At 36.0% G+C, this 120,026-nt stretch overlaps 1 protein-coding gene and 2 long non-coding RNA genes across 8 annotated transcripts; 2 read left to right on the forward strand and 1 right to left on the reverse strand.

Annotated features, from left to right (window-relative positions):
* Nucleotides 1-18,628: 18,628 nt before the first annotated feature.
* On the forward strand, nt 18,629-38,033 carry LOC126816999 (peroxidase-like protein 3). 2 transcript variants are annotated; one of them, XM_050543793.2, is made up of 14 exons: nt 18,629-18,780; nt 21,247-21,351; nt 22,363-22,471; nt 23,241-23,383; nt 25,040-25,240; nt 26,950-27,031; nt 27,198-27,307; nt 27,995-28,102; nt 29,115-29,204; nt 29,713-29,873; nt 30,834-31,309; nt 32,379-32,548; nt 32,980-33,082; nt 34,441-38,033. In XM_050543793.2, the coding sequence occupies exons 2-14, from the start codon at nt 21,255-21,257 to the stop codon at nt 34,502-34,504; spliced, it is 1,914 nt and encodes a 637-aa protein (XP_050399750.1). In that variant the 5' UTR covers nt 18,629-18,780; nt 21,247-21,254; the 3' UTR covers nt 34,505-38,033. The 2 variants fall into 2 exon arrangements, with proteins under 2 accessions (XP_050399750.1, XP_050399752.1); XM_050543795.2 differs by lacking the exons at nt 18,629-18,780; nt 21,247-21,351; nt 22,363-22,471; nt 23,241-23,383 and adding an exon at nt 23,401-23,408.
* Nucleotides 38,034-38,662: 629 nt separating this feature from the next.
* On the reverse strand, nt 38,663-81,332 carry LOC126817000 (uncharacterized). 3 transcript variants are annotated; one of them, XR_008787440.1, is made up of 3 exons: nt 81,316-81,332; nt 40,927-41,222; nt 38,663-39,583 (listed from the first exon to the last, which is right to left on the reverse strand). It is a non-coding gene; the product is annotated as an uncharacterized LOC126817000 (long non-coding RNA). The 3 variants fall into 3 exon arrangements; XR_008787439.1 differs by lacking the exon at nt 81,316-81,332 and adding an exon at nt 55,907-56,246; XR_007678718.2 differs by lacking the exon at nt 81,316-81,332 and adding an exon at nt 53,921-54,356.
* LOC130012138 (uncharacterized) lies at nt 41,840-115,090 on the forward strand. 3 transcript variants are annotated; one of them, XR_008787438.1, is made up of 3 exons: nt 41,840-41,854; nt 86,115-86,369; nt 114,875-115,090. It is a non-coding gene; the product is annotated as an uncharacterized LOC130012138 (long non-coding RNA). The 3 variants fall into 3 exon arrangements; XR_008787436.1 differs by lacking the exon at nt 41,840-41,854 and adding an exon at nt 62,257-62,503; XR_008787437.1 differs by lacking the exon at nt 41,840-41,854 and adding an exon at nt 81,447-81,461.
* Nucleotides 115,091-120,026: the final 4,936 nt, after the last annotated feature.

Below are 120,026 nucleotides of genomic sequence, written 5' to 3' on the forward strand. Positions count from 1 at the left end.
AACTATAACTGGATCTTTATTGCCAACATTTCAATGTACCGAGCATTTTCACCACCAAGTCTATTGCATCTAGATGTTTAAAGCGCGTTCACATTATATTCATTTCGGGATTAATATACCACATATTACAAGTCATACCCAGGAATTCTAGAAATTAAATTTTAGAGATTATCGCTGCCCTTTTATTACTAAATTAATGTTGTTTCTTTTTTTTTCTTTTTTTTTCATTTTTTTTAAAAATTGTATTATATTACCAAATGTGGCAGTCATTTTGAAAGAAATGCCCGCCACCAAATGACAAATACATTTTTTAAATTGATATTTGTCAAATTCGATTTTTCGACACATTTCGCTTGCATAACTACTCTGTGTTTGAGGAATTTAAAAAGAATTATTTATCCTTCCACCATTGAAAGACACTCAGTACAAGTTATCGCTCTCCGATAATTCCTGAAGAACGCCAAATTTAATTCTATTAATCATGTCATTTTGCCTTGGCCGATTTTGAGTATGATTTTGTCTGACATATTTATCATTGAACCAAACTGCATTGGTTTCTTTTGCAATTTGTTTAGGACCCGTAAAACGTTATACCAATAAAAAAATAAAACGTTTTGTTAAGTAAAGCTATATGACGTCATAGTTTTTATGGCGTCATGATTGGGACCCAACATGGCGCCTGTAAATGAGTTGTAACTTTCCCTATACAGGGCTTTGAATAGTACATGTATATGACGTTATACGCATCAATATTATATGACGTTATATCTATCAGTACGTGAGGTCGGGTGTTCGATCCCTGTATTGGCCGAAAAAGTTCATCCAGATTTTCCGGCGTGGTTTCCCCTTGTCAGTGATGCAGGACGGATGGCCTGACAAGGACAGCTGTCTAGTCGTTCGGATGGGGCGAAAAACCGAGGTCCCGTGTAAATATTGGCGTGCACGTAAAAGATCACTTGACAGTTGGAATTCGATATAAGAGTAGGCCGTAGCGCCGCTGCCCGGGCAAAATCCCCTCATAGCACACTGTATGGCGTATGCCCATCTTCATTAGCCCGGTTTTGGAGCAGAACAGTAGGACGTTAAACCCCATTTCATTTCATTTCTATCAGTCCGTTTATGCTTTAGTATTATATGGCATTATACGCATCATTGTAACATGCTTAAGTGTGAATCTTGTGTTTTGATTGGTCAATTAGCCACTGTTGATTTGACGATAACACACCTCTGTTTTAGCAAGGCGAATAACTGCGTATAAATATTACAGTGTACTTTTTTCATTTTGTGCTCAACCCGGGACCGTAGCCAGCTCTTAAAATTGGGTGGAGCTACGGAATTTTTTGGAGGGGCTGAGATGTGGCCGGCTAAAAACGCTCCTAAGAAATCATTATTGTTGGCGAAATATTTGGGGGGGGGGGCATTCGATTTTGGAGGTGGGGGTGGGGGCTAAGCCCCCCCCCCCCGTGGCTACGGGCCCGGCTCAACCATCTTCCTTAACTCAAATCTTTATTGATAAATATCTTCAGGAAATTCTGCTCAAATGACCATCACACTATTTTCAAACTTCATCCTTTATCCAAACACATCTCTGAAATACATATAAAAGTAGAAAATCAGTATGGTGAGCGCAAGTGGCTGCTCCCAGTTTCAGCTCTGTGAATTTTCAATTTAAGTATTGCAAGTCTAGTTGCTAGATATAATTTTTACAACAGTGTTTTTTGTTTGGATTCCTGGAACCTGTATATTTGGGACTTTTAGCAGAAAAATCTATATTTTTTGTTTTATTTGAAGTTTTATAATTGTGCACCCAGTGTTATGGTCATCACATAGCAATCACTGAAGCGTGAAACTAGGTTATGGTCATTACATAGCAATCACTGAAGCGTGAAACTAGGTTATGGTCATCACATAGCAATCACTGAAGCGTGAAACTAGGTATACATTGAACTAGTGACAGTTGTACATGGTATGGCTGTCTGTGGTGATAACAGCTCAACTGATGTCAAGTTCAAGTATTCTAAAGGTGATCTACTAAAACTAAAACACAGTAATATTCTATCCATCCATGGTTCTAGAAACATTATTAAATTCAAACGAACACGAAGGGGATTGTCATCTGGCTTAAAGAGACTTAATCATATCCCAGTTAGAATTACTGATAGATTTCTAAAGTATTCAACACCAACACAAGTAAATGTTAACAATCTTATCAAAGCCAACTGTGACAATAATGATCATCATAATGTAATTACCAGAAGTAACAATATCAACTTAGACCTGTGCCTATTAAACTCTAGATCAGTTAAAAATAAGACATCGGAAATACATGATTTTGTTTGTGAAAATGACATTAATTTATTCGCTCTTACCGAGACTTGGCTAAATTCCGATTCACAAGGTGTGACGTTATCTGCTTTAGTTCCAGAGAGCTACGCGATTAAACACATTGATAGAACTTCTCGTGGAGGCGGTGTTGCCTTGATATACAAGTCATCTATATCTGTTGTTTTAAATAAACAAGATACATTCAAATCATTTAAATATCTAGATAGTACAATCTCTCTAAAATCGATTAAAATCAGGAAATTTATCATTTACCGCCCACCAAATCAAAGTCGTTTTCCTCTGTTTATCGAAGAGTTCTAGCACTGCTAGATAAACTGTCTTCATCAAATCTCAAACTGTTAATTGTCGGCGACTTTAACTGTCATGTTGACAGTGTGAAAGAACCAAATGCGCGCAAATTTAGTGAATTTTAGACGCATATTCACTTAAACAAAATATAGACATCCTTACTCATACATGAGGGCATACTCTTGACTTAGTAATCACCAGAAAAGATGAACTTGCAGTTAATAATGTTAACATTGAGGACAAACTCTTATCGGATCACTACCCCGTATTTTACTCTCTTGATATCAAAAAGCCCCTCCCATTAATAAAGTACATAACCTTTCGGAAGTATAAGTCACTTTGCCTCGATGATCTGAAAGACGCAATCAGCAATTCAAATTTGTCAGACATCTTGGAAATAAAATCTGTGAATTTACAGACCGTCCAATACAACAAAATCCTGCAGGATATTGTTGACTCTAGTGTACCGTTACAATCCAAATATATCACAGTGCGACCTGGTACTAGATGGTTCAATGATGAAATTAGGTCAGCTAAACAGCTCCGCAACAAGGCTGAACGTACTTGGAGAAAAAGCAACCTGGTAGTCCATAAAGTGATCTATAAATCATGTAAAAACAGTGTCACTCGACTTACTGAAACCGCGAAAAAGTCTTACTTCTCAGAAAAGATTGAGACCAGTGAAAATAAACAGTGTCACTCGACTTACTGAAACCGCGAAAAAGTCTTACTTCTCAGAAAAGATTGAGACCAGTGAAAATAAACAGAAAGAACTCTTTAAGGTAGTCAATTCGCTCTTTGATCTGAATTTCGGTAAAACTACTTTACCTACTGACTGTGATAGTGTCGACTTAGCAGGGCGTTTTTCTCATTTCTTTACCAATAAAATAAGTGATATTAGAACTGAACTGGAAAATAACACGTCTTCTCAACCAACAACAGGCTACTACAATCTCCAATCTGATACCAGTCAAACATTAGATCACTTTAATACGCTGTCCGAAAACGAAATTAGAAAAAAATAATACAGTCATCAGCCTCAAAGTCTTGTTCGTTGGACCCCTTACCGACATGGCTTCTCAAGGACTGCCTGGATGAACTGCTTCCCAGTATCACACATATTATCAATTCGTCTATCAATGAGTCAGTCTTTCCTGGAGTATTTAAAACAGCAAATGTTGTGCCGTTGATTAAAAAATCGACCCTTGACCCAAATCATTATAAAAACTACAGGCCGGTCTCTAACCTTAGTTTTATTTCTAAGATTCTGGAAAAGTGCATTGCTTCACAGTTAGTTGAATACATTGCTGAACACAGTCTTCTTGAAACATTTCAAAGCGCTTATCGCAGAAACCACAGTACTGAAACAGCCTTGCTCCGTGTGCAAAATGACATTTTATGTTCCATTGACTCTCAGAAATGTGTTGCTTTGATACTCCTAGACCTGTCATCAGCCTTTGGCACAGTTGATCACACAATTCTCTTAGAACGGTTATTGAGTGATTTTGGAATCGTTGGTCATGCTCATAAACTACTCGAGTCTTATCTTGAAAACCGCACACAGCAAGTCTGTATTGGGGACTTATTTTCTGATAAGAGACAGCTAAAATGCGGAGTGCCACAGGGATCTGTGCTGGGGCCTATCCTCTTTAGCATCTACACGCCCCGATTGGGCAGAATTGTCAAAAAGTACGGCATCGCATTCCATCTCTTTGCAGATAATACCCAGTTGTATTTATCCCTGAGGCCTTCTTCTAACTTTAACCCATGTAAATCCCAGGTAGAATGTTGCATCGAGGATATTAGAACATGGATGTCAAACAACTTCCTTAAGTTAAACGACAATAAAACTGAATATATCATTCTTGGTTCTGATAATTTATTTTCAAAATTTGATTCTGAATGTAATAAAAATGTTTTAATAGGAGATTTTAATGTAACCCCGTCAAACTATGCCCGTAATATAGGTGCTATCTTCGACAGTCGAATGAGTATGGAAAATCAAATAAATAGTATGTGTAAATCATGTTATTATCAACTTCGTAATATTGGCCTAATACATAAATATATTTCGGACGAAGCAACAAAATCTTTAGTGCATGCTCTGGTTACATCTCGTCTTGACAATCTTAACTCTCTTTTAGTTGGTCTTCCTTGTCGCCTATTGCATAAACTACAGAAAGTCCAGAATTCAGCTGCTAGACTGGTTACCAGAACAAAACTGAACGAACATGTTACACCCATTTTGTACACCTTACACTGGCTGCCAATTATTTATAGAATCCGTTTTAAGATTTTACTCCTAACTTTTAAATGTTTAAATGGAATGGCACCTGCCTATTTGTGTGAACTAGTAGAATGGTACTCACCATCACGAAGTCTACGTTCATCAAGTGACATTTTCCTCAAACGTCGAACTGCGAGACTATCGACATATGGAGAAAGATCATTCTCGTACCAAGCCCCATTGCTTTGGAATGGACTTCCGATTAATATACGCAGGTGTCACATCTTACCAACTTTTAAATCACATCTTAAAACTGACTTATTTGTACAAGCTTTTACATAATTTATCTATGTTTTATAATTTTATAGAGGTTCCATATTTTTTTTATAAACAATTAATTTTGGAATAATTTTATCCATTATAGTTTTATTTATATGATTTTATTTCATTTTGTATGATTTTATACTATTATTGTTAAGCGCACTCGAACACTTTATAGTGGAATCTGCGCTATATAAATTTATGTAATAAATAAAAAAATAATAAAATAAAAACCGTTTTCAGGCATCGTAAATTATTCGTAACTAAGCAGTGTGGACAATTTTGTTTTCTTTTTGTTTTCGACTCAGCAATGTTTACTTTAAAGTGGAAATTTTAAATCAAGGTTTGATCAAATTCTGAATGACATGATCCGCCTGATAATGAGTCATTAGTCACAAGAAATCGTTTGAAAATATAGTGAGGGAGGCGAAGTAGCAACTGAGATGGGCCTAGGATAACGGAAAATTATGCCAAAATTGACAATGGTTGACAACATGCAGAACGGTATACATAGCAACCACTAGAATACTACTGTCTGAACCATCGTAAATTTAAAACGGATTTCTTCGATTATGAACAAACTACTTAACTTTGGTTATTATAAACTTACCTGTGTGTTTGAAATCAACTCCCGTTAAATAAAATCCACTGCACAACTAATTATCCCAACGAATAAAAAAGTTCTCTCTTGAAACATTGTATTCCCACAAACTTTGACACAGAAAAATACCAATATGGAAGCTGATTACGTCACTCTCCGGGAGATATCATTTCGTATAAGGGGTGACAGCATAGCAAATCGGCACTTTTACGAGAATTCAAGTTTGGTTTAAGAAAAAGCTACAAATCTCGGATCGGCATTGAGTTTGGGCGTTCACACACATAACTGTCCGTATTCTTTTATTTTGCTGCCGTCTTTTAAATTCTAGTAAAATCTCTGCAAATTTTAAAACTTTACCTTTTGAAATATTTTTTTTTAATTATTTGATTAGCTACTCGGACGAGATCATTTTCTTTTGAACACACATGCTGCACAACAACAATTACATTGTTTTACGGGCCTTAAATATTTTCATTGTGAATAAAATTTGATAGACTGACGATCATCATTTTCAACATGGACCGTTTATATAGATGCACAGGAAACGTCCACGAAGCCTTTAGAATTCTGTGTCACAACCGGACAATCGGGACTAAAATAAAATTACCTCCCATCGCGCAATTACCAGTATTAAGTTTAAAAGCAAAGAAACATAAATCTATACTAATATTTGTGACTGTCGTTTGTCTGTCTGTCTGTCTGTCTGTCTGTCGCGAGTCTGAAATTTGGGGTATAGGGGTACATCGGACCGGGGAGTAACATAGGCCAGGTGGCGTCAGTCTACCACTTCCGCTTTCGGAGTTATGGCGCGAAAACTACTTCCGGTTTCATGAAACTCCTATAAAGAATCGTCGGAGGGCTATAAGTTACGGGACCTTTTTTGTACAGGGCAGTCAGTGGACATCGGGAAGCCAAAATAAATCTTACCACTGCGGCGCGAAAAGTACTTCCGGTTTCATGAATCTCCTATAAGGAAGCGTCGGAGGGCTATAAGGTACGGGACCTTTTTTGTAGAGGGCAGTCAGTGGACATCGGGGAGCCACAATAAATCTTCTTACCACTGCCGGTTTCGGAGTTAGCTACTTCGGGTTTCATGAAACTCGGAGTTAGCTACTTAGGGTTTCAGGAAACTCCTATAAGTAAGCGTCGGAGGGCTATAAGGTAGGAGAACTTTTTTGTAGAGGGCAGTGAGTGGACATCGGGAAGCCAACGAAAATCTTCCTACCACTTCCGATCTTCCTACCACTTCCGGTTTAGGAGTAAGGAAGCGTCGGAGGGCTATAAGGTAGGGGAACTTTTTTGTAGAGGGCAGTGAGTGGACATCGGGGAGCCAACGGAAATCTTCCTACCGCTTCCGATCTTCCTACCACTTCCGGTTTAGAAGTTGACTACTTCCGGTTTCCGATCTTCCTACCACTACCGGTTTAGGAGTTAGAAAGCGTCGGAGGGCTATAAGGTAGGGGAACTTTTTTGTAGAGGGCGTTGAGTGGACATCGGGGAGCCAACGGAAATCTTCCTACCACTTCCGATCTTCCTACCACTACCGGTTTAGGAGTTGATTACTTCCGGTTTCCTGAAACTCATTTCCGGTTTCACGAAACTCCTATGAGGAAGCGTCCTTTAACGCATATTTTTACGATTTATGTTGGATATGAATTTTTAGCTAATTTCCTAACAAAAATATATTTTCAGACAATTTACCTTTGTTCAACGACGAGCAGACTACACTATATTACGACTGTGAGCGGGGTACAATTGACCTTCCTCTCACCATGCCTCCACCAAAGAAATCTGACCTCTCCACACGCTCATCTGCTACAAGGAGAATGGCTGCCGCACGCCACAACGAGACTCAAGTACAAACCCAAACACGCCAACAAGATGATCGCGTCCGTGCTGCTACACGGCGTGCTACAGAAACTGCAGAAGAAACCCAGACACGCCAGCAAGATGATCGCGTCCGTGCTGCTACACGGCGTGCTACAGAAACTGCAGAAGAAACCCAGACACGCCAGCAAGATGATCGCGTCCGTGCTGCTACACGGCGTGCTACAGAAACTGCAGAAGAAACCCAGACACGCCAGCAAGATGATCGCGTCCGTGCTGCTACACGGCGTGCTACAGAAACTGCAGAAGAAACCCAGACACGCCAGCAAGATGATCGCGTCCGTGCTGCTACACGGCGTGCTACAGAAACTGCAGAAGAAACCCAGACACGCCAGCAAGATGATCGCGTCCGTGCTGCTAAACGGCGTGCTACAGAAACTGCATTTGAAACCCAGACACGCCAGCAAGATGATCGCGTCCGTGCTGCTAAACGGCGTGCTACAGAAACTGCAGAAGAAACCCAGACACGCCAGCAAGATGATCGCGTCCGTGCTGCTAAATGGCGTGCTACAGAAACTGCAGAAGAAACCCAGACACGCCAGCAAGATGATCGCGTCCGTGCTGCTAAACGGCGTGCTACAGAAGCTTTAGTACAAACCCAGAAACGCCAACAAAGCGAACGATCCCGTTCCGCAGCCAGGCGATCAGCTCAGACAGAAGATGAGCGAGAAAGTAATCTAAGGCAGAGACAGCGTCGTCAATCTATCGGCCCACTTTGTGCAGCTGGAGACGCTGGAAAACAGGTTCGAGCTTCAAAAATCCAGGAGCAGCATTCCGCTATGATAGCTGCATCAAGTACTCTATTGCTGCAGAAATAGGATCTATGATCAAAATTTGCCAGAACAGTGGGGCGAAAAAATGGGCCAAAGAAGCACCAGGCATGTGTTGTGCAGGAGGTGATGCTGCCGACACTGACTGAGCCACTGGAACCATTGAAATCCCTCCTTGCTGGAGAAAACCAACAGAGCTGGCACTTCCTTGACAACATTCGGAAATACAACAGCTGCTTCCAGATGACCAGCTTTGGTGCAGACAAACAGGTGGCGGAGGCAGGATATATGCCCACTTTCAAAGTTCAGGGCCAGGTGTATCACCAGGTTGGTAGCCTCCTTCCCATGCCTGGAGAACAGGAAAAGTTTCTTCAAATCTACTTCATAGGAGATCAAGACGCTCAGGCGAAACTTCGCTGAGAAATTATTCCTGGAACTCGACTTGATATCATTCGCTCATTGCAAGATATGCTCCACCGATCCAACCATCTCATTGCCAGTTTCAAGTACGCATTTGAACATGCTCCTGCTCGCGAATTTGATGTTATCATCAACCCTGACAGAGTCCCTGCTGGAGAGCACCATCGTCGTTTCAATGCACCAACGGTTGCAGAGGTTGCAGCAGTAATCTCGGGATTTGAGAGAGGAGACCGTGACATAATCATACGGCACAAAAACCAGGAGCTAGAACGTATTAGCTCCACCAATCGAGCCTACGATGGGCTCCAGTACCCACTAATCTATACAAGAGGGGAGGAAGGAAGGAACAAGAAGATATCCGCAATATTCAACTGGATACTGGACAGTTTCTGCAGTACCGACGACGGTGTCAATTGAGTTGTATGTGTGCACGTCACGTTATATTTTTGTTAGGAAATTAGCTAAAAATTCATATCCAACATAAATCGTAAAAATATGCGTTAAAGGACGCTTCCTCATAGGAGTTTCATGAAACCGGAAATGAGTTTCATGAAACCGGAAGTAATCAACTCCTAAACCGGTAGTGATAGGAAGATCGGAAGTGGTAGGAAGATTTCCGTTGGCTCCCCGATGTCCACTCAACGCCCTCTACAAAAAAAGTTCCCCTACCTTATAGCCCTCCGACGCTTTCTAACTCCTAAACCGGTAGTGGTAGGAAGATCGGAAACCGGAAGTAGTCAACTCCTAAACCGGTAGTGGTAGGAAGATCGGAAGTGGTAGGAAGATTTCCGTTGGCTCCCCGATGTCCACTCACTGCCCTCTACAAAAAAGTTCCCCTACCTTATAGCCCTCCGACGCTTCCTTACTCCTAAACCGGAAGTGGTAGGAAGATCGGCAGTAGTAGGAAGATTTTCGTTGGCTCCCCGATGTCCACTCACTGTCCTCTACAAAAAGGTTCTCCTACCTTATAGCCCTCCGACGCTTACTTATAGGAGTTTCATGAAACCCGTAGTAGCTAACTCCGAGTTTCATGAAACCGGAAGTAGCTAACTCCGAAACCGGCAGTGGTAAGAAGATTTATATTGGCTCCCCGATGTCCACTGACTGCCCTCTACAAAAAAGGTCCCGTAACTTATAGCCCTCCGACGCTTCCTTATAGGAGTTTCATGAAACCGGAAGTAGTTTTCGCGCCATAACTCCGAAAGCGGAAGTGGTAGACTAACGCCACCTGGCCTATGGTACTCCCCGGTCGGAGCTACCCCTATACCCCAAATTTCAGACTTGGGGCAGACCTAGTGTAGCCGCCAACCCCGAAATACCCGGCTTCGCTCGGGGGTCATAACTCCGAAACCGGAAGTGGTAGACTAACGCCACCTGGCCTATGTTACTCCCCGGTCCGAGGTTCCCCTATACCCCAAATTTCAGACTCGGGGCAGACCTAGTGTAGCCGCCAACCCCGAACAGACAGACAGACAGACAGACAGACAAACGACAGTCACAAATATTAGTATAGATATGTATCAATATTATATGATGTATATAAGTATTAACATTATATGGCGTTATATGTATCAATATTATTTGACATAACATTTATTAATATTATATGATGTTATATCTACGGTTCCGCGGTGGCTTGGTGAGTTAGTAAGGCGCTGGCTCGCTAACATGAAGTCAGGGATTAGATTCCGGGATTTTCCGGCGTGGTTCCCCCTTGTCAGTGGTGTAGGACGGAGGGCATGCCAAGGGAGAGTGTCTAGTCGTGCGAATGGGGCGAAAAACCGAGGTACTGTGTACACAAGTGAAAGACCCTTGACAGTTGAAATTCGGAATAAGAGTAGGCCGTAGCGCCGCTGTCGGGGCAAAAATTCCCTCATGCCACACTGCCTAGCATATGTCCGTCTACATTATCTCAGTCGGTGCTGAAAAGTAGGACGTTAAAGCCCATTTCAATTGGTTGAAAGTCTTCCAATCGTTGTCTTCAAAAATAAACAACCTAACACTGCTTTGCAACAGCGTTGATTTTTTTTTTTTTACTTTTCATCGAATTGTGTGCAATAATTTATGAGAACGTGTAAAGATTACGCCCCTCTCAAGTTTCACTGAATGCTTCAGTCGAAATGAAATGAAATGGGGTTTAACGTCCTACTGTTCTGCCCCGAATTGGGCTGATGAAGACGGGCATACGTCATACAGTGTGCTATGAGGGAAATTTTGCCCGGGCAACGGCACTATGGCCTACTCTTATATCGAATTCCAACTGGCAAGGGATCTTTAACGTTTCCCATCCGAACGACTAGACCGTCCAGCACCACTGACAAGGGGAAACAACGTCGGAAAAATCCCGGTGAATATTCTCGGTCACACTTCAGAGTGTAGATTATAAAAAACTTTCCTTTGTGTGTCAGCTATTTATACTAGTATCTGGATGTAATGATATACTATCTTCAGGATGTAAGGTATTAGATAACACCACTAACCTTGGCGCAGACAGATTATTAGAATGTTTCCAGCGGTGTTCCCCCTGAACACAGGTCCGGCACGGTACAGCGTATAGTCGTTGGGATGGAACGAAAAACCGATGTCCTGTGTACAAATTGTCGTACACGTAATAGATCCCTTGACAGATAGAATTTGATGTATGAGTAGACCGTAGTGGAGCTGGCCGGGAAAAATTTCCCTCATAGAACATGGTAGATTCATTAGCCCGGTCGGAGCAGAACAGTAGGAAGTTAAACCCAATTTCATTTCATCGCATAGTCACCCGGGTCCATTCATTTGATTTGTGTATCATCCTGCACTTATTATTAGCTATATATTAATGTAGAATACCCATGAAAACTCAATCTGGGTAAAGACAAGTTGCCTTCTTCCGGATCCATTCACTTGATTCGATACCAGCTTTGTTCTTTTTTATTATTTGGAATGTTTGTATATGGTGTTTGCATGGGTGTATGTTTGTGTGTGGTGCTATCCCCTGCACGTAAGGGTCATTTATACTGAGCGCGGACGCGAATGCGAACGGGACCTCTGCGATGTTTTCGCGTGAATCATCGTTCGTACTTAAAGAGACAATATGCTCGGGAATTCGCTTCTCGATTTGTAGAATGAGCTCTTCTGTCTTGTCACCTGCCATGACGAAGCCGTCTCATCACACGTATGACTTTTGACCTCGCACTCTGATTGGCAAATGCAAATTGGTCCTAACAATTAGCTCTGAAGGCAATCTCAGCAGTTTTGCGCACAAATACAAATTAGGCCGCGTTCTCGTTCGCCGTCAGTCTGAACGACTGAAATAGCAGTTAAGCAATCAAATACGGTCGCGGTCGGGTTCGTGGGCGCGCTCAGTATAAATGTCCCTTTACTATAAATGAAATGAAATGGGGTTTAACATCCAATTGTTCTGCACCGACTGGGCTAATGAAGACGGGCATACGCCATACAGTGTGCTATGTGGACAATTTTTCAAGAGGCTTCAATTTAACATGGAAGTGAGTAGAAGTGAGACTTAGAACGTAGACTTTCAGAAGAAGAAAACCCTGCCATGTTCTATACTTGATCCCTGGGTTAAGAGACCTACGATCTTTATTTCAAGTCCATATCACGTCCGTTGTATCTATGACATATTAGGTACTTAGACAAGCGACGAAATAGAGTTTTATTTATACTCTTTCCTCGTGTCCTCTATCCATCAAATAATTCACTGCTATCAGCTATGACCAGTTAAAACAAGCAGTTGCCTAGCAAGATATGCCTACATTGTGCAAGAAATGGATGGGGAAGAGGTATAATCAATAGGACTTAACCTCTCATTCAAGATCTTTTGATCCTTAACATATTTAAGTTTCAACAGAATGGGACAACAATGGCAGGCACCCCCCCCCCCCCCGAGGGTCTATAAAATCAGAACGTATTTCAAATTTTGGATGAAAACAAGGGGCTATAGCTGTAGAATGTAAGGTCTGGTGCTACCAAAGTCGAACTCATGCAAGAGAGAGAGAGAGAGAGAGAGAGAGAGAGAGAGAGGGAGAGAGATAACTGGGGTTTAACGTCCACATGACAAAAACTAGGTCATTTCGGGACTAACACATGGTTCAATTTTATTTCAATCATTCGCTTGCGCGTAGGGGTCTTTAGCAGTGGGAGGAAACCGGAGGACCCGGAGAAAACCCACGAGGTTGGACAGGCGAACCTACAAACCGTCATTAGGAGATCAACGTCAGGTCACATTCCTAATGACAATTTGTATGTACCTATCAATTATCTATATTGGAGTGGGTACGACGCTGGGTCGCTAGCCTGGAGGTCGGGTGTTCGATCCCTGCATTGGCCGAGAAAGCTCATCCAGATTTTCCGGCGTGGTTCCCCCTTGTCAGTGATGCAGGACGTAGGGCCTGACAAGGACAGCTGTCTAGTCCTTCGGATGAGACGCAAAACCGAGGTCCCGTGTATATATATTGGAATGCACGTAAAAGATCCATTGGCAGTTGGAATTCGATATACGAGTAGGCGATAGTGCCGCTGCCCGGGCAAAATTTCCCTCATAGCACACTGTATGGCGTATGCCCGTCTTCATTAGCCCAGCATAGGAGCAGAACAGTAGGACGTTAAACCCCATTTCGTTTCATTTCATTTCTATATTGGAGCCTATTTACCATGATATACAGGCGTTTATACTAATATTTGTTACAGTAACTATCTGCTGTAATTCATGTAGATTACTTGTTAACTGAAGAATATAGAAATATTAACAACCAACAAGATTCCTGTTGTTATTTATTCAACTACCAGCATTCAACCATATTTCTGAGGCAATGGCCCGAGAAATCCCTCTCTGGCCATTGCTGGATTAGCTTCTGATACTTGCGCTTTGGAGGGAGTGTGTCTATTCTTCTCATTCAGTCAAATCTATCCCCAAGCACAGCAACATGACAACCCTTCGTTTAATCAGGGGTCTTCCCTAAAACTTTGGACAATGATTTAAGGTATTAAAAGCGGTGAAAGTGTTGTTCGTCTTAAAAAAGTATTGTTCAATCACCCGTGTTGATAGCCTCGTTTGTCACACAATTAGTTTTTAGGCAATATTCTGCTATGCACTGGTTAATTGAGCATAATAAAATCGTGAGTCATGACGTAACGTTATGTAAACATATTTGGCCCAATTTGGAGCTCTGTTTAAAGCGTAATGATAATGTTACGCAGTTAGCTATTGGTTGTTAATCGGACTATTGACCAGTCATAATTTGGAACAAGAATTTGTATTCTTTACAGCAGTGAGTAGTGGGTTAGCTCTAATCAAACGAAACACTGCGAGGAGTATAGCATTCAACTAACTATACAAGAAATAACTATCATATAATTTAGAGCTATTACCCCAGATTTTATGTAATAATTAATGTTAGCTATGTTATTTTTAGAATAAAGTACATCCTTCTCCTATGCGATGAAAAAAAAGTCTAAAGTTTCATAAAATTATGTATGACTTCTTTTTTTAAAAAACACCAAACATTATAGTGTTATTTATGTGTTTATGTAATGTTGATGTGGATGACATACCGTATAAAGAGGCTTGTTGAATTTGGTGACATCCGGGGCCGTAACTAGCTCAGAGCAACGAAGGGGAATAGGGCGGGACGTGTTCTCAAGGGTGCTGTAAAATTGACCGACAATGTATATTTCACTGTGGGGGGGGGGGGGGACAGCGCCCCTCCTGATTACGGGCCTGGTGACACCAGGATATGTTACTCTTGATCATGAATTACAACAGAAATAAATGAAATGAAGTGGGGTTTAACGTCCTGTTTTTCTGTAACTGGGTGGGATAATGAAATCGACCATGCACCATGTGGTGTGTCATGCGGGATAGGGGTATTGCTGGGATAGTAGTATTGTCGCCTACTCTTTGTCGAATTCCAACTGCCCAGGTGTTTTTACGTACATTTGTACGTGTTAACGACACTTCGATTATTCGCCCCATTCACTGAGTCACCGTGGATCCCAATGTGGTCCGGCTACTAGGGATTACAAGTTCGTGCGCCAGTGAATAAATTACCATTTATACTGAGTGTGAACGCGACCCGACCGCGAACGTGGTTACTACCCACTGCAACTTTCCGCGCGAACCATCGTTCAAACTGTAACACGCCGTTTGACCCTGCACCCTGATTGGTTTGTGGAAATCGTTCGCTCGAACTATTCCCAAGAATTCGCTCTGGAGGCCATCTCCGTGGAAAGTGTGCGAAAAGGACATTCCACCGCGTTCGCGTTCGCAGTTAGTATAAACGATTTTATTCTAAAAGTAGTTAATCAAATGCGATCGCAGCGTTTACGTTTGTGGTCACATTCGCGCTTAGTGTGAATCGCCCTTCAGAGAGTTACAATGACCGTACAATGGACCCGACACTAATCGACAAACCACCCGTTGGAAAATTTGATATAAGTACGATGTTTCAAAAAGAGCATTAGGGCAGTGAGAGCTAAAACGAGACCAGTCTGTCTGCATGGTAAACTGCATAGTAAAGATACATGAGATTTGATAAAGAGCTGGCAGTTCTGACTATAATAGTTAACAAAAAAACCTAAATAATGTAAAGGGTATTTGCTGAAAATTTCAGTCAAATTGATCCACTCTGAACTGAGAATATAGCGATTAAATTTTCGGCCTAGCCTCGATCATCATTACTAAAGACGGTACGATGAAAACAAAAAAACATAGTCTCGATTATCCATTTCATGATTTTATTACGAATGAAAATTGTGCAGCAAATCGGGTCCTAATACAGTAAATATCGCAGGCTAGCCATGACATCGAGAGTTGATTATGGTCTGGATAAGTTAATTAATGTCTAATTAATAGTTTATATAATATTTCAGGCCTAGAGAAAGACCCACAATAGGCAGATTTATCTCTTGCATAATGTATGTTTAACACAGGTAAATCATCTGGCCATGTCCCTTTAAAATAATATCGCAAAGAACAATAAACAGTTTTAGTCTGAATAAAGCACCCACAATGAATGTCTAAACGGGTGATGAAGAGATAACAATATCAGTATATAGGACACCAGTAAGAGAAACATATATAGATACATTGAAAATTACCTATGCAGAACTATTTTGTTATTTTCTGTAGGCGGTCATAATAAAGGGAAACATTAGAAGGCTAGAGTTTTTTTGGTGGACGAGCGTAATACGATATATACAAATCGTACCCGGACATCCTATTCCGATGTTAATTATGGTGAAATCAAATCAAATAGAATGAAATGGGATTTACCGTCTTACTTTTATGCACCGACTGGGCTAATGATGACAGGCATACGCAGTCTGTCATTGAAATAAAATTGAACCAAATGTTAGTCCCGAAATAACCTAATTAATGTTGAGTGGATGTTACCCCCCCCCACCTCTCTCTTTTAATAGATTTTAGTTCAAATTGATTGCGCTTGCGCAGTTTCCGTTTTCGTCAACTGGAGTACAGATTTAAACAAATACTCTTCCGAACTGAAATGAAATAAAATGAAATGGAGTTTAACGTCCTACTGTTCTGCTCCTATGCTGGACTAATGAAGACGGGCATACGCCATACAGTATGCGATGAGGGAAATTTTTCCCGGGCAGCGGCACTATCGCCTACTCTTATATCGAATTCCAACTGCCAAGTGATCTTTTACGTGCATTCCAATGTATGCACGGGACCTCGGTTTTTCGTCTCATCCGAAGGACTAGACAGCTGTCCTTGTCAGGCCCTCCGTCCTGCATCACTGACAAGGGGGAACCACGCCGGAAAATCTGGATGAACTTTCTCTGGATAACGGTTACAATATCAATACGCTGTAGCAATGTTGTCACGTGGTAAGCCAGTCGTAGAGACATGAAATAAATTATTGGGATGAGTTTGTAGTTGCTTGGAAATTTATCGGTGGGTTTCCCTTGAACTTGCTGCTGGTGTGACTTAGCATTTGATTTACTAGCAGGCTTCAATAGAAATGATGCGTATCGATGAACTAAATCGCTTGTTAGTTTTATGGCATTTTGGATAACAAAAACTATTGAGAATTGTCACTGTGTTTTGGGAATTTATAAAACATGATTAAGATGAATAAACGGAACATAGCGATGCACGGTCCGTGAAAATGATGCGTATCGATGAACTAAATCGCTTGTTAGTTTTATGGCATTTTGGATAACAAAAACTATTGAGAATTGTCACTGTGTTTCGGGAATTTATAAAACATGATTAAGATGAATAAACGGAACATAGCGATGCACGGTCCGTGTTACAAACTAATCTAGGCTGTAAATTATTGTCGAATTCTAAAAGTATTTAACAACTTTAAAACTAATCCACCAAATATCCATTGTTCCAATGCCGAAATTTAAAATGTAATCGATAATGCCAAAGTGCCACAGTCCTTATAGAATAATGTCTATCTATCTTACTCAATTAAAATGATTTTTTTCCAAATGAAAATACCGTTGGCTCTTTTTAAAAGCTTCTCGCTTTGTGTGTGTGTGTGTGTGTGTGTGTGTGAGAGAGAGAGAGAGAGAGAGAGAGAGAGATGGGGTTTAACGTCCACTCGACACAAACTAGGTCATTTCGGGACTAACATGGTTTAATTTTATTTCAATAAACCCACGAGGCTGGACAGGCGACCCTATACACCTTGTCACGTACAACCGGGGATTCGAAACCACGCCAGTTGACTCAATGACAGGCCTTATGATACCATTCGCCACACCCCACCTTCTCGCTTCGTACTTCTCTGATTTATGTTATGTTATTAACGTAAGCCATCATAATAAATTTAAGATATTAAAATTTTATTTCAAACAGACCTATAACATTTTTCAATAAACTTCATAAATAATCTTAAACCAAGACCACGTGAGAGTAATGGCATGTCATGTATTGTATTAAATCATTATACACGGAGATATTATTTTTTATAGACAAGAGTGCTCGTCTTTCTATGACGTAAGATATTAAGTGAGTTCACATTTTCTTTAGTGTTTTTTATTTGTTGGTTTTTTTTCTCTGTTTATTTAAAAATAGTTTCATGTATACTTGACGCATATGGTAATATATAAAACAGTAACAAAGATTTTACCGGGGTTTTGAGTGTTTTTTTCTTTTTTCGGGCGTCATTCAGTTGCTTAAATTGTCTTACAATAAAATACACGAATGGACCGTAGCTGTATTTCCTATGCCACGAACAAAAATTAAATGAGAATTGTGTCTGTGAATGATAATATGTTACAATTATGTGACCGGGTTGTCATTAGCCAGAGTTTCATCATTATTCCCAACAGATCTAAAAACTAAGCCCTAATCAAGAGGCTGTCCTAAGTTAAAATTGATTTTAGTTAAAATTGTCCGTAAAATAGTTTTGGAAACACCACTCTTATCATTGAAGATATAATTTGGAGGGATTTGTAACCACGAGGGCTGATAGACCTTATGGTCGTAGGCGCATTCGTTGAGCCGTCGCCCCCCCCCTCCCTACAATAGTCACATGAAATCTAATCTTTTTGTTTAGTGAAGAGAGGAGTATTCCCCTTTTTACTACAACCAGCGCATGGACAGTCCTTCACAGTAAACCATCCCTTTAAACATGCCTGTGTCGTAAATTTGTAAACGAATACGTGTTTTTATGCAAGGGACCTACTTCAGGTGTAAAATAACCCTGACAATGACTTAAGCATCTATTAGCCAATGAAAAGTTTCGCTACATGATTAAAACAGCCCCTTTCTAACAGAGTTGATGCAGGAGAGTGGGGTTTATATATATATAGTCTTCAAGTTATTAGTCATTCATCACCAGGAAGGCTCACTGAGACACCAGCGTTCATCTACAAGGTCTGTACTATTGTAATCATCACCAGTAGAACTAGCAGAGAGACCCACTCACATCTACAAGGTCTGTACTGTTTTCATGGCAATTTGATGTTTGATTATGATTCAGCTTTTTACCCGCGATGCCCAGTGCCGGAGTTCCACTAGGGGAAGATGGAAATATGCTTAAAACACAAGTGAGCAAAGACGAGAATATTGACTGTTCATAACATCGTTTAAATAACATTTCTTGATTTTTGTTAATGATGTTTTTATTTCCACCCCAATACAGTATAAGTTAGATGGGAGTCGCGATGGACCAGTGAGTAAGACGTTGACTGGCTCACCAGGAGGTCTCGGTGTCTGACAAGGACAGTGTCTAGTCGTTCGGGGGTACAATTTGGATACACGTTAAAGAAAACTTAGGAGTAAGAAATAGAGAGAGAAATGGGGTTTAACGTCCACTCGACACAAACTAGGTTATTTCGGGACTAACATATGGTTTAATTTTATTTCAATAATTCGCTTGTGTGTAGGGGTCTTTAGCAGTGGGAGAAGACCTCAGGACCCGGACAAAATTTCGGTCATAGCACACTGTATGGCACACGTCTTCATTCACCAAGTCGATGTATGAATGTAGAAAGATAAAAACTGTTCCATATGCATATATAGTATACTGAAGAAATGAACCGAGCTGTGGAGGTAATTGTGACCGGACAATTGTATTTTCAACTGTCGGGAGATTTGGTTTGTTTGTTCGTCCCATCCGAACGACTAGACCTTCCGTAAAAGGAAGTATGTATACTACTGCATGGGAAGATGGAGCCCGTTTTCACAACATCGTGTAGGCAAGGATACAAAAAACAAACTCTTGTAAAACTCTTTAGTGAAGGGTATTTGAACTACAGGGGCAGGGACCATAACTGGATGCACAACTCTGAATGTGAATGCTGAAGAGTATTTCTACCCGCTGTGATATTAGTGATTTACTTACTTCTTCAGTGGTTTAAACCATATCTTAGGGCCATATTCAGTCAGTTCTTATTGGTAGAGAATTATCGAGGAGAATTCCATAACTTATGGAATACCACAAGGATATGTATAAGGTCCGTTACTTATACCAACAAGCTCTCTGATTTAATTGATCAATCGGACTTCTTACATCACGCACATCAAGTCATTGATGACATAAAGTATGCTTAAATAAAACTAAGACCCATATTGTCTACTGATTGTTGGATTTTACTTTAAAGAAACATTATGGGAGATTAGATAAAGAGCTGGTAGTTCTCACTATGATAGTTAAAAACTAGATAATATAAAGGGAATATGCTGAAAATTTTAGTCAAATTGCTCCAATCTGAACCGAGATATTAGCGATTGAATTTTAGGCCTAGCCTCGATCATCATTACTAAAGTCGATACGATAAAAATAAAACAACATAATCTCGATTATCCATTTTTGCATTTAATCATCGATGAGCGTTGAGCAGCAGTTCGGATTCAAATCCAGTGAAAATCGAATAATAAGATGGCATCGAGAGCTGATTAAGGTCTGGATAAGTTAATTAATGTCTAATTAATAGTTTATATAACATTTCAAGCCTAAAGAAAGACCTGCAATAGGCAGATTTGGCTCTTGCATAATGTATGTTTAACTTATTCCTGTGTCAACATTCCAAAGATAGTTTACTAAATGAGAACTCTGTATATCCAACAGCAAGGGGTTGATTTTAGATAGTATTAAACTATGTATAATAGTATAAGATATAACGTTAATTAGGCAAAATGGCTGATTTAAACATGCATTGTGCAAGAGCTAAATCTGCCTATTGCAGGCTTTTGTTTTGGCTTCAAATGTCATATAAATAAAGTAATATAAATGAAATTTTCAATATATTCATTTTTAGCTATTTTTGAACACTTTAAAGCGGCACTTTCAATAACAGGAATACCATAGATTTTTGTGAAATGTAAGTGAACATTCGCCAGTTGTTTTAGAGTGGCCCTTTATCCTAAGTTATTGTTTAGAAATAATTTACCTTTAAGTTTCAAATGACCTCGCAACTACAGTTCTCGCAAATGGGGTTAAAATTTCAAGATTCTTGCACTCAATGGAATACTTCTCAGATATTTTTCTTAGGGTCATCTTCGTCAATCTTGTAATTTAATCATCAGCAGCGTCTTAATTCTCTTGTTGTTTTCTTGTACTTATAAAAGAAAGAGTGTTTTGTAAGTTTATATAATTTTTACTTTATGATAATAAATATGTTTGAACATTTATAGCAATAGAACGGTCAGCTGTTTTTCTGAATCTTAAATAATGCTTCTTTCAAGAGTTCTATTTTTTGCACACAAACGCGTACACGGGACGTTGGGTGTTAGTCCATCTGAATGACCCACCACCACCCACCCCACACTAACCTACACATTTGACAAGGGAAAACCATTCCGGAAAGTTTATCGGCGAACACTGTGGTCGAACACAGGTTAACAAGTTTAGTGTTGGGTTTTTCACTTGAACAAACCTACTCTGTCTTACTATTTTCAGATTTCATCATGTGGAGAAGTCTACTGTTAACTGGATTACTGTCCATGATAGCTTGTTCTGAAGCATTTTTTTACTGGAGACGATATCATAAACGACCGTTCATTGGTAACCGCATCAGTTTCTATTTTTTAATAATTAAAACTTGTGCCTTTACAACCAACAGTTATTGTATATTGTAATCATTACAACCAACAGTTATTGTATATTGTAATGATTGCAACCAACAGTTATTGTATAGTGTAATCATTACAACCAATAGTTGTTGTATAGTGTAATCATTACAACCAATAGTTATTGTATAGTGTAATCATTACAACCAATAGTTATTGTATAGTGTAATCATTACAACCAATAGTTATTGTATAGTGTAATCATTACAACCAATATTTATTGTATATTGTAATCATTGCAACCAATAGTTACTGTATATTGAATTTATTGCAACCAATAGTTATTGTATATTGTGTATATTGTAATCATTACAAGCAATAGTTGTGGTATAGTGTAATCCTTGCAACCAATCTATAGTAGCTTCGTACTTTCATCCTATATCCATTCCTTCGTCGCCTTCTTTAGAATGTTTACTGACCACACTTCGTTAATTTAGGAGAGAGAGTGAGAAATGGGGTTTAACATCCACTCGACACAAACTAGGTCATTTCGGGACTAACGTATGGTTTAATTTTATTTCAATAATTCGCTTGCGCGTAGGGGTCTTTAGCAGTGGGAGGAAACCGGGGGACCCGGAGAAAACCAGGCGACCCTACTCCTTGTCACGTACAGTCGGGGAATCAAAACCACGCCAGTTGACTCAATGACAGACTTTATGATACAGGAATAACAAGTTTCGTTCACAATGCTACATCAAAATATAAGCGACTCTGTTGGGGAAATATTCGAATCTGTCGGCGAAATAATCAACTGAGTTCGGGAAATAATCGACTACACGTTTCCCTGACGATACAACTGATTAATAAACCAATCAAATGCCTTACGGTTAATCTTTGGAAAATAATTTATGGATATTAAAAGCTTGTCACGGATCAAAATACCATGCCTGTTCATCCCCACCAAACTACATTGAAATTTATATTCCGTATTTGTTCATGTTATTAGATGGAGATGGTGGAAAGCATATTATGTCTTTGACGATGTGTTTGGCTCACATGTCTGGTATGAACAACAAGTTTAAAATGGTGGACACTTCACCAGTAACGGATGAAAGGTAAGGGCAAGTATCTAGTCTTTCGGATGGGACGATAAACCGAAGGGTAGGACAATTTCCCTGCCATGTCACACTCTAGGGTGTACTCCAGTTTGCCATAGACCGGTTGGCGCAGAAAAGTAGGAAGTTAAACCCCATTTTCATGTTGTCACCGAGTATGGTTCGCAAAAATATATGAAATAAACCATAAATTCGAAGTGTGTCCGGATGTACAAACAATGTTAGGCTCCAAATGATCACTCAACCATACGGCTGCCCCCACCCCCCAAGGGTCCATTCCATTTTTTTGATGTCACTCATACGGCTGGCCCCCGGACCTACTTACTTGATTTGATGTCAATCACACGGCTGGCCCCCGGACCTTCTTACGCTGGCCCCCAGACCTACCTACTTGATTTGATGTCACTCATACGGCTGACCCATTGACTTTATTGGATATTTATTGTTTATTTCTTGCAATTAAGTTCATTATGTTTACTCTAAAGGTGACCTTTACTTAAAGATACATTATGGGAGATTCGATAACTATGTGGCAGTTCTCACTATAATAGTTAAAAACTAAATAATGTAAAGGCAATTTGCTGAAAACTTCATTCAAATTGATCCACTATGAACCGAGAACTAAGCGATTGAAAATCTGGATAAGTTTATTAATGTCTAATTAATAATTTAGATAACATTTCAGGACTAAAGAAAGACCTGCAATAGACAGATTTAGCTCTTGCATAATGTATGTTTAAGTACGTATATGTTATTATGTATCTTTTAGCTCTGGGTTAACCACAAAACACTGTAAGAACAATGGTGTCAAATACCGTACAATTAACGGTGTCTGTAACAATATTTTTCGACCGTCAGAGGGAGAAGCACTTGCACGATTTAAACGTTACGTCAAACCCAATTATAGAGATGGTAAGTTTAGACAATTATAGAGATGGTAAGTTTAGATAATTGTGGAGATGGTAAGTTTAGACATTACTAGAGGTGGTAAGTTTAGACATTTATAGAGGTGGTAAGTTTAGACATTAATAGAGGTGGTAAGTTAAGACATTTATAAAGATGGTAAGTTTAGAAATTAATAGTGATGGTTAGTTTAGACATTTATAGAGGTGGTAAGTTTAGATATTAATAGAGATTTAGACATTTATAGAGGTGGTAAGATTAGAAATTAATAGATATGGTAAGTTTAAACATTAATAGAGGTGGTAAGTTTAGAAATTAATAGAGATGGTAAGTTTAGACATTACTAGAGGTGGTAAGTTTAGACATTTATAGAGGTGGTGAGTTTAGACATTATTTGAGGTGGTAAGTTTAGACATTTATAAAGATGGTAAGTTTAGAAATTAATAGTGATGGTAAGTTTAGACATTAAGATCGGTGGTAAGTTTAGATATTAATAGAGATGGTAAGTTTAGACATTTATAGAGGTGGTAAGTTTAGACATTAATAGAGATTTAGACATTTATAGAGGTGGTAAGATTAGAAATTAATAGATATGGTAAGTTTAAACATTAATAGAGGTGGTAAGTTTAGAAATTAATAGAGATGGTAAGATTAGACATTTACAGGGGGGGTAAGATTAGAAATAAATAGAAGTGGTAAGTGTAGACATTTATAGAGATGGTAAGTTTAGAAAATTATGGAGATGGTAAGATTAGTCGTTTACATAGGTGGTAAGTTTAGACATTTATTGTTATTTGTGTTCTTTCTATGATCCTATGATTTGATTTTATTTACTTTATCATTATTGCCAGTTCACCATATACGCATTTTCGCAGGTTTTTTTAAAAAAAAAAAAAAGTCGCTCTAATTCAAATGTAATGGGACCGTTTATTATAAAAACGCGCGAGGAAACGTGGTGAAAACGTGTACATTGAAAATGTATGCTTCGAAAACGGGTACATCGAAAACGTGTACATCGAAAAGGCGTACGTCTAAAACGGGTACATCGAAAACGTGTACATCGAAAACGTGTACATCGAAAACGGTTTAAGTGTCCTAACATACATCTGTTCATGCCATACCATTGTTTACACGTGGGGACCAAAGTGGATTAGTGAGTAAGACGCTGGCTCGCTAGCCTGGTGGTCACTGGTTCGATCTCGGTGTTGGCCGAAAAAGTTCATCGGGATTTTCCGGCGTGGTTTCCTCTTGTCGGTTGTACACTCCTGACAAGCTGTCTAGTCATTCGGATAGGACGAAAAGCCGAGGTCCAGTGTACACACTGGTGTGCACGTAAAAGATTCCTTGGCAGTATCGGTGCAAGATGGAGAGCCTGACAAGAAAAGTGTCTAGTCGTACCCGTAAAACAACCCTTGCGAGTTAGAAATATGAGTAGGCCTTGGTGCCACTGTCCGGTACAATTGTCCCTCACAACATAGCTGCATGGCTGCATGGCGTATGCCCGTCTTCATTAGCCCACTCTGTGGAAACAAGTAGGATGGTAGAGCTCATTTAAGTTTATTTTATGTAGACAAAGAAACATACATAAAATATCTATAACTATATTCTAACTAGTCTCAGTTCAGACCCAAGTTCTACTTGCTATTTCTTCTGTTTCTTCTCCAGGAATTGGCGCCCCTAGAATATACTCCGTGGAAAAAAAATGTTACTGGTATTATCGTTGCTACAACTTACTTCTACCTAGTGCTAGAACCGTGAGCTGCGCTATCCACCCGTCACGTAAAGTCCCGTCTAAACACTCGGTGATGCTTATGCAATGGGGGCAATTTCTGGACCACGATATAACTGCCACAGCCGTTCAACAACGTAAGTAAAAGTCTCAAATCATTATGTCATTCTTTTTCTGCATTAGTCGAGGCGCTCGGCGTATTCCGGGGATCTCCGGGATCTCAGTTCACACGGCAGTAACCACGATGAATCCAGGTAACGTCGAGTCTACAATATCACTCAAAGTGAAAGCGAACGTAAAACCCTACGAACAAACGAACGAACAGTGAGTCGTGACATATGTGGGTGTCGCGTCACCGTATCAAATGGCGACCCATTGTTTGAGAGATCTTAGGAAATAGTTTGTTCACCAGATAAGTTCTACATGCGAGAGACTGTATCCATTCGTTCGATTGGATCGATAGTTTTGACAGTGATTGGATTGGATCCACACGCTGGTCAGTGATTTGCGTATGCACCCAATCAAAATGCTTGGTTCATGTGAAGCTTTACATGCGATTGACTGTAGACCTATCCAGTCGTATCCTAAAACAGATTTTAAGATGGACTAGAAATTATTTGCCCATTGACTTCTTTGTTAAATGGCTGTAACATCACAGGCTGTAGATTTTTGTTCAAAATTCAGTTGGTTCCAATCTTTATAGGCACAATGGGGACCACATTTGGCAATATCCTCATCATTGACCATTTAGATTTTTTTACTATGGGGATTTGATGTTGACTGGGGTGAAAATCTCACTTCCGACACAATGATTGCTCTGCAGAAAGACACTTTACACCCGCTATCCCTCCGCTGTAATATCATCAGTATTTCCCAAAACTGCTATGAAATTGCAAATTTGATCCCTTTTCTCCAATTCTAGACCAAAAAGTCAACCCAAAAATGCAGAAAGAGGGAAGAAAAAAAATTAAGGGAAAAATTGTCTATTTATAACTCGCACTAGTCTTAGTCCAGATAGGGATGTGGGAATGATCTCCCTTGGATATATTTTCGGGACTGAACGTTTTTATAGTTCAAAATTTCGTTTTACTTGTCTTTACTACACTAGGATCCGGAAGAGTTGTTATATCACCGGCATTTCGGTTGAGATGAGAGATTAGCCAATAAAACGGTGTGTTAGGACGAATTCTTGCCCTCTTGATGCACTGAACTGCGGGTAAAGCACTAGAAACGTCAACGCTGGCTGATTAATCAATGTCAAAAGCCGCTCGTTTGACCCCCTGACGTCAACGCTCACTATAACTTGTCAGATCTTCATGTAGTGTAGGCCATCGAAAGTAAAAAAAAACGAAACGAAATTTAGATCTTTATTTTAATCAGGTTGGTAGGTAAATGTATCATGAAGTGAATAAATACAGCTTATTATAGCGGTTGTCGTCCATATCAGAAGGTCTATCAAGGCATGTCTAACCTTGTGGGTCTTTCTTAGGGGTCTCGGGTTCCACCGACTGTGAATTGTTACACTTAAGAACAACTAAAGAACCCAAGACGGAACATCATCAGAAATAGACAAAGTTTTGGGGGTTAACGTCCACTTGACACACACATCAGGTAATTTCTTGACTAACTTGTGGTTCAATATGTTTTTCAATAACTGGATTGGGCGTAGTGTGTCTTTAGCAGAAAATGCACGATATTACACAGGCGAACTTACTCCTTGTCACGTACTAGTGGGGAATCGAAACCACCCCGCTGGCTCAGTGACATGCCTTGATTTACACTTCGAACCAGAAATAAACTTCTATACACCATATAATAGTACCATGTGATTATTGTTGTCTTACAGCTGATATGTCTAAACCTGGTGATGATTGCTGCAAACATCATTATATTCAACTTAACAAACTTCATCCTGATTCCTTAGAAAGGTAATCTTCCTACATCCTCATCTTTGTCTTATTGTTTTTCTACATATAGTTGACTCTCTCTCTCTCTCTCTCTCTCTCTCTCTCTCTCTCTCACCCCCACTCTCTCCCTCAGTGAGGTCATATTGTGTAGTATAATATATTGTTTTGAACTTCGGCTATGATTCAGGAATAAAAGATGTTTTCCCATACCTATCGTGCAGTGGCCGGTTGCAGATCCCGCCTTTAGGTCCAACTGTTTTAACTTCGTCCGATCTCGACCAGTCAACCCTAAGTTCAGTAAGTAATTGTTCTATATTTATAACAGGATGGTTCTACCCTCCACCATCCCCGTCTCCGATCCGCCAGCACATCTATTACTCATTAACGTATACTTTATCCCCTAGACTAGTCCTTCGGATGAGACGAAAAACCGAGGTCCCGTGTATATATTGGAATGCACGTAAAAGATCCCTTGGCAGTTGGAATTCGATATAAGAGTAGGCGATAGTGCCGCTGCCCGGGCAAAATTTCCCTCATAGCACACTGTATGGCGTATGCCCGTCTTCATTAGCCCAGTTTAGGAGCAGAACAGTAGGACGTTAAACCCCATTTCATTTCATTTCATTTATCCCCTAGACTGATCCCCATATAGACGTAACGAACGCCCCCCCCCCGGCGAAGCACACCTATCCCTCCCTCTATATACACACTGTAGTCATGCACCAATATATTAATAACACCCCCACCCCTCATAAACAGATATCCCTCCCCCACTACCAGTTGATGGACAGAAGGTTGATCTCCTCCCAACCCGCCCCTTACACAGGTATTCATAAACAAATACCCCCCACCACTCACGCCCACCCAAGCCCGCCCCACCCACAACACCGGGATAGTAAATCCTAAATGGTTATACATCTGAATTCAGCTAAACGAATAAACTTAATTGTTCATCCTAAATGGATCTAATATATCTTTATTCAGCTAAATGGGATCCACGAGAACAACAGAATTTATTGACAGCTTTTATCGATGGTTCCAATGTTTATGGTAGTAATGAGGAAACTTTACAGAGGTTGCGAGACTCAAATGGTAAGCTATAAACTAGGGTTTTCTGGTTTAACTTTAAAATGGCCAAACCTCGTTGAATTGCCCCCATCCCCACCACCCCGGTAATTGACGATTTCTGTGGATGTTAATTGTCAGGTTGTTTTCTGAGGAGACAATCTGCCTTTGTTAAAAATGTTACACCTCTAGCTATATAAAACATCTCTAGCTAAATGTTACACCTCTATAGCTAAATGTTACAACTCTAGCTATATGTGACATATATAGCTAAATGTTATACCTCTATAGCTAAATGTTACAACTCTAGCTATATGTGACATATATAGCTAAGTGTTACACCTCTATAGCTAAATGTTACAACTCTAGCTATATGTGACATATATAGCTAAATGTTACATCTCTATAGCTAAATGTTACAACTCTAGCTATATGTGACATATATAGCTAAATGTTACACCTCTATAGCTAAATGTTACAACTCTAGCTATATGTGACATATATAGCTAAATGTTACACCTCTATAGCTAAATGTTACAACTCTAGCTATATGTGACATATATAGCTAAATGTTACACCTCTATAGCTAAATGTTACAACTCTAGCTATATGTGACATATATAGCTAAATGTTACACCTCTAGCTATATGTGACATCAATAGCTAAATGTTACAACTCTAGCTATATGTAACATCTATAGCGTAGAAACCACGCCAGTTGACTCAGTGACAGACCGTATCATACAGCGCGCACGTGCTAACCATTCGGCCATCCAGCCCCCCCATATATGTATGAGTTGTGCATTGTTTATAATATTTGTTATAAATATATGTATGATTTATGCATTGTTTATGACATTCGACATTAGAGCACCACCAGAGAAAAAACAGTGTAAATTGTGTATTTTTGACTGGTTTTCATGGATTAATTTAAGAAGCAAATCGGTTATGATTTTTCCCCATTTTCATGAAAGTGTCTGTTTCTTAGAGAATATTGAATAAATTAATGAATGAATAAATAAATTATATGTATTTTACAGGGAAAATGAAGACATCGTCTGGTGATTTGTTGCCACCAGGCAAGGACGACTCTTGTGTTCTTCCTAAAGATAAATTCTGTTTCGATGCTGGTGAGTTTATCATCATCATGATCATCATCATCATCATCATCATCATCATCAACAACTTCTTCTTCTTCTCCTTCTTCTTCTTCTTAAAGTTAAACACATTCCAAATTTAATTTTAATATAAAACTCTTTGATAAGGTTGACCCATACCACAGATTTGAAGAATCAGAAAGTGACTCAAGACAGAGGGTGAATGAATACAGACCTTGCTATTTACGTATCGAAAGGGTTCATGTATATTGATATATTTTACACGGTCAAAGGGTGAATGAATACAGATATTGCCACTTATTTTTGTACAGTGATATGGTCATAAATATTTGTGCGGGGCTGAACGGGTTAATGTTAAATTTTCATATATTTTAGGTGATGAAAGGGTTAATGTTTTCCCTGAACACAGATATTGCCACTTATTTTTGTAGGCGTGAAAAAGTTAATGTATAAGTGATATTGTCACAAATATTTGTGTGGAGGAGCGAAAGGGTTATTGATAAATGTTTATATATTTTAGGAGATGAAAGGGTTAATGTTTTCCCTGGTTTAACAGCTTTACACACAGTCTTCGTCAGACTTCACAATTATATCGTAACTGATTTTACCAAACATAACCGTCGGTGGGATGCAGAAAGGTTGTTTCAGGAAGCACGAAAAATTGTCGGTGCCATTCTACAGGTAAGTTGATTTAAAAATGAAGCATAAAAATCACATCGTAGGTGTCTAGATTCGCTGTAATATATCAGATGTCGAAACGTGGATCTAAAATATGTATTAGCCATAGGTCTAATATGTGTAATAGTCGTAGGTCTAATATGTGTATTAGTCATAGGTCTAATATGTGTATTAGCCATAGGTCTAATATGTGTATTAGCCATAGGTCTAATATGTGTAATAGTCGTAGGTCTAATATGTGTATTAGCCATAGGTCTAATATGTGTATTAGCCATAGGTCTAATATGTGTATTAGTCGTAGGTCTAATATGTGTAATAGCCGTAGGTCTAATATGTGTAATAGCCGTAGGTCTATTATGTGTAATAGCCATAGGTCTAATATGTGCATTAGCCATAGGTCTAATATGTGTATTAGCCGTAGGTCTAAAATATGTATTAGTCATAACTCTAACGCTAGCCTGGTGGTCGGGTGTTCAGTCCCTGCATTGGCCGAAAAAGTCCATCCAGATTTTCCTACGTGATTCCCCCTTGACAGCTGTCTAGTCGTTCGAGTGGACGAAAAACCGAGGTTCCGTGTAGAAATTGGAGTGCATGTTAAAGATTCCTTGACAATTGGAATTCGATATAGTGTAGCCCGTAGTGCCGCTGTTCGGGCAAAGTTTCTCTTATAGAACATTGTATGGCGTATGCCCGTCTTCATTAGCCCAGTTCGGAGCAGAACAGTAGGACGTTAAACACCATTCCATTACATTTTATTCCATAAGTCTCACATATTATGTATTTGCCATTCGTCTACGATGTGTATTAGAGGTCTACGATGTGTATTAGAGGTCTACGATGTGTATTAGAGGTCTGCGATGTTTATTAGCCATTGGTCTAAGATATGTATTAGTCACAGGTGAGAAAAGTAGGAAGTTAAACCCCGTTTCATTTCATTCATTCATCATATATTCTTTTAAACAGAGAATCACCTACACGGAATTTTTACCCGAACTTTTATCCGATGCCACCATGAAAGAGTACAAACTAGAGGAGAGCAACGACTACAAGTACCAAAGCAGGATTAATCCAAGTATTGCGAGCGTTTTCGCCACGGCAGCGTTTAGATATGGCCATTCTCTAATTCCCGATTTTCTGGTAATTGATGGTAAACAAGTAAAAAGCCGTCTTCTCTTCAATAATCCACAGTTTATCTTCACCAGTTTGAAATCGGTGGTGGAGAATATTCTTTCCAACGAAGCAGAGCTGAGAGATCGTTTTATGTCTTCGGAGACCACTGAACATTTGTTTGAACAGGACAAGGGTGGACCGTTTGATTTGGCGGCCTTTAACATCCAGCGAGGGCGAGATCACGGTCTACCATCATATAACGCATTTAGAAAATTATGTAATCTTAGTCCAATTAAACACCTCACCTCGCCGCTTAGCGACGTTTACGGGTAAGTAAGCGACGACATTTTAAATTTCTTTCAAATAACATCGACGTCAGCATTATTCGAATCATTCAAACATTCATGTTATTTACCCAAGTTTACAAATTACATCGACGTCAGTATTGTATTAACCATTCAAACACTCAGCCCTGATTAAGACTGAACTCTCTAGAATTTGGCGATTCTGAATCATTGTCTTAGACGTAGGCTGATTGATGCCATTCTACTGACTCATCGGATAACACGATTATGATATACACATTATATTTACATACTGTTAATTATAGTAGAACAAAGGGTGTATATTGATTGAAATAGATTTCTTCCTTGGTTCTAGAAATTAATAAATGTGGATCGTCCCCCGTTGAGACTCGAATACACGCCGAATCGTCTCTAAAGTATACCTAAAAACATTCTCTTCCTGGGCCTTGTATTCCCCGGTGTTTCTCTCCCTGGGCCCTGCATGCCCCTGGGTGTTTCTCTTCCTAGGCCGTGTATGCCCTCGGTGTTTCGCTCCCTGGGCCTTGTATGCCCTCGGTGTTTCTCTCCCTGGGCCGTGTATGCCCTCGGTGTTTCGCTCCCTGGGCCTTGTATGCCCTCGGTGTTTTTCTCCCTGGGCCCTGTATGCCCCGGGTGTTTCTCTCCCTGGGCCCTGTATGCCCTCGGTGGTTCTCTCCCTGGGCCCTGTATGCCCTCGGTGGTTCTCTCCCTGGGCCGTGTATGCCCTCGGTGTTTCGCTCCCTGGGCCTTGTATGCCCTTGGTGTTTTTCTCCCTGGGCCCTGTAAGACCCGGGTGTTTCTCTCCCTGGGCCTTGTATGCCCTGGGTGTTTCTCTCCCTGGGCCCTGTATGCCCTCGGTGGTTCTCTCCCTGGGCCTTGTATAACCTGGGTGGTTCTCTACCTGGGCCCTGTATGCCTCCGGGTGTTTCTCTACCTGGACCATGTATGCCCCCGGTGTTTCTCTTCCTGGGCCTTGTATGCCCTCGGTGTTTCTCTTCCTGGGGCCTGTATACCCCTCCCCCCCGCGGTTTCCGATAGTTGTGATTTGATTGGGATCCATGTTTTTGTGTTGTAGACATGTTGATGATGTTGATGTATTCGCCGGTGGTATGGTTGAGAAGAACTTAGCAGGTTCAGAACTTGGTGCCCTCTTCAATTGTATCTTGGGCATGCAGTTCAGAGATTTGAAATTTGGAGACAGCTTTTGGTATGAAACAAAGGACAGTGGCCGAGGTTTCACCGCCGGTGAGTGTAGTTAGTGTATTTTAAACAAGTTTGTGCTTTCGCTTATGATACGAAAAGGTCTGGAATTATAGAACCCCTTTCCTAAGTGGAGAACGTTGCCTTCAAAATAGAATGGTTAGGATAGTCCGAGGAAGTTGGTCCACTTCCGTCTTAAATCGTAATCTGAGAGTGTTGTTTCTTCAACCAAGAACTTTTGAGAGCCCTTGAGAACAATAGTTCGATATGTTATTTGTGGTTATTGAATGTGGTTTGTGAGAGTGTTGATTCGTCAACCAAGAACTTTTGAGAGCCCTTGAGAACAATAGTTCGATATGTTATTTGTGGTTATTGATTGTGGTTTGTGAGAGTGTTGATTCTTCAACCAAGAACTTTTGAGAGCCCTTGAGAACATTAGTTCTATATGTTATTTGTGGTTATTTGTTCTGTTTCAGCTCAACTAAAAGCCATCAAAAAAGTATCCTTGTCGCAGATCCTGTGTCAGGTGCTGGACTTGGCGGAAATTCAGCCAAATGCCTTCCGAATTGAAACTGATCAGTAAGTTATAGCGTTACACTAAAACGACTGGAAAGGTTAACGAGATAACAATTCGGATATTGGTCACCTGCTACTTTTACGTTAAACATACATTATACAAGAGCTAAATCTACCAATTGCAGGTCTTTCTTTAGGCCTAACGTATTAATTAGACATTAATTAACTTATCCAGACCATAATCAACTCTCAGTGTCATCGGTAGCCTACGATATTTACTGGATTAGGATCCGATCTGCTGCTCAACGCTCATTCATGATTAAATCAAAAAATGGATAATCGAGACTGTGTTTTTTATCGTACCGAATTAAGTATTGATAATTGAGGCTAGGTCCAAAATTCAATCGCTAAAATCTCGGTTCATTTTCATCAAATTGCCTTTACATTATCTAGTTTTTAACTATTATAGTGAGAACTGCCAGCTCTTTATCTTTACCAAATTTAAATAATTGAAATGTCTACAAAGATAAAGAAGCATACGAAAACCCCACTAAAGTACACCCCCTACCCCTTTCACATTACACAAGTGGGAGTTTCAATTAATTGCAGCAGCTGTGTGTTGTCAAATGGTTTAGGTTATTGCTACTTTACTCGATAAGTCGTATAAGGATTAGCCCTTTTCATTAATCCGGTCTGTGTAGAACAGTAGTGTAACAAACTCCCATTTCTTTTCATGGTCCGGTACAGTATCGTTATAAAATCTCTATGTTATGAAGTTAGGAGCTTTGGGTGGCCGAATGGTTGTATCATAAGATCTGTCATTAAGTCAAATGGCGTGGTTGCGATTCCCCGCTTGTTCGTGACAAGGAGTAGGGTTGCCTGTCCAACCTCGTGGGTTTTCTCCGAGTCTTCCAGTTTCCTCCCACTGCTAAAGACCCCCACGCACCAGCGAATTATTGAAATAAAATTGAACCATGTGTTAGTCCCGAAATGCCCCAGTTTGTATCGAGTGGATGCTAAAACTCATTTCTCTCACCCTCTCTAGGTTTAGATTTCGTTTTACTTTCTGGGAAACACGGTGGCTAAGTGGGTAAGACGCTGGCTCGCTAGCCTGGAGGTCGGGTATTCGATCCTTGCATTGGCCGAAGAAGTTCATTGGGATTTTCCGACGTGGTTTCCCCTTGTCAGTGGTGTAGGGTGATTGCTTAACAAGGACAGTTTTCTTGCCGTTCGAATGGCACGTTAAAGATCCCTTGGCATTTGGAATTCGATATAAAGGTAGGCCATGGTGCCGCTTCCCGCCAAGAATTTCGTTCATAGTACACTGTAAGGTGCTTGCCCGTCTTCATTAGCCCAGTCGCAGCAGAGCATTAGGACAGTAAACCCCATTTCATTTCATCTGTTTTATTTTCTATTTATAGAAACAAGAAAACCAAGTGTAACACACTGAAAGGTTTGGATCTATCACCATGGTACGAACATTAAACCTCCCTACATCAATAACATTATCGACGACAACATCAACCACCTGGTCTACATTTGTATCTGTTTAGTGCTTGTAGTTAATAACGCGTAATTATCTATTATTTGTGTTATATGGAATGTATGGGGGCGTAGGAGGGGGCGTGGGGGATAACGTATTCGCTAACAATATATATTCTTTTTATATTCTTTGTGTGATGCAAAACCGTTTGGGTGGGGTAGGGGGGGGGGGCTTATAGAATTAAGCGGCGCGGGGTTTAGGTCCCAAACTTGTACGTGATATGGCGTAGAGTCGCCTGCCTAACCTCGTTTCTCGGGGGATTTTCCCGATCCCGGGTCCCACTGTTTCCCGCGGTGCTAAAGACACCAACGCGCAAGTATGTTAGTCCCGTAATGCCCCCCCCCCCCTCTCTCTCCCTCTCGTGTTATGAGGAGGGACATTTGCCTACTCCCCGTCAAGGGGTTCTTTACGTGCACATCAGCGACTTCATTATCCCTCTTGGTGAAAGACATCGTTAAACCCCGTTTCATTTCGTTTCAGTTACTTTAACACCCACATATATTATGTAAACAATTTTAATCATATTCAGGCTTTTTATTTTACTCAAATGTAAATTGATCATCTTCCATGTCACCCTGGACTACCTGGTGTCAATCAATCTTTGTATAAACTGGACTACCTGGTGTCAATCAATCTATTTATAAACTAGGGGGTTGTCTTATTACACTGCTTCTTATTTTACACCTGAATTTTTAAACGTCAAAGTCACCCACGTTCTCTTATTGCCATGTACAATGGCAGTTGTTATAATAAAATTAATCCAAACGGTTACGCTCTATCTCGTTCAGAGCAATAACGTTGAAATAAAACCAAGCCGGATTTGAACACGAAATAAAGCTTAAATGTTTAAATTTGATCATGGAAAACATTGAGAATCATAATTGAATATCTTTCAGTAATAAATAAACATACACAAGATTTGTAATAAACAACTCAATTATTCTTCATGTATAATAAACAACTCAACTGTACTTTGTAATAAACAATCAAAATGTACATCATTTGTAATAATAATAAACAACATTTCTAATAAACAAACGTAATTCATTTCTACTGCTGTGTGAGTTAAGGCTTGAGTATCGTGTATGCAATCCGGCGTGGTTTCCCCATGTCAGTGGTGCAGGACGGAGGGCCTGACAAGGACAGCTCTCTAGTTGTTCGGATGGGACGAAAACCGAGATCCCGTGTATACAGTGGTGTGCACATAACATAACCCTTGACAGTTGGAATTCGATATAATATTAGGCCGTGTCGCGGCCATCCCGGCAAAGTTTAAAATTTCCCTCATCGCACTGTATGGCGTATGAGCGTCGTCATTTGTCCAGAAGGAGCAGAACAATAGGACGTTAAACCCCGTTTCATTTCATTTCATTTTCGTGTATGCAAATGTCATGTGTCGACATGCTATATATAGGGTACTGATTTCATTTCATTTCACAACGCCAGCTATTACCGCCATGGCAAATGACATCGTAGCCACGAGCGTATACAGACATGTTCTAATGTAATATTGTCTGCGATATCACCTCGGTTGACGCGGACGTAAAATACAACTAACTTACACGTTTTAATGTAATACTAGAACACTTATTATGGATACAATCACTTGGTTTATTATACTGCAACGTTTCAACAACATTTTACAAGTCGTTTTCAAGCAAATATCTAATGTACAAATGAGACATATCATGGGTGAAGTATATGTACAATCAACAATATCATTAATAAACGAGCTGTATAGACAGGTGACAAAAATTACTTTAAGGTTTTTATAAGAATATAAGTCTACTTGTAGTAAGTTTTTAGTTATTGGGGGGGGGGGGGGATCACGTGGCTAAGTGGGTAAGACGCTGACTCGCTAGCCTGGAGTTCGGGTGTTCGATCCCTGCATTGGCCGAGAAAGTTCATCCAGATTTTCCGGCGTGTTTCTCCCTTGTCAGTGATGCAGAACGGAGGGCCTGACAAGGACAGCTGTCTAGTCGTTCGGATGGGACGAAAACCGAGGCCCCGGGTACACATTGGCGTGCACGTAAAAGATCCCTTGGCAATTTGAATTCGATATACGAGTAGGCCGTAGCGCCACTGCCCGGGCAAAATTTCCCTCATAGCACACTGTATCGCGTATGCCCGTCTTCATTAGCCCAGGTTAGGAGCAGAACAGTAGGACGTTAAACCCCATTCCATTTCATTTTTTTTACTTATTGTAATGATATAAAAACGTAAGGTTAACTCTTAGTCACATTTAAAACATTATAATCATATCATAATCAGTTAGGTAATACAGTTTTAAACAATGGTTACAGTATTTGATATAATTTTGATATTTTAAACGCCCAATAATTTAAATATGCAGTGTTTTGATTTTTGAAGAATTAATTGTTTGATTACATTTATAGTTTGAGTAAATTTAATAAAGATAAGTTAACAATTATAACAAATACATTATTGTTCGTATTGGTGACCGTAACTTTAAATGCTCCGGGAAACGTTGCAGTATAATAAACCAAGTGATTGTATCCATAATAAGTATTCTTATATTATATCATAAATCAATTGCTAAATGCCTCTCAAAGATTATAACAGACATATTTAACCAGGGTTTATTCTAGGAGGTCTCGGATTCGATCTCGGTATTCGCGCGGTTTCTCCCAGTGGGAGCACAAAAGTTGGATGTTAAACCCCATTTCGTATTTCAGTGATTCAGGTTTACAAAATGGAGCTTTAGCCTTTCGCCTACAAACCAAAAATACGCAGATTCTTGTTTTAATGGTGAGTTACATGGTTTTGTTTTTTTGGACCAAGAAATGGATCCCAAACTCAACTCACCTTGCGGTTATTCATAAGAGAGTGGGGTGGCGTTTTGGCAACGGGGGGCAACTGTAAAAGGTCGATCTGAACGCCTCTTACAACTTGCCCACTAGACATTGGACAGGCAAGGTGTGCAGCCTGTGGGTGATACAGCCAATCAATGGGAAGATGACAGGTTGTCAACAAATGGAAAAAAAGGCAGGTTGTCAACCAATGCGTGGTGTGTGTAAAATAATTGTATTCGTTTCTTTTGGATCCTCCCCTTATGCTGGGCCTTGTACTATCTTCTATTTCAAACACACGTCAATCAACGCCTACACGACTAACGATATATGGCGAGGGTATATTATATATATATTATCTGTTCGTGTTACATCCGGGATTAAACAACTTTTTGTTGTCTAATGTGTATCCGACCTGTACATATCTTATTTTATCTGACCGAATTAAACACGCATTGAGACATGTCGACTTTTGTTGTATTAAAAGTAATAAGTATCTGAATTAAACGTTTTTAGAAATTATGAATACATGCAGGAATAAATATGTCGATTGTGTTGTTGTCGATTGGCTGAGTAGATGTATTAAACTTGTTCTTAGAAATAATAAAATGTATATATATATTTTATTTTATCTGATGGAATTAAATATGTATTAAGCCTGTCACGTCGGCTTTTGTTTTGTATAAAGAATAGATACCTGCATTAAACGTTTATTAGAAATTATGAATAATGCGGTTTGTTAAATCTGAGTGGGGCGGGGGTGTTCTAGGTTACTTTTATTTCTATAATCGGCATGCGCGTAGTTATTTTAGTTGGAGAAAACCGGCTGACGTTCTGGATTGCTAGTTTATGCAGCCGGAGTTTCAATAAGGGAAAAAACTCTAGGCTGTCATGCTGGGACTTTTCGTCGTTGGACGGAGGATCTGGCAGGGACAGTTCGGGTGGAACGACAAACCGAGGTTCCGTGTACACATTGCCGTACGAGTAAAAGAACCCTTACTGACATCTGGAATTCGATATAAGAGTAGACCGTAGCACCGCTGACTGGGCAAAAGTTCCCCCAGAGCACACTGTATGACGGTAAACCCCATTTCATTTCAAATCCGCTTTAAATGATTAATACACACACAGACAAAATATACAATTTTTATTTTATTAAATTGAACCCGAATATTTACCTTTCAAAATTGTTTCAGATAACTAACTGGGATACGTAATACGAAAATCATAAATAACCGGTGTCCTGGGGCCTGTTTCACGAACTTTTAACTAAGGTAAAACCCAAATTTTAGTAATTTGATTGGATAATATTAGACTGATTTTAGTGCTTAGCTAATCAAAATTGAAGTATCTACTAAAATTTGTATTTTATTTTTAGTTAAAATTTCGTGAAACCGGGCCCTGGGCTATTAAAGCAATGTAGTTTAGATTTTTGAAAATAAATCAAATTTTACAAGCACAAATTGAATAAATAATACAATTTTAAAGAATGTTACAAGCACAAATAGATTAAATTTGATTTCTCGTGGCACTGTTTCGATCTTTCATCAATAGGAACAGTAGCGCAGTGAACAGTTTATAATGGAATACAATTTAAGAAATTTGAAACTTCTGTTAAAAATTTTAATTAGACATCACACATGATGATTTCGGATTCAATTCACCTAGTGTTGCTACTAAATTACAAATAACATCATAATAGCAAGTCAGGAAACGAGGGGGAACGCAATGTAAAGAGTAGCAGAGCTATGTAGATGCTGGATGCTGGAGAGAGTCGACATTAAAATATATTTAAAACGTTATAAAGTTGACGAAACGACCTCTCCTTTCTACCTTATGTCTGTTTATGTACTGCTGTTGAGCGGAGATGTTTTAAAATACTTTTTATTTACAAATTAGATAAATATCCGATAATTGCAAATGGCGATTCGCGTATATAAAATGTCATTCATCTTTCAAAGTTTATATTTATATAGATTGGTGGAGTTTAATTAAACATAAATCACTAAGATTTTTGTAATTAGGTGACAACATTATGATATCGTTTTATAAAATTTAATAAAATGTGTTGACTGTGTATTCTAATATGGTAAAGGGAAGGTAGCGTGGATGGCCCTGTAAACACAAGTAGGTATATCCACTCTATTACCCCATCCAAGGATACCATAGACTTGCTTGACGAAATGGCGATAAGCTGTGTAACGGTATTGCCTGTAAATAAAACAACTATCTATTATTCAAATTATATTCAGGTCGTGCAGGAATCAAGGGGAATAACTCCAGAACGCAAGGTTGGACTAAGACTAATAAAGTAGTGCGAGTTATAAATAGACAATTTTTCCCTTAATTTTTTTCTCCCCTCTTCCTGCATTTTTGGGTTGACTTTTTGGTCTAGAATAGGAGAAAAGGGATCAAATTTGCAATTTTATAGCAGTTTTGGGTAATACTGATGATATTACAGCGGAGGGATAGGGGGTGTAAAATGTCTTTCTGCCGAGCAATCATTGTATCGGAAGTGAGATTTTCACCCCAGTCAACTTCAAATCCCCGTAGCAAAAAATCTAAACGGTCAACCCCCTACAAGTTTATGATGAGGAGATTGCCAAATATGGTCCCCATTGTGCCTATAAAGATTGGAACCAACGGAATGTTGAGCAAAAAGCTACAGCCTGTGATGTTACAGCCATTTAACATTGAAGTCAATGGGCAAATAATTACTAGTCTGAGTCCGGTTGGCTAACGCTAAAAATCATCAGGGACCATCTTCCAGCGTAGGTGTTGCGTCATACCAAATGTCTAGTCTCTATCGAGTTAATTAAAAATCGCAATGTGCGAATTGCAAGGTCGGAAACTTCCTATATTCAGTGATAATACCCCGTCTTCATTAGCCCAGCAGAATAATAGGACGTTAACCCCATTTCATTTCATTTCATTTCAGTGATAATGCAGAAATCATGGGGCATAACTCCAGAACGCAAGGTCTGGCATTAGGTCAACTGGCGTGTTTTCGATTTTCCGGTGGTACGTGGCAAGGGGTAGGATCGCCTGTCCAATCTCGTGGGTTTTCCCCGGATCCTTCTGTTTACTCCAACTGCTAAAGACCCCTACGCGCAAGCGAATTATTGAAATAAAATTGAAGCATATGTTAGTCAAGAAATGACCTAGTTTGTGTCGAGTAGACGTTAAGCCCCATCTCTCTCTCCCGGTGGTGCTTTTGCGGTGCCGCATACCAAATGTCTAGCCGCTATCGCGTTAATTAGAAATGTGCGAATTACAAGGGCGGTAAGTTTAAAGCGGAAATTCGAAGCCTATGCTTCGTGCAAAGTTTGCCAAAATCATCCAAATACTCCAGCCTCTACCACGTTCTTGACATGAAATGTTTGTGAGAATTGAAGGGGAAATAAGTCGGTAACAAATCGTCGTAGATCATAATCCCATTACATTACAGGTGGACCTAATTTTTCGACATAAGCTGTCTTCTCGACGGTTTTATACAGAATCGGTCCCACGGAAACCATTTTCACTATCACGCTAAATTTAAAAAATATACTCACTCGTTTACATGTCTTCCAGGTTGCGGCCCGTCTGTTTCATATTCTTTATGAAGTATATCTAGGGCCCGTCTGTTTCATATTCTTTATGAAGTATATCTAGGGCCCGTCTGTTTCATATTCTTTATGAAGTATATCTAGGGCCGACGCATTTAAGCATTCATTCACAAAAAAAATCCATTCCGGTAACACAGACTGCGTTCTCATCAGTACGACAGCAGAGAAACCCGTTGCAATCTTTACAGCTACATTCAACCTTGACTGTACACCGCCCACATTTACAATTAACATTCTGTTGCCTGTAAAAAAACAAACATAAATATTTAACTCCATCTTCAATTAAACCTGATTAAAACACAGATCTTATTTCGTTTCGTGTTTTATAGTTCAAAATTTCGTTTTACTTGTCTTTACTACACTAGGATCTGGAAGAGTTGTTATATAATAGGCTTGCTTATTGATGTGTGGAATTAACCAATGAAACGGTCTGTTACGGCGACTTCTTAGCGTTCTCTGCGCGGAACTGTGGGTAAATCCTTAGAAACGTCAACGCTGATTGAATAATCAATGTCTGACGTCATAGGGTAAAAACCTGCTCGTTTGAGCCCTGACGTGAACTACCACTATAGTAGGCCATCAAAATGAAAAATAGATCTGTATTGTAATCATATTGTCTTCAATTGAACGAAATCTGTTCAACTTGTCACTGGCAACTACCTTCCAGTCGAGACACCTTCATTTCAATGTCATGTTTATTTAGCATTAACTATTTATTTGAGAGAATTATCTCATTGTGAAGACTAAAAATAGGTTTGCTTGCACCGAAACGGACGCCCACTAACTGATCAACGGTTACGTGGTCGGAACCACAGTAAAAGTTTGGAACAAGATCTTATCATAGTCTTAAAATGTAGGAATTCAACAGTTTCAGGTATTTTTTTCACAATATCTTACTTTCTTTTGTACTCTTTGCATAGCTTTTGCTTTTTAAACAAGAAGTTGCCATGCAAGAAACGTCCAAGTTTCACAAGAGATGGACGGAGAACAGGGTAACCAATAGGGATAGTCCTTTCATTGTCACAATTCTTAATTCTTCACATCGAATTGGGAAAGAAAAAGAGTTGAAATTTTGTTGCGCACAAAAAGCGAACTCATTCTAAATCTTAAACGTATTATTTCAGATTCATCAAAATCACATAAAAAAGTAACCTCTAGGAGTCCACAACCTTGGTATTACATGCTTTTATACCATTTGCTAAAAAAGGTGAGCGACCATTTAACGGGAAATATGGGTCCGATTTTCACGATATTAAAACAGCCGTTATTACGGTGACATATTTGAATGGTTTTTTAAAACCAAATATACAATTATGACCTCTAGGGATCTAGATCTTTGGGATATAACCATATATATTAAGCTTCGTCATAATCGGATCTCTACAGGGATCGCAAGCTGAAAACGCGATATTTCGTGGAGTCAGGGACCATAATCTATAACTTTAAGGTCCGATACATGCAATTTTTGAAAGGAACCGAGCTCTTTGAAATATAAATAAATTATAATATGAACGGACGTCCGGACGGACAGAAGCGACTGTATAATACGTCCACGTGAACATGCGGGAGTATAAAAGGACAATTTTTGTTCAATAATAAAACACAAATCGATAAGGCCTTTAATTTTTTCTCATCCATCTTATAGAGCTAGCACAACAATTAAATGATTAATATTCAAAAAGATAGGTTGCCAGACAACGAAACATAAGTTAAATCGTCCGGACAGTCAACCAGCGTTGTCACATATTTTGTTCTTTTGTCAGTAATGAAAACATTTTCAACACACTAAAATCTGAGTACGAGTAACAACCTATTAAGTTATTATCAGAAACCTTTACAATTTGTTTGGCTTCTAGTTATTGCGTATACTAACGTATACAAAACAATGTTGAAACGTAGCTTTAATAGAAATACAGTAATTGTTATCCATAGAACTGTTGTGTTATTTTAAAGGGACAATAACACTCTTGCTGGCTTGAAAGCTCCAGAAAATAAATAATATTTCTATCTAAGTACTAGATGTTTAATTGTCCTACTGTTGTGTAAATTATCCATTACATCCTATTTTACTTGTCAAGAGGGTTCGAAAATATTTTTAAATCGAAGTTTCATTTGAAAAGGTTTACGTTAGACGTTTCAAACCATTATGTTGAATTTTTCAAAATTTCTAAACAAGGTTTGTTAAGATGAAATTTGTATCATTAATTAATTGAAATATTCTAAAATAGTACAATTTGTTGACCAGAATAAAGATTAGGACATATTATTCAGTTACAACAAGAGTGGTATTGAGCCTTTAATGTTTTCTTCTTTGATTTGATTTTTTAATGTGTTCAATTACTAAATGCCATTCAAACAGTATGATTAAAATATTCTTGATTGAAGACTTAATTCTTTAATTATGATTATTCCATATCAGTTGATCTATCAATATAAAATGTGTATATTTAATACCAATTCTGAAATTAATTTGAATAAAATGTATTAAAATTAGATAACGGTATTAAATATTCATTGTGGTTTTGTAAAATATATTCATAAATAATTGTCCATTGTTGTTCTTGTTCTGAGTATAATCTCTTTATCCAAAAGACACCTTGGCTCTTCAAGATTTCATTAAAATGTACCATATTTAAGCACCTCCATTTCACAGTTTTTGGAAATGACATTTCATTTGATTTTATCTGGGCCTGATTACCATAGTTCTATATAATCTTATGGCAGTCTGACATTATATTATCTGGAATAGTTATAGTTAATGTTGGGTATAGTTTCAGAGATACAGGATGGTTTTATAACCCGAATGATTCATTGCTGGCTAGAAAATAACAAGAAAATAAAATGAAAGTGAAATAAGCTTTCCTTGAAATCGTTAGTTGATTCAGTGAATCCGACTAGCGGCTAATTATTCATTGCTGGCTAGACTTATCCGTATTAGGTTTAGATATTGACATGGATTTATTTTTTCCAAAATTTAAATATATATTAATGTAGATATTTGAAACTAAAAACTATGAAATGCATGCAGTCATCCTGCATCATTAATTTCTGTTGTAATGGAGCAATGACACAGGTGTCTGACCTACAAAAAGACACATTATGTCGAACCCAAAACATCGTATCGTGTCATTAAAAGTTAATCTGTCAAATTATTTTAATTATAATTAATCGTTTGCTTTGATGTTTCTTAACCAGAAAATAAAAATGCCAATTAAATTAAACGAAACGACATTTATTGTTCAGTAAATATATATTTGTATTATATCAAACTCAAACACATCTAATAATATACGGGCAACTTGTCAATCGTACATTATCTATACTAGATAAAATATTGGACTCGCGTGACGTATTTCATTGAAAATCACATGCTGGGTAGTGTCTGTATTTTAAGTTGTTTAATGGTATCAAGCTAAAGACATTGTGTAATATATTGAAACAATATCTCGTGACTACGTCCCTCGTGTTGTTTCAATATATTACTTAATGTTTCGCTCTCGACCATTAAACCATACATATTACGCTTCATCAAAATCTGACCTCTACAGGGTCCGCAAGTTCAAACAGGAGATATTTCGTGCAATCAGGGACTCTAATCTATAAAATTACGGTAAAATAATGCAATTATCAAAAAAAAAACCCGAGATCTTTGAAATATAAATAAATTATAATATGAACGGACGTCCGGACGGACAGAAGCGACTGTATAATACGTCCACGTGAACATGCGGGAGTATAAAATGACAATTCCTGTTTAATAATAAAATACAACTTGATCAGGGTTTATTTTGTTCTCATCATTGTTGAATAAATCTTATACAGCTGGCGCAACAAATAGATGATTAATATTCTAAAAGATAGGTTGCCAGACAACGAAACATAAGTTAAATCGCCCGGGCAGTCAACAAGGGTTGTCGCATATTTTTTCGTTTGTCAGTAATGAAAACATTTACAAAATACTACAATCTGAGTACGAGTAACAAGCTATTAAGTTATTATCAGAAAGCGTTAGAATTCGTTTGGCTTCTAGTTCTGTCTTATACTAACGTATAGAAAACATTTAATATCAAGGGCCATAACTCTAAATACGGTGTATAAATTTAAAATCGTTCGTTCGTTTCAAGAGTTTTACGTCCACTTCCACCTAGACAAAGATGTTTCCTAGGGAACTTACTGGAGGAAGCCGTAGGGATTAGGCTTGGTCCAGTTTAATTTGATACATAGTGTCTTATCAGGGAATGCCCAAGGTAAAAATCTCATCGAAAGGAGAGGAGAAAGTTTTTGGGGGTAGAAGAGGAAGGATGGCGAGCGGGCGCAGTCTGGCCCGCTTGGCCATTAATGCTACGATCTTGATTTGGGTAGGTAAGTTGGTCTGACGGTCAGTCGGGCCCTTGGGCCCGCCGCCTGTCCGACCTAGATATAGGGTGCATATATGCTCCGACCTTTTGGGTCGGTAGGGGTAGGTAGGACTGTCAGCCGGGCCCCAGGGCTACGCCGCCTATCCGACGGAGGTTCAGGGATGCAGCGATGTTTCTGGGCCAGGCATTGAAATGCCGCAGGCCTTGGAGCCGAAACAGAAAACGGCCCTCCACAGGTACCCGACGTCCCTTCACGTAGGGGCGTCCGACTGGCAGTAGCCCTCGGGATGATCACTTATGGATCCCGTCCGCTGGGTCTTGGGGTGGGCCCCCAAATCTTCACAGAGTAGAACACTCTTTTCGTCCCTGTGGGGTCACATCATCATATCTAGGATACCGATCTCGGATACCAATTTAAATTAGTACTGAAAAATTAATACATTTTGAAAACATAAGGAAATAAACATTATATATTAAAACTATAATAATAAGTTTGTATAGTTTAATTTTCAAGATGTTGTCTACTGTGTTGTATATAAGTTTAGTTTTCGTTACGATGTATGAAATATAACTTCTGTCATTTGGCAGATTTTCTTACATGAATATTGTAATAACAATATAAGTAAATTAACAATATTTAATGCTTTTTCATTTTTTCAATTCTTATGTGTTATTATACCTAAGTGTTTAATTATACTGGTGAGATTTATATATATATTAATATTTCATGTAGTTTCTGTGATATTATTTGAGAATATTCGCATTCAGTTGTAGAATTACAAAAATCACACAGTTAGATAATCTCATTTTATATAAGCGATTGTTTAGGTAAATTATATCTAAATGTTATCATTTTATATAAGCGATTATTTAGATAAATTATATGTTGAATATATCTAAAATCAAATGTTACCATATTTGAATCTTTAGTTATTCGTTGTATCAGTGAAAAAATATGTTTAAATTGTTTTTTTTTCTACGGTAATAATATAATATTTTCCCATTAATTTGACTATAGCTGGCAGTTTTGTGTAGTTATTTTGTATAAGTATCTTGTAGATATCTTATCAGGTTAAATTTGATATGTTTTTGTTATAATATTTCTAACAAGATATTTAAATTTGTTTTTAATCTATTTTCACAAATTTTAGTATTCCAAATTTATTCCGTTTCCGTTATTGTTTCCTTTACCTTTTTAATGTTAACCAAAATTTGATAGATCTCCATTAACTTGATAAGATAATTGTCATATTCGGAAAGATTCATGTCTGCGATATCCCCAACAAATAAAATCGTTAATTAATTTATTCTTAAATTATGATTATTCCAAATTAATTGATTTTTGAAGGGAACCAATCTATTAATATAACATGTGTATATTTTATACCAGTTCTGAAATAAATTTGTATAAAAAGGCGTCGAGACAATGTGCCTAATATTGAAATTAGATAACGGTGTTAAATAATCATTCTGATTTTGTAGAATATATTCATATATAAATTTAACCATCTCTTGACTCAATGCGAATATTCTCAAATAATATCACAGAAACTACATGAAATATTAATATATATATAAATCTCACCAGTATAATTAAACACTGAGGTATAATAACACATAAGAATTTAAACAATGAAAAAGCATTAAATATTGTTAATTTACTTATATTGTTATTACAATATTCATGTAAGAAAATGTGCCAAATGACAGAAGTTGTATTTCATAAATCGTAACAAAAACTAAACTTATATACAACACAGTAGACAACATCTTGAAAATTAAACTTGAAATTGGGTATAATCTCTTTATCTAAAAGACCATTTGGCTTTTCAGCATTTCATTCAAATTTACCATATTTAAATCCCCAATTTCAAGGTTTATGGAAATGACATTTAATGTTGGGTATAGTTTCAGAGATACGGGATGGTTTTATAACCTGAATGATTAGGTTATAATATAAATGAAAATGAAAATAGAATAAAAGTGAAATAAAAGCTTTCCTTGAAATTCATTGCTGGCTAGACAGATTCGTATTAGGTTTAGATGTTGACACGGCTGTATTTTATCCAAAATTTAAATATATATTAATGTAGATATTTGAAACTAAAAACTATGAAATGTATTTTATTTTTTTTTGTAATGGAGCAATGACACAGGTGGCTTGACATACCAAAAGACACATTATATCGAACCCAAAACATTGTATTGTATCATAAAAAAATTAATCTGTCAAATTATTTGAATTATAATTAATCGCAGATTGTGTATGTTTACCGGTCTGGTTTGATGTCTCCTATCCAGAACATAAACATGCCAATTAAATTAAACGAAACGACAATTATTGTTTAGTAAATACCTTTACAATCTAAATATTAATAGGTCTACTATATCAAACCCAAATATATTTACTTACATGGCAGCCATTTCTTTTCTAACTAATTAATTAATCGTAGATTGTGTATGTTTACCGGTCTGGTTTGATGTCTCCTATCCGGAACATCAATTTCGGGGAATTTTGAAAACAGATTTTTAAGTAGGCTTTGTTACAACCCCTATTGTAATAACAACCCCTATTGCAATAAATGTATTAATTGTAATACAATTTCAATTAACCCCTATTGTAATAATTGTAATTAATGTATTTTACCATACAATAAATTCGACTTCTAAATTTAAAAGTCAATGGATTTTGAAAACTCATTGAATATCAATATATAGAAGTAATGGTATACTGCATAGAATATTATGAAACGGCGCGACCGACAACATGATTAAAAGCCGATAACGAGATTGGAGAAATTTTTAAAATAGAATGTCAGCCCATATTGTAATCAATGATATTTAACAAAAACGTAAAATATGTTATCTAAACTATCTGTCGTCTGAGGATTTTGAACATCTTTTCCGTGTGCATATCAGATAAAATAATCTTCCTGATAGCATTTTTTAAAATCCTTCTCTACATTTAGACACAATTATTACAATAGGGGTTGACATTACAATAGGGGTTACACGGTATAACCCCTATTGTAATAAAATTTCTGTCAACCCCTATTGTAATAATTGTAATAAATGTGTCTTGCCATGTCAAAAAAATCAACACCTAGCTTTACATGTCTATGGATTTTGATCACCATATCCGTATCAATATATAAGAGTACTGGTATGAATTTATACTGTATAGAATATTATGAAAACCCCCCCACTGAAATCATGTCTCAAAGCCGTTTGGAGAATTAATAAAATGGAGAGTCAACTCCTATTGTAATCAATGATATTTAAAAAACAACTGAGGTATGTTCTCTGAAATATCGGTGGTCTGGGGATTTTGAACATCTTTTCCTTGTGCATATCAGATAAAAAAAAATCCCCCGATTGCATTTTTTAAATTCTCCTCTGCAGTTAGACAAATTTATTACAATAGGGGTTGATATTACAATAAGGGTTACACGGTATAACCCCTATTGTAATAAAATTTCTGTCAACCCCTATTGTAATAATTGTAATAAATGTGTTTTGCCATGCCAATAAAATCGACACCTAACTTTAAAAGTCTATGGATTTTTATCACCGTTTCCATATCAATATATAAGATAATGGTAGGCCTTTATACTGTATAGAATATTACGAAACAAAACCACCGAAAACATGTCTCAAAACCATTTGAAGAATTATTAAAATGAGGATGTTGAAAATCTTTTCCGTGTGCATATCAGACAAAATATTCCTGCTAATAGCATTTTTTTTTCAAATCCTTCTCTACACTTAGACACATTTATTACAATAGGGGTTGATATTACAATAGTGGTTTCACGACATAACCCCTATTGTAATAAAATTTATGTCAACCCCTATTGTAATAATTGTAATATATGTGTTTTGCCATACCTATAAAATCGACACCTAACTTTAAATGTCTATGGATTTTGATCAGCATTTCCGTGTCAACATATAAGATAATGGTATGCCTTTATACTGTATAAAATATTATGAAACAAAACCACCGAAAACAATTAAAACCGTTTGGAGAATTATTAAAATGAAATGTCAACCCCTACTATAATCAAATCAATGATATTTAAATAAACGTAAAGTATGTTCTCTGAAAATTCTGTCGTCTGAGGATTTTGAACATTTTTCCGTGTGCATATCAGATAAAATAATCCTCCTGATAGCATTTTTTAAATTCTTCTCTACACTTAGGCACATTTATTACAATAGGGGTTGATTTAACAATAGGGGTTACACGGCATAACCCCTATTGTAATAAAATTTCTATCAACCCTTATTGTTTATTACAATAGGGGTTATATCAACCCCTATTGTAATAAATGTGTCTAACTGCAGAGGAGAATTTATAAAATGGAATCAGGGGAATTATTTTATCTGATATGCATACGGAAAAGATGTTCAAAATCCCCAGACGACCGATCGTTCAAAGAACCTACTTCACGTTTATTTAAGTATCATTGATTACAATAGGGGTTGACTTTCCATTTTATTAATTCTCCAAGCGGCTTTAAGACATGATTTCGATGTTTTTTTTTCATAATATTCTATACAGTATAAATTTATACCAGTACTCTTATAAAAATTATATTGATACGGATATGGTGGTCAAAATCCATAGACGTTTAAAGTTAGGTGTCGATTTTATTGACATGGCAAAACACATTTATTACAATTATTACAATAGGGGTTGACATAAATTTTATTACAATAGGGGTTGACATAAATTTTATTACAATAGGGGTTGACATAAATTTTATTACAATAGGGGTTGACATAAATTTTATTACAATCGGGGTTATACCGTGTAACCCCTATTGTAATATCAACCCCTATTGTAATAAATGTGTCTAAGTGTAGAGAAGGATTTTAAAAAATGCTATCAGGAGGATTATTCTCAGACGACATATAGTTTAGAGAACATATTTTACTTTTTTGTTAAATATCGTTGATTACAATATGGGCTGACATTCTATTTTAATAATTTCTCCAAACTCGTTAACGGCTTTTAATCATGTTTTCGGTCGCGTTGTTTCATAATATTCTATGCAGTATACCATTACTCCTATATATTGATATTCAATGGGTTTTCAAAATCCATTGACTTTTAAATTTAGATGTCGAATTTATTGTATGGTAAAATACATTAATTACAGTTATTACAATAGGGGTTGATATTACCATAGGGGTTAGTGGGAAATTTTATTAAAATTATTACATTTATTACAATAGGGGTTGTTATTACAATAGGGGTTGTAACAAGGCTTAATGTTTGTTCTTGTTAGAAATGTGTCACGTGATATCATTTATTATCTTCATTAACTCAAAAAATTGCTTGGTCATATTATCACACGTTTTGTTATAACAATTTACACGTCTCCATTAGTTTTAAAGATGGCCAGCCTAATTATGATATTAATACAATACCTATATTGTCTAGTGTGGTTACATAGTTTCTATAGATCACACAATGTTACAGCTGGTAAATCCAACACGGTCGAGAAAAATTAGAACAGGGGCGAGAAAATATGGGTCCGATTTTCACCGTAATTATGGTGACATATTTGAACGGTTTTTAAAATCAAATATACAATTGTGACTTCTAGGGACCTAAATCTTTGCATAGCCATATATATTACGCTTCGTCAAAGTCTGACCTCTTCAGGGTCCGCAAGTTAAAACAGGAGATATTTCCTGCAATCAGGAACTCTAATCTATAAAGTTAAGGTCCAATACATGCAATTATCGAAAGGAACCGAGATCTTTGAAATATAAATACATATACACGGACGTCTGGCCGACAGAAGCGACTGTATAATAAGTCCACGTGAACACGAGGGAGTATAAAATGACAATTCCTGTTTAATAATAAAATACAACTTGGCCAGGGTTTATTTTGTTCTCATCATTGTTGAATAAATCTTATATAGCGGGCGCAACAAATAGATGATTAATATTCTAAAAGGTAGGTTGCCAGACAACGAAACATAAGTTAAATCGTCCGGGCAGTCAACAAATTTGAGTACGAGTAACAACCTATTAAAGACCACATAAGATGGCCAATTTTTTTTTCGCTACGTGTAGCCAATAGTTACTATATCCACTTTACGGCAAGCTCACGCCAATCTGATTAAAATTAATTCGGCTATTGAAGTTTGAGTATCCGACACGCAAAAACGCTTTTCAATTTTCAATTACGACCTTAATCCGGTTGATTGGCTGGTGACGTCACAGGCACTACACATAGTATATACATTATTTATACACAATATATCAATACCGGTACAGTATATCTCTGATATACACATCACGGTCCAATTAACACGTGACTGGCCTAATCGTAATCACCGAATTATCGTCTTGTACTGTTATAGATTAGACTTTTTGTGATTGGAGTATTTTCGAGTGAATTTAAAATGCTTTATCATGCCGTAGACCAATTTAAGCGTCCTTTGTTTAAAAAGGTCACGTGACAGATGAAGACGACCCAAGCAATGAGCCCATTTACCGGTAATTTGGATAATATTTGATTTCCCAAACTATCTCTGTATAAGCACAGAAATACAAATAGTGCCAGTAATTTGTCGTTATATTCATTATTGGCTATATATAATTATAATAACCATTTCTATACACAAACAACTTATATCGTAACTCCATTTGAAATTCACGGCGAATATTTAATTGTTCAATGACTATGCATAACAATAGATCGCCCTCATTTCTCAGCCAATCAACGCCGTAGTAACTGAAGTTATCTATCGAATAATTCATATTCAGATTTCGTATCAAGTCCATCAAATATTGTCTAAACGCCAATCAACAAATAATACGAGGCTACTTTATTACAAAAACATCGGTGAACAAATCTAATTGATTATTGGGTAAAAAATAATTATAAACAACTGATGAGTAATGTACGATTCAACGATTAGTTGTGGTGTGGAGAAATGTTTGCAGCAAAGTTCCCCCGTAACTTGTGTCGTTCGTTCGTGGAGTTTTAACACGTTCTATCTAGAGTGATGTCTTTGATCTGGCGGGCTAATAATAACCTAATCAGCATTAAAATAAACACAACAGTTCTATGGATAACAATTACTATATTTCCATAAAGCTACGTTTCAACAATGATTCTCTTGTCGTTATCATTGTGCTTGATAACGACAAAAGCGTTCGACCAACGAAAGTAACCCGTTCAACAAAGTGAGTTTTAGTAAAGTTCACAAGTATTTAAAACTAAACAGTCGAACGACAGAGTGAATGACAGGAGTTTTCCAGTCGAATAATAAAGATAATGGCAACTCTGGTCATAGCATATCTGTTTATAATATATTTCATATAAATGTTTATACACGTATTTGAAAAATACATTTAGGTCTACGTGTAATGTTGAATGTATAAATTCGGAAATGTTTTGATCTCTTGAACTGTATTATTTAAAATACACGATTAACGTATTAAATTGTAAATAATGAATCAAGCCAAGACATGTATTAAATGTTTTATTGAATTGGAATAGAAACTGAAAACAGATTAACACCCTGTGTGAGATATTTCATTCAAATATTGTGAAAGGGTTGGTAATAAAATTAAAATTGTCATTGTGTCATTTTAATAACATTGAATCGTCCTATTCTGTTACGTAGTCGTCTCAACATATTGTTGTCATGGGTTACTTCTGCTAAACAACTCAATAGAAACGAGTAAAGTATTATAAACGAAATTATGTCTAAAGAGTTCTTCATGACATGTATTGACTGTAAGACACAAAGCGTACAGGATCTAAGTGTGATGTTAAAGGTCAACACGCAAATATTGAAATTGGGTATGTTCGTGGATTGACTTATAGAATGTTGTTAATATTTCCATTTAAATAAATACAAAAAGCAATTCGAAAAATAAACTATAAGTAAAGGAACCATCTCAGTGAATAAAGCTACTAATATGCCGTTAACCCGTGAGGCAAACCGAATGATGTTTTATAGTAAATTAGACGAATAAAACATATAACGTTGCCATCTCGACCCTGATGCCCATGAACACAAATGACGAGTTTAAGACAAACCAATTGCGGAATGGAATTGATTAATGCAATATATATTTTATTATGTATTGACAATACTTTTCTGGTTAGATTTTAGCCCAAACACGACATGTGTGTTGGTGACAATTTTGGCAGTCATATCTGAATGACTCAAAAACTGTTTATATTTCTTTAACTTTTGGTATACCTACATTCGGGCTATTATTTATGGTAGAAAGATATAATAAAATGACCTAAAGCTTTAAAACATATTTTTAAATATATTTCTTTAACTTTTGGTATACCTACATTCGGGCTATTATTTATGGTAGAAAGATATAATAAAATGACCTAAAGCTTTAAAACATATTTTTAAATATGTTGAGGCACCCTAAATTGAATTTGAAGCACCAGGGATAAATAAATAAAAATAGCTATAATGCATGATTTTATTGTAACTAGTGAACTGATAAATATTGTACAATTTATCTAAAGAGTACATTTATGAAAACGTGGTACTTTTCTGATATCTAGTTAAATTAACACTTACCCAGATCTTGGCATAAGCATGACTTAAAATGATCACGGCTAAAACACTTCCGTGCGAATCAAGAATTCTTTATGTAAGAATAGAGCTTTATAAGACCGTAAATGCACCACACATTATGTCTCCATAAGATGGTAGCTATAATCTTTCAATCCAATCCCCTAATTAAGTATACCCCCACCCAATCATAAAAAAATAATAACATAGCAAAACGGTGTTTAATTCTGATCATCTAAATTATCAAACGATATTCGCCGAAGTAGTAACTGAGAAGGGCGTGTTTTAAGATATACATAATGTATCTTACTATTTTTCGCTTATATAATTTGATTTTCAAATACAAACCATTAATACTTATCTTAGCATTAAAACAATCAACCATTTGTGGTTATATTGAAATCTGTAAAAGACGCATTCTTTTTGAATATATTTTTAAAAAATAATAAATGGAAAAAAAACATATTATTAACGCTTTTTCAACAAGCAATTGTTATACTCTTAGTGATTTGTAGAGCGGCAAATCACAATGTTATTGTACTGTTTTAAATTGTAGATTTTATTCATCCATGTAAAACATTTATTACAATTTTATAATAAAATGTATAAAACACTGAGTTCGAGATTCAAATCACAAATCCATCCAAGCTAGGATACTGCAAATCCGAATATTTTTGTTTATAAAATATTTACTTTCCATTCAATAAATATTCCAGTCATCTAGTTTTGGATTTGGGGAAATTCATTCTCCTTTTCCCATATATACAGATTGCCGTATTATTTAATAATCAAACCAAACAGCATGTAATCAAAGAACGCTTGTATCCGCCATATGTAATATTGTCACGTGACATTGTTATGTTTTGTTTCGCTCGGGAAGCGTTTATTATACATAATAGAACTCCAGTGTAGTAAGCCATAACTATGAACAATATCATGTCCCAAATAAATAATCTAATTTGTAGATCTGCAATTGGTCACATGATGGTCCGAACATTATTTGTATGGCTCTATTTGTCGACAGCAAATACCGCTAATAATTATCTTGGATAAAATACCTCGTTTAGTAAACGAGGCAATTTTACCCAGCCTCGTTCTGAACAAAATACCTCGTTCCAAAAACAGGGCAATTTAAAAAAAACACGTTTTGGAACTCCAGAGAAACGAGGTATTTTTTTTACCTCGTTACAACGAGGCAAAATCGGGGCAAAAATTTTGACACGTTTTTGCCTCGTTTGGACAGAAATGCCGAACGAGGCATTCTGAGGTTTATAGTGATACACCACTACGGGTTCTTCGTCGCAGAAGACACTAACGTCGGCATCGTCTGAGATGGAGGACTCCATAACCGGAACTGGCACATCGTATCGGGTTTCGGCTGTAAACGATTCTTCTACTTCCATAGGTTCAGTTGTTGGGACCTCCATAACTTCTTCTTGTTGTTCGTCCATATCTTCCGTCTGCTTATTAGATTTAAGGTTGTTTTTTTAAACATAAATTAGATTACAATTCAACTAACACAAAAGTGTAAAAAGATTTTTTTCTAGTCTGTGCCCGCGTTTATGTCTACTCTTGGCAAAATCGTTATAATATAAAAAAAATCATGAAACAAGAATCAAAATGGCCGCCAATCGGGTCTCCAACGCCAATCCAACCTCCCAAGATATAATTTCAAAACAGATTCTTACCTGCTGGTTCAAGTCGAACCGTTTCTGCTTTAATCATAATGTGATTCTGTAATGTAAGTATTTGAATAACATCGTAGCGCCGAACAACTAATGTTAATTAAGCATGATTTCAGAAAAATTGAACAGATTTGATAATAACATGCCGAAATTTTTTTCCTGACCGCGCCATATTATAAACATGAACTTCCGGTTTAAATTGTTGGAGTTTTTTTTAAGGAAACGAAATACTAATATTATACAGAGAAACAATATCGATGCTAAATTACATACATGGTATTATTTTTTTATATAAATATTCACAAACCTGCGGTCTTGTATTCTATGTGACCGTTAGCTTACATTTGTCAAACATATCACTGCTCCAAAATCATTTCAGCACGTTGTTAAATGTTAAATTAATTGTGTGAAATCACTTCATTTAATGTCCGCTTCCACCGAGATGATATCGCAGACAAAATGTAGCCTATAGTACGTTGATTTTATCAACCAATCACATTCAATAACAGTTTTACTTATTTTCTTGTCAACGCATTTGGAGTCAATTGTTAAAATCACACCGGGCATGAGCGCTCAACAGGCCTTTGATCTACCAGTTTATTGGGCCCAACTTTATTTTAACTACAGACATCTTAACACCAATTTGCATTCAAGTCTGTCTGGCTATATTGTCTGAGTAAAAAATACCTTTCTCTTACTTGTGGACCCCCGGATTAAGACTTTGTATGGAGTTCAAATTTAAAAAAAAAATATTTGTTGACGGTACACATTACTTGTGTTAATTATATGGAAAAAACACAAGATTTGTGTTAATGCATTAAAAAGAACACAAGTTTGTGTTAATGCAATGCAAAACAACACATAACTTGTGTAGAATAATTTTCACACAAGTACTTGTGTTGAGATCCAACACAAATTTTTTTTCAGTGTAGGAAATCAACAGTTTCAGGTATTTTTTTCACAATATCTTACTTTCTTTTGTACTCTTTGCATAGCTTTTGCTTTTTAAACAAGAAGTTGCCATGCAAGAAACGTCCAAGTTTCACAAGAGATGGACGGAGAACAGGGTAACCAATAGGGATAGTCCCTTCATTGTCACAATTCTTAATTCTTCACATCGAATTGGAAAAAAAAAGAGTTGAAATTTTGTTGCGCACCAAAATCGAACTCATTCTAAATCTTGTGAACCTGAACATAATATTTTCAGTTTAATGCGAATCGGGGTAAATTAGTTACCTCTGTTTGGCCCAAATCTTTGGGCATAGTTTACATTTTGTGTAAATGAAAGGGGCATAACTCCACACGAAATGTCCGATGCGCACAAGAATAGAACTCATCCAAGATATTTGTTAAGTGTCATCTAAATCGGACAAAAATTGTGGCGTCCACAAAGTTGGTATACGTATGATATTTACGTAAAGGGACGCGGCCATTTTGTGGTAATTCGATCTCAACCGTAATTATGGTGTAACGGTGACACTAAAATTGCGAGTTTTCATACAGTCAGGGTCCGTAATCCAGGCGGTTACATTTCGATAGGTGCCAATATCGACCGGAACTGAGAACTTTGGGATATAAACGTATTATTTCAGATTCATCAAAATCACATAAAAAAGTAACCTCTAGGAGTCCACAACCTTGGTATTACATGCTTTTATACCATTTGCTAAAAAAGGTGAGCGACCATTTTAACGGGAAATATGGGTCCGATTTTCACGATATTAAAACAGCCGTTATTACGGTGACATATTTGAATGGTTTTTTAAAACCAAATATACAATTATGACCTCTAGGGATCTAGATCTTTGGGATATAACCACATATATTTAGCTTCGTCATAATCGGATCTCTACAGGGTTCGCAAGCTGAAAACGCGATATTTCGTGGAGTCAGGGACCATAATCTATAACTTTAAGGTCCGATACATGCAATTTTTGAAAGGAACCGAGCTCTTTGAAATATAAATAAATTATAATATGAACGGACGTCCGGACTGACAGAAGCGACTGTATAATACGTCCACGTGAACATGCGGGAGTATAAAAGGTCAATTTTTGTTCAATAATAAAACACAAATCGATAAGGCCTTTAATTTTTTCTCATCCATCTTATAGAGCTAGCACAACAATTAAATGATTAATATTCAAAAAGATAGGTTGCCAGACAACGAAACATAAGTTAAATCGTCCGGACAGTCAACCAGCGTTGTCACATATTTTGTTCTTTTGTCAGTAATGAAAACATTTTCAACACACTAAAATCTGAGTACGAGTAACAACCTATTAAGTTATTATCAGAAACCTTTACAATTTGTTTGGGTTCTAGTTATTGCGTATACTAACATATACAAAACAATGTTGAAACGTAGCTTTAATAGAAATACAGTAATTGTTATCCATAGAACTGTTGTGTTATTTTAAAGGGACAATAACACTCTTGCTGGCTTGAAAGCTCCAGAAAATAAATAATATCTCTATCTAAGTACTAGATGTTTAATTGTCCTACCTGTTGTGTAAATTATCCATTACATCCTATTTTACTTGTCAAGAGGGTTCGAAAATATTTTTAAATCGAAGTTTCATTTGAAAAGGTTTACGTTAGACGTTTCAAACCATTATGTTGAATTTTTCAAAATTTCTAAACAAGGTTTGTTAAGATGAAATTTGTATCATCAATTAATTGAAATATTCTAAAATAGTACAATTTGTTGACCAGAATAAAGATTAGGACATATTATTCAGTTACAACAAGAGTGGTATTGAGCCTTTAATGTTTTCTTCTTTGATTTGATTTTTTAATGTGTTCAATTACTAAATGCCATTCAAACAGTATGATTAAAATATTCTTGATTGAAGACTTAATTCTTTAATTATGATTATTCCATATCAGTTGATCTATCAATATAAAATGTGTATATTTAATACCAATTCTGAAATTAATTTGAATAAAATGTGTCGAGACCATGTCCCTAATATTAAAATTAGATAACGGTATTAAATATTCATTGTGGTTTTGTAGAATATATTCATAAATAATTGTCCATTGTTGTTCTTGTTCTGAGTATAATCTCTTTATCCAAAAGACACCTTGGCTCTTCAAGATTTCATTAAAATGTACCATATTTAAGCACCTCCATTTCACAGTTTTTGGAAATGACATTTCATTTGATTTTATCTGGGCCTGATTACCATAGTTCTATATAATCTTATGGCAGTCTGACATTATATTATCTGGAATAGTTATAGTTAATGTTGGGTATAGTTTCAGAGATACAGGATGGTTTTATAACCCGAATGATTCATTGCTGGCTAGAAAATAACAAGAAAATAAAATGAAAGTGAAATAAGCTTTCCTTGAAATCGTTAGTTGATTCAGTGAATCCGACTAGCGGCTAATTATTCATTGCTGGCTAGACTTATCCGTATTAGGTTTAGATATTGACATGGCTTTATTTTTTCCAAAATTTAAATATATATTAATGTAGATATTTGAAACTAAAAACTATGAAATGCATGCAGTCATCCTGCATCATTAATTTCTGTTGTAATGGAGCAATGACACAGGTGTCTGACCTACAAAAAGACACATTATGTCGAACCCAAAACATCGTATCGTGTCATTAAAAGTTAATCTGTCAAATTATTTTAATTATAATTAATCGTTTGCTTTGATGTTTCTTAACCAGAAAATAAAAATGCCAATTAAATTAAACGAAACGACATTTATTGTTCAGTAAATATATATTTGTATTATATCAAACTCAAACACATCCAATAATATACGGGCAACTTGTCAATCGTACATTATCTATACTAGATAAAATATTGGACTCGCGTGACGTATTTCATTGAAAATCACATGCTGGGTAGTGTCTGTATTTTAAGTTGTTTAATGGTATCAAGCTAAAGACATTGTGTAATATATTGAAACAATATCTCGTGACTACGTCCCTCGTGTTGTTTCAATATATTACTTAATGTTTCGCTCTCGACCATTAAACCATACATATTACGCTTCATCAAAATCTGACCTCTACAGGGTCCGCAAGTTCAAACAGGAGATATTTCGTGCAATCAGGGACTCTAATCTATAAAATTAAGGTAAAATAATGCAATTATCAAAAAAAAACCCGAGATCTTTGAAATATAAATAAATTATAATATGAACGGACGTCCGGACGGACAGAAGCGACTGTATAATACGTCCACGTGAACATGCGGGAGTATAAAATGACAATTCCTGTTTAATAATAAAATACAACTTGATCAGAGTTTATTTTGTTCTCATCATTGTTGAATAAATCTTATATAGCTGGCGCAACAAATAGATGATTAATATTCTAAAAGATAGGTTGCCAGACAACGACACATAAGTTACATCGCCCGGGCAGTCAACAAGGGTTGTCGCATATTTTTTCATTTGTCAGTAATGAAAACATTTACAAAATATTAAAATCTGAGTACGAGTAACAAGCTATTAAGTTATTATCAGAAAGCGTTAGAATTCGTTTGGCTTCTAGTTCTGTCTTATACTAACGTATACAAAACATTTAATATCAAGGGCCATAACTCTAAATACGGTGTATAAATTTAAAATTGTTCGTTCGTTTCAAGAGGTTTACGTCCACTTCCACCTAGACAAAGATGTTTCCTAGGGAACTTACTGGAGGAAGCCGTAGGGATTAGGCTTGGTCCAGTTTAATTTGATACATAGTGTCTTATCAGGGAATGCCCAAGGTAAAAATCTCATCGAAAGGAGAGGAGAAAGTTTTTGGGGGTAGAAGAGGAAGGATGGCGAGAGGGCGCAGTCTGGCCCGCTTGGACATTAATGCTACGATCTTGATTTGGGTAGGTAAGTTGGTCTGACGGTCAGTCGGGCCCTTGGGCCCGCCGCCTGTCCGACCTAGATATAGGGTGCATATATGCTCCGACCTTTTGGGTCGGTAGGGGTAGGTAGGACTGTCAGCCGGGCCCCAGGGCTACGCCGCCTATCCGACGGAGGTTCAGGGATGCAGCGATGTTTCTGGGCCAGGCATTGAAATGCCGCAGGCCTTGGAGCCGAAACAGAAAACGTCCCTCCACAGGTACCCGACGTCCCTTCACGTAGGGGCGTCCGACTGGCAGTAGCCCTCGGGATGATCACTTATGGATCCCGTCCGCTGGGTCTTGGGGTGGGCCCCCAAATCTTCACAGAGTAGAACACTCTTTTCGTCCCTGTGGGGTCACATCATCATATCTAGGATACCGATCTCACACACGAATTCGTAGATTAACTCATAGATTTCGTGATTGCTTACTTTTGGATACAGTAAGTTCGGAACACCGAGAGCCGTGTTAAGGGAACTCAGTTTATCCGTGAAGGGTTTCCTTTCGGCTGTGAGGCGAGCACAGTCTACTAGAATATGAGTAGGAGACACGTCCGAGCCACAGCTACACCTTATAGGCTTAAATGTGCGATATCGGAGCGTTTCTTTCAACTTCAGGTTTGTTATTAACCGTCAGATTTTTCTGCTGGGATGATTTACTGATAACTTAGCATTTAAGGACTCATCGGATCTGAATATAAAGGTGTCGAGTTCCGCAAGGGAGTTTTCCCATTCAGAGCTGACGCGTAACCCGACCATACTTTTAAATTCGTTCATGCTATAAGGGAGCTCGACACTAGGTTCCTCCAATTGTCACCCCTTGAGGCCGAGTCTGTCCGCCTCTTCGTTCCCCTTAAGGTAATCTTGACCAATTATCCTCGATAATAGTCGGTAATGTCAATAAGAATTAAAATAATTACACGTGGTATTGGACTTGATGTTTTACCATTTGACTATACAGTAATTATGTAAAAAGAGAGAGAGAGAAATGGGGTTTAACGTCCACTCGACACAAACTAGGTCATTTCGGGACTAACGTATGGTTTAATTTTTTAGTTACATAATTCGCTTGCGCGTAGGGGTCTTTAGCAGTGGGAAGAAACCGGAGGACCCGAAGAAAACCCACGAGGTTGGACAGGCGACCCTACTCCTTGCCACGTACAACCGGGGATTCGAAACCACGCCAGTCGACTCAATGACAGACTTTATGATACAGCGCGCGCACGCTAACCATTTAGCCATCCAACCCCCCAATTATGTAAAAGAAAAACCAATTAAAATGATAAACCTAAAAATAAACCACCACCTCAAAATAGAATAGAATTTAACGAAAATTAAAATGATAGAGAGGTGACCAGAAAATGAAATGAAAGTGAAATAAAACCTTTCCATGAAATCGCTAGTTGATTCAGTTAATTCACACCTCTCCGCCATGACATGGTTTGTTGGGGGGGGGGGGGGGCATTGCGGGGTTAAACCAATTTAAATTAGTACTGAGAAATTAATACATTTTGAAAACATAAGGAAATAAACATTATATATTAAAACTATAATAATAAGTTTGTATAGTTTAATTTTCAAGATGTTGTCTACTGTGTTGTATATAAGTTTAGTTTTCGTTACGATGTATGAAATATAACTTCTGTCATTTGGCAGATTTTCTTACATGAATATTGTAATAACAATATAAGTAAATTAACAATATTTAATGCTTTTTCATTTTTTCAAAACAGGATACAGGATGTCTTTATTATCTGAATTATTCGTTTACGATGATATCATCTCCTTTATAAACCTATCTATAAAAATAGATAATGGAAATCATTTCAAAATTCTACGAAAAAATGACGTCATGTACATGCAATAGCCTGGATCATCACGTAAATACTTTCTGATATACACAACGTTTATCAACCGACACAGTAATAAAGACTACGATAGACACACCCTGCATGGGAATCATTTAACTAGCGCGCACAGATTATTTCTTGTCACTAGTGTGGTCTTTGGCGTAGCAGTTAGATACGAAATGGCTTCGAAGTAAGTAAATATGTTTGATATTGAAATTATACAACTATTATATATTTACGTTGTATATTACTAAATAATTATTGATGTTTCTTTTAATTTAAATTAATTGTAGATCGCACGTTTTTTTGAGTGATATACTTTGATAATACTGTAATATATTATATATTTAATCTATAATAATAAGTTTGTATAGTTTAATTTTCAAGATGTTGTCTACTGTGTTGTATATAAGTTTAGTTTTCGTTACGATGTATGAAATATAACTTCTGTCATTTGGCACATTTTCTTACATGAATATTGTAATAACAATATAAGTAAATTAACAATATTTAATGCTTTTTCATTTTTTCAATTCGTATGTGTTATTATACCTAAGTGTTTAATTATACTTGTGAGATTTATATATTATCATAGATTTATATTTCATGCAGTTTCTGTGATATTATTTGAGAATATTCGCATTCAGTTGTAGAATTACAAAAATCACACAGTTAGATAATCTCATTTTATATAAGCGATTGTTTAGGTAAATTTTATCTAAATGTTATCATTTTATATAAGCGATTATTTAGATAAATTATATGTTGAATATATCTAAAATCAAATGTTACCATATTTGAATCTTTAGTTATTCGTTGTATCAGTGAAAAAATATGTTTAAATTGTTTTTTTTTCTACGGTAATAATATAATATTTTCCCATTAATTTGACTATAGCTGGCAGTTTTGTGTAGTTATTTTGTATAAGTATCTTGTAGATATCTTATCAGGTTAAATTTGATATGTTTTTGTTATAATATTTCTAACAAGATATTTAAATTTGTTTTTAATCTATTTTCACAAATTTTAGTATTCCAAATTTATTCCGTTTCCGTTATTGTTTCCTTTACCTTTTTAATGTTAACCAAAATTTGATAGATCTCCATTAACTTGATAAGATAATTGTCATATTCGGAAAGATTCATGTCTGCGATATCCCCAACAAATAAAATCGTTAATTAATTTATTCTTAATTGAAGACTTAATGGTAATTCTTAAATTATGATTATTCCAAATTAATTGATTTTTGAAGGGAACCAATCTATTAATATAACATGTGTATATTTTATACCAGTTCTGAAATAAATTTGTATAAAAAGGCGTCGAGACAATGTGCCTAATATTGAAATTAGATAACGGTGTTAAATAATCATTCTGATTTTGTAGAATATATTCATATATAAATTTAACCATCTCTTGACTCAATGCGAATATTCTCAAATAATATCACAGAAACTACATGAAATATTAATATATATATATAAATCTCACCAGTATAATTAAACACTGAGGTATAATAACACATAAGAATTTAAACAATGAAAAAGCATTAAATATTGTTAATTTACTTATATTGTTATTACAATATTCATGTAAGAAAATGTGCCAAATGACAGAAGTTGTATTTCATATATCGTAACAAAAACTAAACTTATATACAACACAGTAGACAACATCTTGAAAATTAAACTTGAAATTGGGTATAATCTCTTTATCTAAAAGACCATTTGGCTTTTCAGGATTTCATTCATATTTACCATATTTAAATCCCCAATTTCAAGGTTTATGGAAATGACATTTCGTTTTATATTAATTGGGCCTGATTACAGTAGTTCTATATAATCTGAAATAGTTATCGTTAATGTTGGGTATAGTTTCAGAGATACGGGATGGTTTTATAACCTGAATGATTAGGTTATAATATAAATGAAAATAGAATAAAAGTGAAATAAAAGCTTTCCTTGAAATTCATTGCTGGCTAGACAGATTCGTATTAGGTTTAGATGTTGACACGGCTGTATTTTATCCAAAATTTAAATATATATTAATGTAGATATTTGAAACTAAAAACTATGAAATGTATTATATTTTGTTTTGTAATGGAGCAATGACACAGGTGGCTTGACATACCAAAAGACACATTATATCGAACCTTAAACATTGTATTGTATCATAAGAAAATTAATCTGTCAAATTATTTGAATTATAATTAATCGTAGATTGTGTATGTTTACCGGTCTGGTTTGATGTCTCCTATCCAGAACATAAACATGCCAATTAAATTAAACGAAACGACAATTATTGTTTAGTAAATACCTTTACAATCTAAATATTAATAGGTCTACTATATCAAACCCAAATATATTTACTTACATGGCAGCCATTTCTTTTCTAACTAATTAATTAATCGTAGATTGTGTATGTTTACCGGTCTGGTTTGATGTCTCCTATCCGGAACATCAATTTCGGGGAATTTTGAAAACAGATTTTTAAGTAGGCTTTGTTACAACCCCTATTGTAATAACAACCCCTATTGCAATAAATGTAATAATTGTAATACAATTTCAATTAACCCCTATTGTAATAATTGTAATTAATGTATTTTACCATACAATAAATTCGACTTCTAAATTTAAAAGTCAATGGATTTTGAAAACCCATTGAATATCAATATATAGAAGTAATGGTATACTGCATAGAATATTATAAAACGACGCGACCGAAAACATGATTAAAAGCCGATAACGAGATTAGAGAAATTTTTAAAATAGAATGTCAGCCCATATTGTAATCAACGATATTTAACAAAAACGTAAAAAATTTTCTCTAATCTATCTGTCGTCTGAGGATTTTGAACATCTTTTCCGTGTGCATATCAGATAAAATAATCTTCCTGATAGCATTTTTAAAAATCCTTCTCTACATTTAGACACATTTATTACAATAGGGGTTGACATTACAATAGGGGTTACACGGTATAACCCCTATTGTAATAAAATTTCTGTCAACCCCTATTGTAATAATTGTAATAAATGTGTCTTGCCATGTCAAAAAAATCGACACCTAGCTTTACATGTCTATGGATTTTGATCACCATATCCGTATCAATATATAAGAGTACTGGTATGAATTTATACTGTATAGAATATTATGAAAACCCCCACTGAAATCATGTCTCAAAGCCGTTTGGAGAATTAATAAAATGGAGAGTCAACTCCTATTGTAATCAATGATATTTAAAAAACAACTGAGGTATGTTCTCTGAAATATCGGTGGTCTGGGGATTTTGAACATCTTTTCCTTGTGCATATCAGATAAAAAAAAATCCCCCGATTGCATTTTTTAAATTCTCCTCTGCAGTTAGACAAATTTATTACAATAGGGGTTGATATTACAATAAGGGTTACACGGTATAACCCCTATTGTAATAAAATTTCTGTCAACCCCTATTGTAATAATTGTAATAAATGTGTTTTGCCATGCCAATAAAATCGACACCTAACTTTAAAAGTCTATGGATTTTTATCACCGTTTCCGTATCAATATATAAGATAATGGTAGGCCTTTATACTGTATAGAATATTACGAAACAAAACCACCGAAAACATGTCTCAAAACCATTTGAAGAATTATTAAAATGAGGATGTTGAAAATCTTTTCCGTGTGCATATCAGACAAAATATTCCTGCTAATAGCATTTTTTTAAAAATCCTTCTCTACACTTAGACACATTTATTACAATAGGGGTTGATATTACAATAGTGGTTACACGGCATAACCCCTATTGTAATAAAATTTATGTCAACCCCTATTGTAATAATTGTAATATATGTGTTTTGCCATACCTATAAAATCGACACCTAACTTTAAATGTCTATGGATTTTGATCAGCATTTCCGTGTCAACATATAAGATAATGGTATGCCTTTATACTGTATAAAATATTATGAAACAAAACCACCGAAAACAATTAAAACCGTTTGGAGAATTATTAAAATGAAATGTCAACCCCTACTGTAATCAAATCAATGATATTTAAATAAACGTAAAGTATGTTCTCTGAAAATTCTGTCGTCTGAGGATTTTGAACATTTTTCCGTGTGCATATCAGATAAAATAATCCTCCTGATAGCATTTTTTAAATTCTTCTCTACACTTAGGCACATTTATTACAATAGGGGTTGATTTAACAATAGGGGTTACACGGCATAACCCTTATTGTAATAAAATTTCTATCAACCCTTATTGTTTATTACAATAGGGGTTATATCAACCCCTATTGTAATAAATGTGTCTAACTGCAGAGGAGAATTTATAAAATGGAATCAGGGGAATTATTTTATCTGATATGCATACGGAAAAGATGTTCAAAATCCCCAGACGACCGATCGTTCAAAGAACCTACTTCACGTTTATTTAAGTATCATTGATTACAATAGGGGTTGACTTTCCATTTTATTAATTCTCCAAGCGGCTTTGAGACATGATTTCGATGGGTTTTTTTCATAATATTCTATACAGTATAAATTTATACCAGTACTCTTATAAAAATTATATTGATACGGATATGGTGGTCAAAATCCATAGACGTTTAAAGTTAGGTGTCGATTTTATTGACATGGCAAAACACATTTATTACAATTATTACAATAGGGGTTGACATAAATTTTATTACAATCGGGGTTATACCGTGTAACCCCTATTGTAATATCAACCCCTATTGTAATAAATGTGTTTAAGTGTAGAGAAGGATTTTAAAAAATGCTATCAGGAGGATTATTCTCAGACGACATATAGTTTAGAGAACATATTTTACTTTTTTGTTAAATATCGTTGATTACAATATGGGCTGACATTCTATTTTAATAATTTCTCCAAACTCGTTAACGGCTTTTAATCATGTTTTCGGTCGCGTTGTTTCATAATATTCTATGCAGTATACCATTACTCCTATATATTGATATTCAATGGGTTTTCAAAATCCATTGACTTTTAATTTTAGATGTCGAATTTATTGTATGGTAAAATACATTAATTACAGTTATTACAATAGGGGTTGATATTACCATAGGGGTTAGTGGGAAATTTTAGTAAAATTATTACATTTATTACAATAGGGGTTGTTATTACAATAGGGGTTGTAACAAGGCTTAATGTTTGTTCTTGTTAGAAATGTGTCACGTGATATCATTTATTATCTTCATTAACTCAAAAAATTGCTTGGTCATATTATCACACGTTTTGTTATAACAATTTACACGTCTCCATTAGTTTTAAAGATGGCCAGCCTAATTATGATATTAATACAATACCTATATTGTCTAGTGTGGTTACATAGTTTCTATAGATCACACAATGTTACAGCTGGTAAATCCAACACGGTCGAGAAAAATTAGAACAGGGGCGAGAAAATATGGGTCCGATTTTCACCGTAATTATGGTGACATATTTGAACGGTTTTTAAAATCAAATATACAATTGTGACTTCTAGGGACCTAAATCTTTGCATAGCCATATATATTACGCTTCATCAAAGTCTGACCTCTTCAGGGTCCGCAAGTTAAAACAGGAGATATTTCCTGCAATCAGGAACTCTAATCTATAAAGTTAAGGTCCAATACATGCAATTATCGAAAGGAACCGAGATCTTTGAAATATAAATACATATACACGGACGTCTGGCCGACAGAAGCGACTGTATAATACGTCCACGTGAACACGAGGGAGTATAAAATGACAATTCCTGTTTAATAATAAAATACAACTTGGCCAGGGTTTATTTTGTTCTCATCATTGTAGAATAAATCTTATATAGCGGGCGCAACAAATAGATGATTAATATTCTAAAAGGTAGGTTGCCAGACAACGAAACATAAGTTAAATCGTCCGGGCAGTCAACAAATTTGAGTACGAGTAACAACCTATTAAAGACCACATAAGATGGCCAATTTTTTTTTCGCTACGTGTAGCCAATAGTTACTATATCCACTTTACGGCAAGCTCACGCCAATCTGATTAAAATTAATTCGGCTATTGAAGTTTGAGTATCCGACACGCAAAAACGCTTTTCAATTTTCAATTACGACCTTAATCCGGTTGATTGGCTGGTGACGTCACAGGCACTACACATAGTATATACATTATTTATACACAATATATCAATACCTGTACAGTATATCTCTGATATACACATCACGGTCCAATTAACACGTGACTGGCCTAATCATAATCACCGAATTATCGTCTTGTACTGTTTTGTGATTGGAGTATTTTCGAGTGAATTTAAAATGCTTTATCATGCCGTAGACCAATTTAAGCGTCCTTTGTTTAAAAAGGTCACGTGACAGATGAAGACGACCCAAGCAATGAGCCCATTTACCGGTAATTTGGATAATATTTGATTTCCCAAACTATCTCTGTATAAGCACAGAAATACAAATAGTGCCAGTAATTTGTCGTTATATTCATTATTGGCTATATATAATTATAATAACCATTTCTATACACAAACAACTTATATCGTAACTCCATTTGAAATTCACGGTGAATATTTCATTGTTCAATAACTATGCATAACAATAGATCGCCCTCATTTCTCAGCCAATCAACGCCGTAGTAACTGAAGTTATCTATCGAATAATTCATATTCAGATTTCGTATCAAGTCCATTAAATATTGTCTAAACGCCAATCAACAAATAATACGAGGCTACTTTATTACAAAAACATCGGTGAACAAATCTAATTGATTATTGGGTAAAAAATAATTATAAACAACTGATGAGTAATGTACGATTCAACGATTAGTTGTGGTGTGGAGAAATGTTTGCAGCAAAGTTCCCCCGTAACTTGTGTCGTTCGTTCGTGGAGTTTTAACACGTTCTATCTAGAGTGATGTCTTTGATCTGGCGGGCTAATAATAACCTAATCAGCATTAAAATAAACACAACAGTTCTATGGATCACAATTACTATATTTCCATAAAGCTACGTTTCAACAACGATTCTCTTGTCGTTATCATTGTGCTTGATAACGACAAAAGCGTTCCTATATGGCGATACCAACGAAAGTAACCCGTTCAACAAAGTGAGTTTTAGTAAAGTTCACAAGTATTTAAAACTAAACAAGCGCTTTGAATAGATAAGATAATTGTCAGGCGACGATGATTGGTGTTAAATAGTGATGATGACGATGACGATGATGATGACCATGAAGATGATTTATTTATATATTTATTTATATACTAGAAGAATGCCCGGCTTCACTCGGGGGTCATAACTCCGAAACCTGAAGTGGTAGACTAACGCCACCTGGCCTATGTTACTCCCCGGTCCGAGCTACCCCTATACCCCAAATTTCAGACTCGGAAATGACAACGTGAATGATGGATCAGTCGAACGACAGAGTGAATGACAGGAGTTTTCCAGTCGAATAATAAAGATAATGGCAACTCTGGTCATAGCATATCTGTTTATAATATATTTCATATAAATGTTTATACACGTATTTGAAAAATACATTTAGGTCTACGTGTAATGTTGAATGTATAAATTCGGAAATGTTTTGATCTCTTGAACTGTATTATTTAAAATACACGATTAACGTATTAAATTGTAAATAATGAATCAAGCCAAGACATGTATTAAATGTTTTATTGAATTGGAATAGAAACTGAAAACAGATTAACACCCTGTGTGAGATATTTCATTCAAATATTGTGAAAGGGTTGGTAATAAAATTAAAATTGTCATTGTGTCATTTTAATAACATTGAATCGTCCTATTCTGTTACGTAGTCGTCTCAACATATTGTTGTCATGGGTTACTTCTGCTAAACAACTCAATAGAAACGAGTAAAGTATTATAAACGAAATTATGTCTAAAGAGTTCTTCATTACATGTATTGACTGTAAGACACAAAGCGTACAGGATCTAAGTGTGATGTTAAAGGTCAACACGCAAATATTGAAATTGGGTATGTTCGTGGATTGACTTATAGAATGTTGTTAATATTTCCATTTAAATAAATACAAAAAGCAATTCGAAAAATAAACTATAAGTAAAGGAACCATCTCAGTGAATAAAGCTATTAATATGCCGTCAACCCGTGAGGCAAAACGAATGATGTTTTATAGTAAATTAGACGAATAAAACATATAACGTTGCCATCTCGACCCTGATGCCCATGAACACAAATGACGAGTTTAAGACAAACCAATTGCGGAATGGAATTGATTAATGCAATATATATTTTATTATGTATTGACAATACTTTTCTGGTTAGATTTTAGCCTAAACACGACATGCGTGTTGGTGACAATTTTGGCAGTCATATCTGAATGACTCAAAAACTGTTTATATTTCTTTAACTTTTGGTATACCTAAATTCGGGCTATTATTTATGGTAGAAAGATATAATAAAATGACCTAAAGCTTTAAAACATATTTTTAAATATGTTGAGGCACCCTAAATTGAATTTGAAGCACCAGAGATAAATAAATAAAAATAGCTATAATGCATGATTTTATTGTAACTAGTGAACTGATAAATATTGTACAATTTATCTAAAGAGTACATTTATGAAAACGTGGTACTTTTCTGATATCTAGTTAAATTAACACTTACCCAGATCTTGGCATAAGCATGACTTAAAATGATTACGGCTAAAACACTTCCGTGCGAATCAAGAATTCTTTATGTAAGAATAGAGCTTTATAAGACCGTAAATGCACCACACATTATGTCTCCATAAGATGGTAGCTATAATCTTTCAATCCAATCCCCTAATTAAGTATACCCCCACCCAATCATAAAAAAATAATAACATAGCAAAACGGTGTTTAATTCTGATCATCTAAATTATCAAACGATATTCGCCGAAGTAGTAACTGAGAAGGGCGTGTTTTAAGATATACATAATGTATCTTACTATTTTTCGCTTATATAATTTGATTTTCAAATACAAACCATTAATACTTATCTTAGCATTAAAACAATCAACCATTTGTGGTTATATTGAAATCTGTAAAAGACGCATTCTTTTTGAATATATTTTTAAAAAATAATAAATGGAAAAAACCATATTATTAACGCTTTTTCAACAAGCAATTGTTATACTCTTAGTGATTTGTAGAGCGTCAAATCACAATGTTATTGTACTGTTTTAAATTGTAGATTTTATTCATTCATGTAAAACATTTATTACAATTTTATAATAAAATGTATAAAACACTGAGTTCGAGATTCAAATCACAAATCCATCCAAGCTAGGATACTGCAAATCCGAATATTTTTGTTTATAAAATATTTACTTTCCATTCAATAAATATTCCAGTCATCTAGTTTTGGATTTGGGGAAATTCATTCTCCTTTTCCCATATATACAGATTGCCGTATTATTTAATAATCAAACCAAACAGCATGTAATCAGAGAACGCTTGTATCCGCCATATGTAATATTGTCACGTGACATTGTTATGTTTTGTTTCGCTCGGGAAGCGTTTATTATACATAATAGAACTCCAGTGTAGTAAGCCATAACTATGAACAATATCATGTCCCAAATAAATAATCTAATTTGTAGATCTGCAATTGGTCACATGATGGTCCGAACATTATTTGTATGGCTCTATTTGTCGACAGCAAATACCGCTAATAATTATCTTGGATAAAATACCTCGTTTAGTAAACGAGGCAATTTTACCCAGCCTCGTTCTGAACAAAATACCTCGTTCCATAAACAGGGCAATTTAAAAAAAAAAACACGTTTTGGAACTCCAGAGAAACGATGTTTTTTATTTACCTCGTTACAACGAGGCAAAATCGGGGCAAAAATTTTGACACGTTTTTGCCTCGTTTGGACAGAAATGCCGAACAAGGCATTCTGAGGTTTATAGTGATACACCACTACGGGTTCTTCGTCGCAGAAGACACTAACGTCGGCATCGTCTGAGATGGAGGACTCCATAACCGGAACTGGCACATCGTATCGGGTTTCGGCTGTAAACGATTCTTCTACTTCCATAGGTTCAGTTGTTGGGACTTCCATAACTTCTTCTTGTTGTTCGTCCATATCTTCCGTCTGCTTATTAGATTTAAGGTTGTTTTTTTAAACATAAATTAGATTACAATTCAACTAACACAAAAGTGTAAAAAAAAAATTTCTAGTCTGTGCCCGCGTTTATGTCTACTCTTGGCAAAATCGTTATAATATAAAAAAAATCATGAAACAAGAATCAAAATGGCCGCCAATCGGGTCTCCAACGCCAATCCAACCTCCCAAGATATAATTTCAAAACAGATTCTTACCTGCTGGTTCAAATCGAACCGTTTCTGCTTTAATCATAATGTGATTCTGTAATGTAAGTATTTGAACAACATCGTAGCGCCGAACAACTAATGTTAATTAAGCATGATTTCAGAAAAATTGAACAGATTTGATAATAACATGCCGAAATTGTTTTCCTGACCGCGCCATATTATAAACATGAACTTCCGGTTTAAATTGTTGGAGTTTTTTTTAAGGAAACGAAATACTAATATTATACAGAGAAACAATATCGATGCTAAATTACATACATGGTATTATTTTTTTTATATAAATATTCACAAACCTGCGGTCTTGTATTCTATGTGACCATTAGCTTACATTTGTCAAACATATCACTGCTCCAAAATCATTTCAGCACGTTGTTAAATGTTAAATCAATTGTGTGAAATCACTTCATTTAATGTCCGCTTCCACCGAATGATATCGCAGACAAAATGTAGCCTATATTACGTTGATTTTATCAACCAATCACATTCAATAACAGTTTTACTTATTTTCTTGTCAACGCATTTGGAGTCAATTGTTAAAATCACACCAGGCATGAGCGCTCAACAGGCCTTTGATCTACCAGTTTATTGGGCCCAACTTTATTTTAACTACAGACATCTTAACACCAATTAGCATTCAAGTCTGTCTGGCTATATTGTCTGAGTAAAAAATACCTTTCTCTTACTTGTGGACCCCCGGATTAAGACTTTGTATGGAGTTCAAATTTAAAAAAAAAAATATTTGTTGACGGTACACATTACTTGTGTTAATTATATGGAAAAAACACAAGATTTGTGTTAATGCATTAAAAAGAACACAAGTTTGTGTTAATGCAATGCAAAACAACACATAACTTGTATAGAATAATTTTCACACAAGTACTTGTGTTGAGATCCAACACAAGTTTTTTTTCAGTGTAGGAAATCAACAGTTTCAGGTATTTTTTTCACAATATCTTACTTTCTTTTGTACTCTTTGCATAGCTTTTGCTTTTTAAACAAGAAGTTGCCATGCAAGAAACGTCCAAGTTTCACAAGAGATGGACGGAGAACAGGGTAACCAATAGGGATAGTCCCTTCATTGTCACAATTCTTAATTCTTCACATCGAATTGGAAAAAAAAAGAGTTGAAATTTTGTTGCGCACCAAAATCGAACTCATTCTAAATCTTGTGAACCTGAACATAATATTTTCAGTTTAATGCGAATCGGGGTAAATTAGTTACCTCTGTTTGGCCCAAATCTTTGGGCATAGTTTACATTTTGTGTAAATGAAAGGGGCATAACTCCACACGAAATGTCCGATGCGCACAAGAATAGAACTCATCCAAGATATTTGTTAAGTGTCATCTAAATCGGACAAAAATTGTGGCGTCCACAAAGTTGGTATACGTATGATATTTACGTAAAGGGACGCGGCCATTTTGTGGTAATTCGATCTCAACCGTAATTATGGTGTAACGGTGACACTAAAATTGCGAGTTTTCATACAGTCAGGGTCCGTAATCCAGGCGGTTACATTTTGATAGGTGCCAATATCGACCGGAACTGAGAACTTTGGGATATAAACGTATTATTTCAGATTCATCAAAATCACATAAAAAAGTAACCTCTAGGAGTCCACAACCTTGGTATTACATGCTTTTATACCATTTGCTAAAAAAGGTGAGCGACCATTTTAACGGGAAATATGGGTCCGATTTTCACGATATTAAAACAGCCGTTATTACGGTGACATATTTGAATGGTTTTTTAAAACCAAATATACAATTATGACCTCTAGGGATCTAGATCTTTGGGATATAACCATATATATTAAGCTTCGTCATAATCGGATCTCTACAGGGTTCGCAAGCTGAAAACGCGATATTTCGTGGAGTCAGGGACCATAATCTATAACTTTCAGGTCCGATACATGCAATTTTTGAAAGGAACCGAGCTCTTTGAAATATAAATAAATTATAATATGAACGGACGTCCGGACGGACAGAATCGACTGTATAATACGTCCACGTGAACATGCGGGAGTATAAAAGGACAATTTTTGTTCAATAATAAAACACAAATCGATAAGGCCTTTAATTTTTTCTCATCCATCTTATAGAGCTAGCACAACAATTAAATGATTAATATTCAAAAAGATAGGTTGCCAGACAACGAAACATAAGTTAAATCGTCCGGACAGTCAACCAGCGTTGTCACATATTTTGTTCTTTTGTCAGTAATGAAAACATTTTCAACACACTAAAATCTGAGTACGAGTAACAACCTATTAAGTTATTATCAGAAACCTTTACAATTTGTTTGGCTTCTAGTTATTGCGTACACTAATGTATACAAAACAATGTTGAAACGTAGCTTTAATAGAAATACAGTAATTGTTATCCATAGAACTGTTGTGTTATTTTAAAGGGACAATAACACTCTTGCTGGCTTGAAAGCTCCAGAAAATAAATAATATCTCTATCTAAGTACTAGATGTTTAAGTGTCTTACCTGTTGTGTAAATTATCCATTACATCCTATTTTACTTGTCAAGAGGGTTCGAAAATATTTTTAAATCGAAGTTTCATTTGAAAAGGTTTACGTTAGACGTTTCAAACCATTATGTTGAATTTTTCAAAATTTCTAAGCAAGGTTTGTTAAGATGAAATTTGTATCATCAATTAATTGAAATATTCTAAAATAGTACAATTTGTTGACCAGAATAAAGATTAGGACATATTATTCAGTTACAACAAGAGTGGTATTGAGCCTTTAATGTTTTCTTCTTTGATTTGATTTTTTAATGTGTTCAATTACTAAATGCCATTCAAACAGTATGATTAAAATATTCTTGATTGAAGACTTAATTCTTTAATTATGATTATTCCATATCAGTTGATCTATCAATATAAAATGTGTATATTTAATACCAATTCTGAAATTAATTTGAATAAAATGTGTCGAGACCATGTCCCTAATATTAAAATTAGATAACGGTATTAAATATTCATTGTGGTTTTGTAGAATATATTCATAAATAATTGTCCATTGTTGTTCTTGTTCTGAGTATAATCTCTTTATCCAAAAGACACCTTGGCTCTTCAAGATTTCATTAAAATGTACCATATTTAAGCACCTCCATTTCACAGTTTTTGGAAATGACATTTCATTTGATTTTATCTGGGCCTGATTACCATAGTTCTATATAATCTTATGGCAGTCTGACATTATATTATCTGGAATAGTTATAGTTAATGTTGGGTATAGTTTCAGAGATACAGGATGGTTTTATAACCCGAATGATTCATTGCTGGCTAGAAAATAACAAGAAAATAAAATGAAAGTGAAATAAGCTTTCCTTGAAATCGTTAGTTGATTCAGTGAATCCGACTAGCGGCTAATTATTCATTGCTGGCTAGACTTATCCGTATTAGGTTTAGATATTGACATGGCTTTATTTTTTCCAAAATTTAAATATATATTAATTTCTTATCTAACTGTATATATACCGCGTGACTTTCATAGTCTGGATTACAAAGTCTGCTGACTAAAGCTTTGCGTATCGTATCAGAAAATAAGTACGTGATAATCCCGATTATTGCATATGCATTACGTCAATTTCGAGGAATTTTAAAAAAAAATATTTTTAAGTAGGCCTAATGTTTGTTCTTTTTAGAAATGTGTCACGTGATATCATTTATTATCTTCATTAACTCAAAAAATTGCTTAGTCATATTATCACACGTTTTGTTATAACAATTTACACGTCTCCATCAGTTGTAAAGATGGCCAGCCTAATTATGATATTAATACAATACCTATATTGTCTAGTGTGGTTACATAGTTTCTATAGATCACACAATGTTACCGCTGGTAAATCCAATATGGGTCCGATTTTCACGAAATTAAAACAGCCGTAATTATGGTGACATATTTGAACGGTTTTTAAAACAAATATACAATTGTGGCCTCTAGGAACCTCAATCTTTGCATAGCCATATTTAAAATATAGATGTGACGTTATCCTTTGATGTTGGCGTACCAATATTTCCAATAATATACGGGCAACTTGTCAATCGTACATTATCTATACTAGATAAAATATTGGACTCGCGTGACGTATTTCATTGAAAATCACATGCTGGGTAGTGTCTGTATTTTAAGTTGTTTAATGGTATCAAGCTAAAGACATTGTGTAATATATTGAAACAATATCTCGTGACTACGTCCCTCGTGTTGTTTCAATATATTACTTAATGTTTCGCTCTCGACCATTAAACCATACATATTACGCTTCATCAAAATCTGACCTCTACAAGGTCCGCAAGTTCAAACAGGAGATAATTCGTGCAATCAGGGACTCTAATCTATAAAATTAAGGTAAAATAATGCAATTATCAAAAAAAAAAAAACCCGAGATCATTGAAATATAAATAAATTATAATATGAACGGACCTCCGGACGGACAGAAGCGACTGTATAATACGTCCACGTGAACATGCGGGAGTATAAAATGACAATTCCTGTTTAATAATAAAATACAACTTGATCAGGGTTTATTTTGTTCTCATCATTGTTGAATAAATCTTATATAGCTGGCGCAACAAATAGATGATTAATATTCTAAAAGATAGGTTGCCAGACAACGAAACATAAGTTAAATCGTCCGGGCAGTCAACAAGGGTTGTCGCATATTTTTTCGTTTGTCAGTAATGAAAACATTTACAAAATATTAAAATCTGAGTACGAGTAACAAGCTATTAAGTTATTATCAGAAAGCGTTAGAATTCGTTTGGCTTCTAGTTCTGTCTTATACTAACGTATAGAAAACATTTAATATCAAGGGCCATAACTCTAAATACGGTGTATAAATTTAAAATCGTTCGTTCGTTTCAAGAGGTTTACGTCCACTTCCACCTAGACAAAGATGTTTCCTAGGGAACTTACTGGAGGAAGCCGTAGGGATTAGGCTTGGTCCAGTTTAATTTGATACATAGTGTCTTATCAGGGAATGCCCAAGGTAAAAATCTCATCGAAAGGAGAGGAGAAAGTTTTTGGGGGTAGAAGAGGAAGGATGGCGAGCGGGCGCAGTCTGGCCCGCTTGGCCATTAATGCTACGATCTTGATTTGGGTAGGTAAGTTGGTCTGACGGTCAGTCGGGCCCTTGGGCCCGCCGCCTGTCCGACCTAGATATAGGGTGCATATATGCTCCGACCTTTTGGGTCGGTAGGGGTAGGTAGGACTGTCAGCCGGGCCCCAGGGCTACGCCGCCTATCCGACGGAGGTTCAGGGATGCAGCGATGTTTCTGGGCCAGGCATTGAAATGCCGCAGGCCTTGGAGCCGAAACAGAAAACGGCCCTCCACAGGTACCCGACGTCCCTTCACGTAGGGGCGTCCGACTGGCAGTAGCCCTCGGGATGATCACTTATGGATCCCGTCCGTTGGGTCTTGGGGTGGGCCCCCAAATTTTCACAGAGTAGAACACTCTTTTCGTCCCTGTGGGGTCACATCATCATATCTAGGATACCGATCTCACACACGAATTCGTAGATTAACTCATAGATTTCGTGATTGCTTACTTTTGGATACAGTAAGTTCGGAACACCGAGAGCCGTGTTAAGGGAACTCAGTTTATCCGTGAAGGGTTTCCTTTCGGCGGTGAGGCGAGCACAGTCTACTAGAATATGAGTAGGAGACACGTCCGAGCCACAGCTGCACCTTATAGGCTTAAATGTGCGATATCGGAGCGTTTCTTTCAACTTCAGGTTTGTTATTAACCGTCAGATTTTTCTGCTGGGATGATTTACTGATAACTTAGCATTTAAGGACTCATCGGATCTGAATATAAAGGTGTCGAGTTCCGCAAGGGAGTTTTCCCATTCAGAGCTGACGCGTAACCCGAACATACTTTTAAATTCGTTCATGCTATAAGGGAGCTCGACACTAGGTTCCTTCAATTGTGACCCCTTTAGGCCGAGTCTGTCCGCCTCTTCGATCCCCTTAAGGTAATCTTGACCAATTATCCTCGATAATAGTCGTTAATTTCAATAAGAATTAAAATAATTACACGTGGTATTGGACTTGATGTTTTACCATTTGACTATACAGTAATTATGTAAAAAGAGAGAGAGAGAAATGGGGTTTAACGTCCACTCGACACAAACTAGGTCATTTCGGGACTAACGTATGGTTTAATTTTTTAGTTACATAATTCGCTTGCGCGTAGGGGTCTTTAGCAGTGGGAAGAAACCGGAGGACCCGAAGAAAACCCACGAGGTTGGACAGGCGACCCTACTCCTTGCCACGTACAACCGGGGATTCGAAACCACGCCAGTCGACTCAATGACAGACTTTATGATACAGCGCGCGCGCACGCTAACCATTTAGCCATCCAACCCCCCAATTATGTAAAAGAAAAACCAATTAAAATGATAAACCTAAAAATAAACCACCACCTCAAAATAGAATAGAATTTAACGAAAATTAAAATGATAGAGAGGTGACCAGAAAATGAAATGAAAGTGAAATAAAACCTTTCCATGAAATCGCTAGTTGATTCAGTTAATTCACACCTCTCCGCCATGACATGGTTTGTTTGGGGGGGCATTGCGGGGTTAAACCAATTTAAATTAGTACTGAGAAATTAATACATTTTGAAAACATCAGGAAATAAACATTATATATTAAAACTATAATAATAAGTTTGTATAGTTTAATTTTCAAGATGTTGTCTACTGTGTTGTATATAAGTTTAGTTTTCGTTACGATGTATGAAATATAACTTCTGTCATTTGGCAGATTTTCTTACATGAATATTGTAATAACAATATAAGTAAATTAACAATATTTAATGCTTTTTCATTTTTTCAATTCTTATGTGTTATTATACCCCAGTGTTTAATTATACTGGTGAGATTTATATATTATCATAGATTTATATTTCATGCAGTTTCTGTGATATTATTTGAGAATATTCGCATTGAGTGAAGAGATGGCCTTTATTTTCAGTTGTAGAATTACAAAGATCACACAGTTAGATAATCTCATTTTATATAAGCGATTGTTTAGGTAAATTTTATCTAAATGTTATCATTTTATATAAGCGATTATTTAGATAAATTATATGTTGAATATATCTAAAATCAAATGTTACCATATTTGAATCTTTAGTTATTCGTTGTATCAGTGAAAAAATATGTTTAAATTGTTTTTTTTTCTACGGTAATAATATAATATTTTCCCATTAATTTGACTATAGCTGGCAGTTTTGTGTAGTTATTTTGTATAAGTATCTTGTATATATCTTATCAGGTTAAATTTGATATGTTTTTGTTATAATATTTCTAACAAGATATTTAAATTTGTTTTTAATCTATTTTCACAAATTTTAGTATTCCAAATTTATTCCGTTTCCGTTATTGTTTCCTTTAACTTTTTAATGTTAACCAAAATTTGATAGATCTCCATTAACTTGATAAGATAATTGTCATATTCGGAAAGATTCATGTCTGCGATATCCCCAACAAATAAAATCGTTAATTAATTTATTCTTAAATTATGATTATTCCAAATTAATTGATTTTTGAAGGGAACCAATCTATTAATATAACATGTGTATATTTTATACCAGTTCTGAAATAAATTTGTATAAAAAGGCGTCGAGACAATGTGCCTAATATTGAAATTAGATAACGGTGTTAAATAATCATTCTGATTTTGTAGAATATATACATATATAAATTTAACCATCTCTTGACTCAATGCGAGTATTCTCAAATAATATCACAGAAACTACATGAAATATTAATATATATATAAATCTCACCAGTATAATTAAACACTGAGGTATAATTACACATAAGAATTTAAACAATGAAAACGCATTAAATATTGTTAATTTACTTATATTGTTATTACAATATTCATGTAAGAAAATGTGCCAAATGACAGAAGTTGTATTTCATAAATCGTAACAAAAACTAAACTTATATACAACACAGTAGACCATATCTTGAAAATTAAACTTGAAATTGGGTATAATCTCTTTATCTAAAAGACCATTTGGCTTTTCAGCATTTCATTCAAATTTACCATATTTAAATCCCCAATTTCAAGGTTTATGGAAATGACATTTCGTTTTATATTAATTGGGCCTGATTACAGTAGTTCTATATAGTTATCGTAATGTTGGGTATAGTTTCAGAGATACGGGATGGTTTTATAACCTGAATGATTAGGTTATAATATAAATGAAAATGAAAATAGAATAAAAGTGAAATAAAAGCTTTCCTTGAAATTCATTGCTGGCTAGACAGATTCATATTAGGTTTAGATGTTGACACGGCTGTATTTTATCCAAAATTTAAATATATATTAATGTAGATATTTGAAACTAAAAACTATGAAATGTATTATATTTTGTTTTGTAATGGAGCAATGACACAGGTGGCTTGACATACCAAAAGACACATTATATCGAACTTTAAACATTGTATTGTATCATAAAAAAATTAATCTGTCAAATTATTTGAATTATAATTAATCGTAGATTGTGTATGTTTACCGGTCTGGTTTGATGTCTCCTATCCGGAACATAAACATGCCAATTAAATTAAACGAAACGACAATTATTGTTTAGTAAATACCTTTACAATCTAAATATTAATAGGTCTACTATATCAAACCCAAATATATTTACTTACATAGCAGCCATTTCTTTTCTAACTTTATATATGTTACTGCTATGCCAAAGACCACGCCGGTGACGGGAGAAATAATTTCTATATACCACGTGACTATCGTGGTCTGGATTACAAAGTCTGTTCACTAAAGCTTTGTGTATCAGAAAGTAAGTACGTGATAATCCCGATTATTGCACATGCGTTACGTCAATTTCGGGGAATTTTGAAAACAGATTTTTAAGTAGGATTTGTTACAACCCCTATTGTAATAACAACCCCTATTGCAATAAATGTAATAATTGTAATACAATTTCAATTAACCCCTATTGTAATAATTGTAATTAATGCATTTTACCATACAATAAATTCGACTTCTAAATTTAAAAGTCAATGGATTTTGAAAACCCATTGAATATCAATATATAGAAGTAATGGTATACTGCATAGAATATTATGAAACGACGCGACCGAAAACATGATTAAAGGCCGATAACGAGATTGGAGAACTTATTAAAATAGAATGTCAGCCCATATTGTTATCAACGATATTTAACAAAAACGTAAAATATGTTCTCTAATCTATCTGTCGTCTGAGGATTTTGAACATCTTTTCCGTGTGCATATCAGATAAAATAATCTTCCTGATAGCATTTTTTAAAATCCTTCTCTACATTTAGACACAATTATTACAATAGGGGTTGACATTACAATAGGGGTTACACGGTATAACCCCGATTGTAATAAAATTTCTGTCAACCCCTATTGTAATAATTGTAATAAATGTGTCTTGCCATGTCAAAAAAATCGACACCTAGCTTTACATGTCTATGGATTTTGATCACCATATCCGTATCAATATATAAGAGTACTGGTATGAATTTATACTGTATAGAATATTATGAAAACCCCCCACTGAAATCATGTCTCAAAGCCGTTTGGAGAATTAAGAAAATGGAGAGTCAACTCCTATTGTAATCAATGATATTTAAAAAACAACTGAGGTATGTTCTCTGAAATATCGGTGGTCTGGGGATTTTGAACATCTTTTCCTTGTGCATATCAGATAAAAAAAATCCCCCGATTGCATTTTTTAAATTCTCCTCTGCAGTTAGACAAATTTATTACAATAAGGGTTGATATTACAATAGGGGTTACACGGTATAACCCCTATTGTAATAAAATTTCTGTCAACCCCTATTGTAATAATTGTAATAAATGTGTTTTGCCATTCCAATAAAATCGACACCTAACTTTAAAAGTCTATGGATTTTTATCACCCTTTCCGTATCAATATATAAGATAATGGTAGGCCTTTATACTGTATAGAATATTACGAAACAAAACCACCGAAAACATGTCTCAAAACCATTTGAAGAATTATTAAAATGAGGATGTTGAAAATCTTTTCCGTGTGCATATCAGACAAAATATTCCTGCTGATAGCATTTTTTTTTAAATCCTTCTCTACACTTAGACACATTTATTACAATAGGGGTTGATATTACAATAGTGGTTACACGGCATAACCCCTATTGTAATAAAATTTATGTCAACCCCTATTGTAATAATTGTAATAAATGTGTTTTGCCATTCCAATAAAATCGACACCTAACTTTAAAAGTCTATGGATTTTTATCACCCTTTCCGTATCAATATATAAGATAATGGTAGGCCTTTATACTGTATAGAATATTACGAAACAAAACCACCGAAAACATGTCTCAAAACCATTTGAAGAATTATTAAAATGAGGATGTTGAAAATCTTTTCCGTGTGCATATCAGACAAAATATTCCTGCTGATAGCATTTTTTTTTAAATCCTTCTCTACACTTAGACACATTTATTACAATAGGGGTTGATATTACAATAGTGGTTACACGGCATAACCCCTATTGTAATAAAATTTATGTCAACCCCTATTGTAATAATTGTAATAAATGTGTTTTGCCATACCTATAAAATCGACACCCCTATTGTAATAAATGTGTCTAAGTGTAGAGAAGGATTTTAAAAAATGCTATCAGGAGGATTATTCTCAGACGACATATAGTTTAGAGAACATATTTTACTTTTTTGTTAAATATCGTTGATTACAATATGGGCTGACATTCTATTTTAATAATTTCTCCAAACTCGTTAACGGCTTTTAATCATGTTTTCGGTCGCGTTGTTTCATAATATTCTATGCAGTATAGCATTACTCCTATATATTGATATTCAATGGGTTTTCAAAATCCATTGACTTTTAAATTTTGATGTCGAATTTATTGTATGGTAAAATACATTAATTACAATTATTACAATTGGGGTTAAAAATTTATGTGGATTGCAACAACGAAGACAGAACAAAATGGGAACTGATTCTATAAGGGTTCGAAGCTTTTATATGTGCTGAATAATTTGCCGGTATTACCAAAAATGGGAAAATATGTGGTGGGATGGCGTGTGTTATGGAGCGAAGTGTGTTGTGGGTTGAGTTAGTATTGAGTGTTAGGATTAAGTAAAAATGTCAGTAAAGTTCATATAATATTTGTCATTGTCTTAGTTTTGATTTTCCTAAACTGATCAGCGGGCTTGCATGGCCGCATGGTTAACGCGTGTGTTTGCCATTGAGTAGCGTGGTTTCGATTCCCCGGTTGTACGTGACAAGGAGTAGGGTCGCCATTTACAACCTCGTGAGTTTCATGGTTTTCTCCGAGTCTTCTGGTTTCCTCCCACTGATAAAGTCCCCTCCGTGCAAGCGAATTATTGAAATAAAATTGAATCAAATGTTAGTCTCGAAATTATGGAAGATCAAACAGCTCTATATTCAGTGTTCGTAATTCTTAATTCATAGTCCTTAATTCTTATTTCTTCATTTGTTGTCGTATTTCGATATTTCTTCAAAATGATTTCTCGAAATTCATCGAACCGAAATATTATGGCTTACAATAAGTCACCATACAACAAAGGAGAATCGAGCAAACATGTATACCATAAGAAAAATCGCACGATGACTGTGTCTTTAGTGAAATTGAGCGCGTGTTTTGTCTGATAGCGACATAATGTCTGATAGCGACATATTTCTTTGGACAAACGAAAGAGGGCTTTATCTCTTCTAAATCATGTAATCATGCATGAGCCAGTAAAATAGCTGATACTCGTATATTCAAAGAGCGATAGACAAATACTTGTCATCACAGGATAACTGGAATTTCGTATTAAGACGCTCCCGTATATTGTCTTTTAAATAGGCCCTCCCTCACTAAATAGAGTTCAGACAATCCAAATTGTATCTTCTTTAACAAGGAACGTAAATATGATTATGTCAGAAAATATTTTACAATTGTGGAAACGTATTGGGACCTTTTTAATGATATTCATCCCGATATCTTGTATTTTGTGTTATGACCCGTATTTTGACGTTAAATACCACCCCCTCCACATTTAATACATGTTAGTGCCATTTCAAATTTGATCTTTGTTAAAGGCATAGAAATACAAATGTGCAAGAAAATAATTAACATTTTGTAGCAAACAATAAACATACGTTCCAGCTGTATATGAACAGATATTGAGAATATCTTATTAAGATCGTTTTTTTTACTTTAAATATCCCTCATCTCCCCCCCCCCCACTTAATAAGGTTAGTACCGTGGAACTTTGATCTTTTTTCAAGGTATGTAAATACACATGTGCAAGAAAATAACTTGAAAAGTTGTACGCTATTAAATTCTATTAATTGATTGGGAGGGGGTGGATGGGGTCTTAAATGTCAAACTAGGGGTCATACTACGACATTTCAGATATCATACAGAATACCACTGAAAAGAAGTTTCATTTACCTTTCTAAAAATTATATGCTGGCACATTTAAATTTACATAGCTTGAAAAAGGTATTAACGTTGGGTGACGATAAATACCATTAAATTAGTGGGGGGAGGGAGAGGTATTTAAAATGTAAAATGCGGGTTGTCGTATATTGCATGAGCGGAAAGTATTTATTTCTTTATCCTTCTTTCAATATATTACTTATTCCCTGGCACATTCATGATTACATGATTTAGAAGAGATAAAACGCCCTTTCGTTTCAGCACAGAAATATATCGCTATTTAGACAAAACCTAATTTCTGAAAATAGACCACTTTCAATTTATTTTCTTTCTCGCAGGCCCGGCCCGATTAACCATACTACGTACGTGGTTTCACTAGAGTCGCGGTCATCGAGCGACATTTCTTTTTGTATATGCTTGCTCAATTCTCCTTTATTGTTTGCAAGGTTGATTTCCACTCATGTCATAATATTCGCGTTCGATGGATCTCGAGAAATGTTATTGAAGAAATATTTTTTGAGAAATGTTTTACAAGATTTGTATTTGGAAATTTGTTGTTCGAGATTTGTTTTTCGTTGTATTTCTCTGATAAAATGTAAATGTAGATTAATTTTTGATTTTCTAAAATAAATTTTATCTTTTTATTAAAATACAATTAAAATACATTTTACAAATCTGATATGACAAATTTCTGATTTGTAAAACAAATATTGATTTTATACAAATGTTAATTTTAGTGTACAGATGTCGAAATACGACAACAAATGAAGAAATAAGAATACTATGAATTAATAAGTATTGTGCCCACAATACTTAAATCATAGACAAGATATTAATTCCAGGATTTTAAGACAATATATAAATTTTGCATTATCTTTTTTTTGAACTATTATAACAAGAACGGACAACCCTTGATCTAAATCTTACATAACCTTAACCTTACAGATTTCGTTGAAGGTGAAACTTAAAAATATATCTTTTATTATTTATGTTTGTTTCGTTACAGCTCAAAGCCTGAAATGAAATGCCAATGTAGCAAATGTATGGTACGGCCTTGTGGAGCTGAATGTCTTCACTGTATCACGTCGCTCTGTTGTCGCTCTGTTCAAGCAATTGACAAGTATATGGCTGGCAAACCCAACGGGGCTTGTGTCATCGAAGAAGATTTCTTCATCAAAGAATGTTTGAATCAGGAGAAATTGAAAGAACTGTATCCTAAATATGAAAGAGGAGGGCTGCGTGATGGGGGGCATGTTAACGAGTGAGTAGGCCTATTATTATCGTCTATTTTCAAATTTGGTGTGACAGTCCGGCGGTCAAAGCTTGGGAACCAAACTGGTCCAGATAATATTTTTTCCTTACGGGGTTATATGGAATCGGGCCCACTAAATCCATTTCTTGCTACTGGTTCACTGCCAGCATGGAATTGTTTGAGTAATTGGCTAATTAATAATTAATTAGTTTCCCATTTGTTTAAAAACGCCGCTGTAATATTGTTTTGAAATAGAATAGGACCCCTGTTTCCATTTCCGCAATCGATTCCGGGAGTTAAAGTGCACATAAGATGGTCCCGGAAGATTTGAGATACGTGTAGCCAATGATTACTATATCCACTTTACGGCAAGTTCACGCCAATCTGATTGAAATTAATTCAGTTATCTTCATTCAAAGTCGTAAAAATAGACCTTTCGTAAAAACGGCTTTGCCAATTATCGAAAACACTCTTAATCCCCTCAGACGCCAGTGACGTCACAGTGACCGAATGCATATTCGGAATGTTTATTCTTTAATTACCTATATACAGCCCCCTAATTAAATAAAACAATTGACTACGGAATAATTTGTTTTGTAATTCATTTTAATTTAAGATCCAATTTAGAGTGCCTGCAACTTTTAAACTTTGAAGTCCTGAACTCTTATCAATTATTTTTTTACAATATGGAACTTATTGGACGAACACTTTTAATATGTAAAAAATATACGGGTCCAGTTATGTGGTTTTTACTGCGAGCACTTCGCTTTTCCACATAAAGTGTAGTGTCGTTAATATCTGTCATTAATTAATCAATCCGACTATAAAGGTTATACAGGCATGGGTCATAAATTACACAGATAACAATACCCCCACCTTTACTTGTCTGCCTAGGAAAACTATATACATGATAGCCATCTTGTTTTACATCGTCATCACCCTGGATCCAACACTCATACAGGAGTATAATATCATATTTACAAATACAACTTACAAAATCGTCGCTTTTCAATTTTTTACACAAACCTTTATTAACATTCCAAGATATTACACACAGTCCACTCTCCGAAATGTCCTACGCGTAGAGTCTTTCTTGGGGTGATTCGTCGTTGGAACTGGAACTAAAGTGTGCATGCCGTTTTGCAGGGGGTCTCCTTCCTTCCCATGGTCTACTGTAGTACATTGGTCTGTCTCCGAAAGTTTTGGGTGGATCCACTCCACTATGAGTTCCAGCATTATATGGTTCGTTGTTAACAAAAAGTTTGTCTCTAACTAACCTGGTTCGATGTCCTTTAAGTTTAAGTTGTTTTATGATTGGATACAACTTTCTGCGTTCGCTTTCGATGACTTCTGGATACTGTTCGTTGATTCCGTATGTAGAACCTTTCAACACACATTAATTGTATAAAATAAATTAAGTTTTACTAATAAGTTGTTTAAAATTACTATATACCCAATAATTATTGCTCACCGGTGTTTTTGTAATCAAGTAGCCTCGTATTGTTTATTGATTGGCGTTTAAACAACATTTAATTGATGGATGGATTAACGTTTTTGATACGATTAGGTTATAATGTCTAACATCGGTTATCTTCTTTATAATAAAAGTATTTTACAATTGCATCTCCTATTTTAACTTTCATTATGACAAAGTGAGAAGATGACCCGCCCTCTCTTCCCACGACAACGATTTTCAAGCCATTTTTAAAACCGTGTTTTAAATTGATTTTTAGATATACAAGAACTTTTAATTATTTAAATCTGTTTTAAAGTGACGTTTAGATATACAAGAACTTTATATTATTTAGTGTTTTTACCTAACTTCTATTTTTTATTTAAGTAAATAACATAATCAAATCAACCTGTCCATAATATCATGCATTATGTATTGGACGTTAAATTTGTAAACAACAACGCTGTTGACAGTTTAATCACTCACCAAACGGCACCAGGAACTCCACGAATGATCCCGTGCAATTTTCGCGGCGAAGTTTAACCTCATTTACTACACCCGTAGTACATGGAACGGTACATGATAATAAGATACCAACCCACATAACAATATGATGTTAATTTTACGTTACATTTACGTAAAAATGGTCAGTCAGTTTACCATCATTTTGCTCATCTTTTTAACGATAATTTTACGTCAGGAAATGACGTTAATCTAACGTAAACTTTACGTCATTTTTACGTTATATTTACGTCATTTTCTGACGTAAATCTAACGTAAACTTTACGTCATTTTCTGACGTAAATCTAACGTAAATTTTGCGTAAAGTTTACGTCATTTTGGTTAGATTTAAGTCAGAAAATGACGTAAACTTTACGTTAGATTTACGTCAGAAAATGATGTAAATATAACGTAAAAATGACGTAAACTTTACGCTAGATTAACGTCATTTCCTGACGTTAAATTGTTGTTAAAAGGATGAGCAAAATGATGGATATCTAACAGACCATTATGACGTAAATCTAACATTAAATTAACATCATTTACGGATGCAATTCTAATGTCAAATTTTGATGAGCAAAGTTACGAAAATATAACCAACCATTAAAACCTTCAAAATTATTCATTATTTGCCGCAGTAAATGGGAAGTACATTCAACCAATAATCAAATTTTCCTGACCCGTGGGTGAGGCTAGAAGTTGAGTGGTCCAACATGTGCGCTTTAGATCATAAGGTCTGTCATTGAGTCAAGTGGTTTGTTTCCACACCCAACTTGAACATGGGTTTTCTCTGGGTCCCCCTACTACTAAAGATTCCTGGTGCGAGTGAATTATTCAACTTGAATTGAATCACTTAGTCCCAAAGGACAGTTTATGTCTATTGGATGTTTTACCCCATTGCTCTCTATCTACCCGTAACCAGTCAGAATTCTAAATGTATTGCACAGAAAAGTTAAAAATCTAGCAGAATTATATGACAAAATATACTACAAGTATGTATACATGTACTTTATTTAAAAGACAAAAATATAATGTTACAAAATACACATTTAAATATTAACAGTTTTTATCCACAGCTGTTTGAGAAATGAAGACGGGCATATGCCACACAGTGTGCTATGAGGGAAATTTTGCCTGAACAGCAGAGCTATGGCATACTCTTATATAAAATTCCAACTGCCAAGGGATCTTTCACACACACACACTTGAGTTTACACTGTACCTTGTTTTTTTCAATTCCGTTTCACTAGTCAGCCATCCATGTCAGGTCCTATGTCCGGCATCACTGACAAGGGAAAATGTTCAAGAAAAAGGCCTACATTAGCGCTATGAAAGTGTTGATATGCATATAAGAAAGGAAAACTGGGATATTGACCAAATTGGGCCAAAACCTATAGCCTCTATCTCGTTTGCTCAAGGTATTGATAGAATAGGAGTTAACTTTGGAATGAGTGAAATGAAATGGGGTTTAATGTCCTATTCCGACAGGGCTAATGACATGGAAATATGCTATACAGTGTGCTATTATGGAATTTTATCCAGACAGCGGCGCTAAAGCATACTCTTATATCGAATTCCAACTGCCTGGGGATCTTTCACTTGCACACCAATGTGTGCACAGGACCTCGGTCATTCGTACCATCCAAACGACTAGACAGCTGTCCCTCCTTGTCAGGCCACTGGCTATCTAGTCTGGAGGTCGGGTGTTCGATCCCTGCATTGGCCGAGAAAGTTACTCCAGATTTTCCGGCGTGGTTCTCCCTTGTCAGTGATGCAGGACGGAGGGCTAGACAAGACAGCTGTCTAGTCATTAAAATGGGACAAAAAAATGAGGTCCCATGTACACATTGGCGTGCACGTACAAGAGCCCTTGAAGTTAGAATTCGATATAAGAGAACGCCGTAGTGCCACTGTCCGGGCAAAATTTCCCACATAGCACACTGTATGGCGTATGGCCATCTTCATTAGCCCAGTGCGGAGCAGAACAGTTGGACGTTAAACCCCGATTCATTTCATTTCATTTCGCTAGCCACAGCTCTGTTTTCTTTCACCAAAGGGGGGGGGGGGGCTCAAGTGGCTAAGACGCTGGCTCGCTAGCCTGGAGGTCGGGTGTTCGATCCCTGTATTGACCGAGAAAGTTCATCCCGATTTTCCGGCGTGGTTTCCCTTGTCAGTGATGCAGGACGGAGGGCCTGACAAGGACAGCTGTCTAGTGGTTATGGGACGAAAAACCGAGGTCCCGTGTAGACATTGGCGTGCACGTAAAAGATCCCTTGGCAGTTGGAATTCGATATAAGAGTAGGCCGTAGCCCCATTGCCCAGGCAAAATTTCCCTCATAGCACACTGTATGGCGTATGCCCGTCTTCATTAGCCCAGGTTAGGAGCAGAACAGTAGGACGTTAAACCCATTTCATTTCATTTCATTTTTTTCACCAAAGACCACATAAATACTTCATTTAGCACTTGTCATTTGAAACAGTTATAGCCTATGTCTTGTCTGGAAGAGGGGGCATCATCACATTACCATACAGGGTATAAGTCGATGTTGAGTATAAGTCAAATTGCCAAATTTTATATTTTTCCGACCTACATCCATAATTAAGTAGAGGCGGTATATAAGACGAATGTTTTTCAACTCCACGAGTTTCGGGACTGTTATCCTAGTCTAGTACGCCGAAGAAAAGTTGGGCCATATAAATAATGATCATGAATTTTATATTTACCGTGCTCGTGCACGCTGAAGAAAAGTTGGGCCAAATAAAAGTTGAATCGCCATATTTTACTGTTTTTCCGACCTCCATCCATATATAAGTCGAAGCGGAGTACAAGACGGAGGTCGTATTTCGGTGGAAAAAGGTATCAACTTATACCCCGTAAAAAATATGGTAACTCTGATCGGGAAAGTCATGAAAAGCTGAATATCGATAAGGTTCGTCCTCTCATGATCGCAATGTTTCACACCCAGTTTGAAAAGAATTTGTTACCAACTATAGCCATTATCACATTCACAAGACAATTGTCACAAGGTGTTCGCAAAACGGAAAGTCTCTGTTTGAAAAGAATCTGTTAAAAACTGTCACATTCATAATCACAAGTTAATTTTTGACAGACAGACAGGGCCATGTTTTATGTTAGTCCCGGTCATCCAAAACCCCCTAGTCTTGAATGGAGGGGCTGGGACAGTTGTCAATAACACTTGCATTAATAAACAAACATGAATCATGACGACGAATTAGGATTCAATAAAAAAATCAACATAGATACATGTATGGCCCATGAAGAGAGAAATTTTACAATAAAAAAAATTAAGAGTGTTGGATATTGAACTGACAAGATGATTTTCAACTCACTGATACAACTCAGTTTAAGCCAAAGAGCTGTTATATGATACTGTGACAGGATATCTGCACGAAACTAACTAGTCATCAAAGAATTGACTGTCAAATGTTCAGACAGAAAATATTTTAGGCCTACAATGCTTGTAAAGCTTTGGCCTACATTCTGATGATATTTGTGCTACCATAGATACATATATATTTATATCATTACATTATGTGACAAGTAGTAGTGTTTGGCAAGTAGTAGTGTTGTCTAACTTTCATTATAAAGCCCATGTAAATCTTTTGAGAACTTCTTTGTCATTACTGCCACCAACGGTGCTCAAATATACATGTAGGATCTGTAAAAAAACTTTATACTCCCCCCCCCAAAAAAAAACGTAATTGGATTAAATGTCCTACTGTTCAGCTCCAACTGGGCTGACAGCCAACCTACTGTGGATCTGTAATGAAATGGGGTTCAACATCATACTGTTCTGCTCAAACTGGGCTAAAGAAGTTGGACACATGCTGGAAAGTGTGCTGTGATGGAAATTTTGACTGGACTGTGTGTACAAAAGAGCTTGGTTTTTTGTCCTATCCGAACAACTGTACATTGGCCCTTACCATCCCCTCTGTCTTGCACCAGTTAAAAGAGGAACCATGCCAGAAAATCCTGATGAACTTTCTTGGCCACCACAAGAAAAAATAAGCAGGGGAGTATGACTGAAACCTTTATGTACAAGTATGTACGGGCAAACTTGTTATTTAATGTTATATCATATAATTAGGCCTATGTATATAACCTTAAAGTCTTGATTATCCATTTTTCAATTAAATTAAATCATTAACATTAACTGCCAGTGTTTGAATCTGTGAACATCTCGAGCACCCGATGGCATTGAGACTTGATTATAGACTTAGCAAGTTAATACATTAAAATGTCTTATTACAAAAATTCAACATTTGCAGTCTCAAGAAATACCTACTTAACCTACGTACAATATATAGATTTAGCTCTTGCATTATGCATTATTAAATTCGTAAAAATATCAGTACAATAACAAAAAAAACCCCAACCTGAAACACCCCTAAAAATGTTTAGAAAATACTACATGTACTTATTTTATAATTAGCATAGCCTGAATTTTAACAGTCTACATCATTAATAATTCGTTATGTGTTTGATAATTTTTGGATCCAGATTTTTTAAAAACAATTTTGGAACCAGTATTACTTTCGATAACATAAAGCAATGTTGATTTTGTTTATGAATCGTATGGTTTACGGACAATGTAACTGCATCGTGTTAAAAAATAATACTGACTGTCTGATATACAAAGTTGCGTGCAAATTTTTTCCACGGCCAGATTATTTTTTTATCAACATTAGATCTATCGGTATACTGTCAACGGAAGTTCGCATAAAAAGTGCACTTACCTTCAACTTTACTTTGCTGAATCCAAAATCGTGTGTGTATGTGTGGAATAGCTTTATTTAACTTTAAATCACGGCATCACTTCTTCTTTGGGAAAAATAATAACCTGTGCCGCCATTTTAAATCCCAGAATTCCGTACGTTCCGGTCAAACGAACAAACAAAAAATATTTAATAAATAGTTGAAGCAATTTAGATAAATAACAACAATAACCGTAACCTATATATAAAAAAAATATTGTAATGTGAATAGAAATAATATGATATAAACCGATTTAAACACAATCATCAACCGTGAACATATCGTGACCTTGACCTTGCCCGAGACGATAAAAATATATTTGTACATATATGTAGGTCTAAAAATGGCGGCTGTTCGTTTGAAAGGCTTGTGTATTTCTGATAATGAATCTATTCATATAATTCTGTTTGTACACGCTCTACCATATTTTATATGAGGTTACATAATTACGTTATATTAAAAGAATAATCAAATCGGGGAATTTTAATTTTCAGAGATAGGTCTTTTATCGAGAGACGATAAATACATGTATAGGGACTCATAGAGCTAGAGTAAGATCTCTATGTTAATTGACTGGGTCATTATTATCTATTTTTCAGATTCATAACTTAAAAAATTGGAACTAGTCTTGGTCCAACCTTTATTTTTATATGGTTTTACAACTTATATAATTAAGTGTTGAACTTTTAAATTCGAAAAAAAAAACGGCAACAATCGACTCATGACCTATTTTATATATTGCATATGTAGACAGCCGCCATTTTGAATGACATTAACAACACACATTGATTTAAGCAATATTTTATTTAGATAGTTTCATATTAAGAACTAAATTTTCAAAAATTTAAGGATTCATGAACAAGGCAAAAGGTTATTATAATTGATCTCCATATTGTTAATGGTAATACAATTCCAAGAATGTACACTTGTACAAACATACATGAACTTCATGAAGGCCTTATATAAATAATGATCATGAATTTTATATTTACTGGTGCAAAGATCATTAATTTTATATTTACTGGTGCAAGGTTGATGAAGGCCTTATATAAATAATGATCATGAATATTATATTTACTGGTCCAAGGATCATTAATTTTATATTTACTGGTGCAAGGTACTACATTTAATAACTTTAATTATAAAAACACTTCATGCATTATTGGCCTATCAATTTTATATTTACTGGCCGGTGCAAGGATCATTAATTTTATATTTATTGGTGCAAGGTACTATATTTAATAAATTTAATTATAAAAACACTTCATGCATAGTCGGCCTAGGTGTGGACTACTCCGAACATTTGGACAGTGATAACCTTTTGGTAGAGAACAACTCTACTTTATGAAACAGTTTCCGACAATCAATCATTATTTGTTTTGTCAAATTTTTGGGTATCAAAATTGAGAGAGAGAAATGGGGTTTAACGTTCACTTGACTCCATGATACAACAAAAAACATAATATGGAACACAATTACTATTTTAATTAAAGCGACGTTTCGTTGAGGGTTCTCTCAACGTTTTCAAGTAAATGATGCTCAATAGTCAACGGGTGCACTCGTCCGCTTGCCAGCCTATCTTTTATAGTCCCATTGGTGCAGAAAAGTAGGAAAATTAAATAAAATTAAATGAGATTAAACATCCTACTGTTTTGCTCTGAGTGAGCTAATGAAGACCGGCATACACTATATACATTGTACTATGACAGAAACTTTGCCCGGATAGCGGCACTATGGCCTACTCTGATATTGAATTACAACTATCGGAGTGTCTTTTACGTGAATGCCAATATGTACATGGGGACTTGATTTTTCGTACGACCCGAACAACTATACCTTATCAATTGCCAGATCCTCCGCCCTGCCACAGTCCATAGAAAATTTTCGTCATAGCATTGCGTATGACTATCTTCAATAGTTCGATTGGTGCAGAAAAGTATGAAAATGAATTTTAAATGGGGTTGAACATCCCACTATTTTGTTCCAAGTGGGCTAATGAAGAAGGGCATATGCTATAATGGTTAAAATTGTGTGATTTCGGGTTAAAATGCCGTGATGTTGGGTTATCGCCTTACGAAGGGTGATATCAGTCACCATATCTACTGGGTTTCTTTAATACTCATATTTATAGTATTTTATATAGTCAGACTATTGAACGCACGGATTAGTGCACCCACGGACTAGTGAACCCGCAGACTAGTAATTGGTAATGATGGAAAAGTGTGTAACATGGCGACCTGACAACAACACACACAGATGTGTACAGGTGTTTTATGTAATAGTCTTTAAAATATGTGAAACTATTTACTAAAAATCGGTAACTATACACTATATATATCCGTGAATACCTAGTAAATATATATAGAAGATCGGAAAAGACGTTAACTTGTAAGTGAGTTTTTTTTCTGTAAAGTGAAGATATTGACCTATTTATAGATTGACAAGCAGGGTATATTGTTATAGTATAGTGTGACTGTATAACAAACCTGGGAGTTAAAGTGACTCACGCGTGTTGAACAGTATTAATAAAACTCATACCACTGCAAAAAATAATGTCGTCGGGCACTAGGGGAGCGTTTAAGAAAATAGATACTGATCAAAGAAGGCAAAGCCTCAACGCTACAGAAATGACAGATATGAACAATAAACTCACAATAATGAAAAATAATATGTTAACAAAAGATGATATTAAAACAATAGTAAGTGATATTACTAGTTCGGTCTTGTTAAGCTTCAAGGAAGAATTTAACGCAATTCACGAAAAACTTGATACTACACTGAAAGAAAACGAGCTTTTAAGGAAGGAAAATGATAAACTCAGGGCCGACTTTAATGAATTGAAGGAAACAAGCGAAACTGAGAGACAGAGAATAAACGAAGCCATAAGCATGGCTAATTACAACGAGCAATACTCTCGTAAAAACAATATCCGAGTATCAGGCATACATTTTCCCGACAGTGACGAACCTATGAAAGAAACATTCATGAAGTTTGTTCATAAGCATATTGGAGTTTCGGTATCACCAACTGAAATAACAGCCATTCACCCCCTCCCTTCCAGGAATTTCGATAAACCTAGCCTGATTTTAGTAAAAATGTCGAATTCGGAAGCCAAACGAAACCTAATGATACACAAAAAAATAGTAGCTGAAAAAAACGTGAAATTTACTGACGACATTACCAAATCCAATCTGAGTTTAATGAATAGGGCTAATAACATGGACTGTGTAGAAAAATCGTGGTATTACAATGGTCAGGTATATGCAAAATCTAAAGGAAGAGTAAAAATCAAGATTAACTTATTCGAAAATTTTCGAGACAAACTCATGTCAGCCCCTTTTGACCAAAGAAGACAGTCAACGGATCTTTAAAGCATGATGTAAATATTATTGTTGACACACGCCTCGTACATGACCATGCATTGACCCAATTCGGTTATATGTACAAACACTAATAACCAGTCACAAATATTGTTACGCAAGTACGCTACAGACTGGAAATTTTGGACTAAAATATAATTTGTAAATACCAGTCACAGGCTTTTGTGATAATCATCCAACGAATATATTCAATTAGGTGAGGCTTCTCTCTTATCGAGGAAACCCAAGGGTGGTGGTGACTACGGTGGGACATCAAATATCGTATTCAGAGACACCACAAACACATCTCGTCACCAATATTCAATTATAACTACTAAAATAAGGACGAACTATTATATTTATATCGTTTATATATTTATATCATTTATGTATTTATATCATTTATGTATTTATATCATGTAATGTCATATATCATTATCACTAGATAGTGAATAAGAATAGGCATGCGCAATGGTATAATCAATACAAAATATAGATTGTGTTAATTATACTTATAGCATAAAACACCTTGTACACATCTCTCCAATTTAACAACCTAGGAGGATGAAGCGAACGCGAATTATAACAAACCAGTTTCAACAAGCACCATATAATATACACACATTAATATACAATCACATATACATTATTATTAAATATACAACCATGAAAAACCCCAATATTACCTTAAATAACATCTCGAAGATAATTTATAAAATACAATATTGTCCGTTAAAATGGCAGGAATAAGGGCACTCTCACTTAATGTCAGGGGACTTCGAAATAAACAAAAGAGAGAAAAAGTCTACCTATGGCTAAAAGAGCAAAAGGGTCAAATAATATTCTTACAAGAAACTCATAGTACAAAGGGAGATGAAGACTTTTGGCAAGGAGAATGGGGTGGGACAATTTACTACTCTCATGGTTCAACAAATTCTGCAGGAACCTCAATACTATTCAATTCGAATTTTCAACCAAAAGTCATTAAGAGTATATCAGATGAAAATGGGTACTTTGTTATATTAATAATACAAGCTGAAGAAAAAATTACAGTTCTTGTAAATACATACAGTCCAACATCCGACAGTGATCAAAATGCTTATTTTAATAAACTACGTAATACACTTACAAAAACTCTTTCTAACCAAGAATATGATATAATATTTGTGGGAGGAGATTTCAATAATGTGTTAGATACAAACTTAGACAGAAGTGGGGGTAATTACAGAGTAAAATCCAAGGGATTAGCAGCTTTAAAAGAACTTATTAATGAATATGAATTAGTAGATATATTCAGAATACGAAAACCAAAACTGCGGCAATTTACATGGCGACAAAATAAACCACTTATACAGAGTAGAATTGATTTTTGGTTGACATCAGAGAGTACTCAAAATTATATAAAATCTTGCTCTATTATACGTAATACAATAAGCGATCACTCCGCAGTCTTTATTGAATACGTTATCGTGAATGAAAGAAGAGGTCCAGGTTTATGGATTTATAATAATGATTTAAACAATGATAACAATTACTATAACTTATTGAAAAAGTCGATAGAAGAATGGTGTAGCTCATATCATGATCAATATGATAAGGGGGGGCTATGGGATTTTCTCAAATTTAAAATTAAACATGAAACAATACTGTACTGCAAATGTAAACAAACTATCAAACGAAAATTAAAAGAAACTCTGAATAACGAACTTTATCATTACGAGAATAAACTAGGTAGTGCCAACGTAACAAAAAATATTGAAAACATTTTGAACCGTATTGACGAGGTGAAAATTAAATTGAACAATATCTATGAGGATGAAACTAAAGGGGCAATCCTACGTGCAAAAATTCAGTGGCACGAAGAAGGAGAAAAAAATACAAAATTCTTCCTTGGAATAGAAAAAAGAAACAAAATAAACACGGTTATTCAAAGACTAACGAATGAAAATAACGAAATGATTTCAGACTCTAACAAAATTCAGTTTGAAATTTATAAATTTTACAGAAAATTGTATTCACAAACGAATAAATCTATACAAACACAAAATATTTTTATAATGAATGATAATACACACCCAGTAATTGAAGACAACTTAACACACATATTTGAACAGAAGGTTAGTGATTGTGAATGTCAAACTGCCCTCAAATCATTCAAAAATAACAAAACACCAGGTAACGATGGACTTACTGTTGAATTTTACAGAAAACACTGGCAACTTGTAAGGGTCCATGTACTTAATTCATTCAACTGTGCCTTCGAAAATGGAACCTTATCTAATTCGCAGAGACAGTCAGTAATAAAATTAATTCCAAAATCCGGAAAAGATAAAACTCAACTAACTAACTGGAGACCAATTAGTTTAATTAACGTAGATGTAAAAATCTTAAGCAAATCCTTATCCATAAGACTAAAACCATTCCTTAACGACCTCATTCATCCAAATCAAACAGGCTTTGTGCCTGGTAGACACATACAGGAAAATACCAGGATAATAAGTGACTGTTTTACTCTAGCAGCCCAGAAAAAAATCACTGGGATATTATTAGCATTAGACTTTCAGAAAGCCTATGACAGTGTTGATCATAATTATCTATTTTCAGTGCTTAGATATTTTGGCTTTCAAAAAAACTTTGTGAGGTGGATTAAGACCCTTTATCATAATATTACATGTACTGTTATGAACAATGGTTTCTCAACGAAGCACTTCCTAGTAAGTAAAGGAGTTAGACAGGGGGATCCAAGTAGCTCAAACCTTTTTAACCTTGTTTTAGAAACATTATGTCAAAATATTAGAAACTGTAAATATATTGAAGGCATAGAATTTGGACAAAAATCATTAAAACTGACCGCCTTTGCTGATGACATCACTTGTTTACTGAAAAACTTCAAATCAGCAAGACACCTTTTCGAAATATTAAAGAAATTTAGTAAAGTATCCGGTCTTGAAATCAATGCAACCAAAACCGAGATAGCAGACCTAAATAGTAAAACTGAAAATATACAATCCATTGCTAATGAATTCGGAATAATTTTACAGAAAGAAAAAATTAAGATTTTGGGAATCTATTTCACAAATGATAAATGTTTAAGCAATAAATACAACTATGAAGAAAGGATTTCGGATATCAAAACAATACTGAATAGGTGGAAAAAAAGAAATTTAACATTAATAGGCAAAATCCAGGTTATAAAAACGTTCTGTATCTCTAAAATACTGTACCCAACATTAACGATAAATATTCCAGAGTATATCATTTCAAAGTTTAATACGATTATATATAACTACCTGTGGTCAGGCCCAGATAAAATAAAACGAAATGTTATTTCCCAACAATTTGAAATGGGGGGTTTAAATATGATAAACATTAATGAATTGTTGAAAAGCCAGAGTATCTTTTGGATAAAAAAAATATACTCCGAACAAGAACAACCATGGAAAATTATTTACGAACATATCCTACAAAATCAGAATGGATATTTAATACCGTTATCTAACTTCAATATTAGAGACATTATCTCGACACCCTTTTATACAAATCTATTTCAAAACTGGTATAACATATACACGTGCTATATTGACGGATTGGTTCCCTTAAGAAATCAATTGATTTGGAATAACCATAATCTAAGAATTAACAATAAGTCTTCAATCAAGAATATATTAATTAACGATAACATTTTATTTGTTGAGGATATCGCAGACATCAATCTTTCCAAATATGATAATGATCTTATCAAGTTAATGGAGATCAATCAAATTTTGGTTAACATTAAAAAGGTAAAGGAAACAATATCGGAAACGGAATACAGTTGGAATACTAAAATTTTTGACAATAGATTAAATGTAAATTTGGATAATTTTTTAGAAAAATTATACAAAAAAAATATATCAAATATAACCTCAAAAGACATTTATAAAAAACTTGTACAAAAGAACTACACAAAACCACCAGCTATTGCCAGGTGGGAAAAAAATTATAGTATTGCCCTAGAAGAAGACCAAGTTAAACACATTTTTACACAGATACGAAGAATAACTAGAGATTCAAAAATGGTGACATTTCATTTTAGATATATACACCATGTAATTTACCTTAACGATCGATTATATAAAATGAAATTATCTAACTCATTACTGTGTGATTTTTGTAATTCTACAATTGAAAATATCGATCATCTCTTCATTCAATGCGAATATGCTCAATTAGTATGGCAGAAACTACATGAAATATTAATCTATAATAATATATATATTAATCTTACTAGTATAATTAAACACTTAGGTATAATTATACATGAGAATTTAAAAAATGAAAAAGAATTAAATACTGTTAATTTACTTATATTGTTATCAAAATACTATATCTACTCATGTAAGGTCAAAAAAAGTGTTCCAAATACCAGAAGTTATACTTCATACATCGAAATGAAAACTAAGATAATATACAACACAGAAGACGGACACAACATCCTGAAGATAAAACAAAATCATTAAAAATATTTATTCATATATATAATATACATTTCGTTATGTTCTCTATATAGGTAATATTTATTCAATCCTAGTTTTTAGATTATCTACAGATTTATATTTATACTTATATTCATGATTTATATATGCATGTTTTATATATATGTATATGTATGTTGTTGGTTAATAAACTGGGTTTTTAAAAAAAAAAAAAAAAAAAAAAAAAAAAAAACCTCTTTTACAGGTTGGCGTGCACTTAGAACTATTGGTAATGACTATATGCGGAAATGCTGCTCTCCAGGCAAAATGTCTTTCCTAGCACATCTTCATTAGTAAGTGCGGTAATGCTGCTGTCCAGGCAAAACTTCTGTCATAGCACATCTTCATTACTAATTTTGATAAAGCCATCGTGGCTAAGTGCGTAAGATGCTGGCTCAGTAATCCGGAGGGCACGTGTTCGATCCCTGCATTGGTCGAGAAAGTTCATCAGGATTTTCCGACATGGTTTCCCCTTGTCAGAGGTGCAGGAACAAGGACAGTAGTCTAGTCACTCAGATGGGACAAAAAACCGAGGTACCATGTATACATTGGCATGCACGAAAAGATCCCTTGGCAGTTGGATTCGATATTAGTAAGCCATAGAGCCGCTGCTGGGGCAAAATTTCCCTCATAGCACATTGTATGGCATATACCTGTCTTCATTAGCCCAGTTGGAGCAGAACAATAGGACAATAAACCGATTTCATCAGGACAAACCTACATGAGCAAAAACCTACATTTCACAAACTTAGTAATTAGTAACGGGGTGTTGGATGGCTGAATGGTTAGCGTGCGCGCGCTGTATCATAAAGTCTGTCATTGAGTCGACTGGCGTGGTTTCGAATCCCCGGTTGTACGTGACAAGGAGTAGGGTCGCCTGTCCAACCTCCGGTTTTCTCCCACTGCTAAAGACCCCTACGCGCAAGTGAATTATGTAAATAAAAATTAAACCATATGTTAGTCCCAAAATGACCTAGTTTAAACCCCATTTCTCTCTCTCTCTCTCTCTCTCTCTCTCTCTCTCTCTAGTAATTAGTAACACACTGGCTAGCAAATGAGGGGTTCAATCTCAGTGTTGGTCGAGAAAAATGAAATGAAATCGGGTTTAACGTCCCACTGTTCTGCAAAACTGAGCTAATGAAGACGAGCATACGCCATACAGTATGCTATGAAGGAAATTTTGCCCAGTCAGCGGCGCTATGGCCTACTCTTATATCAAGTTCCAATTACCAGGGGATCTTTCATGTGCACTCCTGTGCGTACACGTGACCTTAGTTTTTCATCCCTGACTAGACAGCTGTTCTTGTCAGGCCCTCCGTCCTGTATCACTGACAAGGGGAAAACACGCAGGAAAATCTGGATGAACTTTCTCAGCCAATGCAGGGATCGAACACCCGACATCCAGGCTAGCGAGTCAGCGTCTTACCCACTTAGCCAACGTGATCCCCATGTTGGTCGAGAAAGTTCCCTTTGTTAGTAGTGGTGTAGGACAGAGGACCTAAAATAAAACAGTGTCTAGTCCATCACGTGGGTGTGCACGTAAAAGAACCCTTGACATTTGGAATTTGAAATGACAGACCGCAACTTATATTAAAGGAGCTAGATCTCTATTCTTGGGCACTTAGAAATGGATACAAAATGTAATGAAATGAAATGGGGTTTAACGTCCAACTGTTCTGCTCCGAACTGGGCTAATAAAGATGGCCATACACCATACAGTGTGTTATGAGGGAAATTTTGCCCCGACAGTGGCACTACGGCCTACTCTTATATCGAATTCCAACTGTCAAGGGATCTTTTACGTGCATGCCAATGTGTACACGGGACCTCGGTTTTTTATCCCATCTGAACGACTAGACAGCTGTCCTTGTCAGGCTCTCTGTCCTGCATCACTGACAAGGGGAAACCACTCCGGAAATCTGGATGAACTTTCTCGGCCAATGCAGGGATCGAACATCCGACCTCCAGGCTAGCGAGCCAGCGTCTTACCCACTTAGCCACATGATCCCCCATAAATGGATAAAAATGGGTAGCAAGGCATATAAAAATGTAATTTGAATGTATATAAACTGAATTACATTCAATCATTTCTGTTTTTACTGTAATTTCGAATCAGTTATGACTCCCAAGGAATTTATTCACGTGAAGACCTGTATTTTAATCAATTGTGTTCGACGAAATATGCAAAAAACCCAAATTGAATGACAGTCTTTGGCGTCTGCTAATTCTATTCCACACTAGTATTCTCCTGTGGGATATGGTTAGCCTTGTTCATCGAGTTGCTTCATTACAAATGGTGCTCATGATATTAAACTGACATTTGTTTACGTAAGAAAACTAAGGATAAAAAATAACAGTAATTTAATTGTTAGTATCATGAAATTAAACTGACATTTGTTTTACGTTTTACAACTAATATCAGGTTTATGTTAGAAAACTGACGTTAGATTTATGTTAGAAAACTAAAGTTAGATTTATGTTAGAAAATTAACATTAGATTTACGTTAGAAAACTAACGTTAAATTAACGTTAGAAAACTAACGTTATATTAACGTTAGAAAACTAACTTTATATTAACGTTAGAAAACTAACGTTAGATTTACGTTAGAAAACTAACCATAAACTAACGGTTAGAAAACTAACCATAAACTAACGGTTACAAACCTGATGTAAAATTTACGTTAGATTAACGTTAGAATTATAACCAATAATACATATATAATTATTATGTCTGAATTCCGACTATATATCAATTGTTAGAATGTGCACACACTTGTAATATTATTTAATCAAGAAGTATTCAAAGGGAAAAAATTGGTTAGTAATCCATCATAAAATTTACGTTACATTTTCTGACGTAAAAGTAACCATAACCATTATGACGTAAAAGTAACGTAAATTTAACCAAAGAATTTTACCATTATTGGACGCTAACCAAAATCTAACCATAATGACGTAAACTTTACGTAAATCTAACCATCAATGTTAACTGGGAAGCGTTGATTGGCAGAGAAATGAGTCATTATGGTACAGTATACGACAATCGATTGATTCGACAAATATATCAACTGTATCAACTGTGTCAACCCTATCAACTCGTTTCGTTCATAGTACGATCGTGCAAATCATATCAACCCAATCAACCCAATACGATCGTAATGATGTGTGTTTTAGTATCGATCCAATCAACTCTGCAAAAACTCTTAATGTCGAATCAATCCAAAGGAGCATATTATCACTACCACGATCTTACACGATCGTTACTATCGTACACATTCTTTCGATCCAGTCAACTCTACGGCCGTGCACCACCACGATCGTACACGATCGTACAAATTCTATCGACCCAATCAACTCTAAGGCCGTGTACGATGGTATACGATCGATACGATCGTACACATTCTATCGATCCATTCAACTCTACGGCCGTGTACTATGGTTTACGATCGATACGATCGTACACGATCGATACGATCGTACACGATCGATACGATCGTACACATTCTATCGATCTAATCAACTCTACGGCCGTGTACTATGGTTTACGATCGATACGATCGTACACGATCGATACGATCGTACACATGATATCGATCCAATCAACTCTATGACCGTCCATACTTGATTTGTAATTTCGATCCCAGCATTTTTTTAAAATTAAGAGCCTCGACTGTCCATCGTCAAAGGCCGTTTTTTTAGATTGGACAGTTGCTGTGACAGGGGGTTTGGGGGATCTCCCCATTAATATTTTGAACAGGTTTTTGTGGCGGGGGGTTTGGGGGATCTCCCCCACAATATTTTGAACAGGTTATAGAGCTTTGTGTTTTCTCCACGAAAAAAAAAATTTCTTCACAGATGGCTACATTGGCGGGATTTGGGGTTCTCCCCCAGAAGTATTTTAAAATTCTGGACAGTTTTCGTGGCGGGGGGTTTGGGGAATCTCCCCCATAATATTTTGAACAGGTTCTTGTGGCGGGGGGGTTGGGGGAACTCCCCCACAATATTTTGAACAGGTTATAGAGCTTTGTGTTTTCTCCAAGAAAAATTAATATTCTTCACAGATGGCTCTCGTCGCTGAGGGTGCTCTACAGCTGTACTTAAGACAATTAATTGATTCGACAACTATATCGACATCCGGGCCTTAATGGAGCTTTGAGATTTTTTAAAATCAGGCGCCCCAAATTCCCCTATTGTACTATATCCTGTAGCGAATACATCCAACACAAACCAACTTACAATGACGCAATAAAGCATTTTTGGAGCAAATTAAATAATTGGATTTCGTTACTGTCAACTTCATGCACAATTCTAGAAGATGAAAAATTTAAAACGCCGTAATATTTTTATTCGCAAGAAATGAAATGCAAATTGATCGCCCCTACACGCAGACTACATAAGAGCGACATAACCCATTTAAAAATTGAACAATCTTACATCAATCCATCAAAATACGTCAAAAACCTCGGTGTTATTATGGATACGAATTTGTCTATGGAAAACCACATCAGTTTTCTGTGTAAAACATGTCACTACCACCTTCGGAATATTGGCTCAATACGTCATTTTATAACATCAGATGCTGCAGCTACCCTCGTCCGATGTCTTATCCTCTCTCGCCTCGACTATTGCAACAGTGTGTTATCTGGGATTACCAATGAGCAAACAAAACGCCTCCAACGTATACAAAACTCAGCAGCCAGACTAGTCTCAAGAACCAAAGTCCGTGACCACATATCTCCAGTTTTATCCTCTCTTCATTGGCTTCGTATTAATGAACGTATAGAATTCAAATTGTTGTGCCTAACTTATCAAGCTGTTTATAAGACTGCACCTGTTTATCTTCAAGAACTTGTTAACGAACATTTACCAGTCAAAAACCTTCGATCTAGTAACACTTGTCAACTACAATTACCAACATACAATTTAAAAACTTTTGGAGCAAGAACATTTTCATATCAAGCTGCTTTCCATTGGAATAAACTCCCAACTTCCTTAAAACAGTGTCCGTCCCTAGCAAGTTTTAAATCATCACTGAAGACACATCTGTTCCGTCGCTATATGTAATGAGATGACACAGTATATTGTTCAGACTTTGCAGAATTGACTTGAGCGCTATGAGCATACTACACAGTGTGGAATAGCGCTATATAAATGTTATTATTATTATTATTATTATTAAATTCATTAACTATTTAAAGTAAAATATATCATTTCATTATTAAAAATATGGCATATTTGTTACATCCATTCCATTAAACAATATTTTCAATACATCGCAGATTTAAAATCTTTTCGCCACCTTCAGAACATATACCCCTTCTTAACTTCTCATTTCCATCAATTGTACAGTAACCCTCCTCACATCCTTTTATTTCACAGGTATGCATAACCCATCTGTTCTGTAAATTTTCTAATTTCTAAAATATAAATAACAGTAAAATATAGAAAAAATGGTATATTGACATAAGACTACTATCTAGGCTATTCGTTTACTTTTGTTTTCATAAACGTTTACATTTAACTTTAATTACTAAATAGTTAAATAGTTACAGTAATGGATTACCGTACCTCAATCACTGTTTCGCATACTTTATCTATATTAACTAATCCAGATGCCTTTCTCTCTATTTCCAACCTTTCATTATTTTATATTTCTTGCATGCGGTACATAAACCATGCCTCTTCTAATCGTGCTGGATTCATTTCATACACATTAATACCACTTCCTCTGTTAAAACTAGACAGATAATTACTGTTTATATTTTGTGAATCATGGAAAACATTATACACTTCCGCCATTGACTCAAATGATGCACCCATAACACGTATCTCGTGAAGAGCTTTAAACAAAAATTTGGTTTACTTTTAATGTCACATTTTGTATAGTAGAATCTACATTTTCTGTCGACGTTTGCAGTTGTATAAAACGAAAATTTATATCTAGGCTTTGCTTCACAGTTAGTGAGTTACGACATTCAGAAGTGTAATTGGCACCGACAAACACTCCATTTTCTGTATATATAAAAGGGAAACTCGGTTTTGTAATTGTTACAACTTTTCCATTACATAATAAGCAGTTATTAAATGTTGGTTTTAAAATAATTGACTTAAACCCGTTTCGTTCACTTAGCAACACTGTTAGATCTAATAGATCTAAGTCCCATTCAAGATTATCAGTTAACAAGAAATTATACTCGTCTCTGATTAAATCAATAACTGATTTACACAATTGTTCATCTGTTGCCAAAAATGTTTTTAATGATCTCTTGTTAGCACACAATTCTCCAAGAAAAACCTTCGGTCCAATGGAAACAGAATTTGTAGAAACATATTTTGATATATAAAACCACCTATTTGGAGTTCCTTCTATAAAATGATGATTAGCAAATAGTAAAGTTTTTAAATTTGAATAACTAATTTCAAAACGCACCCTAAATTACTGCAATATATATATCTACCAGTGTGAGATAAAAAATCTTCTTCATCAGTTTAGGTCTTCTTTGTAATTTAATCTCACATTAACACAATGTATCCCAAACCATAGAACCCAAACCTAGAATTAGTAGAATAAACGAACAGCCACCACTTCAAATTATCTTGTTATTCTATCACTATGCATCGTTATCCGAATAACTATGTAACGTCATTTGCATAAACCATTTGACGTCATTTGCATAAACAACGCAACGTCATTTGCATAAACAAAGCAACGTCATTTGCATAACGGCATTAAATTCTCGGGGAAGGGTTGACTGGATCGACTGGTTCGACGAAACATGTATAGATCGTATCGATAGAGCTCGATCGATACGATCGTGCGAGGACATTAGAGACTCGGGGAAGGGTTGACTTGATCGACTGGTTGAAAGAAACATATATAGATCGTATCGATAGTACTCGATCGACACGACCGTGCGAGGACAATACAGACTCGGGTCGGGCAAGGGTTGACTGGATCGACTGTTTCGACGAAACATAATATATAGATCGTATCGATAGTGCTCGATCGATACGATCGTGCGAGGACAGTCTAGACGCACGGAAGGGTTGACTGGATCGACTGCATAGACGACAAATTTATAGATTGTATCGATAGTGTTTGATCGATACGATCGTGCGAGGACATTAGGCCTACAGACTCGGGGAAGGGTTGACTGGATCGACTATTTCGTCGAAACATGTATAGATCGTAACGATAGAGTACGATCGATACGATCGTGCGAGGACATTACAGACTCGGGGAAGGGTTGACTGGATCGACTATTTCGTCGAAACATGTATAGATCGTATCGATAGAGTACGATCGATACGATCGTGCGAGGACATTACAGACTCGGGGAAGGGTTGACTGGATCGACTGGTTCGACGGAACATGTATAGATCGTATCGATAGGGCTCGATCTATACGATCGTGCGAGGTCATTACAGACTCGGGGAAGGGTTGGCTCGATCGACTGGTTCGACGGAACATGTATAGATCGTATCGATAGAGTTCGATCGATACAATCGTGCGAGGACATTACAAACTCGGGGAAGGGTTGACTGGATCGACTGGTTCGACGACACATGTATAGATCGTATCGATAGAGTTCGATCGATACAATCGTGCGAGGACATTAGAGACTCGGGGAAGGGTTGACTGGATAGACTATTTCGTCGAAACATGTATAGATCGTATCGATAGAGTTCGATCGATACAATCGTGCGAGGACATTACAAACTCGGGGAAGGGTTGACTGGATAGACTCGTTCGACGACACATGTATAGATCGTATCGATATGGTTCATGGATGAAGTAGGTATGAGGGGTAGAACAATCTATTGAATTGACAATATCAACGATCGTGCTGATTCGACATAACAATAGATATAAAAACCAATAATCATACGAATCAATCGATTGTTGAATACTGTACCTATGTCAAATGAGTGCGATCTATTGTACATGTTATGCATAGTCATCGGAAAATTCCATATTCACTGTAGTTGTTCTTTATGTATAGAAATGGTTATTATTATTATATATAGCTAATAATGAATATATCGACAAATGACTGGCACCATTTGTATTTCTGTACTTAAGTTTGGGATATCAAGTATTACGGGGTTATCCAAATTACCGGTAAATGCGCTAATTTCTTGAGTCATCTTCATTGACACGTGGCCTATTTAAACGAAGGCAGCTTAAATTGATCTACGGCATGATACGGCATTTTAAAGTCACTCTAAAATATTCCAATCAAAAATGTCTAATCTATACCAATGAAAGACGATAATTCGGTGATTATGATTAGACCAGTCACGTGGTAATTGGACCGTCAATAGACGCTTGCCCATTTGCCGTGTGTATTGATAGTGCTATATTGTACATACGGTGAGATATTGTATAGATAATGTATATCCTATGTGTAATTGAAAAATCGAAAAGCGTTTTGGCGTGTCGGATACTTAAACATTAAAAGCGGACTTAATTTTAATCAGATTGGTGTGAACTTGCCGTAAAGTTGATATAGTAACCATGGGCTATACATACATGGAATTTAGATTTTTAATCTTAAGTGGTCTTTAATGGTTAAATAAATAGTTAAAGGGCGAATAGCTTTATTTTTTGGAATGGTTTCAGTAATTAATAATTATACAAATAGTTAAAGGGCGTATAGCTCTATTCTTTGGAATCGCAAAAAAAGACGAAAATGGGTTCAAAAGTACACTTAACGTAACTTTCATGGTTTTCATTTTTTTTGTTGTAATTTCTAATCAATTATGTTCGTTAAAATACGTGAACAGTCCACATTAAACCACAGAAGTTTGCGCCTCCCTATTAGCCCATTCTTCAAGTTTTTAGTATTATTATTTTGTCATTTGTGAATCCACATTGTGTCGCAGGATATGTTTTTCGGTGTTCATTACACATGGCGCCCGAAACCATAGAATACACGACTCGTGTACTAATTATAAATTAATGTGCATTATGTCTCGAATATTGGATATTAGGATCCCATATTACGGTAACATCATTATTTATGGACTATTAGCGTATTAAATATTAAGTTAAACGGTTAATTAACTCATTGAAACCACATTTATTGATAACGACACGTATGTCGAGATTTATATGGATTCGGGATCACTGAATCGCATATAATAGCGCTACTGGGTCGCTATCAGTGTGGAGATTTTCAAATAATTAAATTAGCAGTTCATTCCAATGAATTGTCACCCCCCTAAGTATCGAACTTCGATGAAATCGTATCTTGAGTATTTGACTTTGTGTAACCTACGGAGATCGATCATACGAGAGGGCATGTCAGTCGGTATCCTACTGACCGCGAAACCTACTGGCGGCTGTAATGTAACATACGCCCACAATTTGCAAGAGATGGAACGAGAACTGTTAAAATCGGCAGGGCTCATCCTCTCATTGTTTGAATGATTTTGAAACAACCGTTACAAACTGTAGCCTCTATCGATTTCCAAAGTGTAACTCCGGACCAGAAGCTTAACATCAAATTTGAAATGATCCGTTAACAACTGTACCCTCTGTAGCATTCCCAAAGTGTTCGGACAAAGATGCATAACCTTTGAACGAAAAGTCGCGGAATTCTGTTATGTCAAACCAAATTTTAAAAAAACCAGCGGCTGCCAGGCAGGATACGCCCACATTTTCGAGAGATGGATAGAGAACAAGCTAACAAGAAAGTGATTTTTCCTACAATCAAGGGCCATAATTCAGGAAATTACAATTCGATATGCGTGAATATCGAAAGGAACCGAGATCTTTGGGTTATAAACTTACATTTCAAGTTTCAACAAAATCGGATAAAAATTGTGACCTCTATAGGGTCCACAACCTTGATATAATTTACCCTATTTGAGAAAGAACGGCAGCCATTTTGTCTGTCAATTTTGGGCCGATTTTCACGAAATTCGAACTCAGTCGACCTTAGGGTGTAACGGTGATATAATAAAACGTTTTTTTAAATCGGATAAAAATTATAACCTCTATAGGGTCCACAAGCTAAAAACGTGATTTTTCGTACAATCAGGGGCCATAATTCAGGAAGTTAAGGTCCGGTATGCGCGAATATCGAAAGGAACCGACATCTTTGGGTTATAAACTTACATTTCAAGTCTCAACAAAATCAAATAAAAAATTGTGACCTCTATAGTGTCCACAACATTGATATACCATATTTTTACGCTATTTGAGAACGCACGGCGGCCATTTTGTCTGTCAATTTTGGGCCGATTTTCACGAAATTCGAACTAAGCCATCCTTACGGTGTATCGGTGATATAATAATACGTTTTTTTTTAAATCGGATAAAAATTATGACCTCTATAGGGTCCACAAGCTAAAAACGCGATTTTTGGTACAATCAGGGGCCATAATTCAGGAAGTACGGTCCGATATGCGCGAATATCGAAAGGGACCGAGATCTTTGGATTATCAACTTAGATTTCAAGTTTCAAGAAAATCGGATAAAAATTGTGACCTCTATAGTGTCCACAACATTGATATACCATATTTTTACGCTATTTGAGAACGAACAACGGCCAATTTGTCTGTCAATTTCGGGCCGATTTTCACGAAATTCGAACTCAGCCATCCTTAATGTGTAACGGTGATATAATTGAACGGTTTTTTAAATCGGATAAAAATTATGACCTCTATAGGGTCCACAAGCTAAAAACACGATTTTTGGTACAATCAGGGGCCATAATTCAGGAAGTTACGGTCCGATATGCGCGAATATCGAAAGGAACCGAGATCTTTGGATTATCAACTTAGATGTCAAGTTTCAAGAAAATCGGATAAAAATTGTGACCTCTATAGTGTCCACAACATTGATAATACCATATTTTTACGCTATTTGAGAACGAACGACGGCCATTTTGTCTGTCAATTTCGGGCCGATTTTCACGAAATTCGAACTCAGCCATCCTTAGGGTGTAACGGTGATATAATTGAACGGTTTCTTAAATCGGATAAAAATTATGACCTCTATAGGGTCCACAAGCTAAAAACACGATTTTTGGTACAATCAGGGGCCATAATTCAGGAAGTTACGGTCCGATATGCGCGAATATCGAAAGGAACCGAGATCTGTGGATTATCAACTTAGATTTCAAGTTTCAAGAAAATCGGATAAAAATTGTGACCTCTATAGTGTCCACTACATTGATATACCATATTTTTACGCTATTTGAGAACGAACGGCGGCCATTTTGTCTGTCAATTTCAGGCCGATTTTCACGAAATTCGAGCTCAGCCATCCTTAGGGTGTAACGGTGATATAATTGAACGTTTTTTTTAAATCGGATAAAAATTATGACCTCTATAGGGTCCACAAGCTAAAAACGCGATTTTTGGTACAATCAGGGTCCATAATTCAGGAAGTACGGTCCGATATGCGCGAATATCGAAAGGGACCGAGATCTTTGGATTATCAACTTAGATTTCAAGTTTCAAGAAAATCGGATAAAAATTGTGACCTCTATAGTGTCCACAACATTGATATACCATATTTTTATGCTATTTGAGAACGAACGACGGCCATTTTGTCTGTCAATTTCGGGCCGATTTTCACGAAATTCGAACTCAGCCATCCTTAGGGTGTAACGGTGATATAATTGAACGGTTTTTTAAATCGGATAAAAATTATGACCTCTATAGGGTCCACAAGCTAAAAACACGATTTTTGGTACAATCAGGGGCCATAATTCAGGAAGTTACAGTCCGATATGCACGAATATCGACAGGAACCAAGATCTTTGGATTATCAACTTAGATTTCAAGTTTCAAGAAAATCGGATAAAAATTGTGACCTCTATAGTGTCCACTACATTGATATACCATATTTTTACACTATTTGAGAACGAACGACGGCCATTTTGTCTGTCAATTTCGGGCCGATTTTCACGAAATTCGAACTCAGCCATCCTTAGGGTGTAACGGTGATATAATTGAACGTTTTTTTTAAATCGGATAAAAATTATGACCTCTATAGGGTCCACAAGCTAAAAACACGATTTTTGGTACAATCAGGGGCCATAATTCAGGCAGTTACGGTCCGATATGCGCGAATATCGAAAGGAACCGAGATCTTTGGATTATCAACTTAGATTTCAAGTTTCAACAACATTGGATAAAAATTGTGACCTCTATAGTGTCCACAAGCTAAAAACGTGATTTTTCGTACAAACAGGGACCATAATCCATGAAGTTTCGATCCGATACATGCCAATATCGAAAGGAACCGAGATCTTTTGGAGATAAACCTATATTTCAAGTTTCGTCAAAATCGGATAAGAATTGTGACCTGTAGATTGTCCACAAACAAATTGTGGACGGACGGACGTCCGGACGGATAGGGGCGACGGCATAATACGCCCACATGAAAATGTGGGCGTATAAAAATATGTTAAAAACTATAGCTCTATTGTAGCCCCATGGGTTTTTCTGCCAGACGTGAAGAGCGGACGACGCAATAAAACCGGTCGCCACATTATACGTATGACCCCCGCATTCTTTTCTTACTACATATCTTAATAGCCTTGTGATCGTCTAGTATTTGTAATTGTTCATTGACTTTTCAAATGTCTTTTTCACGTTGTGTACTCTCTTCTTATCTAAGTAGTTAAGACACTTGTCTTCTCAGGAATAACAATGCAACAGTTCGTTTTTACATTTTATATATCAAGCTGCTTACAAATGGTACACTACATAATAAATTACAATAAAGTCATTCTCTCAAACCCCGTCCAGCCAGGCGAGTCTGCTGATAGAAATTGCTACATCCTCTCCGTCCTGGAATCAAGCGACTGTCTGACGAATGCTCAAAAATATGATGGTCTTGATAGCTTTGGGTTTTGGACTTTCAGTTATTTAATTGGTCAAGTATGACGCAATTAATTATAACGATTGGTTATTTAACCTAATGACGTCGACAACCACCCTTATATGAATAGTGGAAACTTACAGTAGAAATTTCCCACAAAATATCTGTTATCAACCTAGAATTGAATGTTTACCAAATTATAACTATTTTTTTTATATGTCAATTTGTCAATCATTCATTTTGATTTAAGTGCATATGAGACAATATGACTTCTATACAATCTGTGAATCTAATAATTAGCCTAACATATTAATTAATACAAAAAAATTTAAAGAGCAAAAATTCTAGCGATCTTGCTACACTGTCGCTTCCCCTGTTCATCAAAATTACACTCATCCGACATCTTTTGTACCTTTTATGTTCTGTTAACGTCGGCTTTCACCGACTGTGATATCGAAGACAAGTTGTCTTATTTCATTATGCAGCACTCGGAGTAAATACACGAGAAGGCGCTCCTATCTCCAGATAAGATAATGAGTGTTGGGTTAGTGTTTAGCTAATAATCTTTGAATGGCATTTAACGATTGAACATAGTATAACACAACACAGTTCTATGAAAAACAAGCACTATATTATATACACATGATGTTTCCACAAGAATTCACTGGTCGTTATCAAGCAAAGAAATTATCAAGCATACAAGCACACGACGTTTCGACAAGAATTCACTGTTTAAGACCAGTATGTATATAATATAGTGATTGTTATCTATAGAACTGTGTTGTGTTAGTGTTTTGTTGCTGAGCAATTATTCAACACCTTTTGAGAAACTAAACAGTTGTACACCCAACACTCATTATCTAATCTAAAACAACACAGTGTATAATATAGATTTATGACTGTCAATATTATGAAATGGCTGTGTAAGTCCCTGTTTCTTTTGTCATCAACAGTTGGCTTATATAAGCCCACGTGGTTTAATATTGAACAACTACTATTATAATGGGATGTGTATATAATTTGAATAATAGATATTTCGTTAAATGGCAACAAATTTTTTAATTTACAGGAAACATCGTTACACAGCATGTCGACATTTTGTTCGCGTAACCCATGGTGAACTTCCAGTGGGTGATCAGAGGGAACTTCCTGCATGCGTTATAAAGGCAATTCACAACACATTCCCTCTGCCGTACGTAAAATAGAAGTACTAGCCTATAATATTTAATTGGCTTGTAGTGTAAAAAAAAAATAATAAAAAAAAATAAAAAAAATAAACTGCTAACAGCTATTCTTCTTATTTATGATTGCATTTCCAATCGTCTACTAGTTGGTCAGGTGTGCATTGAGAAAACGCTTAAAAAACACACTCAATCGGTGAGCTGTGAAGGTCAAAGTTCGTTATAAGTAGTAGAATTGATACATTTGTCGAGGCTAGAGTACGTAATACGTAGAATGTATGCATTTGTCGAATATGACTTTTTCGAGAATGCAATGACTGGGCTTATAATCCAATGTCCCAACACGGATATCTGTTATATTCCCTAAGAAAAAATAAACGCCAAAGTTTGAATGAAATCACTTAATATTTAGGGGGTATTGAGTTTTCGTGTTGAAGGATCCAGCAAAGTGTTAGACTACTTATACTTATCAGAACCATCGCCTGTGGATAGAACCATTGTCATTGTCTCGAGAATGTCTTACCTACTTGTATGGGGGGGGGGGGGGCTCCATTGCCCTTAGGTATCCCCAAAAAACTTAGACAACTTGAAACATCACTATTTATGGTTAGTTGCACAGTATATTGAGATGCTGTTACCTTTGCTAAATAATAGAACAGTCAAACAGAAATACAAGATAAATCATTCATAGATATATTGTTGCTTATTATATTTGGACTTTTCGTGACACAGTCACATAATATGATATATACATGGACATATTAACTATTCACAGTTTATGTTTACTGGTACATTCTTTTTCTTTTTCTTTTTCACTTATCATGACACAATCCCCCAAAGTTGTCCCTGGGCCTTGCTGTCTGGTTGTGGTTCCATAGTGACACGGGAAAGCCTGGCGTTCGTTGTAGCTTGTCAATTTGGCAGGAGAGCAAAGACTAAGGGGTAATTTGTGGAACCGGATCTCATAAATCAGGACAGACAGTGAATGTACAATCCACAAATCATGATTTTCTGTTCCTATATGCAGGAACCACTCGGCAAACCTCAGCAGATTCCAGTACCGTACATCTAGCCTCGGCTATATGACAAAATCCGCCATTTAAACTACTTTCAAGTTCCCCCTGGATTACCAACGGCCTTGGGGGGGGGGGCGTCTATGTAATTTTTGGGAGGGGCTGAGGATGTGGCCAGGGGTGGGGTCTGGGGGTTTTCCCCTATAAAATTTTGAAAATTTGGTGCTCTCTCCTCGCATCTGAGTGTATCCCTGGGCCTCAAATTGAAGTGCCTCAGGCAGGGTTTTATGGCTGAATTTTCTGAAATTTCCTTCTTCGACTGCTCCCGCCGATATCATCTTGAAATAGAGAGTGTCTTTTGGTTTACGCGGAGACCTCTAGGCCGCGCAATACAGCTGTAGTATCAAATTTCAAGTTAATTATATGTATTCTATTATTCTATTCATAGAATTACAGTATAGGCTGCACAATATAGGCACCTTATATGTTAGACACAATAGGCACCCGTAGGCACCCTACTTCGGGTGTCGGCAAATGCAAACATTTAAACCGGCGCCTTGGAGGCGAACAAATAAACCAGTTCTTCGTCGCTATCGAATTCTCAACCTCAAAACGTTCAAAAATGTTCTGCCAGAGCAAATGTCAATACTGGACACTAGTCGGATGCTAGGCCGGTAGGACTACGCGAGGCGAGAGGAGCCGCGAGTACGTGAGTGTGATCAGCAAGTACACGTGTTCAGTGACAGAAGACCAACACGCCTCACAGTAGTTATGTACAACGCACGTATGGTATAAAGACAAGAGGATCTGGAGGTGACCATTGTAACACTGTCTTACAGATAACAGAATATCAGCATAATGTATAAAACATTTATTGAGAACATGAAATAGACATAAATCGGGGGAGGGGGGGCTCTATTCCAAGTCTTACTTGCTTGTCAGTAAACGTCTGCTTATAAAGCCTCTAACATTTAGCTGAGGTGGACAGGAGTGATAATCATATATGGTATTGTTTATTATCAATTATGGTGTTTGTAATTAAACTGCATATTTCTTTAAAAGTCATTGTCAGGTCAAGGTATAATGAACTGACAACTAATACATTCTCTTTGAAGTTCAGTCTAGATTTACACGCGGATCATGTGTAGCTTGTTAAAGAACATCTTGAATTAACTAGATGTTTATTAAGAACGTGTCTTCACAGAAGTTGTCGAGAGTTTAAACGTCAACTTCAGTTATAGATCAGATTGTCACACCAGGTTATTATAATAACCATGCTACGACCCTACGGGTCGCCTACCAATTTAAACACTCCTAAAAGATAGATTGCCAGGCAACAAAACACACGCTCACAGCAGATAAATCGTCCGATCAGTCGACAAGGGTTGTCACATATTTATTCTTTTGTAGGTAATTAGGGGAATTTAATAGACAATTTCATACAGATGACATTATAATTTTCGTCGTTTGAGGGTTCACAAATTTCTAAAAACTAAAACAAGTGCCGTAACTCTGGGAGTAATCTACAGAAATTGTTGAAATTCGACAGGCTTTTTCGTTTTACTAAGTCAAATAATGCATATGAATTTCATACAGATCGGATGATAACTTTTGTCATTCGAAAGTTCACAAGGTTCAACAAAGTAAAACAAGGGCCATAACTCTAGAAGTAATTGACGGAAATTGCTGACATTCAACAGGTTTCTTCATTTCACTAATGTAAATGATGCAAATGAATTTCGTACAGATTAGGTGATAACTTTTGTCGTTCAAGCGTTCACAAGATTCAACACAGTGAAACAAGGGCCATAACTCTAGATGTAATTAACGGAAATTTACTAAAATTCAATAGGCTTGTTCGTTTCACTAATTTAAACGATACATATACTCTTCAAAAAAAAATTAGGGGATATTGAAATGCAAATACCTAAGCAGGTTGTGATATAATAAATAGTCATGGGCACTTGTCATGCTTTGAGAGTATGTTCACAGATGAAGAACTTATCGCCCCAACAGAACCACTGAGCTGCATGTGGGACACGCAATAGCGCCATACACGTGGGAGGTGTTCATTGTCAAATTTGACACTTCAAGGAAGGGTTGATGAAAACTGCCGCTTGCTGGTTTATCCTATCCATGTTTGCTTTCCTATCGGTTTCTGCATATGATTTACTGTTTGGCACATCTTTGCTATAGTGTGTTACGTTTAATTTGATCGGGAGACGTGTTCATCGACGTCAACGTCAACCGACAACACTGCAAGAATTGGCAGTGGCACTGCAAGAGGAGTGGCTCAGATTGCCCAAAATCGTGATTGGACGGTTGATTAGGAGCATGCCACGACGAATTGCTGAATGTCTGAGGATTGGTGGAGCAATTACTCATTATTAAGACAAAAATCAACAGCGCCCATTTTCACTTTTGACAGTGTATCTCTTTGCGAGTGAAATGGGGCTGTCAGATAAGCCGCCCATATGAACTGTTTATGTTCATGTGTAGGCAATTAGCCTGTTATTAAAGGACAATATTGGTGCCAGTCATTATCACATATCTGATAGAACTGGTTATACACGTTCCAAATATTAATTTATCACAGAGATCATTGCTACGATAGATGAATAATCAATGTTTCAACAATAGGAAGTGACGAACGCAAAAGGAAAAAACGAGTTATCCCTTTATATAACAGGCTGAAGTGACGGGTGATAACAGATACATGGGCGAATTTCTGCTCACTAAAAATTCCTTCGAAGATCAAAAGTTGTTATATGAGACTGTAATAGTATATCTGACAATTCAAAAAAGTGATTGCATGTCATTAGATAAGAGAACACGAGAAAAATAGAAACAGTCCGTACATTTACGGGTGTTTATTCATTCTATACTTATAAAAACATGGTAATGCACGGACTTTTCTATTTTTCTTTCATATTCTCTTTTATCTAGTGAGAGACTATTTTGTTTATGAATTGTCAGATATCCTTTCACAGTCCCATACAACAACTTTTGGTCTTCGAAGGAATCATTAGTTAGCAGAAATTCGCCCATGTATCCGTTATCACTCGTCACTTCATTCAGTTATATAAAGGGATAACTCGTGTTTTCCTTTTGCGTTCGTCACTTCCTATTGTTGAAACATTGATAACTCATCTATCCTAGCAATGATCTCTGTGATAAAATAATATTTGGAACGTGTTTAACCAGTTCTATCACATATGTGATAATAACTGGCACCAATATTGTCCTTTAACATACACTGCATACCTCTAATAAAAACAGCAGTGCATTTCTGAATATCCCCTACTTTTTTGAAGAGTATATACATTTCATACAGATCGGATAATAACTTTTGTCGTTAGAGCATTTACGAGGTACAACAAAATGAAACAAGGGCCATAACTCACGGCGTAATTAACGGAAATTGCTGAAATTCAACTGGCCTATTCGTTGCACTAATTTAAATGATGCATATCAATTTCAAACAGATTGGACGATAACTGTTGTCATTAGAGTGTTCATAAGATTCAACATATTGAAACAAGGGCCATAACTCTATATGTAATTAACGGAAATTGCTGAAATTCGATAGGCTTCTTTGTTTTACTAATTTAAATGATGCATATACATTTCATACAGATCGGTTAATAACTTTTGTCGTTAGAGCGTTCACAGGGTGCAACAAAGTGAAACAAGGGCCATTACTCCAGAAGAAATTAACGGACGGATGGACGGGGGCGACGACAATAAACGACCACACTTCCATGTGGCCGTATAAAAAAAATCATTATTGTCGGCGAAATATTTTTTTATTTTTTTTGGTGGGGGGGGGGGGAGGCTAAATCGTCTTCAAACAATACAACTTTGCGCAGAAAATTCTACACACGCTTAGAACGACGAAATTTTGATAACTTCTTTTTAAAGGGACAATGTTTTCCTATTAACTAAACCGGTGCCGCATCGCAATTGTATAGGCGGAGGTACATATCACTTACCGTCATACAGCCGAGGCTAGATGTAGAGTAACGGA

This window comes from Patella vulgata, chromosome 3, assembly GCF_932274485.2.
Source record: "Patella vulgata chromosome 3, xgPatVulg1.2, whole genome shotgun sequence".
NCBI classification, from domain to species: Eukaryota; Metazoa; Mollusca; class Gastropoda; family Patellidae; genus Patella; species Patella vulgata.

What these genes read in the sequence shown, in the direction of transcription:
- LOC126816999 (XM_050543793.2), top strand. Translation starts at nt 21,255, where the DNA reads ATGTGGAGAAGTCTACTGTTAACTGGATTACTGTCCATGATAGCTTGT. An exon ending in CCGCTTAGCGACGTTTACGG is followed by an intron (nt 31,310 to 32,378) that starts GTAAGTAAGCGA and finishes TTTGTGTTGTAG; the next exon opens with ACATGTTGATGATGTTGATG. An exon ending in TGGCCGAGGTTTCACCGCCG is followed by an intron (nt 32,549 to 32,979) that starts GTGAGTGTAGTT and finishes GTTCTGTTTCAG; the next exon opens with CTCAACTAAAAGCCATCAAA.